The sequence below is a fragment of the Lepidochelys kempii genome, chromosome 1, assembly GCF_965140265.1.
Source record: "Lepidochelys kempii isolate rLepKem1 chromosome 1, rLepKem1.hap2, whole genome shotgun sequence".
In the NCBI taxonomy this organism is placed as follows: Eukaryota; Metazoa; Chordata; order Testudines; family Cheloniidae; genus Lepidochelys; species Lepidochelys kempii.
The window spans coordinates 9,949,053-10,093,231 of NC_133256.1; the positions used below are offsets into that span (position 1 = coordinate 9,949,053).

General features: G+C 46.0%; 1 protein-coding gene across 9 annotated transcripts; it reads left to right on the forward strand.

The window, feature by feature from the left end:
- The first annotated feature begins 31,941 nt into the window (after positions 1-31,941).
- On the forward strand, positions 31,942-86,861 carry POLD3 (DNA polymerase delta 3, accessory subunit). Of its 9 annotated transcripts, none has more exons than XR_012157568.1 (13): positions 31,943-32,130; positions 34,764-34,819; positions 36,460-36,562; positions 39,307-39,346; positions 40,944-41,076; positions 44,085-44,349; positions 49,606-49,678; positions 51,869-52,031; positions 53,395-53,504; positions 62,548-62,642; positions 62,879-62,957; positions 79,113-85,860; positions 86,517-86,861. XR_012157568.1 is itself a non-coding variant. In XM_073334118.1 (13 exons), the coding sequence occupies exons 1-12, from the start codon at positions 32,071-32,073 to the stop codon at positions 76,252-76,254; spliced, it is 1,191 nt and encodes a 396-aa protein (XP_073190219.1). In that variant the 5' UTR covers positions 31,944-32,070; the 3' UTR covers positions 76,255-76,297; positions 79,113-79,168. The 9 variants fall into 9 exon arrangements, 8 of the variants coding, with proteins under 8 accessions (XP_073190237.1, XP_073190203.1, XP_073190219.1 ...); XM_073334118.1 differs by lacking the exon at positions 86,517-86,861 and adding an exon at positions 76,241-76,297 and having other exon boundaries at positions 31,944-32,130; positions 79,113-79,168; XM_073334108.1 differs by lacking the exons at positions 79,113-85,860; positions 86,517-86,861 and adding exons at positions 76,241-76,297; positions 78,917-79,099 and having other exon boundaries at positions 31,944-32,130.
- Positions 86,862-144,179: the final 57,318 nt, after the last annotated feature.

Consider the following 144,179-nt stretch of genomic DNA (forward strand, 5'->3'; position numbering starts at 1 on the left):
AGGAGAAGTTTTTGCCCTGAGGAGCTTGCAATCAAATTCAAGACAGGGATCCACAGAGTATGTAACAAAGTAGGAAGGTATAACAAATAGGAAGGAGCAGGAGAGGGAGGACAAGGGGCAAAGCAATGAAAACAAACATTAATATAGGCCAGCTTTGTAAAGCAGGTATCCTCATTTTACACAGCTACTAAATGAGGCACAAAGGCTGAAATCCTGGCTCCATTGAGGTCAATGGCAGAACTCTCACTGACTTAAATGGGGCCAGGATTTCACCAAAAGAGGCTGAGAGACTTATTTCGAAATCACAACGAGTTATCGGCTGAGCCACAAATCAGATCCAGCAGCGATGTTCTCAGCTGCACAGATTTATACCAGCTGAGGATGTGGCCCCAGGGGTCTTCATCCCCAGTCCCATGCTCTAACCAGTAGGCTACACTCTCTGTTTTACAGCATAGCTTTTATCTCTGTTTTGTGAATTATAATCCAGACCTAAATTGAGCCTCTTAAAAAGAATCCAAGTCTCCTTTTAAGAACATCACACCTGAGAAGTGTTGTGACTTATTGACTCCCTGCACTCAAAGTGTCCCTTTGTGCCACATTCCAAGCCTGGCAGAGATTCCAGTTGCTTCATCCATCTTTTTATTAGTGTTTTTATTGATTGTATTGCAGAAGCCCCACACCTGGACTGGGCCCCATTGTGCTAGGTGCTGTACAAACACAAGAAAAGGATCCCTGCCTGAACGAGTTACAGTCAAAGTTTATTTCCCCAACCAAAGCATCTTCATCTTTCTTTCCTAGCATGTTGGTAGCATGAAAGGTTTTGTATTAATAACCTTGGACTGTGTGATTCCTTTAACACACCTTACAACGGTGACTGTGTCCAGCTTCTCCCATGATTTCATACACTGTGGTGCATTTCCTGTCTCCAAACTCAGGAACTGGTCACAGTGTGATGGCCTGTGAAGTCTCAGCATAATGGCACTTCAGAATGGTTAAGGACCCCATCTCCATTCATGGAGAGACTGAAGATGCTGACCACTAGTTCCAAACACTGCATGGAAAATTCATATTTTTCTCTATAGATTTAGGCCCAGCTCCACAAAGGTTAAATACCTCTGTGGATTAGTGCTTAGCAAATATTTAACTACCTACGGCAATTAGAAATAACCATCTGGACTGAAAGCATAGAACACCTTAAGGATCCTGGTGAGTTGTGATTAGAGCCAAAACCATTCTTGCTCCCCCTGTACAGTATATTCATTGACCCAAAAATACATTCCTGAGGCTGAGGGAAGCAAAGAAACACAAGGAAATCCACATTTAAGGCTGACCTCCAGTCCACACGCACAGCAGGGTGTATTAAGGAAGTAGTTAAGGAAATTCCCTGCTGTGGCTGGGGATTGGAAGTCAGCCTGTGGAGTGAATTTCCTTATTTTTCTCTGCTGCCGTCATCACCACCACAGCAGACTTTTGATTCAATTAGGGCCAAATCCAGCAAGCTGCTGAGCTGCCTTAAATCACTTTAATGTCAATGGGGTCTGAGGACAGTCAGCATCTGACAGGCACAGGCTTTTTGTGAATTTCATTCCGTGCAGGCGTAAGGTTCACTGCCTTGGAGACTGAAGCATCCGATGAAGTGAGCTGTAGCTCACGAAAGCTCATGCTCAAATAAATTGGTTAGTCTCTAAGGTGCCACAAGTCCTCCTTTTCTTTTTGCGAATACAGACTAACACGGCTGTTACTCTGAAACCTGTCATTATGCAAGGCGCTGCATTTAGCCGTATGGAGTGGAAATCTATCAACTGCATGAAAAAACTTGTACAGATACAGACAGACAGGCATCCGATGAAGTGAGCTGTAGCTCACGAAAGCTCATGCTCAAATAAATTGGTTAGTCTCTAAGGTGCCACAAGTACTCCTTTTCTTTTTGCGAATACAGACTAACACGGCTGCTATTCTGAAACCTGAAGTAATCTCTTTATTCACCAAACAGACGGATGAACTTCAAAGAGTAAGCCCCCCTCCCCCTCCAGCCCTGTTAATGTGCCTCAACAATGACCAAGAGTCACCTGCTGTGGGGTCAGAGGAGACTTCACTCTCCATATCCAAAAGCCGTCCAGGGTACTGATTAATGCTAACTGTGGTGGTGTTTTTGTGATAGGTGCACCTGTCTGCATGGAACTAGGGTGAGACGCACCAAACTAATTTCCCGTGTGCCACACTACAGACCAGAGTGAGGTTCAGATCCAGCACCTGGAGGTGAAAGGCTCTGTATCCCATTACCAATTCCCTGAGCTTTCCCTTCCCACACACATTTGCACTATATGACATGTAGCGTAGCTTTTAAAAATGACTTTTCCCAATGTAATTAACTAGGTCTATTCCGGTCTTTGGGCTGGGGGTTTGTTATTTTTACTCAATGTTTTTATATAGCACCATAACTGGGGATAGTGCTTTATAAAGAGACTAAATATCTCCCCCATATTTCTCTGCACTTACAATCTAAGATCCTGATGCTTCCAAAGCAATGCCCATTGGAAAACATAATCCCAACTATACTTACAAAATGATAGGGTCTAAATGAGCTGTTACCACTCAAGAAAGAGATCTTGGAGTCATTGTGGAGAGTTCTCTGAAAACATCCACTCAGTGTGCAGCGAACAGAATGTTAGGAACCATTAGAAAAGGGATAGATAATAAGTCAGAAAATATCATAATGCTACCATATAAATCTATGGTATGCCCATACCTTGAATACTGCATGCAGTTTTGGTTGCCACTTCTCAAAAAAGATATATTAGAATTGGAAAAGGTACAGAGAAGGGCAACAAAAATGATTAAGGGTATGACAGTTTCCACATGAGGAGAGATTTAAAAGACCGGGACTGTCCAGCTTGGAAAAGAGACAACTCGGGGGATATGATAGAGGTCTATAAAATCATGAATGTTGTGAAGAAAGTGAATAGGGAAGTGTTATTTACCCCTTCACATAACACATAAACTAGGGGCCACCACTAACACGGCTGCTACTCTGAAACCAGTGAAATTAAGAGGCAGCAGGTTTAAAACAGACAAAAGGGAGTACTTCTTGACACAACGCACAGCGCAGCTGTGGAACTTGTTGCCAGGGGATGTTGTGAAGCCCAAAAGCATAGCTGGGTTCAAAAAAGAATTAGATAAGTTCCTGGAGGATAGGTCCATCAATGGCTGTTAATCAAGATGGTCAGGGATGCAACCTCATGCTCTGGGTGTCCCTAAACTTCTGACTGCCAGAGGCTGGAACTGGATGACAGGGAGTGGATCACTCAGTAAATTGCCCTGTTTTGTTCACTCCCTCTAAAGCATCTGGCACCGTCCATTGTCAGAAGACAGGATGCTGGGCTAGATGGACCATAGGTTTGACCCAGTATGGCCATTCTTATGTCCCCCCCCCACCCCGCCATTGACTGTAATGCAGTCCAGTTGCAAGATCAGGTCTTAAAAGTGCAAGTATCTTCTCTGCACTGTGGAGGCTGTTAGTCTAGAGCTGGTGGTCTCCCTCCAAAGACAGACCCCTGTGTAGGTATTTCAGTTGTTCCCTTTCACTCAGTGCTCATTAAGTGGAATTCAGATAAGGAGCGGTTCAAACTAGGCAGGTGTTCACTTACCTCTGCTTTAGATGCAGAATGACTACAGAGTATCAGCTGTAGCAGGCAGATATCATTGTGAGCTGGATCCAAAGCCCATTGGAGTCACAGATGCATCAAGTTTAAGGCCACAGGGGACCATTGTCAATGGGAGTCTCAATGGACTATAGATCTAGCCTTACTTTACCCTCTAGTACCGATAACCTTTCTCTGTCACAGCAGGTAACTTGTATCTTGGCCACCTGACTTGAATATCTCAGTAGAATCAGACTTCTCTGAGCCAAGCTGCAAACTATTCTCAAATTATAAATCTCCAATGTACTTTTCCCATGACCGCAGACTCAAGAGAGACAAGCACAGAAGGATTTGAGACAAGTTATTCAGCTAAGTGCTTACGTAACTCTAACATCCTGAATTAAGACTTGCCCATAACTAGGGAGGGTTCCTTACAGACTCCTCTTTTTGGGCAACTGCCCCAAAGTTTTGGTGACTTTTTTCTGTGCCTTTCAGATCCCAGAGGAGTTGGCAGTTTGACTGGTAAATGGAGCCAATTTGATCTGAAGTTTGGACTCTGTACAGTTAGGAATAGAAGGGTGGAAAGAGCACATGTGCCATACTAATAATACTTAGGATTTTCATCAGCAGATCTCAAAGTGCTTTACAATGGAGGTCAGTGTCATTATCCCCATTTTCAGATGGGGAAACTGAGGCAAGAGGAGGGAAGTGCCTTGTCCAAAGTCACCCAGCAGCCCATGGGTAGAGCCAGGAATAGAACTCCACTCTCTTGTCTAGTGCTCCATCCAGCAGGCCACACTACTCTCCTGATCACAGTGCAGAGGCTCACGTCTTACATTTTTATTAGGGTGTCAGTAGGATTATTGACATGAGTAAGGCTTGCTAGGGCTGGGTGCTACTGTCACGATCATGTAAATGTGCATGTAAGTGACTTTACTTACATGAGTAGTGCCATGATAATCAGTGAGATGAGTTCCATGAGTAAAGTTACGCACATGTGCATTTATAGGACCCATATAGCTATTATGTACATATCTATTTTCTATCCATTATTATTTGTACTTATTATTTTATTTATCATTTGTATTACAGTAGGTCCAAAGAGCCCCAGCCATGGATCGGGACTCCGTTGCACTAAGTGCTGTATAAACCCACAACAAAAAGACAGTCCCTGCCCCAAGGAGCTGAAAATTTAAGTATAAGACAAACCAACAGATGGATACAGACAGGTGGGAGAGAACAAGGAAACGATGCAACAATATTGATCAGTATGATAGGCAGTGGTATCTAATCCATATTACTCATCGAATTATGTGTCTGAAGTGTCTGTCACTGCGTTGTGTAAGCCCTCGATCCTATATTGAGATCCATGTGAGAGGACTCTTGTGCCTCCCTGGAGTCAGTCCCATTGACAAGTGTATCCCTATGCAGGACTGGAGCCCAAGCCGTGGCATGCACCAAGCTGGTTACTGCATGCACGGAGGGTGAAATGTCCCCAGCCCTATCCTTGAAGTAGGTTGACATGGTGCATAAGCTTTGTGCTGGCCCGCTGCATGAGGGTGAATGTCACCCACTGTGCAGTTCATGTGCCTAGCTGCCTGTTTGTAGACAGGAAGCTGTCTGCTTGAATGTGCAAATCTGAAAATGTAAAGTCCATGTCATTGATCCCAGCGCTCCTCTTGCATGAGAACTTCCACTTGCACATTACTGTTATGGGCATGGACTGGACCAGTCACCCAAACATGACTGACGTACAGACTGTTTACCATGGGGCAGCAAAGTAAGCAATGGGGTCCTGTTGGAGGCACTGTTGTAAATTTCTTAGTTTCAGGATGATCACACAGTCCGGCGATCCTCACTCCATGGACTGTATCACTTCTAATCGTCCTGTCAAAGCACAAGCCAGGATAGATTAGAGCTGTGCAAATTTTGGACCTAGTCCTGCAGTGTGCTGAGAACCGCTGGGCTGTGAGTCAGGGAACCAGGGCTTTAGTTTTGGGCCTGCCACTGAATCCTTGTGTGGCTTTAGCAAGTCATTTAACTTTTTGTGCTGCAGTTTCCCCATCTGTGAAGCGGGGATAATTCTGCCTGCCTTCTTTTGTGAAGTGCTTTGAGATCCTTAGATGAAAAGTGCCTTAGAAATGCTAATTGTGGGGCACTTGGTACCTTGTAAGATCAGGTCCTTGTCCTAAATCCACTTCAAGAATTCCCACCCACCCCTTTTTAACCTCACTAGAGACTTTATTCTTCTTTCATTCACACTGGTACAAATCAGAGGTAACTTCACTGGAGTCACTGGAGCTATCCCAATGTAAAAGTGGTGTAATTGGGCCCTGTTCCTGCGTCTACTCCTTTCCTGATCGTTTTGTAAAAGAAGTGTTCAGCAAAATGACTTTAAACAAGTTCGTTCCTGCCTTGAAAATCATTTGCAAAACCAAGAAAAACACTGCACAATGCATTAGGTGTAGAAGCAGCTTTGCACCTACCAGGTCAGGAAATCATCCACGAGGCCCAGAACAGGCCATTTAAAGGAGGAAAAAACAATGAAAAAAGAGGCCATAAAAAAACGATGAGCAACACGTTAAGATCCGAGGATTCCTTCCGTAAACCAAGCTCCTGCATCAAGCCAAGAGCAACATTTCTTGATGCAAGAATAACTCCAATATGGTATATAAAAAAAAAAAGAGCAAGAGCAAGAGAAAGGCAGTGGTAGGAAGAGGATGTATACAATTTTATTACCAGCAAAACAAGCATGATGCACAGCTAAGTAATGCAATTGCTGTGACCACCAAAAAGAAGAAACATTCTCCAGCATACCATGGGGTCATGTGCGTCATGTGAGTTTATTTTTAAATCCGGCCAAACTTCTGTAATTTCCTTCCCTGCCTCACTAGGTAAAAAAAATGACGCATTCATGCTAGAGCTCCGCATCCTCTTTGAATTCTCATGGAGTGACATTCACCCCTGTGCAGAGTGCATCACATCTGAATATGGCCTGGTTGCCGGTCAGGTTTCCTTTATGAGTCCTCTCCTGACATTTTTAATCTTTTTAAGCTTTGCTTGTTTTAGAGTTATGCAAAATAATCAGTGAAGTGTGGGGGCAACTCACCAAGGACAATGACTATCTGCTCCTTTTCGAAAGAGCGGGGGGGGGGGGGAACTAACAGCATCTAGACAGGTTTCAGAGGGGAAGCCATGTCAGTCTGTATCAGCAAAAACAACAAGGAGTCCTTGTAGCACCTTAAAGACTAACAAATTTATTTGGGCATAAGCTTTCGTGGGCTAGAACCCACTTCATCAGATGCATGGAGTGGAAAATACAGGAGCAGGTATAAATATACAGCACATGAAAAGATGGGACTTGCCTTACCAAGTGGGAGGTCAGTCTAATGAGACAATTAAATTAACAGTAGTACACCAAGGGAGGAAAAATTTCTTTTGTAGTGGTAATGAGAGTGGCCCATTTCAAACAGTTGACAAGAAGGTGTGAGTAATGGTAGGGGTAAATTAGGTTTTGTAATGACCCAACCACCCCAAAACAGACTCCAACGTGAAACTGCAGAACTGGAATTAATTTGCAAACTGGACACCATCAAATTAGGCCTGAATAAAGATCTTCTTCCAAAGGAGCATCGAGTCTGGGGTTGAGTGCCTTACGTCACGGATTCACAGGGTTTCGTCTAGGTCCCAGCCTGCTTGGGAGTGACTCCTTAGTGTGCCAGACCCCAAGAGTCCACAGTTCCACCGGGACAGGGCCGCAGGCTCCATGACTCCGAACCTGGGCCTTTTGGTGCCAGGTATCCCTGTCTCTCTGGGTCCCTGCAACGAATCCAACCTGAGTCAGACTCGGGCTGGAGGCTCTCAGTAACCATTTGCAGTGAGACTATGCAGTCTTTTCAAGACAAGGTAACAATTTATTAGTCACCTGGCCTGCAGAATCTGCAAGGCCTTCAGTTAGCACAGAAAGTAAAGGTTAATACAGGTTCAGACTGGCGAGAGCCATGGCTGTCTCTGCCCCATTTAGACAGACAAGGTGGGGGAGGTAATATCTTTTATTGACCAACTTCCATTCATGAGAGAGACAAGCTCTCGAGCTCCACAGAGCTCTTCTTCAGGTCTGGGAAAGGTCCTCAGAGTGTCACAGATTGTTTAGCATAAGTAGCTACCTTGTATTCTAAGGGACCATTCCAGGAGAAGTGGCCCGTTAACACCCCTGCAGTCATAGGACAAAAAAGGGGGGTTAGTGGGTTACAAATTGTTGTAATAAGCCATAAATCCAGTGTCCTTATTAAGACCATGATTTTAAGTGTCTAGCAGAGTTATGAATTTAAACTCCCAGGCTTGCCTTGGTGTTGTGCAGGTTTTCTTTGAGGATGAGGACTGAGAGGGTCAGCTATGGAGTGATCGTTTTGTGAAAAGTCTTCTATCCTTTTTGTCTGCCAGTCCCAGGGAGAGCCCTGTGTCTCTGAGCTCTGAACACAGCCACCTGACACCTCTTGTCTGTTCTCCTCCCACAGCCAGGCTGCGCCCATATCTTCAGCTGCCTCTGCAGCTAGGTGTTAATCTTCGTCCTTGGGGTTCCCAGTGTCTCTGTAGAGCAGTGGTCCCCAAACTGTGGGGCATGCCCCCCTACGGGGGTGCAGAGGAAGGTCTGGAGGAGCGTAGTCGTGCTCGGGTAGGGAGGGAGCGCCACCTAGCTCCACTCTGACCCCAGTTCCGCTCCGGCCACACTCCCGGCCGCTGCTCCCAGTCTCCAGCACCCACTCTCGGCAGCCAAGTCCCCCTCTTGGCCCCCGGCCCCTGTTCTTGGTTCCCGGCCATGGCTCCATTCCCAGTCCGTGGTCAGGCCACAACTCCGCTTCCAGTGGGGTGTGTGTGTAGACACATTGCGTTATTGGTAAGGGGGGGTCACGGGAGGAAAAGTTTGAGCACCACTGCTGTAGTGTCTTCCATTCCAATGGGCTGCTTCCATTCCAGCCCAGATACTCCTCCAGTATGTCTGCATTACAATTAGACACCCGCGGCTGGCACATGCCAGCTGACTCAGGCTTGTGGGGCTTGGGCGAAGGGGCCATTTAACTGCAGCGTAGACAGTTTGGGCTTGGGCTGCAGCCTGAACTTTGGGACGCCCCCACCTCCCCGGGTCCTAGAGCCCGGGCTCCAGCCTGAGCCTGAATCTCTCCACCATGGTTAAACAGCCCCTGCTAACCAGGACACAGTGATAGGTGCAGAGTCATGCAGATAGCTCGTAAAACCATTACCGAAAAAGAAAAGGAGGACTTGTGGCACCTTAGAGACTAACCAATTTATTTGAGCATAAGCTTTTGTGAGCTACAGCTCACTTCATCGGATGCATACGGTGGAAAGTGTAGAAGATCTTTTATACACACAAAGCATGAAAAAATACCTCCCCCCACCCCACTCTCCTGCTGGCAATAGCTTATCTAAAGTGACCACTCTCCTTACAATGTGTATGATAATCAAGGTGGTCCATTTCCAGCACAAATCCAGGGTTTAACAAGAACGTCTGAGGGGGGATCCACATTGGTGGATGTGCAGGTGAACGAGCCTCTGATAATGTGGCTAGCCGTCACCTTCAGCCCCCAACTAAAACCCCTCCAATGCATTATTAAGGATCTACAGCCTATCCTGAAGGATGACCCAACACTCTCACAAATCCTGGGAGACAGGCCAGTCCTTGCCTACAGACAGCCCCCCAACCTGAAGCAAATACTCACCAGCAACCACATACCACACAACAGAACCACTAACCCAGGAACCTATCCTTGCAACAAAGCCCGTTGCCAACTGTGCCCACATATCTATTCAGGGGACACCATCATAGGGCCTAATCACATCAGCCACACTATCAGAGGCTCGTTCACCTGCACACCCACCAATGTGACATATGCCATCATGTGCCAGCAATGCCCCTCTGCCATGTACATTGGTCAAACTGGACAGTATCTACTTAAAAGAATAAATGGACACAAATCAGATGTCAAGAATTATAACATTCATAAACCAGTCGGAGAACACTTCAATCTCTCTGGTCACGCGATTACAGACATGAAAGTTGCAATTCTTCAACAGAAAAACTTCAAATCCAGACTCCAGCGAGAAACTGTTGAATTGGAATTCATTTGCAAATTGGATACAATTAACTTAGGCTTGAATAGAGACTGGGAGAGGCTAAGTCATTATGCAAGGTAACCTGTTTCCCCTTGTTTTTTCCTAACCCCCACCCCTCCCCCAGACGTTCTTGTTAAACTCTGGATTTGTGCTGGAAATGGCCCACCTTGGTTATCATACACATTGTAAGGAGAGTTTTCAGAGTAGCAGCCGTGTTAGTCTGTATTTGCAAAAAGAAAAGGAGGACTTGTGGCACCTTAGAGACTAACCAATTTATTAGAGCATAAGCTTTCGTGAGCTAATGCATCCGATGAAGTGAGCTGTAGCTCAGGAAAGCTTATGCTCAAATAAATTGGTTAGTCTCTAAGGTGCCACAAGTACTCCTTTTCTTTTTGCAAATACAGACTAACACGGCTGGTACTCTGAAACCTGTCATTACAGAAAATTCCTTCATTCGTCTCACCTCAGGCCCCTTTGAAATCCCAGCCCTACACAGGACTAGCTAAAGATGATGTTTATATAACACCTTTCTTCCTGGAAGATCTCAGAGGAGAGGCAACCGGCCTACTACTGAAATGCAGCCACTTCTGCGGAGCAACAAAGTGGTCATTTAACAGCCTGCGAGTTTGAAGTGAAGCAGGACAACAATGATCTCCCCTGCTATTACAATAAGTGGCCGCAGCCTTTTAGCAACCACAGGTATAACTGGCAGGCAGGCAGCACAGTATTATATACTGCCACCTGCTGACCGTGAGAGGTATTACATTAGAGCCTGATATTTTGGTGGGGAGATGGCCAGAACGGACTGCCATGTCTTCCGCAGCGTTACTGGTTCTTGTTGCCATTGGCCCTGTGTGATTGGGTTCTTTCCCCCACAGAGCTATGAATCTGCTGTTTCCCAGGTTGGATCTCAGTAGGAGCTAAATTCTGGCGGCTTGTGATGCCTGTCCACACAAGGGTGTAAGCGAAAGAGCCCCTGCTTGGGCTACCCAGACCTAGGGTCTAGGTGCGCCAGAGAGAGTACATATCATTTGCCCACTATTCCCTTCCCCAGCCAGAGCAAGGAGTAGCTGGAGCCTTGCTTCTGTCCCCCTGCACACACAATGGAGTTGATGGGGAGGAAGTTGGAATTTGCTGCTGATACAGTATAGGCCAGCGGCAAACTGCTATCCCCCCAGAACAAGGAGGAAACAGGGAGGGAATTGTGCTTCTCCAAGGCATGACTCCTTCCCTGCAATGCTCCTGGGATAGCATAGCTATAGCTGCCCTGATTCTGCTTTCCCAAGGATTTCCTTCCCTTTATCAATAGTTATTTTTATGAGCTTTTCATTAATTCAAAGTTGTTCAAACTTCTTTTCTTTATTTTTCTTGTTGGAGCTAGATTTTAGAATGGAGTTCAGGATCTTTGACTTATTGTTGATTCCACCTTCTACTAGCCTTGCTCCTGGTGTGTGGTCCCACTAATTCCAACAGGACTCCTTGTGGAGTAAGGTTCTGCTCCCGTTTGGTACTTTGCCTCTTCCAGCTCTTGTTTAAAAGCTTGTCTCCCCAGGGAAATTAACCAGAATAACAATTGTGGAACGAGCCATTTTTACCTTTTTATAAGCTATTCATTAATTATAATAATGCAGTTATAATTATATTATAATTGCAAGTAGAATCATAAAAATGTAGGAGTGGAAGTGACCTCGATAGGTCATCTAATTCAGTCCCCTGTGCTGAGGCAGGACTAAATATTATCTGGACCCTCCCTAACAGGTGTTTGTCTAACCCGCTGTTCAAAATCTCCAATGATGGAGATTCCACAAGCTCCCTAGGCAATTTATTCCAGAGCGTAACCACTCTGACCATTAGGAATTTTTTCGTAATGTCCAAGCTAAATCTCCCTTGCTGCAATTTCAGCCCATTGCTTCTTGTCCTGTCCTCAGAGGTTAATGAGAACAATTTTTCACCCGCTTTATAACAACCTTTTACATACTTGAAAACTGTTATCATGTCCTATCCCCTCAGTCTTCTCGTCTCCAGACTAAAACCCAATTTTTTCAATCTTCTGTCATGGGTCATGTTTTTTAGACCTTTAATCATTTTTGTTGCTCTTCTCTGGACTTTCTCCAATTTGTCCCCATCTTTCCTGACACGTGGTGCCCAGAACTGGACACTACTCCTCCAGCTGAGGCCTTATCAGTGCTGTGTAGAGTAGAAGAATTACTTCTCATGTCTTGCTTACAACACTCTTGCTAATACATCTCAGAATATAACCCCCAGATCCTTTTCTGCAGCAGTCCTTCCTAGGCAGTCATTTCCCATTTGTATTTGTGCAAATATTATTCCTTCCTAAGTGGATTTGCATTTGTCCATATTGAATTTCATCCTATTTCCTTCAGACCTTTTCTCCAGTTTGTCAAGTTCATTTGGAATTCTAACACTGTCCTTTAATGCACTTGAAACCCCTCCCAGTGTGGCATCATCCACAGACTTTATAAGTGTATCTCTATGTCATTATACAAATCATTTATGAAGACATTGAATAGAATTATTGAAGTAATATAAATGTTATTTATACTTATTTATAATTAACATATACTTAATCCTCCCTCAGTGTGGAGGGGTGGACTAGATGACCTCTTGAGGTCCCTTCCAGCCCTAGCTATTTTGGAAGCACACTGATTAATCTGGAATAGAGTGATTTTTATACTGGCATAGTGGCTCTATGTGGGGAGTTATTGCAAAATAGCTCATTCCACAATAGTTATTCTGTTCAGTTTCCCCATGAAGACAAGCCCTAAGGCCATGTTCAAAATGTAGCAGACGTCTGTTCTGATTCGGTCTGTTGCAAACCGGGAGGCATATCAATTTCTGTGGTGTAAGTAAAAGTGACTGATGGTAACGCCTCCAGCTTGTTTGTTGCTCATTCTGTGCATTTGGGAGGAAGGAGGCTAAGGACCTGATTCATAGAATCATAGAATCATAGAATATCAGGGTTGGAAGGGACCCCAGAAGGTCATCTAGTCCAACCCCCTGCTCAAAGCAGGACCAATTCCCAGTTAAATCATCCCAGCCAGGGCTTTGTCAAGCCTGACCTTAAAAACCTCTAAGGAAGGAGATTCTACCACCTCCCTAGGTAACGCATTCCAGTGTTTCACCACCCTCTTAGTGAAAAAGTTTTTCCTAATATCCAATCTAAACCTCCCCCACTGCAACTTGAGACCATTACTCCTCGTTCTGTCATCTGCTACCATTGAGAACAGTCTAGAGCCATCCTCTTTGGAACCCCCTTTCAGGTAGTTGAAAGCAGCTATCAAATCCCCCCTCATTCTTCTCTTCTGCAGGCTAAACAATCCCAGCTCCCTCAGCCTCTCCTCATAACTCATGTGTTCCAGTCCCCTAATCATTTTTGTTGCCCTTCGCTGGACTCTCTCCAATTTATCCACATCCTTCTTGAAGTGTGGGGCCCAAAACTGGACACAGTACTCCAGATGAGGCCTCACCAATGTCGAATAGAGGGGAACGATCACGTCCCTCGATCTGCTCGCTATGCCCCTACTTATACATCCCAAAATGCCATTGGCCTTCTTGGCAACAAGGGCACACTGCTGACTCATATCCAGCTTCTCGTCCACTGTCACCCCTAGGTCCTTTTCTGCAGAACTGCTGCCTAGCCATTCGGTCCCTAGTCTGTAGCTGTGCATTGGGTTCTTCCGTCCTAAGTGCAGGACCCTGCACTTATCCTTATTGAACCTCATCAGATTCCTTTTGGCCCAATCTTCCAATTGGTCTAGGTCCTTCTGTAGCCTATCCCTCCCCTCCAGCGTATCTACCACTCCTCCCAGTTTAGTATCATCCGCAAATTTGCTGAGAGTGCAATCCACACCATCCTCCAGATCATTTATGAAGATATTGAATAAAACCGGCCCCAGGACCGACCCCTGGGGCACTCCACTTGATACCGGCTGCCAACTAGACATGGAGCCATTGATCACTACCCGTTGAGCCCGACAATTTAGCCAGCTTTCTACCCACCTTATGGTGCATTCATCCAGCCCATACTTCCTTAACTTGCTGACAAGAATACTATGGGAGACCGTGTCAAAAGCTTTGCTAAAGTCAAGAAACAATACATCCACTGCTTTCCCTTCATCCACAGAACCAGTAATCTCATCATAGAAGGTGATTAGATTAGTCAGGCATGACCTTTCCTTGGTGAATCCATGCTGACTGTTCCTGATCACTTTCCTCTTGTGTAAGTGCTTCAGGATTGATTCCTTGAGGACCTGCTCCATGATTTTTCCGGGGACTGAGGTGAGGCTGACTGGCCTGTAGTTCCCAGGATCCTCCTTCTTCCCTTTTTTAAAGATGGCACTACATTAGCCTTTTTCCAGTCATCCGGGACTTCCCCGGTTCGCCACGAGTTTTCAAAGATAATGGCCAGTGGCTCTGCAATCACAGCCGCCAATTCCTTCAGCACTCTCGGATGCAACTCGTCCGGCCCCATGGACTTGTGCACGTCCAGCTTTTCTAAATAGTCCCTAACCGCCTCTATCTCCACAGAGGGCTGGCCATCTCTTCCGCATTTCTTATTTCTTATTCTTATTTCACTTACACGAAACCAGTGTTAAACCAGTATGAAACCAATACTGGAAGGTCTCCATTTACCTCCATGGAATTTCTCCTGATTTACACTGGCATAGGTGGGAGGAGAATCAGGCCCGGTGTCTCTATTTGTACATCAATCCTGTGAGTTTCATTTGGTAATTGAAATCCATGCCTGTTAGTCAGGTGGAACATATTTCCCCCAGAACACTGGTTCTCTTCAGCAGCCTCTAATAGATGTCTCATGATAAGGTCCAGGAAGAGGCGATTCTTCAGTACCAATAATTAGATCAGCTCTGGGCAGATTTAATTAGCTGGGCTTTGAAACTGGGGTGTCTCCTCCCATGCCCTTCCTTCATTCTGCCCAGACACTGCTAAATGTCTTAGGAAATCTCACAATGGAATATTAATCAGAACGTTAATAGAACCCAGCTAAATAGACTCCTCCCCAGGGTGCTCTTTTCCAGCTGCTGTATATAACAAGGCTCCACTTTGCTAATCTTCAGGGAAGTATCCATGACATGGCTGTCACCATGATGAGTCCTCGGGTTTTGCTTCTGCTGATGGCTCTGAGCATCTGTAAGTACCGTGTTATCATGACTTTATAGGTGACGATTGGAAGAAAATTGTCTAGTGATTAGAGCAAAGGCTGGGGCTTCCTCAGTCTCTCCCGTGGAAGCTGTTCCACTCTGCATAAACATTTAAATCCTCATTGGGCACGAGAGTGAGACGGACTCGGTAGTCCAGTGGTGAGGGCACCCACTTGGGACACACAGTCCGCATGCTTCAATTGCTCTTTCAATAGTTATCCAGAGGGGCACAGCTTCAATGGGCAAGACTGAGAGTGCTCAGCATCAGAATATGCCATAGCTCAGTGGTTATAGCATACTCTGGGAGGTGGGAAACCCCTGTTCAAATCTCTTTTCCCCTTGCAGCAGAGCTGGGACTGAACCTTGGTGTCCCACATCCCAGATGAGTGCGCTGATCCCGAGGCTAAAAATTACAAGCTGAGCTGCAGCACCTCTGCCTCTGGCTGCTTTTCTGTGGAGCGAGGTAGATGCCTAACTCACTCCTGCAAGAGGCAGTGTAGGTGCCTAAGCCCCCTGGCTGCAGGAGATGGGTTCCCATTCCCGTATTGCAAAGTGTGTGTCTCTGCTTGTGAGCCACAAATGGGAACCCATCCCCTGGAGTCAGGCAGTTTAGACGTCTATAGCCTGGTTTAGGTGATCCCCCACTGAGCATGCTGGCTTTTGTGGATTACACTGTAAGGTGCCTATCACTCCCCATTCGTTGTATAGCAGCCTAGGTGCCTAACTCAGGCTTTGTGGATCACAGCGTGTTCCTGTGATTTTTCTAAGGGCCTAAAAGTTATGGGCTGTGGTGCTGAGCATTGCACTGCCTAAGGCCTTTTCTACATGAACATTTAGTTGGCAGGAAGCTGGGGTCTGAGTCTACCTTGCACTAGCCTGCTGCCAACTAACGGCCCAGGTGGACTCTGCTGATGCACAGTAACAGTTTGTTAATGTGCTTTGATCTAGTCCTCTTGGAAACAGGACAGTTAACCTGCCTCAGCAAGGTCCATGTCGACAGTTCAGCCTGATCTACACTAGGAAATTAGGTTAGTTATAACTACGTTGCTCAGGGGTGTGAAAAAACAACCTAACCCCCTGTGTAGAAAGCACTAGGTTGATGGGAGAATTTTCCTGTTAATCTAGGTACTGCCTCTTGGGGAGATGGATTACCTACACCCATCGGAGAACCTCTCCCGTTGGCGTAGGTAGCATCCTCACTGATGCGCTGCAGCATTTTAAGTGTAGACAAGCCCTTTGTCCATGGCAGGCTAATGCAGCATCGACTCATGCCCCAGCTTGCTGCAAGCTAAATGTTCATGTAGACAAGCCCTAAGTCCCTTTGTGGAGCCAGATCTTCATGCCTCAGTTAACTCATCCATAAAATAGGGATAATACTCATGTGTTTCTCAGGGCTTTTGTGTCAAGTGGTTAGCTAACATTTGTAAAGTGTTCTCCCATTCTTAAAGTATCACAGCAAAACCTGCACAAGAGACCACCCTCCTGGGCAACTGAAGAGAACGCCCCCCCCTTCCCAAATGTATACTCTGAATTTGCCAGGAAACAACTCTGTTATACCACCAATTGTTGTCAGTCCCTTGAGTGGTCTCTTAAGACTGGTTTTACTGTATCCATGTGAGCTCATCGCTTTTTCTCCTCACTGGATGTGGCTTACCTCTGAGAAAGATTTTTAACAATTTGAGTTCTCATTCAGAGAAAATATTGGGGATTATTGTGGGAGCCTGTGATATGCTTGCTCCTAGGGCGCCTCCTCCTGGCTGCTCTGGGGATTAGCTCCATCCAGGAACAACGCCTCCTTCTGTCACCCACTCATTCGCCCTGCTGCCTCTCTCTGCAACTCAGGGTGCTCTCTCTTCATGGCTTGGCCCTCTGGCCAGGTCACTATAGTCCTCCCCTTCCAGGGTAGCAAAATCCTATCAGACAAAGTCCCGGGCAGCCTCCTGCTCCACTCTCCACTTCCCCAGTGGCTGGCAGGGAACCCGGGCCCACTCTCTACTTTGCGTTCCAGTCCAGGGATCCTAGGCCTGCTTTCTCCCAGACCCTGTTGCTCTTTCCCCAGATGCCTTCCTACATCTTCTGGCTCCCCCCTCTCTGGGTTTTCCAGCCCAAACTCCCTGACTACTTAACTCCATAGCCCCAAACATACCTCCCTGCTCCTAGGGAATGACTACAGACTTCCCCCCTGCAACCCCTTTGTGCTGCTGACTTCCTGTCTTTATACCAGCCCCACCCATTCTTTCTCTGCTGGGCTCAGTCTTCAATCAACCTTTCAAACCCTGGCTCTCCCCCAGGTGCAGCCTATCAGGTTAATTAACCTAATTTAACTTGCTCTGCACTGTGTGGGATGAACACCCCATCACAGAGCCGTATAGGAAACATGATTTTTTCCATCATCAATCACATCAGGTATAGATAGGCATCTCATTTCAAATGATTGTGGGACGGTACTATCACTATGTGGGGATGTGTAATCTAGTAGTTAGCACAGAGGCCTAGGACCTAGGACTCCTGGGTTCTGTTCCTGGTTCTGCTATTGACTTTCTTCTATGAGCTTTGGCAAGTCATTTAACCTCACTTTGCCGCAATTTCCCTATATGAAAAGTGGGGACAAAAGCACTGACTTCACAGGGATGTTGTCATACTTAAATAGTACAGGATTAAAAAAAGAATTAGATCAGTTCCTGGAGGATAGGTCCATCAATGGCTTTTAGCCAAGATGGTCAGGGACGCGAGCCCATGCTCTGGGTGTCCCTAGCCTCCGATTGCCAGAAGCTGGATGAGTGGATGATGGGATGGATCACTTGCTTATTGCCTATTCTGTTCATTCCCTCTGAAGCATCTGATCCTGTATGGCCATTCGTATGTTTATGGTCTTAACTGATATTTGTGAAGTTGCCTTATATAGTGGAAATAACCCAAAAGTGTGCATTCCCCATAGAGCGCTTTGGAGACCAGAGCTGCCAAATCCTTAGTCCCGTGCTAAATTTACAGTGGGACAGATGAAGAAATGTGACAAATCCTCCCCCCTCACACACTCTCGTCAATGTTAACTTCTGCTCTTGCTTCATCCTGCAAGGTGATGGATTCTGCGCTATAAGACTCTGGCCTCATGCATGGGACATTTTTATGCAAGAGTAGAATGTAGGCATGGTGATAGGATGGTGGAGTGGTATTTTTTGCACGCAACCCCACAATGTGATCACCTCAGCCCATCTCTAATAGATTCTGTATTGTCTCTTTGAGGACCAGACCTGCCATTGAAGTCAATGCTCAAACTCCCCTCAATTTCAGTGGAGCAGAAGCAGGTCAATGAAGCTATGCTGATTTACACCGGTGTATAAAAGATTCCCCCCCACAGGCCCAATGTTGCACTATTTACTCCCACGAAAAGCCCCACTGAAATTAATGAACCCATTGCAACAGGATCTCACCAGGCCCAGTGGGACTAACCTATGAATAAGGGTTGCCACCTCAGACCCTAAAATAGCAAGTAGATTTATGAGGGGATGGTTTGTATTTTTGTGTCAGTTGCAAGGAAATGGTTAAATGCCTGTTTTTTATTTTTCCAGGTCTGGGTGTCAGCACTGGAAACTGGGGCTGTGCCAATTACCAGGGTTACTGCCGGGCTGCCTGCTTTCCCCAGGAGAATTCTCTGGGCCCCAAGGACTGTGCTGAAGGGTTTGTGTACGTCCCCATTGATACAGCTCTCACCTCTGTACCCTTCTTGTTCCGGACTTCCACAGAAATGGAGAGCCTAAAATGTTGAGGGTAGGCCAGGGTCCCCACAAACACTGGCAATGCACTGAGTCCTGAGGCTATATCTGATTATGATCAAATGCAGCAGATTGCCACTAACCTCAATTTTAACATTATTGGTAACTGGACCCCTGAAGCTCCGCCCCCCTGCTCCACCTCTTCCCCCAAGGCTCTGCTTCTGTGCCACATCTTCTCTGGAGGCCCCACCCCCTCCACCTCTTCTCAGAGGCCACGCCCCTTCTCCACCTATTCCCCTAAGGCCCCCCCATTGCTTGCTCCTCTGCTGCCCTCCCCCTATCACTCCACCTCCCTCTTCCCGAAAGTGGGGCTCCCTCTGCTCCAGGGCTGGGACGGGAGCTGCTGCAGCCTGACAAGGAGCCTGCCTGAGGTAGGAGGTGGCCCCGGCTGAGCAGGGACTGGCGTGGGTTAGGGTTAATGACCAGGCACCTCCCTCCACCCACAGTAACCAGACTTTTGGTGTCAGTACATCTGACGGGACACTGCCAGGTCCCCTTTTCGACCAGACTTTCCGGGGAAAAACCGGGCATCTGGGAACCCTCAGTGGCACCTGGACACAGAAGCCAAAACCCGGAGGGGCGGCAACGTATGTTATGGGCTGTGATAGTTTTAGGGTCAGCCACTTATGGGAAACATGATGAGACACAGTAATCCAATGCATTACATACTCCTCTGTGAGAAAAGCTTATCCGGAGGCTATGTCTACACTCCGACAGCACAACTGTGGCGACATAGACACATAGTGGTGTAGACACTTCCCACAGGGTTGGAATGGGTTTTTCTGTCACTGCAGGAACGCCACTTACCCGAGAGACGGTAGCTAGGTCAGTGGAAGCATTCTTCCACTGACCTACCTGCGTCTACATGAGGGGTTAGGTCATCATAATTATGAATTTTTTACATCCCTGAGTGCCATAACTATGTACAGCTTTTATGTTTGAGTATCTGAGATCCACAGGTGTTGAAGTCCCACTTAGGATGCCATTTTGTAACAAGCCCTGCTGATGACTATACCATTTGTGTGGGAGCCAGTGTGGCCCGGAGACTAGCACTCAGGGCCAGGCATCAAGAGACCTTGGCTCTAGTCCTGACTTTGCTACTGACCTGCTGTATGACCTTGAGTAACTCACTTAAACTACTGATGCCTTATTTTCCCCATCTCTACACGGCTATACCAGAGGTCTCACTGGTGCTACCAGTAACTCGCTTTCACCATGTGTCTTGATTTTAGTCAGGCCGTTGGCACAATCCCCCAGGACATTCTCATGCGCACACTAGGGAAATGTCATTTGGATGGAATTATTATATGGTGGGTGCCCAACTGGTTGAAAGACCATATTCAAAAAGGAATTATCAATGGTTTGCTGTCAAACTGGGAGGCCGTATCTAGTGGGGTCCCACAGGATTCAGTCCTGGGTCCAATATTATTCAATATTTTCATTAATGATTTGTATAATGGAGTGGAGAGTATGTTTATAAAATATGCAGAAGACACCAAGAAGGGAGGAGTTGCAAGCGCTTTGGACGACAGGATTAGAATCCAAAATGACCTTGACAAACTGGAGAATTGGTCTGAAATCAACAGATGAAATTCAGTAAAGATAAGTGTGAAGTACTTCACTTAGGAAGGAAAAAGCAAACACACAACTACAAAATAGAGAATAACTGGCTAGGTGGTAGTCCTGAAAAGGATCTGGGGGTTATAATGGATCCCACAGTTATTGTGGATCACAAATTGAATATGAGTCAGCAATGTGATGCAGCTGAGAAAAAGGCTAATATCCTTCTGGAGTGTATTAACAGGAGTGCCATATGCAAGACAAAGGAGGTAACTGTCCTGCTCTACTGAGCACTGGTGAGGCTTTAGTATAAGTACTGTGTCCAGTTCTGTGTCCAGTCCAGTTTAGGAAAGACATGGACAAATTGGAGAGAGTCTGGAGGAAAGCAACAAAAATAATCAAAAGTTCAGAAAACCTGACCTGTGAGGAAAAGTTTTTTAAAAAGGGCACATTTAGAGTTCAGAAAAGAAGACTTGGGGGGGGACGACCTTCAAATATGTTAAAGGCTGTTATCAAGAGGACTTGGATCAATTGTTCTCCATATCCACTGAAGGTAGGACAAGAAGTAATGGGCTTAATCTGCAAAAGGGAGATTTAGGTTAGATATTAGGAAACCCTTGCTAACTATGGACCAGGCATTCCAGGGAAGTTGTGGAATCCCTGCCAATGGAGATTTTTTGGGAACAAGTTAGATAAACACTTCTCAGGGATGGCCTAGGTTTACTTGACCCTGCCTCAGCACAGGGCGCTGGACTAGATGAGCTCTCCATGTCCCTTCCAGCTCTACATGTCTATGATTCTATGATCAACCTTTCATTTTACTATATCTTCTAAAAGATTTAAAAGAAGGAAATTAGTAGCAAATCATTTCCTTTTCTTTTGGTTGCAAATTGTAATTTTTATTGATTTTTTTTTTTTTTAATCAGCTGCTGTGTGTCAAGTGCTTTTGGATAAGAGTGGCTTAGCCCGAGAAGTCGATGGTACATGAGATGAAGCCCCACGGGGACTTTGCTGGCATTGGGAAGAACACAAGATGCTAATGTCAATGCACAATAATTATCAGCAAGAACTGGAACCTGCACAAAACCTTCACTGTTTCATTACAATGAATAGGGTGTGGCTAATTTTGGTCTTGATCCTTCCCATTGAAATCAATGGGAAAATCCCTATTGACTTCAATGGGAGAAGGATGGGGCTGTTTCTCTGCCTTCTGTAATTACATTTATCCAGTGCAGCAGCATAAGTACCAGATTTGGCTTTATGATTTTGGGAACCTTCAGTCAGATTATAACCTGCAGGGGGCACACCCATCTCTGCTCTCTCTTCTCATTTCCTACCCGCAATCTATCCGTCCTCCCTTTTCTCTGCCAAATGGACACATAGGATATAGAGTACCGATCAATGTGCTCAAAGATGAAACAGACTCAAAGTCCCCAAGTTCGTTGTGGGTCTGGCACACTGGGATGGCCCGCAAGTTTCACATATTCCTAAAACCAACCCAGATGTTCTGTGACAGGCCATGTTTCTTTCGTTTAGGGATCGAGCCACTACAATGCTTGACTGATATTTCAGTGATCGCTACAGACCCTGCAACAGAGAGGCTCGTTTCTGAAAAATGAGGTTCATGGTTGTGCTTTAGATTTCTAACAAATCTCGTCAGGGTGGGCTGAGGGCTCATATACGGTGGTGATGGGTGCCCCTGTAAGAACACAGATAGCTAGATTAGATAGAGAAAGGTTTCTGCAAGGGATTAACTAAAAAATCAGCAAATATCTGATTTCAGGACATAATGCAAGAAAATGTTATTCTGCCTTTGACGATGCACCACATACAACTTGTTATTATGTGAGTTCAATACCATAGACCCACAATGACTGGCAGACTATATGGGATACAATCTTTCACCAGTTCAAATCCAACCCCGGGTCAATATAACCATATAAGGACTCTCCAGTACCTGATGTGAAATGCATTGGTGGGTCTCAGTACAGCTCTTATTGGAAAGGTATCTGGATCACAAATGCCTCCCAAACTGGCACAAACTTATTCCCTTCTCTGCAATATCAGCAAAAAGACCAAGGTTTGGACAATTAGTGAGACAAGGTGGGTGAGGTAATATATTTTATTGAACCAAATTCTGAAAGCTTGTCTCTCTCTCACCAACAAATAAACAATGTTACCTCACTCACCTTATCTCCCTAATATCCTGGGACCAGCACGGCCAAAAGTGCACAGCATACAAGGTTTCAGTAGACATGAAGACTGAAGTCACCCCTGGAAGTGGTCTTTCTGAACTCCCTTCTGACTCTTAGAAGTGTCTTCTCCAGCTCAGGGATGAGGCATATTTGAAAAGGAAACTCACACGGATGCTGCCGGGATAGCAGCAGATACCACACTGATAGGCACTGTATAAAAACCTGAATAGAACAGATTAGTTCCGTAGACTAACAGAAGTGTTCAGGGTCCAGGAACTCATTTCTCCTACCACTGCGTACAAGTAACTCCCAGTGAAATCAAGTCGTTATTTGTATCCAGTTGCAAAAGAATTGGGCTCCAACATTGTCAGTTTGTGGGCCCTTCACCAGTACTACATTTTCTTAGAGAAGAGCAGTCTATTCGCTCATCATGTCCATCTCTCTGGCTGATGCAGGATTGCTCTCCACAGTACCGTATATACTTGAGCACACAATCAATGAATGACCCAACTTGTAGGTGACACCTTTTCATTGGACTTACTGGAAGGCAAAAAAAAGTCAAGTGTGTGATTCTTGACAACTGCTGATTTATTATTTCTAGTTAAGACCATAGCTGGATATTGTTGGCTACAATAATGGGATGGGGAGAGGGAGTTATTTTTTGACAGTGTAATCAATTGTATTTGTTACAGAGCAGTAAAAACCTTGCTTGAGAATGTCTCTGCAGTGTTTCTGGTGGGTGCAGGTTAAAAATATCTGAAATAACATATCTCTTCTCTTCTCAGATTAATTGAATTGCATTGTATTGTTCAGGACAAATAAAGGTTGTTTAACTGGAAACTGGCACCATATATCACTGAAGTGTTCGTGTAAGAGCAAAAAGAAAAGGAGTACTTGTGGCACCTTAGAGACTAACCAATTTATTTGAGCATAAGTTTTCGTGAGCTACAGCTCACTTCATCGGATGCATACTGTGGAAAGTGTAGAAGATCTTTTTATATACACACAAAGCATGAAAAAATACCTCCTCCCACCCCACTCTCCTGCTGGTAATAGCTTATCTAAAGTGATCACTCTCCTTACAATGTGTATGATAATCAAGTTGGGCCATTTCCAGCACAAATCCAGGTTTTCTCACCCCCCCCCCCCCTCTCCACACACATACAAACCCACACTCCTGCTGGTAATAGCTTATCTAAAGTGACCACTCTCCTTACAATGTGTATGATAATCAAGGTGGTCCATTTCCAGCACAAATCCAGGGTTTAACAAGAATGTCTGGGGTAGGAAAAAACAAGGGGAAATAGGTTACCTTGCATAATGATTTAGCCACTCCCAGTCTCTATTCAAGCCTAAGTTAATTGTATCCAATTTGCAAATGAATTCCAATTCAACAGTTTCTCTCTGGAGTCTGGATTTGAAGTTTTTTTGTTGTAATATCGCAACTTTCATGTCTGTAATCGCGTGACCAGAGAGATTGAAGTGTTCTCCGACTGGTTTATGAATATTATAATTCTTGACATCTGATTTGTGTCCATTTATTCTTTTACATAGAGACTGTCCAGTTTGACCAATGTACATGGCAGAGGGGCATTGCTGGCACATGATGGCATATATCGCATTGGTGGATGTGCAGGTGAACGAGCCTCTGATAGTGTGGCTGATGTTATTAGGCCTGTGATTGTGTCCCCTGAATAGATATGTGGGCACAGTTGGCAACGGGCTTTGTTGCAAGGATAGGTTCCTGGGTTAGTGGTTCTGTTGTGTGGTATGTGGTTGCTGGTGAGTATTTGCTTCAGGTTGGGGGGGCTGTCTGTAGGTAAGGACTGGCCTGTCTCCCAAGATTTGTGAGAGTGTTGGGTCATCCTTCAGGATAGGTTGTAGATCCTTAATAATGCGTTGGAGGGGTTTTAGTTGGGGGCTGAAGGTGACGGCTAGTGGCATTCTGTTATTTTCTTTGTTAGGCCTGTCCTGTAGTAGGTGACTTCTGGGAACTCTTCTGGCTCTATCAATCTGTTTCTTCACTTCCGCAGGTGGGTATTGTAGTTGTAAGAATGCTTGATAGAGATCTTGTAGGTGTTTGTCTCTGTCTGAGGAGTTGGAGCAAATGTGGTTGTATCGCAGAGCTCGGCTGTAGACGATGGATCGTGTGGTGTGGTCAGGGTGAAAGCTGGAGGCATATAGGTAGGAATAGCGGTAAGAGCAGTTCACCACTTAATTGCAGTGTTGGCTGGAGACATAACTCCTCTAGTTCATATCCAATTTAGGGTTAATCGTGTTAAAAATTGTTCTTTTCAAAACTGTACTTGTTTTGGATGTACTGGGGACATGATGATGTATCTTATGCTGAATGAACTGATCTACGAAACTGATGTGTCAGAATCAGACCTGTGTAACTGGATGATGGGTCTTTCTGCTTTAGCTCAAGTAGCAAAGATGTGGGCTTCTGGAGCAGGAAGATCTGCGTTCTCTCTCAGCTGTTGCTGTGTAGTTCCTAGGTGCAGGATCCCAACAACCGTGAAGTCCTAGATGGCCACAGTTTTGCTACAAATCCTTTCCTGCCACGCCAACCCATCATCCTTCTTGAATCTCTTCACTAGCTTCCTATTTCCTTCCGCATTACATTCAAATACCTTGTTTTCACTTTCAAGGATAGTCTTTGCTCTTGTCTAAATCGTTGGTTTCATCTCATCCTCCGTTCCCTCCAGCTAAGGCCAGTGACACACAACAAAGAAGAGCTTGTTCCATTCAGTACCTATACACACTAGCCAGTTCATTACAGTACCGGTAAAATGCCCCCAATCCTATTGTGATGACAGGAATGTTCTGAATGCATATTCACTTCCAAATCTTTGCTTTCTACTCTGCAACTTTACATCTGCTTATGAAAATTATGGATTACAATGGACCATCTGTCACTACTGATGAGAGTTAGAAGAGGCCAGAGCAGTTTAGTTCTAGGACTAAATAGATGGTGCTGTGAACAGTAGCCCACTACATTAAGCACACCAAAAATCAGAAAACACCAACAATAAACACTTCAGAATTGATATCATGTTGTAACTATTCATATGGCACCCTCAAGCATGTAAGGTGCTTTATAGACATGTTATCCCCTCTTCTTTCTTAATCTTATTGAGATTGCAGGAGCAGCTAAAGTCTCCAATCAGGGATCAGGGCCCTATGGTCCAATGCTCTGTAAAATGAGTAAAATAAAGACAGTTTCAGATTTGGGGCTCATAGGCCATTTTAGTCCATTGTAGTCAATAGGAGTTTTGCCCTTGATTTCAACAAGAACAGGGGTAGGATCCAGAGAACTTACGTTCTAGGATTATGACAAGCCACAACAGGGTGTTAGGCAAACAGGGGTGGGATGGAGGACAAGTAACAGTGCAGATGGGCATGTGAGTATACATTAATAGACTGAGTGCTCAAAGCAGTCACTGGTAGCCACCAGCCTAACCTTGTTTAATCCTATCTGATCTCTCTTCTATTACTAACCTTTTCCTGTTATCTAATGTTTCTGATCTTTCTTTGTTTTTTTTCTTTATTTTATTTTATTCAGACAGAATTGGTGTTCTGTGTTTCCCTGGTCATATTTTTTTTTTGTCGTTTTCAAATTTGCCTGTTTTGTACTTTTGCACCTCCATAACTTGCCATGCATAATGTCAACAAACCCAAATTGACAAAAGCATTGTTTTGAATGCGTTTAAACTTCCTAGAGTTTCTATGTTGCATGTATATCAGTCATTTTATAAACTTTAATATTTTGTTGTCTTCCAAGGGAAGAATTGTAGTTGTTAATTACTGTAGATGGTATGCTTCTTAGGGAAGAAACCAGGTTTCTTTGGAAATAGAGTTGAACACTCTAAGGTTAGTAAAAAAAACAACGCCCCAAAAGTCCATAGGCCTCAACTTTGAAGGAGCTTAAGTATGAAGTGACTGATGGCTAACAGAAGTATAAAATCTCCCATTAAAAACATCCACCATTCCAGAGGTTTGGAGGGCAGCAAATGTATCTATATTTAAAAAATGCTCTAGGACTGGTCTGGAAAATTATAAACCAGTAAACTTTACATCTGTTCCTGGTAAACTGGCTGAAATGATAAACAGCATAACCAAAAACCTGGAAGATCAGATGATGTGGTCTAACCAGCAAGGTTTCTGCAAAACAAAATTGTCGGTGTCTTATGTCTTAGAATTCTTTGACTGTGTCACTCACCTAAGGAATAAGGAACCGGTTGATATATTTAGATTTCCATAGGAGTTTTGACAAAGTCCTGCACAAGTGGGCTACTCATAGAGCTAAGTAGTCATGGCATGAAAGGAAAGTATTGGCTTGGATCCAAATCGGCAATGAGAGAGAAAGTAAAGGGTAGGATTAAATGGTCAATTTTCCTTAAGGAATAAGGTTAACAGCAGGCATCTCAAGGTTCTGTACTAAGTCCCATGTTGCTTAATAGATTTGTGAATGATCTGGAAAGGGGGTAAGGTGAGCAGTGAGGTAGCAAAATTTGCAGATGACACACTCAGTTATTTGCAAAAAGAAAAGGAGGGCTTGTGGCACCTTAGAGACTAACTAATTTATTTGAGCATAAGCTTTCGTGAGCTACAGCTCACTTCATCGGATGCATTTATTAGTCTCTAAGGTGCCACAAGTCCTCCTTTTCTTTCAGCGAATACAGATTAACACGGCTGCTACTCTGAAACAGTTAGTTATCTCAGTCAGGACCACATTGGTCAGCAAGGAACCTAAGAGAGACCTAAACAAGCTTGGTGACTAGGAAACACAAGGGCAAATTAAATCAGTGTAATCTACATTAGAGAGAAAAAAATTAAACTACTAATATATTTTACGGGGTTCTAAATTAACTGAATCAGATCATGAAACAGATCTGGGTCTCACTGTGGGCAGCTCAATGGGAACCTTGGCTCCGTGTGTGGGTGCGGTCAACAAAGCAAACAATGTTCTGATGCATATTGTGAATAATACAGAGAATATTCTAATGTCTTTATTTAAGTCAATGGTGCAGCTTCATTTGGATACTGTGTGCCGTACTGGTGACCCCTTCTCAAAAAGGACACTGCAGAGTTAGAAGGGGTTCAGAGGAAGGCGGTGAGAGTGATCCAAGGCCTGGAAACACTCTCCTACGAAGAGAAGTTGGAAACATTAGAATTGGTATGTTAGAAAGGAGACGAATAAAAGGGTCATGATACAAATATATACAATAATAAATGGTTTAGAGAAGGGAGATGGGGAATTTCTGTTCTGTCTCATAGTACCTGTCTGTGACATTCAAAGACATTAAAATGTGGGAAATTCAAAACTGCCAAAGGGAAAAACTTTTTCACACATCTAATTAGGTTGTGGAACCCATTGCCACAGGAAGGTTAACAATATTTAAAAGGGAATTGGACATTTATATAGATATCCAGTTATCATAACTAACAATAACAAAATGTTGGGAAGGGCAATTAAACCTCATGCCTCCTGGTGGGTGGAATGGGGTTGGGCAGGGAGGAGAGGGGCTGGGATCATGAGGGTTAGGTGGGTGGATTTGGGGGAGGTTAGGGGGCTCGGGACTGGGATCACTAGGGATACTGCCATGGTGGTTTACAGGCCTTGCAAGAGGCTGGGTTGGGGGGGCTGAAGGCAGCGGGGGGTGCTCAGAGCTGGGATAACTGTAGGTAGGCAGGGGGATGTTTGGGGCTAGGATCACTGGGGGTATTGCTATGGTGGCTTGGGGCCCTGCAAGATGCCATGGCTGGGAGTCTTTAGGGGGGCAAGGCTCAGGAAGGGGGTGCTGGGATAATTGGGGTTAGGAAGGTGCGGGGACTGGGATCGTTGGGGGTGGGTGTGCTGGGGGCTCTGAGCAGGGCGACTCGGGGTGGGGGCCTCAGAGCTGGGGTCACTGGGGGGTTTGGGGTGGGGGTCACTGGGGGACTTGGACCAGGGGGCTCAGGACAGGGGTCACTGGGGGGCTTGGGATGGGCGTCACTCAGGGGCTCAGACCAGGAGGCTCAGGACTGTGGTCACTGGGGGCTCGGGGCAGGGGTCACTGGGGGGCTCAAACTGAGAGGCTCAGGGCGAGGGTCATTGGGGAGCTCGGGGGGGGGGCAGCGGGAGCTCAGAGCTGGGGTCATTGGGGGGCTCGGGGTGGAAGGCTCAGGTTGGGGGGCTCAGAGCTGGGGTCACCGGGGGCTTGGGGCGGGGGTCAGCGGGGGCTCAGGGCAGGGGGCTCAGAGCTGGGGTCATTGGGGGGCTCAGGGCGGGGCTGAGAGCTGGGGTCACTGGGAGGCTTGGGGTGGGAGGCTCAGAGCTGGGGTCAGCAAGGGGCTCGGGGTGGGAGGCTAGAGGCGGGGGTCACTGGGGGCTCAGGGCGGGGGGCTCAGAACTGGGGTCACTGGGATGCTCGGGGTGGGGGTCAGAGTGGGGGGCTCAGGTCACTGGGGGCTCGGGGTGGGGGTCAGCGGGGGGCTCTGGGAGGGAGGCTCGGGGCGGGGTTCAGCAGGGGGCTCGAGGCGGGGGGCTCAGAGCGGGGGTTGTCGGGGGGCTCAGAGGTGGGGTCACTGGGGGCTCGGGGCGGGGGTCAGAGCGGGGGGCTCGGGGCGTGGGTCACTGGGGGGCTCGGGCCGGGGGTCACTGGGGGCTCTGGGCGGGAGGCTCAGGCCTGCGGTCACTGCGGGGCTCGGGTCAGAGCGGGGGGCTCGGGGCTGGGGTCACTGGAGGCTCGGGGTGGGGGTCAGCGGGGGGCTCGGGGCGGGGGTCAGAGCGGGGGGCTCGGGGCGTGGGTCACTGGGGGGCTCGGGGCAGGGGTCAGAGCGGGGGACTCGGGGCGGGGGTCACTGGGGGCTCTGGGCGGGGGTCAGAGCGGGGGGCTCGGGGCGCAGGTCACTGGGGGCTCTGGGCAGGAGGCTCAGGCCTGCGGTCACTGCGGGGCTCGGGGCGGGGGTCAGAGCGGGGGGCTCGGGGCGTGGGTCACTGGGGGGCTCGGGTCAGAGCGGGGGACTCGGGGCGGGGGTCACTGGGGGCTCTGGGCGGGGGTCAGAGCGGGGGGCTCGGGGCGCAGGTCACTGGGGGCTCTGGGCGGGAGGCTCAGGCCTGCGGTCACTGCGGGGCTCGGGGCGGGGGTCAGAGCGGGGGGCTCGGGGCGTGGGTCACTGGGGGGCTCGGGGCAGGGGTCAGAACGGGGGACTCGGGGCGGGGGTCACTGGGGGCTCTGGGCGGGGGTCAGAGCGGGGGGCTCGGGGCGCAGGTCACTGGGGGCTCTGGGCGGGAGGCTCAGGCCTGCGGTCACTGCGGGGCTCGGGGCGGGGGTCAGAGCGGGGGGCTCGGGGCGCAGGTCACTGGGGGCTCTGGGCGGGGGTCAGAGCGGGGGGCTCGGGGCGCAGGTCACTGGGGGCTCTGGGCGGGAGGCTCAGGCCTGCGGTCACTGCGGGGCTCGGGGCGGGGGTCAGAGCGGGGGACTCGGGGCGGGGGTCACTGGGGGCTCTGGGCGGGGGTCAGAGCGGGGGGCTCGGGGCGCAGGTCACTGGGGGCTCTGGGCGGGAGGCTCAGGCCTGCGGTCACTGCGGGGCTCGGGGCGGGGGTCAGAGCGGGGGGCTCGGGGCGTGGGTCACTGGGGGGCTCGGGGCGGGGGTCAGAGCGGGGGACTCGGGGCGGGGGTCACTGGGGGCTCTGGGCGGGGGTCAGAGCGGGGGGCTCGGGGCGCAGGTCACTGGGGGCTCTGGGCGGGAGGCTCAGGCCTGCGGTCACTGCGGGGCTCGGGGCTGGGGTCACTGGGGGCTCGGGGCGGGGGTCAGAGCGGGGGGCTCGGGGTGGGGGTCAGCGGGGGGCTCGGGGCGTGGGTCACTGGGGGGCTCGGGGCGGGGGTCAGAGCGGGGGACTCGGGGCGGGGGTCACTGGGGGCTCTGGGCGGGGGTCAGAGCGGGAGGCTCGGGGCGGGGGTCACTGGGGGGCTCGAGGCGGGGGGCTCAGAGCGGGGGTTGTCGGGGGGCTCGGGTCACTGGGGGCTCGGGGCGGGGGTCAGAGCGGGGGGCTCGGGTCACTGGGGGCTCGGGGCGGGGGTCAGAGCGGGGGACTCGGGGCGGGGGTCACTGGGGGCTCTGGGCGGGGGTCAGAGCGGGGGGCTCGGGGCGCAGGTCACTGGGGGCTCTGGGCGGGAGGCTCAGGCCTGCGGTCACTGCGGGGCTCGGGGCGGGGGTCAGAGCGGGGGGCTCGGGGCGTGGGTCACTGGGGGGCTCGGGGCGGGGGTCAGAGCGGGGGACTCGGGGCGGGGGTCACTGGGGGCTCTGGGCGGGGGTCAGAGCGGGGGGCTCGGGGCGCAGGTCACTGGGGGCTCTGGGCGGGAGGCTCAGGCCTGCGGTCACTGCGGGGCTCGGGGCTGGGGTCACTGGGGGCTCGGGTCAGAGCGGGGGGCTCGGGGTGGGGGTCAGCGGGGGGCTCGGGGCGTGGGTCACTGGGGGGCTCGGGGCGGGGGTCACTGGGGGGCTCGGGGCGGGGGTCAGAGCGGGGGACTCGGGGCGGGGGTCACTGGGGGCTCTGGGCGGGGGTCAGAGCGGGAGGCTCGGGGCGGGGGTCACTGGGGGGCTCGAGGCGGGGGGCTCAGAGCGGGGGTTGTCGGGGGGCTCGGGTCACTGGGGGCTCGGGGCGGGGGTCAGAGCGGGGGGCTCGGGTCACTGGGGGCTCGGGGCGGGGGTCAGAGCGGGGGACTCGGGGCGGGGGTCACTGGGGGCTCTGGGCGGGGGTCAGAGCGGGGGGCTCGGGGCGCAGGTCACTGGGGGCTCTGGGCGGGAGGCTCAGGCCTGCGGTCACTGCGGGGCTCGGGGTGGGGGTCAGAGCGGGGGGCTCGGGGCGTGGGTCACTGGGGGCTCGGGGTGGGGGTCAGCGGGGGGCTCGGGGCGTGGGTCACTGGGGGGCTCGGGGCGGGGGTCAGAGCGGGGGACTCGGGGCGGGGGTCACTGGGGGCTCTGGGCGGGGGTCAGAGCGGGGGGCTCGGGGCGGGGGTCACTGGGGGGCTCGAGGCGGGGGGCTCAGAGCGGGGGTTGTCGGGGGGCTCGGGTCACTGGGGGCTCTGGGCGGGAGGCTCAGGCCTGCGGTCACTGCGGGGCTCTGGGCGGGGGTCAGAGCGGGGGGCTCGGGGCGCAGGTCACTGGGGGCTCTGGGCGGGAGGCTCAGGCCTGCGGTCACTGCGGGGCTCGGGGCGGGGGTCAGAGCGGGGGGCTCGGGTCACTGGGGGCTCTGGGCGGGAGGCTCAGGCCTGCGGTCACTGCGGGGCTCGGGGCGGGGATCAGCGGGGGGCTCGGGGCGTGAGGCTCGGGAGGGGGGGGGGGGTCACTGGTTCCCGGCCCCGCGCACGAGCAGACAGCGGAGCGGAAAGGGCCGCGCGGCCGCCGTAAAAAACGGGCGGGCCGGAAGGCAGGGGGCGGGTCCAGCGCGTGTGACGTCAGCCTCACGACACTAGCACGGCGAATTCTGTCCCTGCGCGGCCGCCGTAGCACGCCCCGGAGGTTGCTATGGCGGCGGCGGGGCCTTGCTTTGCCTGGCGCTGATCCGCGCGGGAAGCGGCGCGGCTGGCGCCTCGGCACCATGGAGGACGAGCTCTACCTGGAGAACATCGACGAGTTCGTCACCGACCAGAACCGCATCGTGAGAGACGGGGCGGGGCTGGGGCTGGGATTCAGGAAGCTGGGGTAGGAGGAGGAACTGGGAGGCGTTGAGGGGATGAGCATGGTGCGGGAGGGGAGTTGGGGGATGGGGACACGGGGATGGGGACACGGGCGGGGGAATGGGAAGGGTGAGACGGGGTGGGGATGGGCAGGGGGGGTGCGGGAGGGGAGTTGGGGGATGGGGACACGGGCGGGGGATGGGGGCGGGGGAAGGGGAAGGGTGAGACGGGGTGGGGATGGGCAGGGGGGGTGGGGGAGGGGAGTTGGGGGATGGGGACACGGGCGGGGGGTGGCGGGGGATGGGGGCGGGGGAAGGGTGAGACGGGGTGGGGATGGGCAGGGGGTGGTGGGGGAGGGGAGTTGGGGGATGGGGACACGGGCGGGGGATGGGGCGGGGGAAGGGGAAGGGTGAGACGGGGTGGGGATGGGCAGGGGGGTTGGGGGAGGGGAGTTGGGGGATGGGGACACGGGGATGGGGACACGGGCGGGGGGTGGCGGGGGATGGGGGCGGGGGAAGGGTGAGACGGGGTGGGGATGGGCAGGGGGTGGTGGGGGAGGGGAGTTGGGGGATGGGGACACGGGATGGGGGTGGGGGAAGGGGAAGGGTGAGACGGGGTGGGGATGGGCAGGGGGGTTGGGGGAGGGGAGTTGGGGGATGGGGACACGGGCGGGGGGTGGCGGGGGATGGGGGCGGGGGAAGGGTGAGATGGGGTGGGGATGGGCAGGGGGTGGTGGGGGAGGGGAGTTGAGGGGTGGGGGAGGCACTGGAGGGGGGCGGGGAGGAGGTGGCAGTGCAGCGGGCGGGATTCCATGACTCCTAGAAGCAGCAGCGCTGGGCTCGAGAGCCCCGTTAGGACAAGCTCATAGCACCCAGGCTCTCCCCCACGCCACCTCCCCGTGTTAGACCAGCTCTGTGGCAAGCTCCATCTCTGTCATATTTAGGAAGGAACAGCACAACTGCAACCTAGCGGTATGGGAATGTAGGTGGGGCAGGACTCTGACTGACCCTGCGTCCCTTTTGAACATGGGGAACATTTTACCTGCTGAACAGCATTTCCTGCAGCGCTTGCATGACCCCCGCATAATGCAGAAACCTTGGACAGGGCAGGGCATTCCTTGGCGCTACAACCTTGGTGTCATCTTAGATAAAAATATACTGCCGCTTGTGCAGCACTTAACTTTCAAGGCACACAACTCGGTCAAATCAATACCAGTTTTATTGGAATAATTAAAAGAGGGCACTTCTTCGGGAGAGCTACCGTCATGCAGTTTTCTAGTCAACTATTTTGACTGTAGAGAACTGTTGTAACATTAATTTTGTTATAAAGTATTTTTTCCAATTTTTCTTGTCCTCCCCAGTAGATGAACTGTTTTTGCTAAAATCATGTTCCTAAAATCACCATAGGTCAGAGACAAATGAGGAAAAACTTCAATCCAAAAGGTGAAAGTTACAAGTGACTGAAATCAGATTTAGAATGGAAACAGTTATACAACCTTAACTCGTACTCCAACTAGTCCTACAGCTGATGAGTATGGCTATTATAATTTCCTTGTATTACAAAAATACTTAAGCCCTATTATGGTTGGCACTGTACAGAAACGCAGTAAGGACTTGTCTACACACAGATTTTGTACCAATTTAACTATATTGTTTTAGAAATAGATGTAGTTAAACTGGTGCATCCCCATAGTGTGGACACAGTTATACTGTTATGAAGGTGCTTATATAATTTACAGCTTATTTCAGTAAACTTAAGCATCTAAACTGATACTTAAATTAAACCTGTATAAAAACAGATGTACACCAGCCCCCAATGTCAGGCCCTGCCCTGAGTACATTAGTCTTAATAGACAGGAGGGAGGGAAAACAGACACAAGCAGATGATTTATCCGGGGTCACATAACAGTTCAGTGGTAGAGCCAGTGAGCAGAAGCCATGAAGTTGCCATGCTATGCCGCAGCACCTGTAACATAACTGGAGTTTGTCCTGTGCATGAGACCCAAAGAGAGCCATGGCAATCTTTGCCATAGATTCCAAGGCCAGAAGGGACCACTGTGATCATCCAGTCTGACCTGTATAACCCAGGCCCTGGAATACCCCATCCCTACCCCCCCATAATTGCTGTTTGAACTAGAGCTTATGTTTTGTTTTGTTTTTTTTTTTAAGTCCCAGTCTTGATTTAATGTGCCAGTTATGGTGAATCCATCACACCCTTGGAGTGTCCTTGATAGCAGTGTTGCGTGAACAGCAGCCACTTTTCACAGTTATATATTGGGGTTTGTTTTATTTTCTTCTCTCCTTTGGAAACGTCAACTCAGCAATGTCCATGTGTTGCTTTCTGAACGTCATTGGCTATATCACTGCCATTCTTAGAGGTTTCAAAACAACATTCACAAATATGCACCATTTAGGTAGAGGTAGCTTCTTAAATATTTTTTAAGCACTACTAGTGTGCTCAGCATGGTACAACACACTTAGGCAAATTGCTTCCTCTCTCCATTTCTTAGTCTCCTCAAAGGCTGGTGGGATTTAGTGCGTCACTGAATGGGGTTTTGTGTGCGTCATGAATTCAGATTGAAAGCCACTGACCTGTGCAATTTTTTTTGTTACAGGTTACATACAAATGGCTGAGCTTCACCCTGGGGGTTCATGTCAACCAGGCTAAGCAGTGAGTATCTGTGTATACCACAAGCCTTTTATTCAGTGGCAATGCCTAATTAGTTGGTGGTTTTGATTAAAAAATTAAATCCAATCTTTTCCAGAAAGATGTAAAGTCCTGTGTTTTCTTTCAGATACTTATTTAGGATTGTATTTAACATGCCTTATTCATGCCTCACTTAAGCAAGTATTGCTTTAGAAAGAGATCTTAAGTAGGCCCTTTTTATAGCTTTATATAATAGGTGTGAATGTTATGTAGGAAATGATAATCTTAGAATTGTATTAGTGTAGGAATGTGTATAGGTCCTCTCTTGCTGAAAGGTCTCAAAGCGTTTTACAAGCTATGGCCCAGTCCTGCAATTGGATCTGTGCAGATGTAAGAGGCTGCCTCTGCATATCTAATCTCAGGATTGTGGTCCCCTGTATTATGCAGCATTAAGGTGGAAATATAAAATACAGTCAGGAAATACAAAAAGTCACTGACAGCAACTATAACTGACCCATTCTACAAATAAATATTTGCAATCACTATCCGGGGGGTTAAATGCACACTTCACTGTATACTTACACGTAACAGCCTAGATATAACCAAAGCTAAATATTTGCAATATGGACAAGTTAACTTTACTATCAGAACCTTTTGGCATTTCCAGACTTCACTGTAAATTTTCAGCCTTAACATTGTAGTAACATAGCTCTTTGTACTTCATTTTCTAGGAGTGTGAAAATAACTTACATTCCTTGAAGTACATAATTGTCCATTAAAGTCATTGGTGTGGTACTTACAGGAGCCATATGATTCCTCTAGGAAGTTTGTTGGGAAGTGGTCTGTACATCGACTTCTCAGGGTAGGCTATAAGTGGCCAGTGAGAGTCCTAGGTTCCTGCTTCCCACCATGGAGGGGGAGGGCCAAGGAATGGCCCAGAGACCCATTCCTAATCTTGGATGAATACGGTCTTGAGGATGGACAGAGGACCCCATTTGAGTATTTAGATGTTCTGGGGGCTGGGCTGTGTTCTACGGTGAATGAAAAAAGTACTCCTTGGGATGAGATAGGAAGATTAAGGTGAAGAGGAGCTAGTTAGATAAAACATAAATGGGAGATGTTTCGATTCCATCTTATATGGATTCCATCACTTTGGTATCCATAAGTATCCCAATAAATACAAATACACACAGAGCAATTCACTGTATGTATGTATATATATATAATATAAAAATCAGACAGACGCACACACACACAAATTTGTCTAAACCCGGTTTTGTGACGTGAGGTGAGGGCATACAAAACAGGAACTGGTAGTTCAGTATGTGTATTATGTGAACAGAGCCTTTAATATCCTAATGATAGGCAAGGTATAAATGCCTAGATAGAACTATGGAGTGTTGTAGCTGTGTCAGTCCCAGGATATTAGGGAGACAGTGCGGGTGAGGTAATGTCTTTTATTGGACCAACTTCTGTTGGTGAGAGAGACAAGTTTTTGAGCTACACAGAGCTCTTCAGAAGAAGTAAACATGTTTAGTGAGTTCAGAACATTTTACTGTTATCAATCCCATGAATATCACATAAATCAGTGGGAATTGGTAGATGATAGGGTGAAGAGTTCTTTTCCTTCCAGGTGGTTAACATTCGTTTCTCTTGTTGTACAGGATGCTGTATGACTATGTAGAAAGGAAGCGAAAGGAGAATTCAGGAGCTCAACTGCATGTCACCTATTTAGTGGCAGGAAATCTCATTCAAAATGGACACATTGTGAGTACTCAACTCCCTCAATTGTGTGTGCCTTGTTTCTCTGTGTCCTGCCTTGTTCTGTAATCTTTGGCGCAACAACTCTATTACTGCTTTTACTGTTGTTTATTTCTGGTGGTGCCCACAATGTGCTAGATTTATATGACCATAAAAGAAGGTGCAGTCTCTGTCCAATGAGCTTGCAATCTGACAGACAAAACGACAGACTGGGGAAGGAATTATATTGACCATGTTTTGATAATACCTTGATAACAAAACAGGGTTTTATTCTGTTGATATTACACTGTCAATTAAAATGCACAAAACCAGTGTTTTCTTTTTCCTTTTTTTAAACTGGTTATATAAAATTACCTTAAATGTGCTGGATACATAAGGTGGAAAAAAATAAGCTTAACGAGACATGTTTTGCATTTAAAACTCACTAATATTTATTAAACAAAGGAATTATTAACTGTAGTTAGTGAATTGCAGAGTTGTCTGGTCACGCTGGGCCAGATTTGCAAAAGTAAGCACCTAAAGATGCAGACAGTGACTCCCACGAGGCACCTAAGTAGGTTAAGTGCCTATCTCCCATTGAAACTAATGGGGGTTAGGAGCCTAAATTGCTTAGTTGCTTTTGAAAATCCCACTTTAGATGCCTAAATACATTTGAAAATCTGATCCCATGTCCTTCATGTTTTTAAAATTAGTAGATCTCGTCCTCACCCCACAGGTTTATCCATAGATTAGAAGAGGGAAAAAAAGCTTTGCTGCTTTTTGAACTTCTAACCAGTTCCTCAACTTTGAACGAGCTCGACCAAATGAAGAAAATATTAGTTCTGTGCCTGCTCGCTAAACTGAAACCCAAAGTAATTCGGGCCAAAGCTTTTCTGTGCAGCAAAAATTGAAACTACTTGCATTTGAAAAAAAAGTAATACCAGGATTTGTTCTATTGTAAAGACTAAATACTACAGATATTTACTAATGCTGTACGTAACCTTTTGACATAGTTATAAAGCTTAAGATGACCTTGGAAGTTAAAGATAGGTTTTCCCCGTGTCTGTATATAACGAATAAAACAGAATACGTTAATTCATAAATTTGGGGAGGGCTCATTGATGCAGCATTTTTTTTATTCATTTACGTGATTTGAATAGATTACAGTAAATGTACATCTTACCATAGATTGTAGGCTGTCATAATGTCAAATTTAGTTTTAAACAAGTTTATTTTTTAAAATTAAAATGTATTTAATTTAAATATAGAACATCCATTTATAATTTAAAAAAATATTTTTATCCATTCTGGGAAATATTATAACATGCAATTAGAGTGACACGCAAAGAAGATAATACTTAGGAGCAGCATTTTGTAAGTGCTGCACGGGGGGGAAAATAACAAGTTTTGAGAGAAGCCCAGAGAGGAGCTGTAGGAATTTAAAGAGAAGGCCTGGTCTTGGAAGAAATGATAGGTTTTGGAATAGATGAGGCTTTATCTGACACAAGGTTATTTAATGTGGAGGAGACTAATGAGCTTGTGTCATGGCATTTTACATTAAACATTGTTTCTTAATTTGAGAGTTCCTGATGATCTTGCAATACTGACTCCTCTCAGGAGGGGCTGCTGCAGGGCTGTAGATTTAACACTGCAAGAATTACTTGAGTGGAGAGATGGAAATTGAATACCTCATAGATCTCTCTTCATAGTATCCTATTTTATTCACTACATGCTCCTTTTACTGTTATCACACTGCTCACTACCTTTTCCAACCCTCAAGGGATGGCTCAGACTGCTGCTTTTCTATCCTTGGCTCTTAGACTGTTCCCAGATTTCTCTTTCCTCCCACTTCGACTGTCTGTTTGTGGGTATTGAATGAACACACAATTGGTTAATGTTGTCCGACCCATGAATTCTGATATTCTTTGCATGGATTGCAATCATCTTTACATGGTAATCCAGCTGTACACAATAATAATACTTGGCTCTTACACAGAGTTTTTCATCAGTGGATCTCAAATCAGGAATTACATGCACATTGTGGAATACGTTTCCCTGGATCTGTGTCTCTGGCTGTTGGATGAATGCTCAATTTCTCATTGTATAAGACCTTGTCTGCGCTAACCATGTTAACTGTAATGTGTCCATCATCTTAAATGTTTACAACTAACATGGGTCAATGCATCAGATTTGTTCCTGGCACAGCCATATGTCTGCTACCTTAGCTTGTGCACACGTACCGTGCTGCACAATTGTTCTTTAATGCATTTGGGCAGCTGTTCCGTTACTGCTTCATCTGCTGCCGCCAGAGATGGAGGATTGGGTGTTTCTCCAATGTTGTAGTGATTTGGGGGATATTGCCCCAGGAAAGTAGGCCTACAAGGCCCCAAAAGACTATTATGACAGAGCCACGATCAAGTTTTGTGCTACTATAAAGCCGCATTGAATATCCATTGACCATGTATTTTGTTTTCTTTAAATTTCAAGACCTTGGTTCCTCATTGTGATAAATTATCATTTCTTTACAAAAAGAAAAGGAGTGCTTGTGGCACCTTAGAGACTAACCAATTTATTTGAGCATAAGCTTTCGTGAGCTACAGCTCACTTCATCGGATGCATACTGTGGGTGCATCCGATGAAGTGAGCTGTAGCTCACGAAAGCTTATGCTCAAATAAATTGGTTAGTCTCTAAGGTGCCACAAGTACTCCTTTTCTTTTTGTGAATACAGACTAACACGGCTGTTACTCTGAAACCTGTCATTTCTTTACAGTGCCACAAGGTTGCAGTAGTGAGAGAGGATAAACTGGAAGGTAGGTGATTTCGGGAATTATGATTTTTATAACTTTTTTTTTCTCTGAAGGAATAATGTCAACAAAAACATTGCCCATCTGTACACGCTGTCTTCGGGTATTTTAATCAAATTATTGGATTCAGGTGTATTCGCTTTTTCCCAGAACCTTTAGAATCTGAGCCCATATCAGCACAACTTCTCAAACTTGTAGCTTAGTAACTGATTTTTAGGTAGCACTTCTTTTATGGAGCAAGGGATCACTTCACCTGTCACTGAGGCAGCTGCCACTAGGCTGGAATGTAGCAGTACTGGAACTGTGCACAGCAACACCTCACAACATGTTAGGATGGCAAGGGAAGAATACTGAATCTGACTGTGAAACTATAAGGGGAGCTTAGGCCGAATCAGAACACTGGGGCCAACAGCCCTACTTTCTGGGAAGTGCAGTGGGGATCTTCATTAGCCACAAGTGTCTTAATGTCCCATAACCCCATGCAGGGAAGTTTGATTCAGTGCTGAATGGGAAGTGCTACTTACTAAACTGCTAACATCGCTTTCTGAAGCAGCTATAGTAATTTGCTGACAGTTTTTCATCCAACTGTCTGAACCTAACCCTGCCTGTGAGATCTGATGAATCTCAGCCTAAATGCTTAGGACTACAGGCCATTATTAATTTCCATCTGATGACTTTGGCATCAGATAATATACCACTATTTTCATTGTTCAGTTGAGTCTGCAAATGCCTCAGTACTAACATTCCAGCTTCACTAGTCAGGCTTTTGTCATTTCACTGTTGAAAACCAAAACTTAACAAGTCTAACATGGGATTTTTCATAACTATGCCATTCTTGTAATCTGAACGCCTTCTAGTAGTACATTGCCACTTGTTTTGTTCTCTCATCCTCTCTCCAGGGAGAGAGTTGTGTGTATGGTGGAGCGTGTTGTTTTGATAGGGTTTTTTCTGTAGTTGTTGTCTTTATGTGCATGTTGCTATGCATTTATATTAGACTTCAAAGCCAGATGGGACCATCGTGATCATGCAGTCTGACCTCCTGCACATCCCAGGCCACAGAATCTCGCACATATGCTCCTAAAATAGACCCATGTTAAAGAAGGCAGATCAAAAATATGCGTTGAACTTGGAGTGGAAGGTGTTGAGGTTTATGATGGTCCATAATTCTAATGAGAGTTCATTTCACAGCCCGGGAATAGCCTCCATGACAGCTCTGTCTCCCACTCAGATAAACTTTACCCTTAAGATAGAAAGTTCCATTGTGCAAGAGGAGAGTTGTCAACCACAGCCTTCAGCCCAGCGCTTTAGGCAGTCTCTTAGATATCCTGGATCCAGGCCACGGAGCACCTGGAAGATTAGGATGGAGACTTTGGAATTTACTTAGTATTCCGTGAGAAGCCACTGTAGAGTGGAGAACAGGTTTGATGTGCTTGTGGAAGCCTGAATTCTGAGTCAGTGGGTAGGTTAAAAATGGGTGGTACTAAGATCCAAGAATGCTTTCTCAAAGTTAGAACCGGGTATCAAACACACCGCTCTTCAGCTTTTCTGTCATCTTCGATTGAGGCTGGCTGTGCTAATGAAGGGCTTTCCTGTTGATTTTCAGCAATGAAGTCTAAGCTAGCCATGATTGCTAGTGTGCATGTCTACAGCATTCAGAAAGCCATGCTGAAGGACAGCGGGCCCCTCTACAATACAGACTATGATATCGTCAAGACAAACCTGCAGAACTGCAGCAAGTGAGTTAAGCAGTGCTATCATATGAACATTCTTCTTGGACCCCCTTTTCCTTTTAAAATTGTTTGAATGTGGGGCTGATGAGTTGCATTTATATAGCACTCTTCATCAGTAGAACTCAGTGTTTTACAAAAACGAGTCTGCGTTGTTACTCTGTCTGTCAGAAAGGCAAATTGAAACTGATGTCCAGAAACGTGCAGTGACGTGCCTATTAGGTTGCCTATTAAGTCAAGGGCAAAGTCTCAGATAGAACCCAGGTCTCTTGACTCCCACTCCTGTGCTCTGTCGTCTGGAGCATGCTGCCTCCTGAAAAGGTGCCCTGGAAAATGATGTCCTTTTGTACAGAACAGATAGTCTGGGCAAAGGCAGTGCAAGCCTTCCCCATACCTGATTGGGAAAGGGATCACCCCTGAATTTAAGGGGAATTCTGTCTCCATGGCTGGTTAATCCTTTTTCCTTTCTGAGATTGATAGCAGGGGGCCAAGTAATGCCAGTTGTGAAGGTGATTTCTGTCAGGTCGGCAAGGGACTGGATTGAGGCCACCAAAGTAACTTTAAATAGGCCTCCAGACAGCTATTAGATAATGACTCCACATTTGAGCCTCTTGTGGAATTACTATCTCCGTTGTATTTATGCACCTCTGTTTTACAAACACCTGTTGTATACTTTTTTCTTTGTACACCTGGGCAAATTAGAGTGAATTTAGTTTCCATAGTGATAGCTGATCGTGCCATGAAATCCACTAGGGACTTTCCTATGGCCAATCTATTTCATGTGGAAGGCACTCCGCTACCAAAGTGATGGGCAGCAGTACAAATCCTAAAATAGATAGGCATTTGCAAAGCAGCTACCTACAAGAGAATGTTTACTATCCCAGCCAATGTTCTGTAGCTCAGGGGGGCGCAGGCAGAGTTGTTTTTCCTGAGTAGATGATAGCAAGCACCATAGTAAATGATAGAAAATTATGGTCCAATTAAAATGTACAAAGTTTGGCCATAGTTGCCATACTTTGATATTAATGTATCCTCGGGCAGTGCTACTCAAAGTGGTGGTCCGGTCCGCGAGCCATCGGCTGCTGGTCTGTGCGCACATTGGGGGGAAAAAAATCGCCGGTCCCCCACATCAGATAGCTTGAGAAGCACTGTCCTAGGGCACCCTCTGCAGTGAAATCTGTATCTTGGTGTAAATCCATGTTTCTGACTTAAAAATTGCTAAGGTTTAGGCCATATAGAACTTTAAAATAACTCTCTCTAAAACTTGTTTTTAAATCCATGTGGTGTCTTGGTGCTGAATTTTCTAGCTGAATTTAAAACACGTAGCCTGTAATTCAGAGATGACTTACACTGCAGGCAATACTTGTTGTTATGAGCTGAACTGGTTGGGCATAGCAGAGGAATAAGATATTCTTCTCCATTTTATCATTGTAGCTTGTTAATTTGTGAGCTAATTAGAATAAATTTAGACTGATGTGTTTCCTCTTTCTGAAAATTGTATTAATGTAGTAGTCAGCTATTAGGTTTTAACGCACACACAAAAAGCAAAAAAATCTTACAGCTGGTTTTCAACATGAAAACAGTCCTGTGGACTTTGGGCCTGATCCAAAGGCCATTGAAGTCAGTGGGTAATGGGTTTTAATTTGGGGTAATCGCACTGCTCCTCATTAAGGTGTAGTGCAGATGCAAAACCTTAACAGTGACCTCTGCAGTGTTAAGGCAGATTAACTTCCCAAATATATGGAATTTGTGATGGTCAGATATGCTGACCCATTGATATAATTGATGTAAGTGAATGAGAGTTGACTGTTAAAGTTTTGCATTTTGCTGTGAAATTGATGAAGTTGGGGTATGTATTACTTATGGGTGTCTGGAGATGGCATCTAAAGTGAAAGCTTTATGGGGTGTTGGAGTGTGTTATTGTTAGTTTTGAAGGCAAATGAAGGTGGAAAGGAATGCACACATCTTTTCCCTTCTTATTTCAATGCTTGTAAGGTTTTGGGTGGACTGGGTATGTCCTCTCGCAACCTTAAACTAGGTTAGTGACTATGTTGTTTGTTAGTGTATGTTAGTTTCTACTTAATGTGAAATTAATTATGAGCTGTGCTTATACAGTGCTAAGTCACAGTAGTGGAATGGTATGAGATTGTTTGTTTGTTTTTTATTTCTTATGTAAATAAAAATACTCCATGATGAGTTAATTGGATAAATCAGAAAGTGCAGTTCTTATCAGCTCCCATAGTGCTTTGGTGTTTCAAAACAAAATCAGGCTGGGAGTTGATCTGGTGGTTCACAAAGGGGATAAGGATTCAGGACCTGTCAGTGAATTGCTTTGTAACCTTGAGCAAATATTTACCTTCTGCGCCTCAGTGTCCCCTGTCAACCAAATTTCAGATCATATAAGGATGTGTTCCTTATATCCAAAATGTGCATAGAAATAACTTTTGTGTACTGAGTCTCCAAATGCTTTGGATGTCCTCTGAGCCACTTGGATAGTATGGCTCAATCTATAATACTTAGCTATTTCACAGGGTGGTTCGTGAAGCTTGGCTACTACTGTGAGGGGTGCATTAGAAATTCTGAAAATAAGATCATTCGTGTTGTAGACTGTCAGATGAAATATATTTACAAAATATTATTACATTTATATGGAAAGCTTTAGCAAGTGATTCACTGGTAATACAAATGTAACCAATTTAGGAATAAAATTGCTGCTTTCCCTCCCCTTTTCCCACTGTGTAATGACAAGTGTTTTTCCTCAATGAAATTTGATCAGCTTGTTTTGTATTTTAATGCTTCAACCCCTGCTGACATGTTCAAATGATCATTTCAGTGTGATCTCTCCCACTCTTAACTCTCTGCTAGCTTTTCTTTGTAGTCCATGCCTGAATTAAATTGCTCCTTTTCCCCATAACAGTATAATATAAAACCAGGAAAGTAAGACACTACTAGAGAGGAAAGTGAGGTGGAAAATAAGACGTTAAAGTGCTAATTAAATTTTTCACTTCATCACCCAGGTTTAGTGCCATTCAGTGTGCCGCTGCAGTCCCCAGGACGTCAGCTGAAGTTCCTCAAGTTCAGACGTCTGCACAGGCTGATTCCCAGACACCAAATGACACACATGCTGTCAATGTGCCTACAGTCAATGGTCATGTCTCATCAACTGCTAAACAGCCCTCCCCTCAGCCCAAAGGGATCATGGGAATGTTTGCTACAAAATCAGCTTCCAAATCCCAAGACACAAATAAAGAAACTAAACCAGAGTCCAAAGAGACAACAATTGTAAGTTACCTCAACATCCTTTGGCAATTTGTTTGGATAATAGCCTTACTGACTTCTCTTTTACTCTTCAATCTAAATAAAATTTTTTCAGTGGCAACCCCCTCCCATTGCTTCGAATTCTAGCCTCATTGTCGCCCAAGAATACTGTGCTTGTGTTAACACACAATAAACCACTATCTTGGGAAGGTGACTTTGTTCAGATTTTTTTTTTTTTACGAAGGCCAGGTCTACACTACAAACTGATATTGGTATAGCTACGTCTCTCAGGGGTGTGAAAAATCCACATCTCTGAGTGACGTAGTTGTACCTATTTAACCTCCGGTGTAGACAGCGCTATGTTGACGGGAAAGCTTCTCTTGTCGACATAGCTACCACTTCTCGGGGAGATGGATTAACTGTGCCGACAGGAGAAGCTCTCTTGTTGCCTTAGGTAGTGTCTTGACTAAAGTGTTACAGTGGTGCAGCTGCAATTACTGTATGTAAAGACAAGCCCAAAATTCCTCAAAATAGAGCCTCCCTTGTGCCAGTTTTTTATCAACTCCAGTGTTGCTAACACAAGAGAGGAAGTACAATCCAAAGCTAAAGTATGAGGCAGTTTGGTCAGTTACTTACATCCAGTTCATTAAGGTCTCCTTCCCAATGACTCTATCATAGTCAATCCTTTTAACTCACATCCCCACAAATTGTATTAGCCCTAGGATCTGATTAATACTCCTAACTACCCAGCATAAACTCCTACATTTATAACAAACTGTATACACTGAGTGCACTTTAAGAGGCTTACATACTTGATCTCATTTTATGTCTGTGTACACTTAGAACTCAAAAGGCAGTATGAAACTTAACTGTGGTAGATGTGTACACCGTTTTACAATCTTGGTTAACAACTGTAATTTGTTTAGTTTCAAAGATACTTTACAACAAAGCTGATTGGAACCTTTTACAAAACAAGGACACACACTGTAACTGTGACACTCAACACTCTTTAACGCTCATGCCCAACCATGAATACTTCCTTACTAATTTGTATCCAATTTCAGTAATCAGTCAACTAAGAAGAACTGTATTACTTATCAGACTTTTCCTCAGCTGTCAGCTTTCAGCTCACTGTTCACTGTTGACACTGCAAATGCAGGTGGAGGAAAGAACAGACAAGTCTTCCCAGTGCTCTAACAGGCAACCTGAATTGCTGCAAAATAGAAAATGACATGGAAAGGTTCCTATACAAGATAGTATTTGATGTCACCCCCAGGACCCCAGTCTTCTACCTTCCTGATGTCTTTGGCTTTCAGAAAGTGATGTGATGCAGGAGACAGGTCGTTTTATCCCATTTCTACTGGGTGGTCCTGCTTGACTCCTGGTTTTGGAGGTGCTGGTGTGGACCAATGAGATGCTGACCATACTTCTGCCAAAGATTCAAAATGTCCAATCAAAAATGAGAGTTGTTCTCTCTCACCATCTGATCAGGAAGTGAGACATCACCTTTGAGTTTTCACAAGTGGGGCTGGAATTTTGCAGGGTTTTAGAACATAAGAACGGCCATACTGGGTCAGACCAAAGGTCCAGCTAGCCTAATATCCGATCTTCCCACAGTGGCCAATACCAGGTGCTCCAGAGGGAATGAACAGAACAGGTAATCATCAAGTGATCCATCCCCTGTCGCTCATTCCCAGCTTCTGGCAAACAGGGGCTAGGGACAGCATCCCTGCCCATTCTGGTTAACAGCCGTTGATGGACCTATTCTCCATAAACTTATCTAGTTCTTTTTTGAACCCTGTTATAGTCTTGGCCTTCACAACATCCTCTGGCAAAGAGTTCCACAGGTTGACTGTGCCTTGTGTGAAGAAATACTTCCTTTTGTTTGTTTTAAACCTGCTGCCTATTAATTTCATTTGGTGACCCCTAGTTCTCATGTGATGAGAAGGTGTAAATAACACTTTCTTTTTTACTTTCTACACACCAGTCATGATTTTATAGCTCTCTGTCTTATTCCCCTTTATTCGTCTCTTTTCCAAGCTGAAAAGTCCCAATTTTATTAATCCCTCCTCATACGGAAGCCATTCCACTCCCCTGATCATTTTTGTTGCCCTTTTCTGACCCTTTTTCAATTCCAGTATATCTTTTTTGAGATGGGGTGACCACATCTGCACTCAGTATTCAAGATGTGGGCATATTTTGGATTTATATAGGGGCAGTATATTTTCTGTTGTCTTATCTATTCCTTTCTTAATGGTTCCCAATGTTCTGTTCACTTTTTTGATTGCCGCTACACACTGAGTGGATGTTTTCAGAGAACTATCCGCGATTACTCCCAAGATCTTTCTTGAGTGGTAACAGCTAAATTTAGAACCCAGCATTTTATATGTATAGTTAGGATTATGTTTTCCAATGTGCATTACTTTGCATTTATCAACATTGAATTTCATCTGCCATTTTGTTGCCCAGTCACCCAGTTTTGTGAGATCTTTTTGCAGCTATTCTCAGTCTGCTTGGGACTTAGCTAACTTGAGTAGTTTTGTATCATCTGCAAAGTTGCCACGTCACTGTTTATCCCTTTTTCCAGATCATTTTTTAATATGTTGAACAGGACTGGTCCCAGTACAGACTCCTGGGGGACACCACTGTTTACATCTCTCCATTCTGAAAACCGACCATTTATTCCTACCCTTTGTTTCCTATCTTTTAACCAGTTACTAATCCATGAGAGGACCTTCGTTCTTATCCCATGACAGTTTACTTTGCTTAAGAGCTTTTGGTGAGGAACCTTGTCAAAAGCTTTTTGAAAATATAAGTACACTATATCCACTGGATCCCCCTTGTCTACGTGCTTGTTGACCCCTGCAAAGAGTTCTAGAGGATTGGTGAGGCATGATTTCCCTTTACAAAAACCATGTTGACTCTTCCTCCAACATTATGTTCATCTATGTGTCTGAGAATTCTGTTCTTTACTGTAGTTTCAACCAGTTTGTCTGATACTGAAGTCAGGCTTATTGGCCTGTAATTTCTGGGATCACCTCTGGAGCCCTTTTTAAAAATTGGCGTCACATTAGCTATCCTCCAGTCATTTGGTACACAATAACTCTTTGTGCAAAACATCTTGTCATAGCAGCTTGCGTAAGACAAGTTGGTCATAGCTGTTGGTACAATCACCTTGGGACATACATTAAACACTGCATGGTTTGTTCTGGTCAGCAACTTACCTCCATAACTTACCTCACTTTCCATGGGCCCCTCTGTGGTGCCTCCCTTGGCCAGCTTTGCTGTTATGCTTGCTCAGGTTGCACTGTCTCCATCAATGCTTTGCTAGCTGCTGAAATGTCCAGTTCTAAGTTCCTATTGCTAATACAAAGTCCCTCGGCATTCTTTAAACTTGTTTTAACAGTCCATTATACAATTCAAAGTCACTTAAAGAACAGTTGCTCCCTAGCAGGCTGGTACAGCTGTATAAATCTTCCACTTCTTATTTTAACAGTGGTGGGACCTTTGTAAATATGGCTCAGCTGAGTCTGTGCTTCATTGATCCATACAGTTCTGATTATTCTACTTTGCGATCAAATGTCTTCATAACATACTACTTCCGTCTTTTTTTATTTACTGCCTCTTTCAACACAGAAGTATTTCACTAACTTGATAGCATAAGCATGTTTGATTGCAAATATTAGCCTTGCTTCTTCACTTTTCACTAAACTACAAGAAATCAATATGAATGCAACCCCCTTTCTCTAACAGATTTTCCCCTGAGTTAAACCGTGTCATTAAAGTTTTCTACATTTTGACCAAAGTTGTATCATTTATAGTTGACTTCCGTTTTACACAGATAACTTCATTTAATTGCAGTTGTTGATGCAGGCTGGTTCTCTGTTTTTCATTTGACTTCCATCTGGCAACACAATGTAGTATCTTAATATTTAGTATCCATTTTTAGTTCATTCATTCACAGACGGAAAAAGGGAAGTCTCTTCGGCTGCACCAATAGTACACTCTGGTGAAAGGCTGAAGAAACTCAGTCTATGTGGAAAGTTTGACGAAACCTTGCTGTTAGACTTTGAGGTTTTTTTATTCTCTCAGCCCTCTGTCCTATCTTTTCTGAAAAGTCTTGATGTCAGGGCAATACTTAAATAGTGATGACTAAGGCCCCCAAATTTTAAGTTATTATGCCCAGTAGAACGATGCCAATTTATGCCAGCTGAAGTTCCTGCCCTTTGTAGTGCCTAGCAGTTAGTGGAATGTGAACCTAAAGAGTATCCATGAGCTCTCCCTAGATGATAACTTATGTTAGGGTCATTAAAGTTTGGACTCTGAGAGAGGCATTTGCAGCTGGCTTTTCACGTGCCCAAAATACTCTTATCCCCTGTTTCTTCTGAGAAAGGTAGGATACTCATAGTATTGAGACATTTAAAAAAATAAATAAAAAAAAGAGGAATAGCAGGAAGATTAGACCTTAATTTAGAGTAGTGTTGATAGATTTTTAAAACACTATGACAGATAAATGGATATTTTTTTTAAAAAATGGTTATCGTAGCTTCACAATGTCTATGTTTTCATAATTTAACATACATTGGTTCAAAGTGAATTTAGGGATGGTGAAATACGCTAGCTTGATGATCTTGGAGACGGAGTTGGGCATTGAAAGTCAATGAGACTCGGGCATCTAATGCCCATTGGCACTTTTAAAACTCTTACCCTGCAGATTGGGTATGTTTACAGAACAGGTATAGCATGAGTAGTGGAAGTGCAAGCTCCTTTACACTGTTCTGCCAGTGTGTCAGTGAAATGGGGTAGCCTAGTCTCCACGCCCCTTTCAGTCTTTGGGTGGTCTTTTGTCAATCAATGCAAATTGAGGTAGTGGTGTTTTACGATATGAACATTTGTTCACTGGGAATTGGTCTGAACCCCAACAACTTATTTAGTAAATGATGCTGAACAGCCATCAGATGGGAATGACTTTGCGATCTGGGTTGACCTTGAACCAGTGACCTAAGAGTGAAAAGTTCCATGCTCCTTTAACAGTTCCCTGAAACATTAAGTCTCTGCAATGGAGAAATTCAGTCTTTGTTTTCCCATAAACATGCTGTTGAAAAGAAAAAAATTAGTATGTTGTTTTAGTGAGTTTTATGTATCTAGAGACTGCAGTACTATGTATTTTGAAGGCTGCATGTGCCAGGTTTGGTGGAGGTCTTGTGAAAATTCTAGTAAACACAAGAATTAAAATAGTGTATGAAAAACTCTTACAGTTTCTCTTACCTTTACTTCCAGGCAACTACAGTAAGCAGCAAAACTTCACCCAAAGGGAATGCAATGAGCAACTTCTTTGGAAAAGCTGCCATGAGTAAGCATGATATTATATGCATCTGTCTCCGGAAATCATTGTGGTAATGGGTGGGCTAATTGTAGTAAGGAACTACTTTGGAACATTAGGAAATCATTGTTTACGTAAAGTATTGAAGCAGTTAAAATATGGATGATAACAAGTGTGTATTCTTTGCTATATAGGAGAGTTGTAAGTGGAATATTCCTATACTAAAAACTTACTAGGTGGAGATCAATTGGGCTGACACTTGTCATACAGATTTTTAACACAGGAGGAATTTTTATTGCATAAAATTTTTGATTTAAAATGAGCATATTTGGGCAGGAGAACTGACTCCTTGAAAATAGTTCCTGAAAACTGCTATACACAGTGTGTGTTAGTGGTAGTGATTTGAGGAAAAAAAGCAAAGGAGGAAGAGGTAGCTGGTCTTGGAATTCAGATCATTTGTGGGATAATAAAGAGCGGACAATTGGAATGGATGAATGAGGGAGATTTTTCTAAGTGAAATTGTGAAGATTCTGAAAGGAAAGGGTTTGGGGAACAAACGTGTCAGACTTTCTTCAAATGTAGCAAGGAAAGTAGGAGGAGCCAAGGAGGTGTTTCTGGAACAAAGCTGGGGGTGATATTGGTAGTGTTGCTATGAAACACATCTCCTGGATTTTGCACAGTGCAGGATCTGGCACGGAGCATTTAATAAATGATATTAGAGTAGTGTCTGATCATAGCGATAGAGATCCGCTTAAGGTTCCATTGTAAGTCTTTGTTTTGTTAAGTATGACAGTGTAAGGTGAGGAGATTGTCATCATAAACTTTAAAATTATATGAACAGTTATTACCATGAATCCAATTAAATACTTAATATCTACAAAGAGCCCAAGATCAGAAGAACACGTTCTAAAAAGTGGAGAAGCTGACATAAAATGGAAAGGTAACTAATTTGGAATAAATGACTTTCTTCCTCTACTTTGTTGCCATGTGTGGTGTGCTATTACTACCCTGGTACTGAGCTCCTGCGAATACACCCCTTCAATGACCTTTGTCTGGTGACTGAAAGGATGGAGCAGCATTGCCAAGAACAAGGGGGCTGAGAGAAACTTGGCTCTTGGGAACTAATATCTGTCTTCCCTAGCCTCAGAAACTTTATCTCAAGTCTCTGGCAGTGACAAACAATGATTGGGTCCTCTGACTTTTGCTGCTCAACATGCGGATAGACATTTTGTGTCATAGGTGAGATGCATTACCTAGCTAGGATCACTGAAATTTTGCTAGATGAAGCAGCTGGCACATTTTTGATGGACCTTCATCCAACTGACGGCTTGATTCAGCATGAGCCAAAGGATGGGTGCCAGAAAGATGCTGATGGCAATTTTATTAGACTGTCAGCAGTCTCTGATCCCATTAATCGTGAGGTTTTGTTGACTCAGTTGTTGAATATTTACTCTTACTCCTTGAAGTATCTAAGATGTGGGTTTTAGCTTGTCATCTCTCCTATTCAGTATACATTTAAGGCTGCTGAGTGAAATCAAGGCATTGTGGTTAGACTGCTGGTGTATAAGACCACTGCCTATCATTCTGACCAATATTGTCTCACTTGTTCTTTGTATTCCCCTGTCTGTCTGTGTCCACCTGTTGTCTCTTGTCTTGTACTTAGATTGTAATCTCTTTGGGGCAGGGACCATCTCTTTAGTCTGTGATTGTACAGTGCCTAGCACAGCTGGGTCCTAAGTTATAACTATGGCTCCTCGGTGCTGTGGTAATACAAGTAATAATCGTGGGCTACAGTGTCATGACCATAGAGGCTAAACACAGCTCTATCTGCACTTCATCAGTCCTGGATTTTGCTGTTTCTCTGCTTCTCGTACCTGTCTAATATTTGGACTTGGGTAGGAGTGAAGTGGCTGAGCTGAACCCAGAAGATGGAAATTATGTTGTGTTGAGGGATTCATCTAGAGCAGTAGAGGGGATCATGCCTGCCCTTTCATGTGGAAGTGTAGTGGTTCCCTTTTTCTGGTATGGCTTGCAGTTGTAAGGTCATATAGGATCCCTTGATGCTTCTGGATTTGGTCTGTAGTGACTTCTTCCATCTGTGGCTGACTGAGACTACAACCTTTCCTTTTGCGTGCAGACTCTGTTTATTAATTCCTTTGTCATTTCCAGTCCATGTCGAATAACCAGTGTGCGCTCTTACTTTGTTTGTATTATTCACAGATAAGCTTAAAGTCAACTCTGAGTGTGAACAGCCAAAGGAAGAAAAAACAGTAGCCAAGCCCTCAGTTTCAGTAGTGGAACCAAAATCACCCCCCAGTGCAGCAGTGGAGAAACCTGGGAAGAAAATGGAGCCCATGAAAATTCAGCAGAAGGACAAAAGAAGGTACAGCAGTGGTTTTCAGACTCTGATCTATAGGACCGCTTGCTGATGGTCTGCAGAGAGCTGCCTGGTCACATGGTGCTGGCTCAAATCCTTGTTTCCAGCAACATAAATTGCATTAAAGACAGCTAAAAATATATTAAAAAATTTTCCTGCTATTTCTTTTCCATGTAAGCAATAGCTGTAGCTACAATAGGGACATTATGCAATTGCAAATGGTAGGGCGGTAGTCCAGGTAATCACCAGTGGGCGGGGGAGGTGTTCTACGAGACAATCTCTTTATGAAGTTGCGGCCCAAACTGAACAAACTTGGTAACCTTTGAGAGCAATATGGGGAGCTGGCAAGAGCACCTGTATTGCAGGGTGGATTTATATTCCCAAGTTTGTGTACAGACAGCTTTCATCATGTGAAGTTCTGCTTGATGGTTGAAGTAACTGATGTACTGCTGCATTTTAAGACACTGAATTACCTTGGGTGATGTTCCAAGTAAAATTAAGTGCAGTCCTGTGTTTTTAATCCAACCCAAGCTGACAGACCAAAAATCATCACAGCCTCATGGCTGTTTGGTGGCCTGGGTATAATTAATTGGTGGTCTCATTCCATTTCCTGCTGCATAGGTATACACATCACCCAGCTCACTGTCACAGCTGCTGCTAATTGGCTTCCTTGTAGATCGTCTCATTTGAGAAGCCAAGGGCCTGGAAACTGCACGTTGGCAGTGCAGTGTAGGGAAGGCTACTTGGGTTTACCTGTTCTATGAATATGCAGAGGCCTTCAGCCTCCAGGGCTTTTAGTCTGGCATGTCGTGCCAGCTCTAAAAGAAGAAAGAAGCTGTTCTACTTTTCCAGTAGCAAAATGCGATTACATTAAAAAAGTCTTTAAAAAATGGCTCCAGAAATCTGAGACACTACCTCATAGTCAGTGGCAAGGAGTCTATCAAAATAACTTCTGAGTGGGTCTGTTAGGACACTAGTTCTTAGAAGGCTGAGCTGTGGTGACGAGGTCAGTAATGCACTCCTGCCAGGCTACCTTGGTCAAGCGAGATGAGGTTCTAGACAAACCTCTCTGCATGCTGCACTGGAGGGGTGCTAGAGAAACTTTTGCCATATGAAGAGCTGGGACTGGGTGAGAAGGATGGTCCTTAAAAAAAAAAAAAAAAAAAAAAAAAAAAGAGTCCATACATGTGTGTGCGTGTGTGTCCACTTACGTACTTAGTTGTGCATTTTGGAGATGTCTGCAAGGTACTTGCTTTCCTTGTGATCTGAAGATTGTAATGATGAAGATTGTAGTTGCCTAAATCTGTGTCTTTTTTTTTATAAGCACACCAGAGGGGTGAAGCATGTTCAATTTGTTCCTTTGTGCCAGTAGAGCGAAGAGGGTGGATATGTCAGATAATGAGGGGAAAGAGGATGAAAATCTGAAGAAAAAGAGGAGGCGAATCAAGCGACCTCAGTCTGACAGCAGTGAAGATGAAGGTAAAAAGATGTGATTACAAGAAACTAACCAAGGAAACCTGGGGCAGGGGTTCTTGTTTTGACCATATTACTAAGTGATACCACCACCCAAAGCTATTAAAGTCAACAGTTGAGGGAATAATTTGGAAGACCCAAGAAGTATTTGTGGGCCCAGTATCCATGCAAGTGGCTGCAGTCTGAGTTTTTTTCAATATTTTTGCCACAAGCCACCTCAGTGTACATTCTGGAGGCCCCAAGTAATTTGGTCTTACCGTAGCTGAGCTCAGACCTGGCTCTGTCCTCGGCGAGTATGTTACCAGTTGCACTATCTTGTGCAAAGTGGTTTCTTTGATATCCTGTGAAAGGTATAGCGCCGCCTCAGTGTCATAACCAGTTCATTTAGTAAATTGTAAGTAGGGTGCCTCAGGAGTTAGTTTTTAGGATCTTGAGTGTTCATAATGTTTATAGAAATGGTTTGGATGACAATACTAAAAGTGAGACTTTCAAGAATACAGATAATAGAGAAACAGGATGCAAAACAATACAGCCTGACCCAGCAACATGCTGAGTGTTTTTGATGCTCATTGACTTTTTGATAGAAGCTGAATGCACAGAACTTTGCAAGATAGAGGCCTGTAACAAGGAACAGCACAGCCAGATTCCAAAGGATTTGGGTATTGGAGGTCACAGATGCCGTTCAATGTAGATAATTGGGAACCAAACTGGGGAATGCGTGTTAAATGAAACAATCGTTCAACAAGCTGATCAGGAAAAGAATTCGGAGGTTGTTGAAAAATGAATGAAACCATCATTCAGTGCACAACAAGAAAAGGTACAACAGATGCTAGGTTGTATTGGAAAAGGATTGGAATACAGAATGAGAATTTGCTTTATGAGAAATACTGTGCAGTATTCGAGAAACATTCCTAAAATGAATAGAGGTTGTCATAGAAGTTAAACATGGGAAAGACCTCTTAGATTATTTTGTCAATCTCCCTGCTAATGCAGAATTGCTTTCTTTGTTCACGTTTTGTCCAATCTAGTTTTAGATGTCCCACATGATTTGGACTTCTACCACTTCCCTTGTGAAGCTGTTCCTCAGGCTGATTAAATCTCTCAGGGACTTTTCCCTGATGTTCCATCTTAATTTTCCCTTTCTTAATTTAGTCACATTATTCCTAAATACAACTCCTTGTACACTGTTTTAAAAAACACAAAAAAACCCTGCTCACCCTCCTTGGTATTTACATCTTCATGTTATCTGGCCTTTCCCTTTAGTTCCCAAGCTCTTATGAGGGAAGAATAAAATCAGCCTGTCTAGCCACCTGATCACTTTCATTGCTCTTCTGTGATTTTCTTCCAATTTGTCAATATCATTCTGGTAAGAAAGTGACCCGAAGTGAATGCATTATTTCAGTTTTCCAGCAGAGCCAAAGAAAGAGACTATTCCCAATGTTCCATTGGCCTCTTTTTTTGCTGCTGTATTGCATTGCAAGTGCATCGTATTTGCTGTTCACCAACACTTCTGTCTCTCTTCTGCATTAGAATATCTGCTCTGGATTATTATATTTTGGGTAGTTAAGTCTTCTGGGTACACTATCTTGTCACTTTCCTCAAAATTTGATCCAGGGGTATATGTGTTCTCTTCTTCCTGTCTGGGTGTGTCTAGCACAGGGCAGGCAAACTTTTTGGCTCGAGGGTCACATCAGGGAATAGAAATTGTATGGCGGGCCATGAGTGCTCACAAAATTGGGAGGAGAGTGAGGGCTCTGGTTGGGGGTGCGGGCTCTGGGGTGGGGCTGGGAATGAGGAGTTTGGGGTGTAGGAGGGTGCTCTGGGCTGGGACTGAGGGGTTTGGAGGGTGGGAGGGGGATCAGGGCAGGGGTGGGGAAGGGGTGCAGGTTCCCACTGGAGGTGTGGGCTCTGGGGTGGGGCTGAGGATGAGAGGTTTGGGGTGCTGGGGGGTGCTCCGGGCTGGGATCGAAGGGTTTGGAGAGCAGGAGGGAGATCAGGGCTGGGGCAAGGAGTTGGGGTGTGGGGAGAGGCTCAGGGGTGCAGGCTCCGAGCGGTGCTTACCTCAAACGGCTCCCGGAAGCAGGGGCATGTCCCTTCTCCAGCTCCAACGCGGAGGCGTGGCAGCTCTGCACGCTACCCCATCCGCAGGCGCTGCCCCTGCAGCTCCCATTGAAGTGCTGGAGGGGGCCATTGGAGCACAGAGGAGCCGGAGTGGGGCCATGCCGCAGCTTCCGGGAGCCGCGTGGTGCAGCCCCTGACCCAGCACCCCTGCTGGAGCAGGGCCGAGCCACGTGGTGCAGTTCCCGACCCAGCGCCCTGGCCAGAGCTTGCGGGCCATAGATTACCCACCCCTGCTCTAGTAAATTACCTCAATTGTCCTTCCTTTGTTTTCAGTTTTCTGTTCATTGTCTCTTTACTCTAAGAATGTCACCATCAGACTCTTAATTAAATTAGAAATATAGGAACTGCCACACAGGATCACACCAGTGGTTCATCTGGCCCAGTATCCTGTCTCTGAATATGTAGCTCATAGGTGTTGTAAATAGTTTTGGCATAGTGCTACCTCTCTTCCCCTTTTGCCCCAGTTCACTTAAATTGATTGTAGCCAACCCGAGTCAGTTTTGAATCCAGAAGACTGGTACCTCTATTGCTTAGGCAAAGACCATCTCAATCAAATCTGATTTAAAAACAAGGAGGGGCTGGAATTCATTGGAGTACTCAGACAAGAGCAGTGTGTCATCAGCAGAAATGCATAACATTCAGTGTGTGTGTGTAATATAAGAACAAGAATATAATCGATTCCAGTGCTTCGTGAATCCAAGCGCCCGCCTTGTTCGTATCCTGTTTGTTTTAGAAGATTTTCACTTGAGCGATGTAGTTATCAATTTGTCAAATTAGGTGTTGTCTAGGCTAGAAAGTGTTTGCTGCTTTGATTTTATCGGTATAGTTAGTGTCAAAACCCTTGCAAGGGTGGATGCAGTTATACCTGTATAGCTTACTGCAGTTCAGGAAGTGCATTACACTGTATTGGTGTAAGGCACCTTTATACTGGTATAACTATCAGGAAACAGATCACATCCCTAACCAAATTTAGGCATCAAGGTAAGAGATTGAAGTCCAGGACCTCCATGGGAGCATTCTCTGCAATGCTTCCAGTTCCATGCGCAGGGCCAGTTAGACAAGCAAACCTGCAGGTCTGAATGCGTGGATGAGACAATGGTATAGGGAGGAGGGGTTTAGATTTATTAGGAACTGGGGAAACTTTTTGGGAAATGGGGAGCCTATACAGGAACCATGAGCTCTACCTAAACCAAAATGGAATCAGTTTGCTGGCACTAAACGCTAATAAGGTCATACAGCAGTTTTGAAATTAATAGCTGGGGGAAAGCCGACAGGTGTGGAGGAGCACATACATGGTTCAGACAGAGACATCCCTTAGGGGAGGATCTATTAATAGAGATTCTCTGTGTCCTAGTAAGGAGTAGAGGATGGAAGATGATAAAATACAGGTAGGATCTGATGAGAAACAGTCAAATGAAAAAGAATCCTATTCAATGACATCATGTAATGGCAGACAGCTAAAAAGTGACCATTTTTTAAAGTGCTTATATACAAATGCTAGAAGTCTAAATAATAAGATGGGTGAACTAGAGTTCCTTGTATATGACGATATCAATATAATAGGCTGTGACAAGTTGGATCACAGAAACCCCCTTGGGGACTGCCACCTGTTAAGACTACCTCTGAGCCCGTTTTCCCCCTGGGACTTCAGAACCTTGCCTTGTTTGAGCCAGACACGCTTGCCTGCTGCAAACATAGACTCAAGTCTGAACCGTGTCCCCTAAAAGCTTCAGGCTTAACTGAAAACAGCTTAAGTGTTCCTATCTCCAACACTCAGATGCCCAGCTCTCAATGGGGTCCAAACCCCAAATAAATCCGTTTTACCTGCATAAAGCTTATACAGGGTAAACTCATAAATTGTTCACCCTCTATAACACTGATAGAGAGATATGTACAGCTGTTTTTCCCCTCTCCCTCTCCCCCCCGGTATTAATACATACTCTGGGTTAATTAATAAGTAAAAAGTGATTTTATTAAATACAAGTGGATTCAAGTGGTTCCAAGTAATAACAAACAGAACAAAGTGAATTATCAAGCAAAATAAAATAAAACATGCAAGTCTAAGCCTAATACAGTAAGAAAACTGAATACAGAGAAAATCTCACCCTCAGAGATGTTTCAATAAGCTTCTATCACAGACTGGATGCCTTCCTAGTCTGAGCACAATCCTGTCCCCTGGTACAGCCCTTGTTCCAGCTTAGGTGGTAGCTAGGGGATTTCTCATGACTGCCGCCCCCTTTGTTCTGTTCCACCCCCTTATATAGTTTTGGCACAACGCAGGAATCTTTTTGTCTCTCTGCGTCCCCACCCCTCCTTCTAAATGGAAAAGCACCAGGTTTAAGATGGATTTCAGTACCAGGTGACATGGTCACATGTCCTGTGAGATCCCAAGCCTTCATTCCTCCCAGCCTGACTCACAGGAAGGCCTGCCTGCAAATAGCACCATCCACAGTCAATTGTCCTGGTTGATGGGAGCCATCAAGATTTCAAACCATCATTAATGGCCCACACTTTGCATAACTACAATAGACCCTTAGAGTTATATTTCATATTTCTAGTTTCAGGCACAAGAATGATACGTACATACAAATAGGATGACCACACTCAGTAGATTATAAGATTTTTAATGATACCTTACAAGAGACCTTTTGCATGAAGCATATTCCAGTTACATTACATTCACACTCATTAGCATATTTTCATAAAATCATGTAGAGTGCAACGTCACATAGGCATCACAGAAACTTGGTGGAATGAGGATTATCAATGGGACACAGTAATACCAGAATACAAAATATATCGAAAGGACAGAACAGGTTGTGCTGGTGGGGCAGTGGCACTATATGTGAAAGAAAGCATAGAATCAAGACACCATAATAGAGGCTCAACTTAAATATATACCCCAAATTAAAAAACATACTAAGAGAACCAAAAAAGTGCCACCATGGCTAAACAACAAAGTAAAAGAAGCAGTGAGAGGCAACAAGGCATCCTTTTAAAAAGTGGAAGTTAAATCCTAGTGAGGAAAATAGAAAGCAGCATAAATTCTGGCAAGTGAAGTGTAAAAATATAATTTGGAAGGCCAAAAAAGAATTTGAAGAACAGTCAAAGACTCAAAAAGTAATAGCAAAACAATTTTAAAGTACATCAGAAGCAGGAAGCCTGCTAAACAACCAGTGGGGCCATTGAACAATTGAGATGCTAAAGGAGTACTCAAGGATGATAAGGCCATTGCGGAGAAACTAAATGAATTCTTTGCTTCGGTCTTCACAGCTGAGGATGTGAGGGAGATTCCCAAACCTGAGCCATTCTTTTTAGGTGACAGATCTGAGGAACTGTCCCAGATTGAGGTGTCATTAGAAGAGGCTTTGGAACAAATTGATCAATTAAACAGGTAATAAAATACTAGGACCAGATGATATTCACACATGAGTTCTGAAGCAACTCAAATGTGAAATTGCAGAACTACCAACTGTGGCTTGTAACCCATCATTTAAATTCGCTTCTGTACCAGATGACTGGAGGATAGCTAATGAGAAGCCAATTTTTAAAAAGGGCTCCAGAGGTGATCCTGGCAATTAGAGGCTAGTAAGCCTGAGTTCAGTACTGGGCACACTGGTTGAAACTATAGTAAAGAACAGAATCGTTAGGCATATACTGAACGTAATTTGTCGGGGAAGAGTCAACATGGTTTTTGTAAAGGGAAATCATGCCTCACCAATCTACTAGAATTCTTTGAGAGGGTCAACAAGCATGTGGACAAGGGGGATCCAGTGGATATAGTGTACTTACATTTTCAGAGAGCCTGTGACAATGTTCCTCACCACAGGTTCTTAAGCAAAGTAAGCTGTTATGGGATAAGAGGGAAGTTCCTCTCATGGATTGGTAACTGGTTAAAAGATAGGAAACAAACGGTAGGAATAAATGGTCAGTTTTCAGAATGGAGAGAGGTAAATAGTGGTGTCCCCCAGGGGTCTGTACTGGGACCAGTCCTATTCAACATATTCATAAATGATCTGGAAAAAGGGGTAAAGAGTGACATGGCAAAATTTGCAGATGATACAAAACTACTCAAGATAAATCCAAAGCAGACTGGGAAGAGCTACAAAGGGATCTCTCAAAACTGGGTGACTGGGCAAGAAAATGGCAGATGAAACTCACTGTTGATAAATGCGAAGTAATGCACATTGGAAAACATAATCCCAACTATACATATAAAACGCTGGGGTCTAAATCAGCTGAAAACATTCACTCAATGTGTAGCAGCAATCAAAAAAGCTAACAATGTTGGGAATCCTTAAGAAAGGGATAGATAAGATGACAGAAAATATCATACTGCCACTATATAAATCCATGGTGGGCCCACATCTTGAATACTGTGTGCAGATGTGGTCGCCCTATCTCAAAAAAGATATATTGGAATTGGAAAAGGTTCAGAAAAGGACAACAAAAATAATTAGGGGTATGGAATGGCTTCCGTATGAGGAGATATTAATAAGACTGGGACTTTTAGGCTTGGAAAAGGGATGACTAAGGGGGGATATGATTGAAGTCTATAAAATCATGACTGGTGTGAAGAAAGTAAATAAGGAAGTGTTATTTACTCCTTCTCATCACATAAGAACTAGGGTCACCAAATGAAATTAATAGGCAGCAGGTTTAAAATAAACAAAAGGAAGTATTTCTTCACACAACGCACAGTTAACCTGTAGAACTCTTTGCCAGAGGATGAAGGCCAAGACTATAATAGGGTTCAAAAAAGAGCTAGATAATTTCCTGGAGGTTAGGTCCATCAATGGCTATTAGCCAGGAGGGACAGGGGTGGTGTCCCTAGCCTCTGTTTGCCAGAAGCTGGGAATGGGCGACAGGGGATGGATCGCTTGATGATTACCTGTTCTGTTCATTCCCTATGGGGCACCCTACATTGGGCATTGTGGGAAGACAGGATACTGAGCTAGATGGACCTTTGGTCTGACCCAATATGGTTGTTCTTATGCTAGCAGGTTTAGTCCTCTGGCTAGCCTTCAGTGAATGTTTCAAGCCTTGCAAAGGAGTTTTCCAGACCGTAGTTACTTTCAGAATAATTGCAAATGAGGAGAATTTGAAACTGTCTGCAACTTTTCACCTGGGAAAGGCTAGTAGCGAGCTTTGTCTATCTCAGCAGGTAGCACCTGCAGAAAAGATCAGTGATTAGGTGTCACGGGTGAAGAGGCTTGGTGCTCTGGAACCGCTCTGAATGAAGTTCAGACAGAACCCTCCTGTAGGGTGGCACCCCGCAGGGCACACACTCACAAGGGCGAGCCTGCTTGGCTTCATTGCCTCCTGGGTCTGACCTCAGAGTGTTCAGCATGCATTTCATGCCATGAGTTCCCCACAGTGACTCCACCTGAATAGGACACCTGGGAAAGCCTTACGTGCCCCCTTAAGCGGCCATGCACCCCCAGCTTCCCAGTCAGCAGTGACTCTCAGCCAGTGCTGTAAAACAGAAGGGTTTATTAGTCATCTGGAATACAGCATAAGCAGCTCTTGTTAGTAGAGAAAGTGGGAAGGTTCAGCAAAGTCCATCGGGGGGGCGGGGCAGGAGGGAGAGGCAGGGCTCTGGATCCCCCTGAGTCCCAAACCAGAAGACTGCCCAACTTCCAGCAGCCTTCCCTCAGTCATGCCGTTACCCATCCTCCGTCTCTTTCCTGGGCATCTCTCTTTGGTCTCCAACTCCTTCGGCTGGCTCCTTGCAGAAGATGGACCCTGGTCATCAGTTGCCAGGATACAGTGTGTCTGGGTGTTGACTGGGCCCAGGGAACTATGTGGCAGTCAGACCTGTCCTCGAGGGGTCTCTGCCACAATCACCCACCCTTGTCCCATCACCTAGATACTTGTGCAACACAGAGGGGGAAACTGGGGCACTCATACTGTTCATGGAAAACATTAAGAGAGTTCCCACTTCATCACATTAGGTTCTAGTGTTTGCATGACACCTGCCACATATCGACTGTTTGCAGCAAGGTGAAATACCGAGTCATGTGATCCTGCTCACTGTTTGTGTTTCTGTGTCTCGGATTGAGTCCTGGTTTGAAGAACGTAATTTATTATTTAGTATTGGCAGCCAACTGTTTCACTTGAGCCCTGCTTAGCCTATGAAGGTCAGCTGGCCACACGCCTGGCACAGTCAGAACTCTTAACGCTGACCTAATCGGTTGGGATAGTTACAGATCCAGAATTCATGTTACACCTACAGTATGCACGCTGCTCTACAGCCAGCCGAGGCAGGGAGGAGGTGGAGCCCAGCAGGAACTGTGTCCCCCCTGCCAACACTTTCATTGTTCTTATTAAGCAATAGGTTGGAGGAGGAAGTTTTCCCCCCACTACTGCCTCTCCCCAGGTTTGAAGCCTCACATGGTAGCAACTTTCACTTGGGCTGAAGAGGACTCTTCTTATAGCCATGTAAGCTAGTCAGAACTGTGCCTCTGGAGTGATGCAAGGCACTTCTCCCCATTGCCCTGCGCTGAACTCACAACCCCCTCACATCTCTCTCCCTCTGCCGCACCCACATCTCTTACACGACTGCAAACCTTGTTGGCTTCTGTCTGGCAAAGGTATGGGAAGCGCCAATGCTGCAGCAGCTGCTCTCCACGGGCTCCAGAAGGTAGCACAGCATCAGGTTTTGTTCCATTTGCAATTTGAAGCCATTGAGAACTGGGAGTCTGCAGCACCTCTGACGATGTAGCCAGTCACTTGGGGCTTAAACCTGGACTTAGATGCCTGACTTTAGGCATGCAACTTGGAACATTTTGCCCTGACTTTAATAAGACAACAGCTTTACAGGCAAGGGCTAAATGTGCTTAACAAATGCCATGGGAAATGCTGCAAGCCAATATGGGGGCACTGTCCCAAATGCCATCACTATGTCCAGCTCTTTTTCTCTTGGCAGATGTCTCAGTATCTCCCACACCTCAAGAAGCTACCCCCCCCTTGCCTTCTCCAGAGCCTGCACTGAAGATTGAACTAGAACCAGAAACGACTGAGGTAATGGCACATTATGGTGACAACTTGCATTTATATGTGTTTTTGTCTTGATAAAATGAAGAAATCCAGGGTGTTTGCAGAAGCAGGGCTGTAGGGTGTGCTGGGGCGGGGCGAATAGTTGGTCAGACCTGACTTTGATAATGAGACGGACAACGTTTGGCTCTTGGTGATCATGCCCATAGAAGCTCTCTACACACACCCTGCCTTAACTCTTGGTCCCTTGTGATACCCTTCAGGCTTCGACAGGAGGGAAGAAGCGGAAACGGAAGCGCGTGCTGAAATCCAAAACATTTGTGGATGATGAAGGCTGCATGGGTAAGAATAGCTAGCGTTCTCCCGCACCCACACGTAGGGGCTCACTTTATTGAAGTCACTGGGGTTTTTTGCAAGTTTTACAGACTAAACCTATCCAGGGAAGGGCCCCACAGTATCACTTTATTCTTCTTTTCTTGAGCTCTGAGGATTCCAACTCCACTTTCCCGTATGTAACTGTCCCTCTGTCAGAGGAGGGTGGAGTGGAGTTGTCATTGACTGTCTCACGCTCAATCGAGAACTTTTTGAATATTTTCTTTTCTTCCCTCTTTCCTACCTTTATAACCAGCAGTAGCACTTTCCCTCCTTTTCAAAAATGCATACCTCTTTATTAAAAAAAAGAAAAAAAATCCTTGGATTCATTGGTGACACAAAGCAGATAGAATGGTCCAGAACAGCTGGGTTATACCAATGAATCTGGCCCTCAATATAATGCGGAATACCCCAAATAAACTGGGTAAGAGCAACAAGCAGCATGTTGGGGATTTGGGATTTAAAACTCTGAAAAGCAAGTCCTTTGTTCCTAGAAGTCCTGTGTTCTCTTGCCCTTGGGAGAGGCAGGTCTGAGCACAGATCTGGGAGCCAGGAATGTTTAAATTTTAACCCAGCTCTGATTCGTATGGTGATTTTGAACAAGGCACCTATTTCCCTACCTTGCAAGAGTGTTATAAGATTTAGGTAATGTTTATAAAGTTCTTTAAATTTGAAAAACTGGTGGAAGCATTATTTATACTAAGCACAATGTATGCCTGATCCTACAAGATACTGAGTGTCCTCAACTCCTCTTGATTTGAATGGAATCCAGGGAGCTTAGCTTATTCCAGGAGAGGGATCAGGTCCTGTGTTTTATATCTCCTTTAAAAAAGCTAAAGCTACCAGGAAAGTAACTGGCTTCAATAGTAGCTAAAGGCTCTAGTACTAGGTTTTTGTCAGAGGGAAACGGATTTGTTGAGAATTGCTTGTTGACATGATGGGGTGTTTTGGAAGGAAAATGAAAACCTTGCTCCACAGCTAGTGGTTTTAATAAGGTCTGCATCCAGACCTTGCCATAATGAACATTAAAGCTTTTATTTCCAGCAAAGAATTCTGCATTCCTTTTTCTATTCAGCCTTTTCCAAATGTGCCAGTACTGGGAAGCTTGCCTTTTTCCCCCACTGGACCATGGGTTTAAGTGGTCTCTTGTGAAATAGGCAGACCTTTGGTTTACAAATTAATATCCACTACAGTTTTATGAAGGGGAAAATAAGGCCCCTGTGGTGCACTTGGAAAAGGCTCAGAGTAGCAAGGACAGAGTCAGATGGGGCTATGATGCTGAAGAATTGGGTAAGAAGGAAATACTACTGTATGTACCAAAAATTTGCACCAGTCTGTGGTCCAGAACTTGCTGCGTCCCTATTTCATCCCGTCTCTCCCCCTGCCCCATGTGGGCCTGATAATCCTACGGTCTTGCAAAGCTCCTGGGCTGATATCAAATATTTGTATCATTTGAATTATGGGATTTTTCACCTTTTTAAAATGCGTTAAAGCTGCCAAGATCAGAGCCAAGATATTGGATCTTCCAATCTCATTGTTCGGAATATCATCCTGCTATATACCCTCCCTTGAGTGTCTCCATGGTTTTAGTGCCACTTTCCCAAGAACTATACAACTAGAAACTGGTGATTGTAAAGCAAATCAAAAAACTAAGCACCTGCAGCACCTAGTTGAAGTCAGCGGGAATTGTGGGTGCTCACCATCTCCTAGGATCAGGTCCTTAATCTAAAGGCTCGTCTAATCACAAATGTTGTATAGTTTTTTAACCATGCTGACATAGCTGAAGTTCTATAACCTCCTCCCATCACCATTACCACCCCAGTGTGGATGCAGTTATACTGGTATAAAGGTACTTCTGCTCATATAGCTCAGGGCTTGTCTGCATGGGGAATGTTTTAACAGGTGCACAGCTGTAGTTCTATAGTTCTGATCACTCATGGGGACACTCTTACTCCAGTATAAGAGTGGCTTTATTTTAGGTTTAGCTTAAACACCTTTCCAAGTGACACAAGCTAAACTGAAAAAAGGCACTTTTATGCTGGAATAAGAATGTCTACATGGTGGGCTATTTTGGTATAACTATAGTGGTTTAAACTCACACCTTAAATTATACAAAAAAAAACTTTCCTGTGTATATGAGACCTGCATCCCTGAAAGGAAGGAGAGTCGCGCATACTGGTTTAAGGTACCTGGATACCGTTATAACTGTGTCCACACGGGGGGTTATTACTACTGTAACTTTCCGTTGTTAATTAATAATCACACCCCTAACCAAAAGAGTGTTACTGGTTCAAAAACTGTATGTGGACCAAGTCTTACTTAACTCTGCTTCTTATGAGATTGGTTGCTAATGTCACAGTGGGACACTTTTAGATTTAGTAAACTCCTCCAAGTATTGGGCCTGGTCCAGGCCTGTGAGAGTGTTTCAATCCCTGTTTACCATGGAAAAGCAGCACTTGAAATGTGCACTGGCTACTACAAAAACGCAAGACAACCTAGCAAAGAAAAACGTTCAGCTAAATGCTAGATTCTCTGTCCTACAGACAGTCTCTTACAACTTGGGCCTAATGGAAACCCTCAATAAATGATTGCACACAGATAGGATAGTTTAACCTCCGAGGATAATTCATGCTAAGAGCAAAGGTGGGGAGTGAGTTGGCCAGGAATATCGGCCTCTTAGGGCTGCTTGTTGAAAAGCTAATTGATTGTAAAGAGAAACTGGCTTATGTTTAGAGTCCCTGTTTGACTGACTAATCACACAGAGGAGCAGGGTTTAGTACCACAGGGACTGGTGCTAAATGGTTTCTCCTTACAGCCATGGATTGTGTAGAAGACCTCATTTGATTTAGCTGGTACAACTAAAAGCCAATTTTCCAGAAGTGAAGTTCAGACCCCTGCAAAAAAAGAGTAGAGTTGCTAAAGAAAAAATGGTTTACTAGAAACCTACCAGAACGCTGCATTGGAAGCTGGTGGATCAGTGTTTGCTTGTGGATGTTGATGGTTGCCATCAGTGGAGTTGGGTCCAGATCCATTTTAGTAAGCATTGTTTTATAGACCTAAAGACTCCATCATTAAACGCTATGACAGCACTGAAAGGGGGGAATCCCACTAAGTAATACTCATTCAATGATTGGTTGGTTACTAAATGAACCCTTTCCAGTACTGCTTTGAAATGCCAGCTATTTACTCTCTCTCTAGAAAAAATCAACCATCTAGGTTTAATTTGTGTCTCTCCCTAGCTTGTAAAAACTTTCAGAGAGGTGTTATGTAAAAAAAACGAGCTCATCATCTGAATTTCAGAAGCACCAAGCTCTCTCTCTCTAGGTATACATATAACCATCATCACAACAGCATCCAAATCAAGTCAGTGGACCTTCAGGTGCTCAGTATGATGGGTTCCCCCTGGGGTGCCACCTGGAACTGGGGTACCACTGAGCCCCCCGACTCACCAGCATGGGCTCCCTCTTACACTGTACTGCTCTGACAAGCTGCAAAGCCCTCCAGGCTTCAGCCTGCACTCTCACCACATACATACAGGTAGGGCCACACCCAGTTGCAGTTACATGTAAGTGCTTTGACCAGGCCCTGCATACAAAGGCGACAGCTAGGGCAACAACCAGCTCCTCAGGCACATACCCCCTCTGGAGTATAAACCCAAAACTATACCGTATTGTGCACAGGGAAGTGTACAGCGTAAGCTCATAAAATTTACCCCCTCCCTCAGTGTGGAGAGGAATATGCAACAGCCTTCTGCCCCTAAGTTATGATTCCCACACACTGTTTTAGATAAAGCAAAAATAAGTTTAACTACAAAAGATAATTTTAAGTGATTATAAGTGATAGCAAACACCTCAAAGCAGATTGCCTAGCAAATAAACAAAAAACGCAAACTAAGCTTAAGATACTAAATAGATTGGATATGAATAGCAGATTCTCACCCTAAGAGATGATACAAACAGGCTGCAGATTCTTAAGGGGCAAGCTGCACTTGCTTTGCAGCTTGGAATCCACAGGTGTTCCATTCACAGGAGCACAGGCTAAAAATCCCTTTTGTCTGGGTCCAGCCCTTTCCCCAGTTCAATCTTTTTTCCTCAGGTGTTTCCAGGAGTCTTCTTGGTGGGTAGCGAAGAACACCAGATGATGTCACTCCCTGCCTTATATAACTTTTACATATGGCGGGAGCCCTTTGTTTCGTAGCTTAGCTCCCAGACCGGTCTGTGGAAAAACACTAACATCGCAAGATGGAGTCCAAAGACATGTATCAGAGTAACAGTCGTGTTAGTCTGTATTCACAAAAAGAAAAGGAGTACTTGTGGCACCTTAGAGACTAACCAATTTATTTGAGCATGAGCTTTCGTGAGCTACAGCTCACTTCATCGGATGCATACCGTGGAAACTGCAGCAGACTTTATATATACACAGAGAATATGAAACAATACCTCCTCCCACCCCACTGTCCTGCTGGTAATAGCTTATCTAAAGTGATCATATGGCCCACCTGATGATCACTTTAGATAAGCTATTACCAGCAGGACAGTGGGGTGGGAGGAGGTATTGTTTCATATTCTCTGTGTATATATAAAGTCTGCTGCAGTTTCCACGGTATGCATCCGATGAAGTGAGCTGTAGCTCACGAAAGCTCATGCTCAAATAAATTGGTTAGTCTCTAAGGTGCCACAAGTACTCCTTTTCTTTTTGCAAAGACATGTAGTCACATCACATGTCTTTGTCGAGTCATAGCAGCCATTACTCGGAGGCTGTCTGTAGCGTCCTCAGGAAGGCTTCCCAGGGGGAGATAAGCTTCTTCTAAGGCCTATTGTTTTCCTAATGGTCCATTACCCTGAATAGGCCCTTCCCCATTCACTGTCTAGAATGAAACCATCTTGTCTAGTGGGCGTTACCCAGGTGTAACTACATTGGAAATACGGATATATAGTCAATATTCATAACTTCAGATACAAAAATGATGCATGCATACAAACAGGATAATCATAGTCAGCAAATCATAACCTTTTCAATGACACCTCACATGCCTTGCATAAAATACATGATGATTATGTCATAATCTTATCATAATATCACTGTGAAGAATATGGGGTGCAATGTCATGCTCAAGAGCTTGGAAAATCAGACCATCTGTGTATCATGTTTTTTGTAAGCATTGGTGGAAAAGGTTGCCCTAGCAATGCTGTTGTGGGAGTGGATGGGATTCGGATTGGGCTGTTGAACCTTTCCGTACTTGGGTAACGACTCAGATTCAGTCCTGGTCAGTAGTTACTGAAAGCAGTTACTCTCTGATGGCTGCTGCGTGTTCTGTGAAAGGTGAATTGGTGTCTGCAATCTAGTCCCTAGTGGACAGTCGTCCTTGTTGCAAAAATCTTCAGTGTACTTGGCACCCTCCCTGTTGTAGGGTCTATGCAATGAGAAGATTTGGCAACTGAACTGCTCTCTCACCCAGGGAGGCAGTCCCACCCAACTGGGCTGAAGGGCTTGGGTGGGGAGCCTGCTGTCTGGCGGACTATGCACTCAGATACCAAGGAGATGGGCACTGCATAAGGCCCTAGGTAGAAGAAAGTACATAATCCTCCACAGCTGTTAATGTGCCATCTTTCACTACGTAATCTCACTCCATTCATCTTAAAAGTGATGGAGGCAGTCTAGCCCAGTCGATAAGAGCACTGGACTGGGACTCAGGAGCCCTGGGTTTTACTCCCAGCTCTGTGATCTGCTGAGCGACCTTGGACAAGTCATTCCACCTCTGGCCTCTGTTTCCCCATCAGTAAAATGGGGACAATGATACATGCTGCCTCTAAGTGCTTTGAGATCAGTGGGTGAAGAGCACTGCATAAGAGCTAGGTATTGTTACTGTGTCAGTGGGAGCTATCCCAGCTAGCTCTTTTGTTTTTGGCCTCTGCCTTGCTGACATTGTCGTAATTGACATCACGAATCTGGTTGAGTGCCCTCTGCTGGACACTCACCAGACTGCTGTGAGGGGATCCAAATGCTGAATTCCACGTGCCCTTAATTTGCTGGGGCTGGGTAGAGTGTAGCTTGGCTTTAGGCCTCTAGGCACGTGCTCCAGGAGCAAATCTTGTGCCTGACTCCCTTTTTGGCAGTGTGGACTCCAGGACCAAGGCGATTGGACTTTGAAGCCGGAGTCATCTCCCCCAAGCCTCCTCAGCAGCTCTTGCATGTTCCCCAGAATGCCACCAAAGGTGTGAGACTTCTAGTTTACCTCATAGAATATCAGAGTTGGAAGGGACCTCAGGAGGTCATCTAGTCCAACCCCCTGCTCAAAGCAGGACCGATCCCCGACTAAATCATCCCAGCCAGGGCTTTGTCAAGCCTGACCTTAAAAACTTCTAGGGAAGGAGATTCCACCACCTCCCTAGGTAACGCATTCCAGTGTTTCACCACCCTCATAGTGAAAAAGTTTTTCCTAATATCCAACCTAAATCTCCCCCACTGCAACTTGAGACCATTACTCCTTGTCCTGTCATCTGCTACCACTGAGAACAGTCTAGAGCCATCCTCTTTGGAACCCCCTTTCAGGTAGTTGAAAGCAGCTGTCAAATCCCCCCTCATTCTTCTCTTCTGAAGACTAAACATCCCCAGTTCCCTCAGCCTCTCCTCATAAGTCATGTGTTCCAGTCCCCTAATCATTTTTGTTGCCCTCCGCTGGACTCATACACAGGACCTGTACAAAATAACAAATGCGCCTATATGCATTTTGCTGTGTCCGGCTCCTCCCCACTCCGGAGAGGTCTTTGGGCTTGGGCAGAATCCTCTGGGGTGTCCAGGATCCTTACTCTGCATCTTGTGACTTCTGTTCTGAATCACAGAGTCTTTCCAGCCCCACTGGCTTTCTCCGACCTTGGCTGGTCCCTGGTGAAAGTTGACTCTTCAAAAACCTACCTGCCTCCTCCGTTCTCCCTCCCAGACTCTCCTGTCCTTCTTCTGTTTCCTCCTGAGTCTGTCTTTTTTTTTAACCCCTGTTTGTCACCTATCTCTGCCCTGTTTGGGTATTTCTCTCTGTAGACAAGTAGGAGAAGCTACTTCCACCTTTCCATGCCCTACTGTTTGGTCCAGAGCATGTGTTAATTTTAACTCCTCTTCATTGTCCCTGGTTTGGTAGGGGGGTACATATTGCCATCTGTATCAGCAACTGGTACATTCCGCATCCACATAGAGGCATTCCCTGATGCAGCAATTTTATAACAACTTTGTAGCATCAACAAGAATTCATACACTGAACCGAGGCAGAGTCTCCAAATTGTCCCACTTGCATACCTGAAAACTGCAGAGCCAGGATGCTATTAATTTTAACTGTCCTTGTGTTGTGTGCCTCTCATACATCCTCATCGATTCCCTGAATGTACTGCTTGGTTGGTTGCAACTGTTCTGAGCAAAGGCTTAACCACTCCTGCCACGTTCTCTTTCCAGTGACTGAAAAGGTTTATGAGAGCGAATCCTGTTCAGATAGTGAAGAGGAATTCATCAAGTCCAAGCTGCCAGCTGCACACAGTCAGTCCACGGCAGCTGTGAAGAAAGAACCCAAGGAGGATCGGAAGGGCCTGAAGAAAGGGGCAGCCACAGCCAGCAAAGCCAACAAACAAGTCTCCATCATGGGCTTCTTCCAGAAGAAATGAACTGAATCTCTCCCCACGATCCCTGGGCGGTTTGGAAATGTCACTCCTTTCAGTAGCTTTCGGCTTTGGAGGAGAACAACAGACGGGTTACCCTGGTGGGAAATATCTAGTTTACTGTGGAAGTAAGCTGTCTGCACCAGGTTTTGCATCAGAAAACTTAATTGTATCCATATCTTGTAATTCTCTTTCTATGCTAAGCCATATAGAAAGCAGTAGCTGAGAGCAAGCTCTAGAGGAACACTTAGAGATCCGTTAACTTGTTTACATGATGACATTTAAAATTTTTAAGCATAGCCTTTGACCTATCTGGTACTAAGGCCTGTTCCAGGAGTAGATGGACAAAATAAGAAGCTAATCCTTTTAGTGGAATCATTTGATTTTTTTTTTTGTCTTGTTTGTTTAAACGTTCAGGTTGGTTAAAAACTATAATGTAACAGGCACACACACAAATAGTGAACATCTGCTGCAGTTATAACTGGATGAAATGAATTTGATTTCTCCCCCAAGGCTGGTAAATAGTTTTCTCTCTGCCTTTATAATCTTTGTCCAACAAAGTACCACATATAAAATTCTCTCAACCATTTCTTCCTTAAGTATGTCCTCTGTAAAGTGCTTGGATGCCTAATTATAGACCATGGCACTGCTTGTGCTCCATCACTCTTTGCAAAAACATCATTAATGGCTTCCTACGCAGTTGGATACAGTGAACCTGGGACAAGGCCGAAGCCCAACCAGCCGCTGGGAAAGGAACTGTGTGCTCAGCTCTACGAGTGGGTGGGTTTTGACTCAAAGGTGGGCATGTGGGTGGGTTGTCCTGATGAAAGTGGCAGTGTACTTGCCTGCATCGTAGCCAGGGACAGAAAGAAGTATGCAGCTCCTCTTTTGTTGGCTTTTATTTATTTAAAGTCTAATGGGAATGTGCCATGTACAAATGTTTGTTTGTTTTTTTTTAAAGTCTAGTGTCTAAGGAAATGTGCCATAGCAAAATACTGGTTCCAAGGAACCAACAGCCTGTGAAGATGTGCAACACACTGGGGCCCAAATTGTCAAAAATGACTAGAGATTTCGGTTGTCTGAGCTCTCATTTACAGCTAAAATTTAGATGGACCTCTCTATGTTGCTCAGGGGTGTGAAAAATTCATACCCCGGGGCACCGTGGTTAAGATGACCTAATCCCCAGTGTAAACGCAGCTGTGTTGATGGGAGAATTCTTTAGTCGACCTAACTAGCACTGCTCAGGGTGGTGGATTCTGCACATGGACAGAAAACCCCCTTCTGTTGAGCTAGGCAACATCGACACTATGGTGCTACAGGTGAGTAAGGTTTGGCATGTTTCGGACATGTTTTAATGGAAGTAGAGGGCCACCATTGGAAAAGGATGGAAATCTTTACAATGAACTTTTGTATCTTTCCCAGAAAAATACCACTTCAATGTTTCTATTTTTCTTGGCATAGCTGGAAGTATATTCTAAGAGTAATGTTAAATAATAAAACCCTTTAAACACTTACCTTCTTTTGTTTGTGTTACTGATTGTTCTTGGAGAGTTGTGCTACTTTCTGATTTCCCATATAGCTTGTATAAATCTGAATAAAGCAGGTTCATGGCATTCAATTGCATGGCAAAACTTCCAGATATAAAAGCAATACAAGACTTTACAGAACAAAGGATACATATATTAAAAATACAGCTGGAACTATTAACCAGTCTGGTAACAATTTGGGAGTCCAGATGGGGTTTTGAGACAATGCTTTAAAATTCCAGTTATATCTATTTAATATGGTGCTGTGCTAGGAGACAAAGGTGCTGGTTTCTCCTGTCATTTATTAAGATTAAAAGGGCACATTCTGGCATAACTGTTATCATGATAGGTTCTGGCCCTTTGCTCTATCCATTGTTCTCAGATTCCTTGGTGGTCCAGAGGTTAAGGTGCTAGCCTAGGACATGGGGGAACCAGGGGTCAGTGGGCAAGTTCCCCATCTGTAAAAACTGGAATAGCACTTCTTACCTCCCAGGGGTGTAGAGGATAAATACATGAAAGGATTGTGAGGGGCTCAAATACTGAGATAATGGGAGCCATATAAATAAATATAAATGGGTAGTAAGCCATATAAATGGGTAGTAAGGTTTTCTTTGTTCTCCCGTGTTCAGATGGTTTGCCCTGGATGTAGCCCGCATGAACATTCTGTGTCTCTAGGTATAATAATACACAGCACTTGTGGGGCAGTGCTGCCCGCGGGAGCCAGCTGAGGTCACTCAGTTAGGGTGAACTGCAAACAGAACAGGGCAGACAAATCCAAGAAGCTGGTGGATATTCCAATACTTAGATTTACCAAGCCAGCCCACAACAACTTCTATAGCACCTCCCTGGTTACTCAGCAGTCCAAACAATGCAGTTCCCTTAGTACCCAACCTCAGGCCTCCTTCCAGACACACACAGGATGATAAATTCTGAAAATCTTATTACATGATAGAAAAGGTTCTCCTGACCCCAAAGGACCAAGCCCCAGACCCAGGTCAAATGATAACTTAGATCTAACCCAAAATACACGCTTATAGTCAATTCTTATTAACTAAACTACAATTTATTAAAAAAAGAGAGCGTGTTGGTTAAAAGATCAATATACAGACAGACTTGAGTTCAATTCCTGAGGTTCAGATACGTAGCAGAGCTGAGCTTGTAATTGCCAAACGTCCGTTTAGAAATAGTCCATAAGTTATGGTCCAATGTCCATATTCAGGGTGACTCCAGTCAGTGACTGGGGACCTAAATCCTTATGGCTTAAGGTTTCCTCCTCTTGAAGCCCAAAGCAAATCTGAGATGAAGAAGGATCATGTCCCAAGGTTTTTATACATTTCCAGCAGCCTTTCGGCCTGAGAAAACAATAGGCTTAACTTTCCTTCTCCTAAACATCATGGCTATTAGTACAGGGTAATTTATCCATTAAACGGTTCAGATACAGGTTGTCACCACCTTCAAAGAGACCTATTGACAATAATACTATTTCACTGAAGCGTCTTCCTAAATGTTAATCTCCTTTTTTGATCTTTGAATCAAAGCTATAGCAATAGACAAGACTTGTTTGCTTACATCACAAGACCTGAGCAAACATCTACCCTTCTATCTCTAACAATACAGGCTTGCATTTCAAAGCTCTATTCATTGACATATCTTTCTAACTAGTCTCTAAAGTTCAGCCATAGGTTCTGGCCCTGTCACCTTTCAATGAGATATTGTGAAGTTATGAGTGTAATACAACTTGCATGATGCCTCTCTTCTGGGGATCTCTGAAAGCACTTTACAGATGTTGGTGTCACTGTCCTCATTTTAGAGATGAGGAAGTTGAGGCTCAGACGGAGTAAGTTACATGTTCTGACGTTGGGGAGTAAAAATCAAGAAGCTAAGTCTGCCAGGCTCCTGTTCTGACCCCTGGATCTTGTTGCCTCAAGGCGGAGGGTAGTTTAAAAACAATGCACACATGCTAAGTGATGGCTTGAAAAACTGCAGATTGTTTGAAAGGTGAAAATATACATCCTTTGCTTTGTAAGAGGTCTGGAAAGATAACTTGTAAACATGCCTCTGACAACTTCCCGCATCATTAAGCAGAGCAGATTCTGTTTGGAATGAATGTCAGCATTTTCACTCTATGCTGCCTTGGACTGGTTAAAAAGGTCCTTTGACTATAATTGCCATTGGAAAAAGAAAGCAATTTTGGGAGGGGCTGGGAAGCATTCTTATCAACTTGCACTGCTCTGTTCAAATAAATGTCTGCAGTGAAATCCATCAATGCTTGGCATGGAAGTCAGTCATTTCTAAGCCATCCCTCTCCACGCTGGGAGTGGTGTTAGCTCCCCTAAAAGAGCATGTGGAATTGTTTTGTTCTCTCTGTATCTTCATTCCTGGAATGCAATGCCAGCAGAACAATAGATATTGAACAGGAGAGTGCAGAGAACAGCAGGCCCATATAAGGAAATAAAATCACTCCACAAGGTCATGAGTGGATAACATGCATTTGCCAGCAATGTACTGTGCGTCAGTACTCCGTTTTCGTAGACTCCTCTTTTTCCTCCACTGTTAGGAGATCCTACAAAGTGTAATAGCAGTTTTAGTTGGAGCTCTTCTTAGTGTTCGTGTGCAATAGATTATGGGAGGTATGGCTTGGCCTTCAGGATGTCAGCTCACTGGATTCAGTTTTGTCCCATTGTCCAATCTGGGTCACATAAGAGCTTTAAATTCCACTGCTCTGCAGGTCCACTGTCCCTGTTCCTTCATTTGATAGCCAAGTCTCTCTAGTAGCCCTGTCCATGGGGGAGCAATTAGTATGTGCCACCTTGATTCTGCCAAAACCAGTAACTGTATCCCAAATATAACAAGTCCAGTTGTATCAAGGAAATGAATGTTCCCTCCCCATTCCGAAGTTCACTTGCATATCCAATTTAAGTTCTATGGTCCACTGATTTCCTGGTGATGGCACATCAGGCCCCTCAATGCTTAGCGCTATTACAGTGAGGAGCACTATAGATAGCAAAGGAGTGTTCCCTCAGAGAGATTTTGCTATGTACCTCTTGCCCTATTGCTTTTCCCTCCAGAGTCCTCAGGATGTTTTACCTAACGCATCTTCTCACCCTTCAGATAGACCGAACAGAATGGGTGCTTCTCCAGACTATTAGGCTGCTTTGTTCCAGCTACTGGTGAATTTCCTAGACCCACCCTTCCCTTAGTGCTGAAGACTATCCAGGATCAGCAAAGATTATGACTACTGTGGAATGGGCATTTGTTCCTAGCCTTCACATCTTTCATTACTAGCAAACCAGTGTATGGACTGGAACCTCAACTGATGTCCATCAGTGTAGTGCCATGGAAGTCAATGGCCCCATAACACTAACTACCATAGAATTTTGTCTCGACCCCATTTTGACACCTTTCTTGGCTGTTCTTGCTTTTATCCTTTTCTTGGAAATTTTTGTAAAGCTCAGACCAAGAAATTTGACAAACCAGCGTTTGCCCCCGGCGTGCTCAACAACACATGCTCTTGAATCGCTCTGTGTTTAGAATGAAGTAGGCTTGCAATGTTTTTTTTTTTTTTATGCCATTGACGTTTCAAATTGGATCTTTCAGTAAGTATTAATACTGTACTTATAAGGCGGAAAACCTCCACCGATATCCATAATAATAATTATAGACATGTAAAGCTGGAGAGAGAACTTCTGACCATATGGAACAAGGGTGGAATTCGGTAGAAAGAATTTAACCTCTACTTTCTTTGTTCTGTGTGGCTTCCAGAGCCGATTCGCAGCTCAGCTTAATTCTTGCTGGATGCATGGTTACAGCTTTCCTCCTTACATCTAACAGAACAATACCTATTGAAATGCATAAACTCGTCCTATAATTGCAGGATCATTGTGAAGGAGTCAATAGATGGTCTGGTGCATAAGGACCCACATCCTAAGGAAACGGCTCATGCATTTGCCGTCAGTGGTCCCTTGGAGCATCAAATATCTATGAAAAATGCAAAGAACTCAACTGGAGCGTCCAAATTATTTTTGCCTAGAGCACGATTATGTGCGCATGGTGCATTAAAGACCTGACATGCTTCTGCTCTCAGGGGCTGAGGATTGAAGTTCGTCTCACAACTATAACAAGAGGTGAAGACAGACAAAAGGTAGCTTATCTAAGACAAACTTAAGTTACAATTGCTTGTATGAATAACTTTGCTGTATGTATTTTACTGGTGCCTTTTTGTTGTTTCTGGAGAGGATTAAGAGGATCTGCTGTGCTAATCCAGTTTTGTTGCTGCACAAGGAGCTTTGGCCTTATTGAACTGAGGGGAAGGGAAGTCATTCTAATGGAATCCTCACCCCATTTGCTACCTGAGATGGCTGGTGTAATGGAATTGGCCGCCAACAGATCATCACTGGACAGATTCTGTGCCTGCTCACATGGGCATGAGTTATGGGGTGTTTCTGAGCAGAGTTTTTAATAGATTGAGAGTGAAGTCTGACCTGTGATGCTGGTCTTCAAGTTATGCCCCTTGTGCCGGGATCCATTTATATCTTGTAAGCTAAGCAGGGTCACTATGTGGACAGGAGATATTCTGGGAACTCCTAGGTTCTATGGGGAGTTGTGATGGTTATGCAGTAAGTGAAATTCCTTCCCTCTGAGCCATTGTTGAACCGATGCCCAACAGGGTATTGGAGGCAGGCGGGTCCACACTGCTAGAGATGCTGTCTTTCGAAGGAGACATAAAATCAAGTTCCTGACCAGTTATGGTCATTTAAACTCAAAATTCTTTCTACAGATCATTGTAATCTAGGCCTTTAATAATATAACGCTACTATGGAACTGCAGTCTGTACCTGTTACACGTTAACATGGATCTGGTCAGTTCTGGAGAGCAGCAGTTATTTACTATTGGATATTTACATGGAACCTTAAGCGTGTGTGCGTGCTGCTTTATGCAAATAAACCAGCCCCTGCCCCAGTGATCAATGGCTCCATGTTAGTGATCAATGGCTCCATGTCTAGTTGGCAGCCGGTATCAAGTGGAGTGCCCCAAGGGTCGGTCCTGGGGCCGGTTTTATTCAATATCTTCATAAATGATCTGGAGGATGGTGTGGATTGCACTCTCAGCAAATTTGCGGATGATACTAAACTGGGAGGAGTGGTAGATACGCTGGAGGGGAGGGATAGGATACAGAAGGACCTAGACCAATTGGAAGATTGGGCCAAAAGGAATCTGATGAGGTTCAATAAGGATAAGTGCAGGGTCCTGCACTTAGGACGGAAGAATCCAATGCACAGCTACAGACTAGGGACCGAATGGCTAGGCAGCAGTTCTGCAGAAAAGGACCTAGGGGTGACAGTGGACGAGAAGCTGGATATGAGTCAGCAGTGTGCCCTTGTTGCCAAGAAGGCCAATGGCATTTTGGGATGTATAAGTAGGGGCATAGCGAGCAGATCGAGGGACGTGATCGTTCCCCTCTATTCGACATTGGTGAGGCCTCATCTGGAGTACTGTGTCCAGTTTTGGGCCCCACACTTCAAGAAGGATGTGGATAAATTGGAGAGAGTCCAGCGAAGGGCAACAAAAATGATTAGGGGACTGGAACACATGAGTTATGAGGAGAGGCTGAGGGAGCTGGGATTGTTTAGCCTGCAGAAGAGAAGAATGAGGGGGGATTTGATAGCTGCTTTCAACTACCTGAAAGGGGGTTCCAAAGAGGATGGCTCTAGACTGTTCTCAATGGTAGCAGATGACAGAACGAGGAGTAATGGTCTCAAGTTGCAGTGGGGGAGGTTTAGATTGGATATTAGGAAAAACTTTTTCACTAAGAGGGTGGTGAAACACTGGAATGCATTACCTAGGGAGGTGGTAGAATCTCCTTCCTTAGAGGTTTTTAAGGTCAGGCTTGACAAAGCCCTGGCTGGGATGATTTAACTGGGAATTGGTCCTGCTTTGAGCAGGGGGTTGGACTAGATGACCTTCTGGGGTCCCTTCCAACCCTGATATTCTATGATTCTATGATTCTATGATCTTTGCAGCAGATTGGGGTCCCCTCTTGGTGAACCAGGGAATGTGTATGTAAAAACATCCTAAGGAATGAAACTATCACTGACTGTATCTGTCTATCACTGTAAGGACCTATCTGCATCATCAACAAGCAGCAAAGCTTGTTTTTGGACATGGAGTCTGGACACTGAAGGATGGTAGAAAGGGGCAGTGTTTCAGGGACCTGGCAGAAGCTGTTGACTCACCTTCCATTGAAGGTATCAGACCTCTGACTGCCAAGATGGGTGTGTGGTCATGGATCCATTTGGACCCACTGCTGTTCCTGGACAATCATATATCAGTGGCCAGAAATGGCTTTTTCTTTGTTAGGCTAATTAGGAGACTTCACTGTGGTCCTTCATGGTGGTCCACGCAACTTCATCTCCAGGCTTGTCTACTGCAACACGTTCTGCTACCGTGGTGTCCGCAAACAGAAAATCTGGTCTCGCTAGTCTGTTAGAATTCTTTGAATGTTGCTAAAGTAGTGGGTAAAGGAGAACTCATTGATGATTTATTTAGCACAAGGTCCCTTGCAAGAGTCTGCTAAAGAAACTAAATAGTCCACACATCCAACCTTGAGTTTATGAAAGGTTCAAGCATGTCAGTATAAGATATGGCCTCCTCCCACCTCCCTTTCCCAGGAACCGATACCTGCCTTAAAACACAAATAAGCAACTTGAAAGACAATCTTCTTTGCCATACACTTTCACTGTTTCTTTGCTTTTACCCCTAGATACGTATCTGTTGGACAATCAAAGGAGCTACTTCATTCCTATGGACCCCAAATTGAATTAAACATATATTCTATATTAATACATTTATTAAAGTACTAATTAAATGCTAAATGTTAATTTAGACCATTGAGACCATGGGCGGAGACATTATGTAACCTCTTTGACCATTGGCTACTGTGCTTTCATGTCTTGCAGCTAAACCTATCCGGGGGTGTGGGACTGCCAACCCCGTCACTTTCCCCACCCATAGAAAATCCATATATTCGACTGTAATCAATTGACAGTGTCCCTGAGCCGAATAAGCGAGGTGACACTCCGTCAGCGCCGTACGTAATAAACTCCTATGCTTGACCTCTACACGGTGTGGATTTATGTCCTTCAGTTTGGGGGCTCATCCGGGACACAGGCTTGTGAGCTAATTGAGGATCTGAGACTAAAATCCAAAAAGGAGGTGAGTATGTTTACTTTACCACCTCATTAGGGCAGGGATAGAAGTCTCTCATCCCCTTTCAGACGCATCTTGTTTCCACTTTTTAAATTTAAGTGTGAAGGAACCTAGACACGTGAAGTCCAAGCAGAGGGGTTAAATAAGGGTACCAATTGGGAGGGAAGACTAGTGCAAGAGGGTCATGTACTGTTTAAATTAAGGGGGTGTTACGGAGGACTTGGGTAAACCACCAGCAAGCGATTGGCCATGAGTTAAGCCCAGGACTGGCTGGGTACGCAAGCGGTAGGCAGTGCAAACTGATGGTCCCATTTCCTCATTGCACGTAACATTGCAAGTCCTAGGGGAGTGCCTTTCCCCCCAGCCATGTGACGTACATGCTTTCGAATTGCACAAAGTCTCCAACCAATAAGGCCGGCAGCTGTGTGTAACGTAAGACCGCACGGTAGTTAAAAAGAGGGGGGAGACGTCCTCATAAAAGGCTGTGGAAATTGAGACCATAGCATAAAAAGTGGGAAAGGTAAATCCCCATCAAGGCTGTGGAAATTCAGACCATGGCATAAAAAGGGGGAAAGGTAAATCCCCATCAAGGCTGTAGAGATTGAGACTACGACATTTAGAGGGGAAAACGTAAGTTCCCAAAAACAAGGTCAGCAGCCGGGGCAAGTAAAAGCCCATGGCATCAAAAGGAGAGGCAATCATCAGCCCACAAGAGTATTTGGAATATAAACATGTCAAAACTCGACAGACAGCGCTAAAAAAACAAACTACTCTGCAGCCGGACCAGAGGCGAATCTGGTTACTTGGTGAAATAATCAGAAAAGTGACAAAACAGACAAGACAGTAATAGTGTTATTACATATACTCAACCTAAAAGAAAGAGAAATTGCAACTTTAAAGTCTGAGAATCAGGCTCTAAAGGATAAGAGCTTGTGCTTTAAACCATGTAATTGTCAGGAAATTGGAAAAGATCCCAGAACAAAAGAACTACATTGACCATGCCTGGAACACGTGCCCAGAGCAGGAGGGGGAGAGTCCGCTCCCGGCATTTGTCAGCCAACTGCACCACTGGTTAACTATCTGGGGGAAAACTCAGCAGCACAAGGCAAAGGGGAGGAATCGGAACCCCCTCCATACATTTCTTTGTGTGAAAGGCCAAATTTGGGCACCCCCAGAGACAATAAAGGGGCGTCACAAGGATTAATTGCCCCAGGGGAGCAAGTACAGCGTATGGCTCCAATCAAAACGCAGTTAAGGAGGTTCAGAAATGTTAATGCGGAGGGTGAACCAGTAAGGGGACTCAGGTCAGAAACAACTGAAATCTACCGTCCCTTTGCCCCCCAGGAAAAACAGGCGTTACTGTCTGATTTACCCAAACTCAAACGAGATAACAAGAACGCTGAGTTCTGGGACAAGCTGGATGGCCTGGCTGAAATACACGGCCTCCATAGGAAGGATGTTCACACCCTGGTCAAGTGTAAATGCCCCAGGGATGTGTGGGACAGCCTAGAAGATAAATGGAAGATGGGGCACTGGGCTGAAGATCATAACGCCAACCCTGCGGGCGGGGATCAAGCTGGAGAACCCGCAGGAACGCCAAACCAAGAGGCAGGCAGTGTAACTGAATTCAGAACTGCACTATCTGCTGCTCTAGGAGCCCAGACCTCTAACTGGGGGGCTCTGCAATCAGTGGTTCAGCAGAAGGGGGAGTCTGCCACGTCTTATGCTGAAAAGAAATGGAATGCATTTCGAGCTTATTCAGGTCTGGAGAATATAGCATCCCCAGACCATGATGTATTCCTCCAAATCCGAAAGGAAGGGCTGTCTGCAGACCACCAAGCAGTCCTGGCATTAGGCATCTCAGTGGGAGAGACATACTCAGCAGTAATGAAATGGGCCACAGAAGTAGAAAACAGGAAAAAGAGGAAGGTAGCAGCAACCACCCCATCTGAGGAAATTACAGCAGTTCATAGAATCAAAACCACTACCTGCTTCACGTGCAATAAGCCCGGACATCTGGCACGTAACTGTAAAAATAGAAATAAAACCAAAACATGCAGCAATTGTAAAAGGAGCGGCCACATAAAGGAAGACTGCTTCCACCCCAAGGGGTGGGGTGGGGTAAGGAGGCCAGTGGCCAAACAAACAGAATAAAACTGATACAACTAGTACCCAAGAACAAGAAAAAGATAAACAAATCCAGGAGTTGCTCAAACTCCTGGCTAGCAAATAGGTATTAGCGGCCTCTGTGGCTGGAACCAAAGGTGTCCCCAGGATGTTTCTTAATGCACGAGTGGGGGGCCGACCGTGCAACATGTTAATAGACACAGGAGCCTCAGTATCAATAACCAGCCAAGAGCTCCCCCTCACCTGTCGAACCATATGGATTGAAAGGGGGGGGGGGAGATTAAAAGCAACCCTAAGCCAGCCAGTAGAAATAGAATTTGAAGATATGGTCACAGTCAGTCAAATCTGAGTTTGCCCCAAGCAGGGAGACACAATTTGCAGCATAGATCTCCTTAAGGAGCTCGGGGGAGTAATCAACCCCAGAGCTAGCTGTATTGAATGGGCCAGAAGGTCCAAACAGGAGAGATTATCTCAAAATATAGCCATGATTGCCAGTAGTAAAGCAATAATACCGGGGGGGGGGGAGGGTCCAGTAGAAAACTAAATGGGTTAGTCTCTAAGGTGCCACAAGTCCTCCTTTTCTTTTTGCGAATACAGACTAACACGGCTGCTGCTCTGAAACCTGCCATATATTTCGGAGTACTCAGAGATGGTGGAACCAATTCAAAGCCTCACTAGAGGAGGAAAGCCTGCAAATGAGTTAGTAATATGGGGCACAGAACAACAAAAGGCATGTATAAAAATAAAACAGGCTTTAGCCTCTGCCCCCAGCCTGGGTTTACCCGATATGGGAAAGCCGTTCCACCTTTACTGCAGCCATAGTGAAACTCAATACTCAGCTGTATGGACACAACTTCAGGGAGATAAGCAGCGTCCAGTAGCATACCTATCTACCTTAAGACCCCCTGTATCCCAGGGACTACCGGAGTGGGAGTGCGTGGGGAGTAGCTCTAGATTGCACTATGTGGTCAGTAAACGCTTGTAAATCATACACTCTCACGGGGAAATTAGTGTTACATATACCCCATACACTTATTGATCTCCTTAATACCGGGCGGCTAAGATCTGTAACAGATGCCTGCAGGAGTCAGTGGGAATCAACATTGTGCTCGCAAAACCCCAACTTCTATATAGTAAGGGACAAAGGAATAAATGTAGCTGAATGTCTGACCATAGAGGGAGAGGTACACGCATGTCTTATAGATAGGGAAGAGGAAGTGTTGGGGAGAGTTAAAGAAGAGCCATTAAAGAATTCAGATATAATTTTGTATGTAGGTGGATCAAGAAAGTATGCAAATGGACTGCCACACACTGGATGGGCAGTGGTACTCAGTGATGGGACAATGATAGCGTCAGGTCAGATGGAAGGATCAAAATCAGCATAAGAAGCGGAGCTAACAGCCCTCACTGAAGCTTTGAGAGTGGGGGAAGGCAAGAAGCTCACTGTATACACAGACAGCAGATATGCATTCAGAATAGTACATGACTACATGAACGTGTGGTCACGCAGGGGTTTTATAACAACAATTGGCAAGCCAATTAATAATATGGAGGCAGTTCAAAGACTAACGGAAGCTGCCAAACTACCATCAGAACTGGCAGTAGTAAAGATAAAAGCACATACTAAAATCTCAAGCGAGGAACAAAACGGAAATTACTAGGCACATAAATGGGCCAAAGAAATTGCACAAGCAAGTCCTATTAAGATTTGTGTAGCTGTAGTGCCCGAAGAGGAAGTAAATTTAAAAAAACTATATGCAACCATAAGCCCAGAAGAAAAATGTAAATTGGAAGAACAAGGCTGTGTATATAAGAATCACCTCTGGTATGGGCCAGGGAGGAGGAGCTGGTAGCCCCGGAGTGCATAGGGGCTCTGCTGCTCCATGCCATCCAGTCTCCAGCTCATCTGGGGTGGAGACAAATGAAAGCCACCCTGAAACACAGGTGGTGGCCCTCTATGGAAAAAGATGCTTTACTATTTTAAATCAGCATCTGTCAATACTAACCATGTTTCCACAAGTGTCTCCACAGGTAAACAAGAGAAGGTGGAGGACCAAGGACTGAAGGGTGACCAGGACAACCAGAGCGACCGTGGGGAGGCTCCTGCTGTGGCTGTCCCTGTGGTGCATGAGGAAGGACGCAAGTAGTGTGCCATGTGCAGGGTGACACCTTTAGACGATGCTGTGGCCCTCTTCGAGGGACAGTGTCTGTACTTAATGCAACCAGTGTCCGGATTACCTTTAAAGGGAGACAGCTGCATACTACTAGTGAAGGGGACTACAAGGTCCTGGGTTACCCCTCATTTGAACACAATTACAAGGCATATTGCCATGATGGCTTGGGAGGAAACACACAGGAAACACTTTGATTATCATACACATTGTAAGGAGAGTGATCACTTTAGATAAGCTATTACCAACAGGAGAGTCGGTTTGTGGGGGGGGGGAGAAAACCTGGATTTGTGCTGGAAATGGCCCAACTTGATTATCATACACATTGTAAGGAGAGTGATCACTTTAGATAAGCTATTACCAGCTGGAGAGTGGGGTGGGGGGACAGAAAACCTTTTGTAGTGGTAAACACCCATTTTTTCATGGTCTGTATGTATAAGAACATCTTCTGTATTTTCCACAGTATGCATCCGATGAAGTGAGCTGTAGCTCACGAAAGCTTATGCTCAAATAAATTGGTTAGTCTCTAAGGTGCCACAAGTACTCCTTTTCCTTTTGCAAATACAGACTAACACGGCTGTTACTCTGAAACCACACAGACCTCGATACTGGAATTTGTGTAGGATTTTGTGAGAAAGAAACCAAACACTCATGGAAGACCATGTGCCAATTATACTGACATGGTACCTGTGGAGGCTGGGCCTGTTAATTCAGGATGGGGCTTACCACTTAAAGCTCAGACAGAGGTATCCCCAAAGGCATGGCATAAATTTGTTAAAAAATGGCCCAAATTAGAATGCCCACGACTGGTAACAATTAATCAAGTTATCAGAGACAGAGTGGAACCACCTGACTGTGTGTCATGCCCTGAACAAATCCCTGTTCCAGAATCAGGATTGGTAATGATTGGTAATGATAATGGACCAGCACTACCGTTCCTCACCTCGGTGGTGTTCTACTCTTACAGGGTTGAGGTGCGTGTTCCATTAGAGGAAGTGAACAGGCAGTGTGCAAAGATCAGGCCTCGAATTAGTAGAAATATTACTAGCCTAACAAACCAAATTGGTGAGCGCTTAACCAGATAGAAGAGGGGATTACTAGATACCCTTGCAGGATGGTTTGGTGCAGGTAATTCTGTTGGCAACACCTATACCATAGCACGCCAAGCTGAGAGAAGGGACCGACTTGAATCAAGGCTTGCAGACGCTGTAATCTCTAATGCTTGGGGAGGATTGGATACTAATAGGGCCAGCCAATTGATCCTAGACAGCTTGAAGGATCTGTCAACCTCTGTATCCACCTCATTAAATATAACAAAATACCTGGGTCAAGAAGTCACCAGCCTGCTAATAAATGGTACTAAAATAAAGGCACTGGAGGAGAGTTGTTGGAGAGCAGGACAAACTTTGGCCATCACCACACAGGGAATTGTAACTGATCTCCTTGATGGCCGGGTCCACCCAGCCCTTATGGAAGTAGTGGAATCCTATCTCCCCAGTACCCCTCCATGGGCATGGGGAAACAGAGAATCAATAAGAGTCCAAAGACCAGTTTGGACAGGTCACAGTATATTCTTTAACCTTTTGGTACCTCTGGGCATCCCTCATTTACAGCGAGCCAGGATGGTGACCTCCCTGCAAGTATGGAGGAGGGGTCATGCTATTAAGATAGAAGCCGTTGCATACTCTGAGGTCGCTGGGAGAGCACTGGATCCTAGTGAATGTTGCACCCACTCTGATAAGGAAATTCTGTGTACATGCCCATATAATATTCTAACGAATCTGTCTAGGTTCGAAGTGGCCATCACTGAGAAACTGGCGCACACGGAGCTGGTCCAGATGAACGGTACCTACTGGTGTGTGACTGCCCAGAACCACTCCATCGAGCTAAATGGAAAGCCCTGCCCCTCGAGGCATCCATCCGTGTGCATGATGGTTCCCCAAAGGGCAACCCTGACTGTTGACGGGACGCGGCTCCACCGTACTCCGCCAATGATGGGTAACCTAACATGGGATCCGGAATGGCACTCCGGAAGTAAATATCTAGAGGAGATTCTAAAGGCCCTGCAGGCGAAGATCGAGGCATTGGTGGCCAAGGCCCAGAGGCATATTGGGGAAGGCCGTCTGAGGTACACCCTGATAGGGAAAACCGTGGACCAGGCTGATGTGAAGTATCGAAGGCGCAGAACCAGGCAGTGGAGGTAAAAGCGATGATCATGGACAATGCCATCTCAGGTGATAAGGTCCCCTGGGGATGGATCTGGGTGCTATTTTGTCAAGTTATGTGGGGAGTGTCTATACTGACATTCCTGATGGTATTGGTGTTTTACTGGCAACTACGAAATAGACTGGGTACATTAAAATTGGTATATTTGACCTGGCGGGTTAGGGAACCCTAGGGTCATGAGGAGGGACTTGAAGGGTTAAAATCCATTGCTGATGTAATAACCTGGTATATGGATTTGTGTACAGGCCCAAAGTCCAGAGTTTGGTCAAGAGGTAGAGGCCTAGCAATAGCTAAGAGAAAGCAGAATAACCAAAGATAACCTTACTTTTGCTAAGATGTGCCTGGTCAGCAAAACACCAGATGTTGGGGGCAATAATTGTGTCTTATTCAAAGTTGCAAATAGAACAAAGAAGCCCTGTTTCTGTTGTGTTAGTTTCTTCTGTAAGGAGATGTTCTTCCCATACATACAACCTTGAGTTTATGAAAGGTTCACGCATGTCAGTATAAGATATGGCCTCCTCCCACCTCCCTTTCCCAGGAACCGATGCCTGCCTTAAAACACAAATAAGCAACTTGAAAGACAATCTTCTTTGCCATATACTTTCACTGTTTCTTTGCTTTTATCCCTAGATATGTATCTGTTGGACAATCAAAGGAGCTACTTCATTCCTATGGACCCCAAATTGAATCCAACATATATTCTATACTAGTATATTTATTAAAGTACTAATTAAATGCTAAATGTTAATTTAGACCATTGAGACCATGGGCGGAGACATTATGTAACCCCATTGGCTACTGTGCTATCATGCCTTGCAGCTAAACCTATCCGGGGGTGTGGGACTGCCTACCCCGTCACTTTCCCCACCGATAGAAAATCCATATATTCCATTGTAATCAATTGATTGACAGTGTCCCTGAGCCGAATAAGCGAGGTGATACTCCGTCAGTGCTGTACGTAATAAACTCCTATGCTTGACCTCTACACGGTGTGGATTTATGTGCTTCAGTGGGCATGCCGTAAAGTATTGTTGTCATGGATCAAAAACTGGCTAGGAACAGAAAACAAGAAATAGGACTAAATGGTCCATTTTCATCATGGCAAAAGGTTAACAGTGGGTGCCTCAAGGTCCCATACTAAATCCACTGGTGTTTAACATTTTTATTTATGATCTGGAAGGGGCGGGGTGAGTAGTGTGGTAGAAAAACTAGCAGATGATACAAGTTGGGAGCAGAGAGGATTGTGAAGACCTTCAGAGAGACCTAAACAAACCAGGTGAATGGGCAACATGATGGTAAATAAAATTCGCTGTTGATAAATATAAAGTAAAGCATGTTGGAGGGAGAAATTAGATTACTCATACACCTTGCAGGGTTCTAAATTAACTGTATCATTGTGGGAAGGGAATCTGGGCACTGCTGTGGACAGCTCAATGAAGACCTTGGCTCAATGTCAAAAAAGCAAACCAGATGCTGGAATGTCTCTGGAATAGGATGGTGAATGATACAAAGAAAATTATAATGCCTTTCATTAAATCAGTGTTGTGGCCTCATCTGGATACTTTGTGCAGTCCTGTCACGCCATCTCAAAAGGATATTGTAGAGCTAGAGAAGTTCAGAGAAGTGGAAACAAGGAATGAACATAGGTCTGGAAAAACTCTCTCATGAAGAGAGTGAAAACACTGGGATTGTAACTGATAAAAGGAAATGCTTTTTCATACAACATATAATTAGACTGGGGAATTCATTGCCACAGGATGTAATTGGAGCCAAGAATATAGCAAATCTAAAAAGGGATTGGACATTTATCTGGTAACATGCATATCCAGAATTATTATCATAGTTAATGCTTTCCAAAAAAATGGGAAGGGATCTTAACCCTCATGCTTCAGAGTTTCAACAAATCTCTGGCTATTGAAGACAAGGATTAAATCTAAACTGGGTGACAGGTTATCCCACATCCACCAGCCGTGAGGTCCTTGCCTCTTGCTCTGAAACAGCTGGTTCTAGTGACTGTTGGAGCTAGATGGACCTTGTGTATTGCGGAATTGCTGTTCCCATGCACCTGGGACTGACTGTGAGGGACCCATGGTACCATTAGCTGTTCTACCCTACAGCACCCATTTATTGGGTCATACAGCCCAAGGGCAACACAGCACTGTTTTCTACACTGGTTCCCTATCCAGTACCAACCTCCCCCCCACCCCCCCAAGGCTGTGGTGCTAACATTTGATGAACTAGGGCCTGGAGACTACTACTCTCTCAGGAATGGGGGATGCAGTGGCTGACAGAGCCTGAGGTGAGACTGCCATGAGCCATAACTAAGCATGCTGGGTGGCAAGCTCTCTACTATGGAACTCCCTGCTGCTGGGCGTCAGGATGAGCCCGATCTGGCTAGTTTTAGGGTGCAATGCAAGATTCATCTGTGTGCCATGACAACTACTAATATAAACTGAATTGTCGTCAGTGCCTTCTTTTGAAGGAAACCAGGAGCAACCCTCCTTAGCAAGTGGCAAAACCTATGGAGAGCATGAGCATTTTGTTTACTGGTGAATTGTGTGCATGGGGCATCTAGACACACTATTTCTGTGGTATTCGATATGGCTACAGGTAAGTGAAGAAGCAGCACAGGGTGGGTCACGTTGCTGAAGGATCAAGAAAGGGCTCAAGCTTTCCCCCTTTTGGTAACCTCTGCAGGGAGCCTGGCCACGCAGGCGTGGCCGTGCTATCCGGCAAAGCGTCTCTGATGACTGGGTCTGAAGGCAGATCAGCAGGTTTGAAGCCTTTCTCACACAGATTAGTAGAATTCCAGTACTTCTGAAATTTGAGAAGCACATCTCATGCCAAGGGGGAAAGTGAGTGTAACCTGAGCAGGTTTCAATCTTCCATTGCCAGGCCCCGATCTGAAAAGAACTAGATTCGCTTTTGATGAGTTACAAGTATTTCTCCTTAGCGGCTGATTAATATCCTCGTGGTAGTTTGAAGTATTTTAAGAAAGGTTGCGGGCAATTCTTCCTTTGGTTGTGTCACCCGGGTGGAATGCGTCTAAGATACCAAATTACAGTAACACTTTTATTTGTGTTGCTTGATGCCATCACTTGTCATTTTCAAATCATGTTGTACCATAAGCAAAGCAAGGCTTGCAAACAACAAATGGCCTTTTATGGAAGCTTATAAATCCAGATACTTTAAGGAGACAAAGATCAGAAGTATAACCACCCTTACTCCAGGGGAATGTTGAGGTTGAATGAGGAGATAAAGTGGTTAGCTAAGATTTTATGAATAATGTTGTTGGTGTTTTTACATGTTGGGAATCCTGGAAGGACAGGTTGTTGGAGATTATGCTTTACAGGATTAGCCTTCTAAAAACAAGAATTGAAGCATTATAGCAGTGTGGCTTAGTGGATAAGGCGTTGGACTAGGAATCTAGAGAACTGGGTTCTGTCCCAGTCCCTGTCACTGACTACATCTGTGATCCTGGGGAGTCACTTGCCCTCGCTGTGCCTCTGTTTCCTCATCTTTAAAATGGGGGCAATGATACTGACCTCTGTTGTGAAGTGCTTTGAGATCTTGAGCTCCTTGTTAGCTGCTGTGTGTGAGGAGCCACTGGGTAGTTTTCTTTCTTGTGGGGGTTTTTGCAAACATATTTTCCTCCTCTTATTAACCCTCTTCTTCTCCATGGCTCACAGGAAGGGAATTCACCATGTCAAAACTCAATGTTCTCCCTACCTCTGGGTTTCCCAGAGTGAACTGTTTACTATGGGCCAGATCCTCAATACACGTGTCTCTTTTACACACACACACACACACACACACACACACACACTCTTTTCAAGGCCTTTGTGTCATTTCTGTTTTCCCCTTCATTGGTTGTAATAGTGCCTTGGAGCTGCAGAAATAACATTTGATCTTTTTGCCCATCCTGTCCTCTCTCACTGGGCAGCTGCTGCTTGTTTTGCAGAGCTGGAAATGGATGTGAAATTGGCTGAGCTGCTGCGTATTTTAACAACAACTTCCACTTAGATCGCCCTGATGCCAGAACAACATTCATCTTTGTCCACTAAAATTGGCCAGCACAGCTTCTGTTGTTAGACTTCTCGCTGCTGCCAGGCCGGCAGGGGGAGCACAGAACATTTGAAACAAAGGTGTTTTAATTTTTACAATTTCTGGATGAGGGTAAAGAATTTTAGTAGCAGCAGAAATGGTCAAAGCCCAGCCAAAAGGCCTGATCCAAAGCCCATTGAAACCATCAGGAATCCTTCTATTGACCTGAACAGGTGTTAGATCAGGTCCAAAGAAAGTTCACTCAAGATGTGCACATGTGGCAACGGGTGGCAAAAAGGGGCAGACTTTAAGGTACAAATTGATCCAAAGCATCTTTCTTTTATTTATTTCAAGCATCCATCCATTGCACTGGGCATGTTTGCAAAAATTAAAACACACAGTACAATCATTGGAAGGGATATAAACTCTCATGCTTCAGGACATGAGCCAACCTCTAACTATGGGGGTCAGGAAGAAACTTTCCTGGTAGGCAGCTTACTCCGTAATTGCTGTTGGGTTACATGTACTTTCTCTGAAGTGGCTAGTCCTGGCTACTCTTGGATACAGGATACCTGATGAGATAGACCGTTGGTCTGACCAGTAACAGCAAGCTCCTCTTCTAAGAGCCTTTACATCTCCTTTCCTTTATCCTTGTGAAAAAAAAATCTAATGTAATGCACTAGTAGGGGGAAGAGAAACTGGGCATTCATGGGTGGGGAATTCAAAAGGCTAAGTGGCTTAATTTTGATTTGACATACTCCTGATTTGCACTGGGGTAACTCATTTGAAAACAATGGATTTACTCCAGTGGATGCTGGTGAAAGTGAGATCAGAAGGAGACCCAAGGTTTCTAATTCAGTTTTTGTGCACATTGCATATTCATAGCAGTTTCTGTGGAGGATCTCTCAATGTATATGGATGTGAAGTACACCTGAGTTAATCTTGTGTAGGAGATTCTATGTTCTTGAATGTCCTGCCTAGCTGTGCAGTGGGATTGAGAAATTAACATTAGATTTTGCATGTGAGGATACATTTTACTTTGCACAGAGTCTTACAAGCCGGGTGCTGTTTAGTTTACTGCGCTATACAGGTCAGACTACATCATCTGATGATCCTGTCTGGCTTTAAACTCTATGGGTGCATCTACACAGCACAAAGAGACCCCTGGCAGCGTGACCTAGCGAGCAGGGAAGGATTGAACATCTACAGCTGCTATTTTTAGCCTCTCGGCGAGAGCCCAGCGCTGGGAAACTCAAGGCCACAGGGTTTTGTTTTTTGGGGTGTGTTTTGGTTTTGTTTTGTTTTTGCTGTGTTGTACAATGATCAGTAAAATTAGAAAGCGAAATTATAAGCAGGTATCAGTAGCTCCTATGGGGACAATCAAGATTAATTGCCAAATATTCAGTGAGAGAAACAAATATTCTGCCACAAATCCAAGATCGTTATTTACTTTGAGGAACATTTTAAAAAAATTATGAAACAAGAAGTCAGTATTTGCGTCATGTCCTTTTTTATTGTCAGAGTCGGTCAAACAGCCAGACTAGAATTCCATCTAAGTACATAAATCACCAGCAGGTATTTTTCTTTAAAACTAACGTGCTAAAGGGGACAGAATGTTGTGCAGGTCAGTATTATTACCCCCATTTTACAGGTGGGGAAACTGAGGCCCACAGTGATTAAGTGACTTGTCTAAACCGGTACAGGAAGTTAGTGACAAAGCCACACCTCTGTTGCCATAAACGTCACTTACCAAAACTAAGAGGGCAGTAGCTATGCATTACGCTATGGACTCCTTGCACCAGCCTGGGGTATGGGGAGAAGGAAGGCAGCCTACGTGTCATTACATATAGCATTAGAGGAAGATGCAAGAACTCCCTTTGTGGACAATTATGGAATAACATGCCAGTGGGGAAGCTTCTTCCTAACACCCAGCAGTTAGTTATTGGCTTCTGATATATGAAGCTTCATAGTTCTTTTATCCTTTCTATTATTCCTGTGATGTTTTCATTCATATGAATGCCAGATCTTGGTTTTTTTATCCTATTAGGCTCTTGCCCTCTGTGTTATCACATGGCAGTGAGTTCTCCAGGTTAGCTTGTCTCCTCTCCATACAAAAAAGTCCCAGTCTGTTTCAATCACTCCTTTTTAAGGAAGTCTCTCTATGCCTCTGAATGTTTTTATCAACCATATCTGGCTCCCCACTCACCCTCACCCCTTACCATATGGAGTGACAAGTACTGAACACAACTTTCCAGATGAGGTTCTACCAGTAATTTCCAGAATGACAGTTTAGTACTTTTAGAATTTTCCATCTTGTTCTTTGGAGAGCCTAACACTTGCTTTTCTGATTACCATGGCGCACTGAGCAGAAGGTGAGCTGCTCGCAGGTTGCCCCAGCCCCTTTTCCTAGGCCAGACAAACAGAGACACCATTCCTGTCCCGAAGAGTTTAGGCCTCAATCCATGAAAGTACATAAATGCCCAAACCCCAAACACAGGTTCCTAAAACTGAGGTTTAGGGACATAAGTGTAACCCTTCTGCCAGGCCAAGTTGATAGCAGCAAGGGCCGGGTTCAGTACACAGGGGTTCCCTCTCATCAAAGCAAATGCAAAACTGGCTCAAGCCCCCACCCAGTGACCTGGGAAAATCTTACACACACCCCTGGGCGCCTCAAAGAGGCATTACTTCCCCTCTCGCAAGCACAGAGTCTCGGTGTAGCAGAGAATCTTTAATAATATGAGGTAAACGACATCAGCATTAAATTGGGGAAACACCACAACTAGTGTTCATTAACCAAACCATGAGCAAAGACCCACCCCAGCAAATTGGGCCACATCCTTTCCCTCGGGTTCTTGAGTCCCACAACCCAAACGTCTCTGCCACATCCTTTCCCTCGGGTTCTTGAGTCCCACAACCCAAACGTCTCTTGAGTCCAGCAATCCACAAATCACCCAAAGTTCAAAAAGTCCAGCCCCAGAGTTCAAAAGTTTCATCTGCAGAGTGTTGCTCCCCAGCCTGGGGGGGGGGGGAAAGAGGTAAGGGGCACCTTACATGTCCTGAAGCTGACTGCCCCACAAGGCTCCACTCTGCACAGCTCGCCTCGCCGTCTCACGAACACTCCGCCAGCCTATCCACAAACAGCACCACTGCACTCTAGATCTTCCGGCTCCCCACTACTTGACACAGTGCTCAGTGATTCCAGCTCTCAGTGATTTCAGCTCATAGTAGTGGGAGCCTTAGTGCTGGTGCACCACAAGGCCAAAGTGAATTCAGCACAGTACCTGTAGCAAGACTCTTAATAGACCCAAAATTAGCTCTGACATTCCACAGTGGAGAGAGACAGAGGTGCAACTGGTGTTTCAGGCCCTCACAAAGGGACCCACATCACCAGGTACAAATACCTGTCTCAAACCTCTTTCAATTCACAGAGTTTTGGAACCCATGTCCCTTGCTAGCGAGTGCTACTTAGTTGATGGTGAGTCCCTCCATCATAACAAAAGGCCAAGTACAGTTCCAAGCACAGTTCCCATAATCAGGGTAATAACAATTTATTCTTCCTGCCCCAATAACAGAGACACTGGGGATCCTACAACATCCAAAGTGACCATTTGGGCAGGTGGGTGGGGCGGGTGTGCCTATGCAAATGAGATCAGCCCCTGAAGTTCTTTTCCACAACTTGCCACACCTCACCACCAGATGTCAGGGTGGAGCTCATCCTGACTCTGCTTACATAAGTACCAGTTGTAGGCTCCGCTCCGATTCACAAAATTCCCACCGACCGCTGTGGGCACCTAAACTCGCTCTGCACCTAAGGACTTGTGTAAAAACTTCTCTGGGTGCCTGTTTCTCTGCCTCTGGGCATGCGCCCTGCTGCCTCCTTCTAGGTGTCTGGACGCCTGTCTCCCACCTAAACCCCAGAGCAAGTCACGAACCGGGGGAAGATAGGTGGATGAAGGCCTGTCTCATGTGTGGGGCCTGATCAGGAAGGCGTGCTCAGAGGCTGCCTACTGCACTGAGTCCCCTTCCAAATCTGGCAGGAGGAGAAGGGAGGCTATTGTGAATAAATTCTTCACTAGTCACTGGGCCAGAGAGCGTGAAAGTGATGCTGTAGCCTGGTGCTTAAGTTACACCCAAGTGGGAGGTGGGAGACCCAGGGCCTGGCTCCCTACTCCAATCCCTCTTTATCCACAGTGGAACTGCTTCAGCCACATCAGAATTTCCCATAGTTCAGTGATTAGAGCTCACTTTCTCCTGAGAGATGCTTGTTCAAATCCTTGCTCCCCTCAGGCAGAGGGAGGAATTGAACCGGGCCCTCCAACATTGCAAGTGAGAGCACTGGGCTAAGAGCTATGAGGGGGGTGGTTCCTCTCCCAGCTGTAGGTTGAGTGAACCAGGTGCCTAATGCATTCCCCCAAGAAAATATGTCGATGCCTAGTTCCGTGAGAAGGGCAGAGCTTAGGACACACCTCTGTCCTCAGCGTCTCCCACCATATGGCTTAGATGGCTCCCTGCCTAGTGTGCAGGCTTTTGTGGATCATATTCTAAGGCACCTGTGTCTCCCCATTCACTGGGTGCCTCCCTCAGGCTCTATGGATTGCAAGGTTGCTCCTGCAGTTTTCTAGGTGCTGCAACACCTAAATCCCTCTGTGGATCTGGGCCTTACAGTCTAAATAGACACAACAGACAAAGCGTAGGTAGGAATTGACTTGCCAAAGATCATATGGAGGCAGAACTGGATCTAGAACCCATGTCTCAGTGTAGTGCCCTATCCACTGGACAATGCTGCCTCTAGCCTTCATTTTTAATTCATTCATTGTCTCCCATCTGGAAGCATTTCTCTGCCATACTCTGTACTGTTGAATTGCAGCTCACTGGCATTACAAATACCTCGAACTCGGCCCCGTTTTCTTACTCCTATACACACGTTACCCATTTAGATCGATATTCCAGCGGGGGGAATCATGCCACCAGATTCCAGTTATGCCCAGTGGATCATAATCACCATCATTTGATAACGCTTCTTCTTCTGGCTTGTTTCTCTTGCCCCTGAAATTCGGGCACAGATACTTTCCGTACATCTCCCTCGGTATCTAGTGTGGGAGGCTCCGTTTATCTCACAAAACTGCCGCCAGGGAGGGGCACCTTTCAGTCAATACCAGCAGGTCTGGATTTGAAGCAGGGAGTTACTGTATAAGGTGTGCAACAGTTGTGTGCGGACTGAAAGCTGTTCGGTGGGGGGGGTGCAGCCTGGGACAGCGCGCACCGGGGTCAGGGCACTGGGCTGAGACCTTGGAGACCTATCTTTTTCAAAAGGTAAACAAGATGACCCAGGCAATTACCGGTCTGGCAGCCTGACACTGATCCCAGTAAGAAATGTAGCAGCTGATACGGGACTCAGTTAATAAAAAGTTAAAGGAGGGGAATGTAATGACTGCAAATCAACGTGGGTTTATGAAGAATAGATCCTTTCAAACTAACTTGGTATCTTTTTTTTTTTATGGGATTACAAGTGTGGTTGATAAAGATAATAGTGCTGACGTGACATATGTAGATTTCTGTAAGATGTTTGACTTGGTACCAAGTGACATTTTGATTAAAAAACTAGCATGATGTGAAATTAACCTGGCTCACATTCAATGGGCTTAAAAATAGACGAATAGATCTCAAAATGTATTTGCAAACGGAGAATCGTCAGCGAGCAGGTGTGTTTCCAGGGCGGTCTTGCCTTCTGCTATTCAAAATTTTTATCAATAAGCTGGAAGAAAACATAAAATCACCACTGATAAAGGCTGCAGATGACACACAACTTGGGGAGTGTAAATAATGAAGAGGAAAGTCACTGATTCAGAGAGGTCTGGATCGCTTGGTAAACCAGGCACAGTGGCTGCAGGGAGGTGGGGGGCCTCTGTGCTCCAGTGGGGGGAGGGGCATAAGGGGCGGGACCTTGGGCAGAAGGGGCAGGGCTGGGGGCTATCCTCCCTAGCTAGTGGTTCACGAACCACCCATGGAGAAGAGCCACAAGAGCAATTAAAGGATTAGAAAACATGCTTACAGTGATAGACGCAAAGAGCTATTTAGCATAACAAAGAGAAGGTTAAGGGGTGACTTGATCACAGTCTATAAGTATCTATGTGGGGAACGAATTTTTAATAATGGGCTCTTCAATCTAGCAGAAAACAGTATAACATGATCCAATGGCTGGAAGCTGAACCTAGTCAAATTCAGATTGGGAATAAGGTGTAAATTTTTGACAGTGAGAGTAATTAACCATTGGAACAACTTACCAAGGGTCGTGGTGGATTCTCCATCAGTGGCCATTTTTAAAACAAGATTGGATGTTTTTCTAAAAGCTCCGCTCTAGGAATTATTTTGGGGCAGCTCTATGGCCTGTGTGATACAGCAGGTCAGACTAGATGATCACAATGGTCCCTTCTGGCCATCTAGGATTCTATTTCTGGGTTGGTCACTGACCTGCTGCAGACCTTGGGCAAGTCACTTCACCTCTCTGTGCCTCCATCTCCCCTCTCTGCCTTCTCAATTTCACTTGCAAGCTTCTGTCTCTCTTCTCTGTTTCCACTGTAAGCTCTTCAGGGGGAACGGATGGTCTCACTGTGTGTTTGGAGGGTGCTTGGCACAACAGGGCCTTTATCTCCTTTGTGGGGTCCAGGCCCTACTAGGAGCAGTACCAACAATAAACAAAGCAGTGTGTAAATCTGACACTCTCAATGATTTTCAGTGCTGATAATGAATGTCACCAGCTTTCATCTGGTTCCAAGTCCATGTACAACCACTTCCTCTTCAAGACAGAAGATGATATTCCCTAGAGGATGCGCAGTCACAAAAAAGAAAACTACCGTGTCTGGAAAACCTGCGTTACCGTGAGAGACGTAAGCAACTCAATCTATTTAGCTGAGCCCAGAAAAGGTTAAGAGGTGACGTAATCGCAGTCTGTACCTACACGAGGAGAGGATTTCTGAGGTATGCAGCTCTTTAATCTAGCAGGCAAAGGCAGAATGCAGTGCAGTGGCTGGACTCTGTAGTTAGACACATTCAGACTAGAAATAGTAAAGTGAATACTTTTAACAGGGTAATTTACCATAGGTGCTGATTTCCCATCTTTCCTGTGGGTGCTCGACACCCCTGCTGCCCCCGTCCCCGTCCCCACTCCACCCCTTCCATGAGGCCACACCTCTTCCCACCCCTTCCCTGCCCCCATTCCAACCCCTTTCCCAAAGCCCCAACTCTGCCCCCTCCCTGCCAATATTCCAACTCCTTCCCCAAATACCCACCTCTTCCCTGCCTCCGCCCCTCAGTGCGCCACGTTCCCACTCCTTACGCCCCACCCCGGAGCAAACAAATGCTGCCAAACAGCTGTTTGGCGGAGGCTGGGCAGGAAACACTGGGAGATAGGCGGAAGAGCGGAGATGCGGTGCCCTTGGGGGAGGAGAAGGAGGTGGAGTGGGGGATGGGGGGAGCTTGGCTGCTGGTGGGTGCAGAGCACTCACTAATTTTTCCCCGTGGGTGCTCCAGCACCAGAGCACCCACGGAGTCGGCGCCTATGTAATTTACCATTGGAACTACATACCTAGCGATGTGCTGGAATCTCCATGAGGTTAGACTAGATGATCATGATGGTCCCATCTGGCCTTGGAATCTACAAAAACTCCCACTGAAGAGCTAAGGGTAGTTGTATGGCTAAAGGCCTGGATTCAAGATCTACCTTATAGCCACAGTACAGCTGTAAAATGAAGGTGGAAGGTAATGATGCTGTGTGCTGAGAAAGCTCTCTTGATGTGTTTTCACTGCTTCTCTGAGTTTCCAAATGCTTTTTGGTAGCTGACAAGGGGTGTGTTCAGGGGCTGGGTGTCTCCTCTCACCCGTCTGGTCTCTGTTATTTTTCCCATAGAAAGGAGCATTGTGCAGTTCAAAGCAGGTTAGCTCAGTGCATTAATCACTGGTTTGTCACAGCCAGAACCCCAGCTTGATTCTAGTGCTGAGCATAGTGACAGAAATTTTATACAAATCAGACGGCAGCAAAGGGTCCCCAGTGGAATGAATTTCATGATCTCATGTCGGCTCAAATTCTGGTGGGCTGCAGTCCACAGCACACATCACACTCCCAGCTCAAAGCTGGCACATCTGGTGATGCTTCTGTGAAAGACTCTTTTGGGGAAGAGGGGAAACAGCAAACCTCCATTCCCTCCAGTAGAGGACAGGCTCTTCAGCTGAAGGGTCAGGTAGCTCACAGTTGCATTGTGGCTGGAAAGCATATTGGGACAGATTATATTATAAACACAGGGAATGTTTTTGTTCTTCACTTCCCCAGAGATGTCTTCATCACAGAGTTCACGTACATTTCAGCTTCAGCCCTGAGATTAAAGCGTTTGATTGGTTTAGTGAATGTAATACATATATCATCCTGCTATGAAGCTTCCATCTCTGTCTTATCATAGTATCTAAGCGCTGCACAATCATTCATGTATCTAGTAGTACTAACCTGGAGAAGTCCTGTTCTTCATTTTGCTGGTGGAGAACAGAGACGCGCAGGCCCAGATCCATAAAGGCTTGATTTCAGTGGCAGGCAGGAGCCTAAATACGTTTGTGGATCTGGGCCCAATGGGCTAACTGACTTGCCCAAGGTCATGCAGGAAGCCTGTAGCAGCACTGGGTAGTGAATCCAGGTCTTGAAAGTCAAGGGTTACCACCCTAACCGCTGCACCACCCTTCCTCTTAGCACACTGCTCATTCTAATGAGTTCAGCTTCCAGACACCCTGTAAGGTACTTAAATATCATTGCCCCTGTTTACAACCAGGGAAATGGAGGCACAGAGAGGGAAGGCCCAGATCCTCGGTATTTAGGTTCCTAATATCTATCAAATGACATACCACTGAGGACCCAGGCCCATGTGAATTTTCCAAGGTGCCTCAACAGGCCAGGGTGGGGGGAACTGAATCTGAAGACTTTAACTAAAGTCATACACAGAGTTTAAGGTTAGAAGGAACCATCAGATCATCTAGCCTGACCTCCTCCTGTCTATCCCAGGCCACTGCATTTTACCCAGTTACCCTGGCATTGAGCTGAATCACGTGTGTTGAACTAAAGCATCTCTTCCAGAAAGATGTCCTGATGTGAAGACATCAAGAGACGGAGGATCCACCCCTTCCCTTTGTAGTTGGTTCCAATGGTTCATCCCCCACACTGTTAAAAAAAAAAAGTGCCTTATTTCTAACTTGAATTTGTCTGGCTTCAGCATCCAGCCACTGGGTCTCCTTATACCTTCCTCCATTAGATTAAAGAGCCCCTTAGTACCCAGTACTAAGAAAACCCCTCATCAGGGAAGAGGCTCCCCCATGTCGGAAAGAAAGAGAAGGATTGGCAAGTAAGGAGAAACAAAACAAGGAGAGAAGGAAGGAAAGAGGCCCACCTTCCAGGGAGGAAATGCTGGTGAAGTATGGCCCTGAGGACAAGCCTCATTCACAAGCTGGATGCTACATCTAAAGCTTTCTCCAGGCAGAGGACAACCAGCTAGAACCAATTCTAGTTACTCCTATCCCACCTCAGCTCTTTCAGCTCTTCCAGTTCCTTCACACCGGGGCAGGCTCACCTCAGGCACCTGAGTGATTTCCATGGTCTGGGAGGGGTTTGTCCTAGAATTCTGTCCCTTCCTACCTCTCTCCTTTCCTAGATTCCAATGGCAGAAGGGACCATTCTGATCGTCTAGTCTGACCTCCTGTATAACACAGACCAGAGAACTACCCTCAGAATAATTCAATCCACCATGACCCTTGGTACATTGTTCCAATGGTTAAGTACCCTCACTTGACTTCTTATTTTCAGTCTGAATTTGTCTAGCTTCAACTTGCAGCCATTGGATCGGGTTAGACCTGTCTCTGCTAGATTGAAGAGCCCATTAGTAAATATTTGTTCCTCACGTTGGTTCTTATAGACTGTAATCAAGTCATCCTTTAATCTTCTCTTTGTTAGACTAAATACATTAAGCTCCTTGCGTATATCACTTTAAGGCTTGCTTTCTAATCCTTTAATCTTTCTCGTGGCTCTTCTCTGAACCCTCCCCAATTTATCAACGTCCATCTTGAACTGTGAACATGAGGTCTGGACACAAGATTCCAGTAGCGGATGCACCAGAAGCCAATACAGAGGTAAAATAACCTCTGCTCCTACTCGAGATTTGCCGGTTTATGCATCCAAGGATCCTTCACCCCTCTCCTCCAGCGCCCCCAGAAAAGAGGTCTAAACCAGGTACTTTGTAGTCCAGGGATACTAGGGAGGGTTGAAGCCTGTGTGGAGCAGCTGTCATTCCTCCATTTGGGAAGGCAGGGACAGGGAGCACCCTGTGGCTGGCTGCAGCATACAGCAGGCCCTGAGTGCTGTGTTATGTATTGCTTAAATCAGAAGAGTTTAGTTGCTCAATACAAGCTCTCAGTGCCTTGCTAAGAAGAAGGCCACAATACTGACCTTCCAGATGGAGCCTGTACTCAATACTAGCAGCCACAGATCAGGCTATGGCCCCCTGTGACCCGAGGTGAGTGGGGTAGCCTTCACTGAAAATGCTACGGTCAGGGAAGGCTGCAAAAAAGAGAACAAAGTTTCCCAAACACTGGTGGTTAACACTGAAGTAAACTCACCAACCGGTCACAAACTGTGCTTCTGATCCCTCCGACTGGTTATCAAGAAGAAAAAAAAAAAGAAAAAAAAGCATGCAGCCCCCTTTATTGCATTCCAACTCTCTGGCTCCCAGTCAGAGGTCCAGTACAGTGAGAGTTATTTAAAAATTCTGCTCACATATGCAAAATGTTCTTCTGAACCAGTCCCTCTGGAACACATCCCCAGCTTGGATGGGTCATTCAGTCCTTTGTTCAGAGCTTCAGTTTGTAGCAAAGTTCTTCCAGAGGGAAGAAGCAGTAATGAAAACAAAATGGAGATGATGCAGCTGCCCTTTATATTCTTTTGCCATGTGGTTTGTACTTCCTGTGTCCCAAACACAAGCGTCACAGCACATGGCATGGAAAAGCCTTAGAGTTCTATCGGTAGACATGCCCCAACATGTCTTGCTGACTTCTAAGATGTAGTTCCTTGTCTTTCAATGGGTTCACTGTACAGCTGATGACCCTTGATGGGCCATCGAACAGGCTAGGCCGTGCTGATGCCAATCTGTCTGGGGGTGTCACCCAGAAACACAGCACAAGTTTGGAAATACAGATATACCTTACATATCTATAACTCATAATACAAAGGTGATACAAACATATAAACAAGATTATCGTATTTGGCAAATCATAACATTTTCACAGATACCTCACAGGGCATATCTGGTAAGATTCCTTGTAATTTTATAACTGGTATCAACAATATCATAAAGTGTCTCACACATTCCATACAGCATCACGCCGTCCCCCCCTCCCACCACCATCACAGTATTATCTCAGAACCTCACACCCATTCAAGATTTGAATCTCCTCACATTCCCCCGGGGTAGATCAGTATTTTTATCCCTACCTTACACACGGGGAGCCAAGCCACAAGAAGGTGATGGGCCTGTTTTGCTGGGATCCTGCACACCCACCACTCTCTGACTACCTTTGCAGTCATTAAGTGCTCAGCATTTCTGAGAATGAGGTCCTATGTAGGATGACCATATTTCCCAAAGGGAAAACAGGACACCCCCTCCCACCCTGCGTGGGTTGGCCTGAGCCGCTCTTCCGAGCCCCCTCCCCACGCGGGGCTGGCATCACCGCTTCCCTCCTCCCACATTCCTCCTCACCGCACCCCACTGTTTTGACAGAAGTGGGGATTTGTCCCATTTGCTCTTGCCAATTGATCAAGTCAGCAAGAGCAAACAGGACAAATGCCCACTTTTGCCAAAAAAGTCAGGACAGCCGGGACAGGGCTTAAAAAGGCGACTGTCCTAACCAAAACAGGACGTATGGTCATCCTAGTCCTATGGGACTTGCCCCCCATCACATAGGGAATACAATTCAGACCCAGCCCAGTCCATTAATAAGGCCAACGAGTTTCTTAGAATCATAGACTGGAAGGGACCTCAATAAGTCACCTTGTCCAGTCCCCTGCACTCAAGGTCGACAGGTGACAGGGGATGGATCACTGGTGATTACCTGTTCTGTTCATTCCCTCTTGGGCATAAGCCATTGGCCACTGTCAGAAGACAGAACACTGGGCTACATAGACCTTTGGTCTGACCCATTATAGCCGCTCTTATGTTCTTATGACTAAGTAATAACTAGACCTTTTTCTATTGTCAGTGGTGGTTATTGTTGGGACAGAGATCTCTAGTTCATTTTGGGAAAATGCAAAACTGGGCCATCGGGGGTGGAGGAGGAGAAAGGGGGATGCACCAAAATATAGATTCCCCCCAGCACACAAGGCAAACAGGCCGAAAGTCTGACTCCCCCTGGGAGGTGCTTTGTGACTCTGCTGTGCATTGAGGATAATAAAAAAAATATCCCCCGGGGAGGCAAAAGCTAAGGGTGAAGGCTAAAAAGCTTTTAGCTGCATGTGGGGCTTATTAACAAGCACCTGCCACCCCAGCCCATCCAGCAGCTCATCTTCTAGGACATGACTGCAGATGAAGGAGCTATTGCTCGTGGTATTCGGGAGAGACACTTAGCCCCCCAGGGTTTCATCTGGGAATGTACGTGTGGGATGGGAGGATGAGCTTGGGAAAGAGACGGTATCACGGAAGCGCCATTGTTGAAATCTGCCAAGAAGGACCATATTTTTGGAGTTTAATGTAGCCACCCCACCAGTACCAACATCGTATAGCGTTTGAAAGCGTATTTTATGTATGTTTAGATGAGATATGATGTGGAGCAATGAAATAGTGCCATTAGCCTGTAGGTGAAGTGAAACAGTGGGTCCCAAAATGAGAAAGTGTCATTTTTTTGCACAGTCCCAGAAACACTGCAAGATGAAATGACTACAGTTTTTACTGTTTAATTTCAGCACCTTAATGTGTGGAGTCCTGCAAATCCACAGATATCTGCTTTATATCTGCCGAGACCCACATCTGACCATTTTTGCAGATCACGGATGGATGCGGATCCAAATATTGTATCCATACAGGGCTCTATTAATGTGGTGTTTATTGGTCAAAGCTACCAAGGGGGCCATTTAGGGATGTGGGGCAAAAATTGGGGATTGGTCCTGCTTTGAGCAGGGGGTTGGACTACATGATCTCCTGAGGTCTCTTCCAACCCTGATATTCTATGATTCTATGATTCTAGATGACAATGTATTACAAGATTTGTATTGGTTTTGCATGGGCAAGTATTTCTTTTCCCCAGAAATGATGAAGCTGTTTACCGTATGGCAAAAATGGTAAATATCAACCTTTCGCAATATACTAACATGAAATGTTTTCACATCGCATTTTCTTAATTATCACAGTATCTCACAAATTATAATAATAATTTTCTATATTTTCAATTGAAATTTGCTCACCAGATCAGCCTCACACTGAAGGACGTGCACCAGGAGCAGTAGATGGTGTGCCCACAGTTTGTACAGCATAGCGGGTAATGCGTCTCCATTTGTAAGCTTTCTGTATACACAGTGTAGCATGTAGATTGCCCGGTAGAAGGTTTTAATTTGTAACTGCCTATACATGCAGTACTAGCCTTTGAAATAGTCTAGACACTAGTTTTTTCATTCCCCTTTGACCCTAAATCACATCCAAAAATGTTTTATCGACATATCTGCTGGACTGCATGTGACATCAGATGTACACAAGTTTCTACTGAAAATAGCAGATGCTGATGAAGAACAAATGGAGAGATTTGTGAGAGGTGCTGTACTCAAGAGGAAGCAGACACAAGGATGCTTCTTCATACCATATATGTCAGTATGGCACTTGAGTCTCTTGGTGTCAAAGAAACCCATAGTAACTAGTGTTGTATTTCTGGAGCCAGCGGAGAAGGGGATAAACACACAGAGGCAGAGAGAGCTGATGGATACACAGCTGTCTCCTATGGTAACTTTTTTGTTCTGGCTGCAAAACTGGAACTAACAGGAAAGTGAGGCTTTGCATCAGAGAGTGCAGAGTCCCCTGAACATTTAAAGAGACAGGACATCACCCTACTTTAAAAAGCTTTCCAAACACATATACATTATCGGTTACATGGCTAACATGAAACACTGTGTAACCTAACTAACATTTGCAGGTGGTCTACTGCAGACTCTTAAATTGCAAGGGATTATTCTTCCCTGGGATAGCAATTCACTAACCAAAACAAAGTATAAGCTCAGGCACACAATTGGTTTTCTCACTCTCTTGGGATAGCGTGGTGATGATGGTGAGGCAGTGTCCTGAACAGCAGGAACAGTTGGAGGTAAGGAATTAACTGGATCTGGCATGGAATCAGCTGGATCTGGTACCAAAGCTTTTCCCACCAAGTCATCAAAATTAGGAATCGTAGAAGAAGGAGGTTTGATAGGAGGAACAGAAAGTCCTACTGAAGCATCCCCGGATTCTGGTACTAGTTGAGGCTGAACTGGTCCATATGTCATTTCCATAAAATACCATCTGAAAGTTTTACCATGAATGAAACAGGTCCCGGGCATTTAACAAGTTCTCCAGGGACCCCTTTCTTTCCAGAACTGTAGTTGCGAGGCCACATGAAGTCTCCAACTTGAAAAGAATAATGACAAATCTCACATAGTCGATCAACTTGCATACCTTGGGATTTGGCTACACGTGAGGCAATATCAGGACATAGCAGGTCCCAACAGGTCTGCAACGATCACTTCGAGAAATCATTGCGGGTAACTCCTGGGTAATAGCATGTGGTGTGTTCCTGTAGAGAAGCAAGAAATTGTCCAGTTTCTGCATGTCTTGGAATAGACTTGTTAGCTTTTAAGCTATGCTTACGTGTTTGTACAAAGCATTCCACCCGTCCATTTGTAGCAGGATGGTGAGGAGCTGAGTGTACGTGCTGAACTCCATTTGAAGATTAGGAACCTCTGAAATTCTTCAGAACAGAATTGAGGTCCATTGTCACTCACCAACGTAACAGTAAACCAAACTGGCTAAACAAGGTATAAAGATGTCCAATGGTCTTGGTAGCTGTAGTAGAAGTGAATCCGAAAACTTCTGGCCATTTTCAATGGGCTTCAACTACAACCAAAAATATATAACCTTCCAAAGGCCCAGCTAATATGTGTCCAAGGAGTCTGAGACCATGACCAAGGGTGAAGAACTTATACTGGAGAAAAGTTACCCCAAAAGCGATTCTCCAGGTGAAAGTCTTCAAAACTGTGGAGGTTTCTTCCAGGAGAACTTGTTGCAAAGTGATAGGCAGATGCAGAAATCAGTGAAACTGCAGCTCCAGTATCAAACTCCATTCTTGTAGGAACTCTTTTCATCAATGGTGTGACCCAGATGCCATCTCTGACTCCGGCTTCCAATAACACATGTTGTGCTAGGTTTTGTCTTTTTCCACATTATGAATTCTCAACTTAGATTCTTTCTTAGATTCAGTATTTATAGGTGTCTGCTTGGATGTACAGTTACTCTGCACTTTCTGCAGGAGTACTGTGGAAAAGGATCTGGGGGTCATAGTGGATCACAAACTAAATATTAGTCAACAGTGTAACACTGTTGCAAAAAAAGCAAACATCATTCTGGGATGTATAAGCCAGGAGTGTTGTCAGCAAGACACGAGAAGTAATTCTTCTACTCTACTTCACGCTGATTAGGCCTCAACTGGAGTATTGTGTCCAGTTCTGGGTGCCACATTTCAGGAAAGATGTGGACAAATTGGAGAAAGTCCAGAGAAGAGCAACAAAAATTATTAAAGGTCTAGAAAACATGACCTATGAGGGAAGATTGAAAACATGGGGTTTGTTTAATCTGGAGAGGAGAAGATTGAGAGGGGACATAACAGTTTTCAAGTACATAAAAGGTTGTTACATGGAGGAGAAAAATTGTTTTTCTTAACCTCTGAGGATAGGGCAAGAAGCAATGGGCTTAAATTGCAGCAAGGGCAGTTTAGGTTGGACATTAGGAAAAATTTCCTATCTGTCAGAGTGGTTAAGCACTGGAATCAATTGGCTAGGGAGGTGGTGGACGCTCCATCATTGTGAATTTTTAAGAGCAGGTTGGACAAACCCCTCTCAGGGATGGTCTAGAGAGGTGGGTGAAATTCTGTGGCCTGCGTTGTGTAGGAGGTCAGACTAGATGATCATAATGGTCCCTTCTGACCTAAATATCTATGAATCTAGATAATACTTAGTCCTGCCTTGAGTGCAGGGGACTGGACTAGATGACCTCTCGAGGTCCCTTCCAGTTCTATGATTCTATGATTCTGTGTTGCTGGTGGTTGAATTGTGTGGTAGGTCACGGAGATGTGTCTTTTCTTCTGGCACTTTCTGCAAACAACCTGATGTGCCCAGCAGTCCTCCTTAGCATGTGTCATTTGTTCACGATGGCCACACGGAAATTCCTTACATTCCCATAGTCTTCTGTCTTGCCGATGCAGGAGGAGAACTTCTCGGTTTACACTAAATTCCAAAGAATCCTTCTCTGTGCTCTCCATTGCAACTGCTACTGCAACGGCCTTCTTGAATGTAAGCGCTGATACAGTCAGTAACTTTTTCCGGACCTGGTCATTGCATAACACAGAGACTCACTGGCCATACAGGGCACCACTTAACGTTTGCCTGAACTGACAATGCTCTGACACCTTCCTTGAAGCAGCAACAAACTGTGCTACTCAATCTCCACTTCCTTGATGTCCCCGGTGAAACTGACATCGGTCTGCTATCACCGATGGGGTAGGAGGAAAACGGTCCTGCATTGCTGCAGAGCTTGTGGCATGCCTGGCAGCTCCAGGCACAGTTGGTGACAACAGGTCACACAAACAATCCGTACGCCTTCCGACCTGTCACTGTCCGCAAGGTTGAAACTCGTCGTCCATCTGGAATGCAGCTGCAGGTAACAAATTGCTCAAAATGTTTGCAGTACCCCACCCATGATTTGCAGTTTTTATCGAACTCGCCAGCGTTGCCCACAAAAGGTGCCATTTCTCTGCTGTCCTGTGGGACTTCAGGCTTCCTGGACATCTTTTCCTCAGGGAAGTCCTTTTTTTCCCTTTCTTTTGAACTGTGGAATATCTGCACTCGACCACCCTCTGCTGGCTGTGTGCTTACACACTCCTTTGGCTGTACTTGGGCTCCCTCTACTGGCTACAGAGCCTCAGTGTAGTAGGCTAAGTTCTGTTTCTCGGCCACCTTGCACGAGTCCAGTCAAGATGGCTGCTTGTTCCCCCTCACTGCTTCTTTATTTGAACAGTCCTGGCAGTAATTGCAAGTACTCTTATCCTGTGTTCTGCCTTTATTTGCCTACTTCCCCCTCTCTAGCTGGCTGACTCTTCTTGTTCAGGCATTGGGAGCACTGGACACTCATGGGATATAAATTCCATCTGGCCAAATGTGGTATTTCTGGAGCCAGCAGAGAAAGAGACAGACAGACAGATACAGAGGGAGCTGACGGATACACACTAGTCTGCTGTGGTAGCTTTATTGTTCTGGCTGCAAAACAGAAACTAACACAAAAGTGATGCTTTTAATTGGGGTGGGGAGAGTACTGAGCCCCCATGACATTTAAAGGGACAGGACATCAGACTAGGTGACCTGATACAGATGTTTTGGTCCTTGCTGTACAGGCCCCATTACCAGCACAAGTGACAAGCTTCGCTTCATATCTGTGCACGCAATTTGTGATGCATTCCCTCCTGACTTCTGCAACTTACTTCCTGCTGTGCCCACGTTAGCAGGATGTGACTCTCTGTCATCTCTATTTGGTCTTGGGGCGGGGTGGGGAGGAAATCTGTGTTTAATCTTGTCAAAACAAAAGTAACTTACCGCTTCCGAGATCTTGCCAAATTGGGAGAGAGTGACGGACCAACGGCCATTTCTGCAGCAAGGAAGTTGGTAGCAGTGCTGCATGGCCAGAGTGGGAAAGAAAAGGAGACCCACAGAGACCTGAATTACTTGTGCCTCAGTCTAGCCCTCACAAAGGACAAGTCACTGAACAAATTCCCACCATGGGAGGACAGTTTTGAAGGATGTGTCAGAATAGCATCTTGGCAAACAAGGATTTGGATGTCTTCGCACATAAGTAAACCAGATATTGGATCACCATTGCAACGTGGATGGACACATGAGGATGATGAACTACTTCCAGGTCCCAGTGGCAGCTGAACTCCTACAAGGCCTTTTTTGTGCCTGTACCAGTAGGGGTCGCTGCACAGTCAACTGTGTAGTCAGAACAATCTTCCCTGCGCAGAACTGCCTACACGCCAAGGTAATGAACACAGTGATAACCCACACACTCTTCACAGAGATCATATGTTTCATGGTGTCTGGAGTGGCTCACAACTGTGCGTGCCAATCTCAGGTCAGACTGTCAGAAAAACTGGTGGTGTGTTCTATAATTAGATTTCACCAGGCCAGTAACAAATGTGCACTTTTGGATCACTATGCCAGTCTCACCATGGAGTCACGGACAGTCCCCTTAGACCCTCCAGCCTGTCTCGCCACCCAGATAAACTGAACTTAGTGATAAAAGGGTATTAAAACCAAAAACGGTGCCACTTCAGGTTACTCCCAACCCCAAAGGGTCAGTCACTTACCCCAGGTCAATGGATACTCTGGATCTCACACCAAAGACAACACTGACAGCCAATTTCTCTAGTAAACTAGCTAAAGGTTTATTAGCTAAGAAAAAGAAATGAGAGTTATTGATTTATGCAGGAAATAGCCCAGCTTGATTGTCATGCTATCAACTACATTAACAGGTGAGTCTAAGTCCAAAATGATAGCAGAGATGTCGTAATCTGCTAGTTTTCCATAAGTCTCTCGGGGTTACCCAGAATAACATGGGGGATCTCTGGCTTGCATCTGGAAAGCTTCCCTGTGACTGCCCAAATAGTTCAGAGATACAGGATCGTTCCCTGGATCCACTCTTAGAGCTCCTTTCCACTGAGAGCAATCTGGCAAGTGTTGTCATTCACAGCATGGGCTTTTCCTTTGTTGATTGACTGCAGACTGCGTCTGTGAATTTCCATTGTCGAACACAATGACGCATGCTTTGAAGTTAGCAACCTTCTTCATTTAGATTTCCAAGGTTCCAGTCCTGTTTGATGGGTAAATGTAATTACAGAGATATACTAGATGCCAATTGTAATGTAATGGCACCCAATAATCCTTCATTAGTTTTCATGAAGTTTACACATCAAGTACATTCTTATCTTAACACACCTTTGATCTAGGGTTATTTAATTACTGGGTATACATAATGTAAATGTAATTACAGGGGTATATGCAATGCAAATGTAATGTAGTAACAGACAACCAGTTACAGATCAGTGAATACAATAACATTAGCATCTGTTTTGATCTCTATTAGCATAGGAGTGAATTAGTCTGTATTAAGAAAAGGAGTACTTGTGGCACCTTAGAGACTAACCAATTTATTTGAGCTTGAGCTTTCGTGAGCTACAGCTCACTTCATCAGATGCATACCGTGGAAACTGCAGCAGACTTTATATACACACAGAGATCATGAAACAATACCTCCTCCCACCCCACTGTCCTGCTGGTAATAGCTTATCTAAAGTGATCATCAAGTTGGGCCATTTCCAGCACAAATCCAGGTTTTCTCACCCTCCACCCCCCCACACACACAAACTCACTCTCCTGCTGGTAATAGCCCATCCAAAGTGACAACTCTCTACACAATGTGTATGATAATCAAGGTGGGACATTTCCTGCACAAATCCAGGTTCTCTCACCCCCTCACCCCCCTCCAAAAACACACACACACAAACTCACTCTCCTGCTGGTAATAGCTCATCCAAAGTGACCACTCTCCCTACAATGTGCATGATAATCAAGTTGGGCCATTTCCAGCACAAATCCAGGTTTTCTCACCCCCCCACCCCCATACACACACAAACTCACTCTCCTGCTGGTAATAGCTCATCCAAAGTGACCACTCTCCCTACAATGTGCATGGTAATCAAGGCTTTCTCACCCCCCCCTTTCCCGGGGACACACACACACAAACTCACATACTAATACTTAACACTTCTTTGATATTTATACACAATTGAATTGACCTATTGGGCCATGAGCTGGCCCATCAGCGTCATGAACAAGATAATGATGTTGACTAGGAATGTCACCAGCACTGTTACATTTCAGTGGTACTCGTACAAATTTATTATTAGGTTTAGTTTTACTCTCCAGATTGTTGTCCCAGAGAAATCTAATTTTATATCTTGAAATAACACGTGTCATTAAACTAATAGAAACAGAGTGGTGCCAGGTCCCATGAGTCTTGAATCATAGACTATCAGGGTTGGAAGGGACCTCAGGAGGTCATCTAGTCCAACCCCTGCTCAAAGCAGGACCAACCCCAACTAAATCATCCCAGCCAGGGCTTTGTCAAGCCTGACCTTAAAAACTTCTAAGGAAGGACATTCTACCACCTCCCTAGGTAACGCATTCCAGTGTTTCACCACCCTCCTAGTGAAAAAGTTTTTCCTAATATCCAACCTAAACCTCCCCCACTGCAACTTGAGACCATTACTCCTTGTTCTGTCATCAGCTACCACTGAGAATAGTCTAGATCCATCCTCTTTGGAACCCCCTTTCAGGTAGTTGAAAGCAGCTATCAAATCCCCCCTCATTCTTCTCTTCCGCAGACTAAACAATCCCAGTTCCCTCAGCCTCTCCTCATAAGTCATGTGTTCCAGTCCCCTAATCATTTTTGTTGCCCTCTGCTGGACATTATCCAATTTTTCCACATCCTTCTTGTAGTGTGGGGCCCAAAACTGGACACAGTACTCCAGATGAGGCCTCACCAATGTCGAATAGAGGGGAACGATCACGTCCCTCGATCTGCTGGCAATGCCCCTACGTATATATCCCAAAATGCCATTGGCCTTCTTGGCAACAAGGGCACACTGTTGACTCATATCCAGCTTCTCGTCCACTGTAACCCCTAGGTCCTTTTCTGCCGAACTGCTGCCGAGCCATTCGGTCCCTAGTCTGTAGCGGTGCATGGGATTCTTCCGTCCTAAGTGCAGGACCCTGCACTTATCCTTATTGAACCTCATCAGATTTCTTTTGGCCCAATCCTCTAATTTGTTTAGGTCCCTCTGTATCCTATCCCTACCCTGCAGCATATCTATCTCTCCTCCCAGTTTCGTGTCATCTGCAAACTTGCTGAGGGTGCAATCCACACCATCCTCCAGATCATTTATGAAGATATTGAACAAAACCGGCCCCAGGACCAACCCTTGGGGCACTCCACTTGATACCAGCTGCCAACTAGACATGGAGCCATTGATCACTACCCATTGAGCCCGACAAACTAGCTAACTTTCTATCCACCTTATAGTCCATTTATCCAGCCCATACTTCTTTAACTTGCTGGCAAGAATACTGTGGGAGACCATGTCAAAAGCTTTGCTAAAGTCAAGGAACAACATGTCCACTGCTTTCCCCTCATCCACAGAGCCAGTTATCTCGTCATAGAAGGCAATTAGATTAGTCAGGCATGACTTGCCCTTGGTGAATCCATGATGACTGTTCCTGATCACTTTCCTCTCCTCTAAGTGCTTCAGAATTGATTCCTTGAGGACCTGCTCCATGATTTTTCCAGAGACTGAGGTGAGGCTGACTGGCCTGTAGTTCCCAGGATCCTCCTTCTTCCCTTTTTTAAAGATGGGCACTACATACCTCCCAAAGAACCCTCCAGACCCCTTATCGTCCCACCACCCCGTTCTCCAGCAACCCACCTCGCCCCAGTGACCCGTGAGCTGGACGATGTTTTAAATGTAACGAGCTGGGGCATGTAAAGGCCAACTGCCCCAAGAACCCCAACAGATTACAGTTCATTGCACCGGAATCACACCAGAGGTCCACAGGCCCAGATACCTGCCAGATACCCTTGGAGCGGAGGGAAACTGTGAGTGTGGGCGGGAAGAAGGTCACCGCGTGGAGGGACACCAGAGCACAAGTGTCAGCTATCCATGCTTCCTTAGTGGACCCCAATTTAATCAACCCAGAGATCCAAGTGACGATTCAACCCTTCAAGTCCAACTCTTTCAATTTGCCTACAGCCAAGTTGCCTGTCCAGTACAAGGGCTGGTCAGGAATGTGGACTTTTGCAGTCTATGATGATTATCCCATCCCCATGCTGTTGGGGGAAGACTTGGCCAATCATGTGAAGCAGGCCAAGAGGGTGGGAACGGTCACCCACAGCCAGGCTAAACAAGCCGTGAGGCCTAGCTCTGTTCCGGAAACTTCTATCAGGACCCAGTCAGAGGTGATGGACCCGGACCCCAGGCCAATGTCTGCAACAGCAGTAGTGGATCCAGTCCCAGAGACTCAGACGGAACCAGTCCCAGAACCGGAACCAGCCAAACAACCAACACCAGACCCTGTGCCAGCACTGAATCCAGTACTTGCAACCTCAACACCAGAGGGCCCCACTGAACCTGAACTGGCAGCAGCCGATAACCCTACACAAGAGGCTCAGCCGGAGCCTGAATCCCAACATAGTGCACCAGCGGAGAGCGGTTCACAGTCAACAGAAACAGCTCCATCCCCTATATCGCTTCCAGAGGGACCAAGCCTAGGTCCACAATCCCATGAGGAACTGATGTCTCCAGCATCAAGGGAACAGTTCCAGACTGAACAGGAAGCAGATGAAAGCCTCCAGAGAGCTTGGACGGCGGCACGGAGCAACCCACCGCCTCTCAGCTCTTCTAATCGATCCAGGTTTGTTGTAGAAAGAGGACTTTTATACAAGGAAACTCTTTCTGGTGGACACCAGGAAGACTGGCATCCTCAGAGACAGTTGGTAGTTCCAACTAAATACCGGGCCAAGCTCTTGAGCTTAGCCCATGATCACCCTAGTGGCCATGCTGGGGTGAACAGTACCAAAGACCGTTTGGGGGGGTCATTCCACTGGGAGGGAATGGGCAAGGATGTTTCTACCTATGTCCAGTCTTGTGAGGTGTGCCAAAGAGTGGGAAAACCCCAAGACCAGGTCAAAGCCCCTCTCCAGCCACTCCCCATCATTGAAGTTCCATTTCAGCGAGTAGCTGTGGATATTCCGGGTCCTTTTCCGAAAAAGACACCCAGAGGAAAGCAGTACATACTGACTTTCATGGATTTTGCTACCCGATGGCCGGAAGCAGTAGCTCTAAGCAACACCAGGGCTAAAAGTGTGTGCCAGGCACTAGCAGACATTTTTGCCAGGGTAGGTTGGCCCTCCGACATCCTCACAGATGCAGGGACTAATTTCCTGGCAGGAACTATGAAAAACCTTTGGGAAGCTCATGGGGTAAATCACTTGGTTGCCACTCCTTACCATCATCAAACAAATGGCATGGTGGAGAAGTTTAATGGAACTTTGGGGGCCATGATACGTAAATTCGTAAATGAGCACTCCAATGATTGGGACCTAGTGTTGCAGCAGTTGCTCTTTGCCTACAGAGCTGTACCACATCCCAGTTTAGGGTTTTCCCCATTTGAACTTGTATATGGCCGTGAGGTTAAGGGGCCATTGCAGTTGGTGAAGCAGCAATGGGAGGGATTTACACCTTCTCCAGGAACTAATATTCTGGACTTTGTAACCAACCTACAAAACACCCTCCGAACCTCTTTAGCCCTTGCTAAAGAAAACTTACAGGATGCTCAAAAAGAGCAAAAAGCCTGGTATGATAAACATGCCAGAGAGCGTTCCTTCAAAGTGGGGGACCAGGTCATGGTCTTAAAGGCGCTCCAGGCCCATAAAATGGAAGCATCGTGGGAAGGGCCATTCATGGTCCAGGAGCGCCTGGGAGCTGTTAATTATCTCATAGCATTCCCCACCTCCAACCGAAAGCCTAAGGTGTACCATATTAATTCTCTAAAGCCCTTTTATTCCAGAGAATTAAAGGTTTGTCAGTTTACAGCCCAGGGAGGAGACGACGCTGAGTGACCTGAAGCTGTTTACTACGAAGGGAAATGTGCTGGTGGTGTGGAAGAGGTGAACCTCTCCATGACCCTTGGGCGTATGCAGCGACAGCAGATCCAGGAGCTGTGCACTAGCTACGCGCCAACGTTCTCAGCCACCCCAGGACTGACTGAACGGGCATACCACTCCATTGACACAGGTAATGCTCACCCAATTAGGGTCCAACCTTACCGGGTGTCTCCTCAAGCTAAAACTGCTATAGAACGGGAGATCCAGGATATGTTACAGATGGGTGTAATCCGCCCCTCTGAAAGTGCATGGGCATCTCCAGTGGTTCTAGTTCCCAAACCAGATGGGGAAATACGTTTTTGCGTGGACTACCGTAAGCTAAATGCTGTAACTCGCCCAGACAACTATCCAATGCCACGCACAGATGAACTATTAGAGAAACTGGGATGGGCCCAGTTCATCTCTACCTTGGACTTAACCAAGGGGTACTGGCAGGTACCGCTAGATGAATCTGCCAAGGAAAGGTCAGCCTTCATCACACATCTCGGGCTGTATGAATTTAATGTACTCCCTTTCGGGCTGCGAAATGCACCCGCCACTTTCCAAAGACTTGTAGATGGTCTCCTAGCGGGATTAGGAGAATATGCAGTCGCCTACCTTGACGACGTGGCCATATTTTCGGATTCCTGGGCAGACCACCTGGAACATCTACAAAAAGTCCTTGAGCGCATAAGGGAGGCAGGACTAACTGTTAAGGCTAAGAAGTGTCAAATAGGCCTAAACAGAGTGACCTACCTTGGACACCAGGTGGGTCAAGGAACTATCAGCCCCCTACAGGCCAAAGTGGATGCTATCCAAAAGTGGCCTGTCCCAAAGTCAAAGAAACAGGTTCAATCCTTCTTAGGCTTGGCTGGTTATTACAGACGATTTGTACCGCACTACAGCCAAATCGCTGCCCCACTGACAGACCTAACCAAAAAGAAACAGCCAAATGCTGTTCAGTGGACCGGAAAGTGTCAGAAGGCCTTTAACAAGCTTAAAGCGACACTCATGTCTGACCCTGTACTAAGGGCCCCAGACTTTGACAAACCGTTCCTAGTAACCACAGATGCGTCCGAGCGTGGTGTGGGAGCAGTTTTAATGCAGAAAGGACCTGATCAAGAATTCCACCCTGTAGTGTTTCTCAGCAAAAAACTGTCTGAGAGGGAAAGCAACTGGTCAGTCACTGAAAAAGAATGTTACGCCATTGTCTATGCTCTGGAAAAGCTACGCCCATATGTTTGGGGACGGCGTTTCCACCTGCAAACCGACCATGCTGCACTGAAGTGGCTTCACACCGTCAAGGAAACTAACAAAAAACTTCTTCGGTGGAGTTTAGCTCTCCAAGATTTTGATTTCGACATCCAACACATCTCAGGAGCTTCTAACAAAGTGGCTGATGCACTCTCCCATGAAAGTTTCCCAGAATCAACTGGTTAAAATCGTCCTTGAGATGTGGAAAATATTGTTAGTCTTTATGTACTTGGTAGTATATTTAGAGATGCATGTGTCTTATTAACTCTGTTTTTCCTAGAGCTCCAGGAAGAAATCCCAGCCAGTGTTTCACCCTAGCTGAGATTTGGGGGGCGTGTCATAAATATAAAGGGAAGGGTAAACCCCTTTGAAATCCCTCCTGGCCAGGGGAAAGCTCCTCTCACCTGTAAAGGGTTAAGAAGCTAAAGGTAACCTCGCTGGCACCTGACCAAAATGACCAATGAGGAGACAAGATACTTTCAAAAGCTGGGAGGAGGGAGAGAAACAAAGGGTCTGTGTCTGTCTATATGCTGGTCTTTACCGGGGATAGACCAGGAATGGAGCCTTAGAACTTTTAATAAGTAATCTAGCTAGGTATGTGTTAGATTATGATTTCTTTAAATGGCTGAGAAAAGAATTGTGCTGAATAGAATAACTATTTCTGTCTGTGTATCTTTTTTGTAACTTAAGGTTTTGCCTAGAGGGGTTCTCTATGTTTTTGAATCTAATTACCCTGTAAGATATCTACCATCCTGATTTTACAGGGGGGATTTCTTTATTTCTATTTCCTTCTATTTTTATTAAAAGTCGTCTTGTAAGAAAACTGAATGCTTTTTCATTGTTCTCAGATCCAAGGGTTTGGGTCTGTGGTCACCTATGCAAATTGGTGAGGCTTTTTATCCAACATTTCCCAGGAAAGGGGGGGTGCAAGTGTTGGGAGGATTGTTCATTGTTCTTAAGATCCAAGGGTCTGGGTCTGTAGTCACCTAGGCAAATTGGTGAGGCTTTTTACCAAACCTTGTCCAGGAAGTGGGGTGCAAAGTTTTGGGAAGTATTTTGGGGGGAAGGACGCGTCCAAACAGCTCTTCCCCAGTAACCAGTATTAGTTTGGTGGTGGTAGCGGCCAGTCCAAGGACAACGGGTGGAATATTTTGTACCTTGGGGAAGTTTTGACCTAAGCTGGTAAAGATAAGCTTAGGAGGTTTTTCATGCAGGTCCCCACATCTGTACCCTAGAGTTCAGAGTGGGGGAGGAACCTTGACAGCTGGTCACCTCCTCCCCATGCTGTGCTGCCAAGTGCAGTAGTCTGGGAGCTGTGCTTGTTCGTGAAGACAGAGGCAAAAAAAGCATTGAATACATTAGCTTTTTCCACATCCTCTGTCACTAGGTTGTCTCCATCATTCAGTAAGGGGCCCACACTTCCCTTGACTTTCTTCTTGTTGCTAACATACCTGAAGAAACCCTTCTTGTTACTCTTAACATCTCTTGCTAGCTGCAACTCCAGTGTGATTTGGCCTTCCTGATTTCACTCCTGCATCCCCGAGCAATATTTTTATACTCTTCACTGGTCATTTGTCCAATCTTCCACTTCTTGTAAGCTTCTTTTTTGTGTTCAAGATCAGCAAGGATTTCACTGTTAAGCCAAGCTGTTCGCCTGCCATATTTACTATTCTTTCTACACATTGGGATGGTTTGTCCCTGTAACCTCAATAAGGATTCTTTAAAATACAGCCAGCTCTCCTGGACTCCTTTCCCCCTCATGTTATTCTCCCAGGGGATCCTGCCCATCAGTTCCCTGAGGGAGTCAAAGTCTGCTTTTCTGAAGTCCAGGGTCCGTATTCTGCTGCTCTCCTTTCTTCCCTGTGTCAGGATCCTGAACTCAACCATCTCATGGTCACTGCCTCCCAGGTTTCCATCCACTTTCCCTACTAATTCTTCCCGGTTTGTGAGCAGCAGGTCAAGAAGAGCTCTGCCCCTAGTTGGTTCCTCCAGCACTTGCACCAGGAAATTGTCCCTTACCCTTTCCAAAAACGTCTTGGATTGTCTGTGCACCGCTGTATTGCTCTCCCAGCAGATATCAGGGTGATTGAAGTCTCCCATGAGAACCAGGGCCCGCGATCTAGTAACTTCCGTGAGTTGCCGGAAGAAAGCCTCATCCACTTCATCCCCCTGGCCCGGTGGTCTATAGAAGACTCCCACCACGACATCACCCTTGTTGCTCACACTTCTAAACTTAATCCAGAGACACTCAGGTTTTTCTGCAGTTTCATACTTGAGCTCTGAGCAGTCATACTGCTCCCTTACATACAGTGAAACTCCCCCACCTTTTCTGCCCTGCCTGTCCTTCCTGAACAGTTTATATCCATCCATGACAGTACTCCAGTCATGTGAGTTATCCCACCAAGTCTCTGTTATTCCAATCACATCATAATTCCTTGACTGTGCCAGGACTTCCAGTTCTCCCTGCTTGTTTCCCAGGCTTCTTGCATTTATGTATAGGCACTTGAGATAACTCGCTGATCATCCCTCTTTCTCAGTATGAGGCAGGAGCCCTGCCCTCTTGCGCGCTCCTGCTTCCTCCCGGTATCCCGCTTCCCCACTTACCTGAGGGCTTTGGTCTCCTTCCCCCGGTGAACCTAGTTTAAAGCCCTCCTCACTAGGTTAGCCAGCCTGCTCGCGAAGATGCTCTTCTCTCTCTTCGTTAGGTGGAGCCCGTCTCTGCCCAGCACTCCTCCTTCTTGGAACACCATCCCATGGTCGAAGAATCCAAAGCCTTCTCTCCGACACCACCTGCGTAGCCATTCGTTGACTTCCACAATTCGATGATCCCTACCCCGGCCTTTTCCTTCCATGGGGAGGATGGACGAGAACACCACTTGTGCCTCAAACTCCCTTATCCTTCTTCCCAGAGCCACGTAGTCCGCAGTGATCCGCTCAAGGTCATTCTTGGCAGTATCATTGGTGCCCACATGGAGAACCTGGGTCTGTAGGGTTCTGGGAAGGCAGCACACTCCAATCCTCCAGCAGCCCACAAACAGCACCTGGGATTGGGGTCCATGAAGTCCAATTAGGGCACAAGCCCCACCCCCATACTCTCATTGGGAGATTTCCAGGGCTCCTGATTGGGCCACAGCCCCTATTTGAGCCAGAGGAGGAAACAGGAAGTTTTCTGAACAGTTGAGCTGCATCCCACTGTGGATAGTTTGCTAGGTGTTTACCTGTTCCTGCCTTCTGATCCTGAGCTCCTGCTAACTGCCGCCTGGCTTCTGTCCTCTGGTTCTGTTGGCTGGTCTTGACCTCCTTGTATTCTGACTTGGCCTGGTAACTGGCTCTTGATCCTTGTCCTATGGTTTGTCTTTTGATTCTGATCTCCTGGCCTTCCAACCTGACCCAATTCCTGGTTATTGGCTCCTGGTCCTGGATCCTCAGCCTGTGCTGATGCTAACCCCTAGGCAAGACTGCTCATGGCCTGGGCCGGAAGTGTGTGTCTGTGTGTTCCCTTCATCTAACATTTCCCCTCTAGTTCAATAATAATTTGGTCTAGAGAAAGAGAGATGCTGATGTCATCTCACCCAGCAGGGCAGAAAAAGCTCTGATGTTTCTAATTGGGAAGTCATTAAATGTCATTAGATTTAATGATGTTAAAGCATTCCCTACAACAATGGACATTAATTATGTCTCTCTGTGAGGAGCCAGTCAGACAGGGGCACCAGGCTTCCAGCTGGGTGGCGTGTCCAATTGTACTTATGTACTGAAGGTTTGTTAATGTAGCTAAAGTGATCAGACCAATTGGGTTCAGATAAATAAGGTTCTTTATATAAAAAACACAGAGGTTCCCCTGACGAACACGGGAGATGTGATTCAATTAGCAGTCAGGCAAACTAAGCCAGCAGTACCATAGCCTTCAACTAGAGCCCTGAAATGTACAGTGGTCAGCTCTCCCTAGCTATGTAGCAGTAAGTTAAGCTAATATGTGGATGGGGAACCTCTAAGGAAGATTTAGGTGTTGTGGAAAGCGGTGACTCAGCAGGTGGGGTTCCTGATGGTGCTGAGATACTGTGGCAAGGGCTCCATATAAATATTGAGCAGGAAAGATTGTAAATCAGTGTCCTAGTAAGGCAGGCAGTGATTGCTGTGTTGCTTGAGGAAGCTTTCTCTCGGGGCAGGTTTGGGTTCTTGCATCTCCCTTAGAAGCAGCTGGTCCTGGCCATTGTTGGAGATGGGACGCTGGGCTAGATGGACCTTGGGTCTGATCCAGCATGGTCATTCCTACGGTTCTGGTGCTTGGCTGGCTGCTTTCCCTTTGGTTCCCAGTTTGCTGTTATTCCCTGCCAGGCCATTCAGTGTGCTCTAACCTGCAGTGGTGTTGGGCTGCTCCGTGCTTCCTCGCAGCCTGTGATGCAGGCCCTGCAGTGTAGCTCAGAGCACGGTGGCTGGGCAGGCTCCATCCCAGAGGAAACAGGTCTGACATCAAAGGAAGGAAGAAAATATTACAGTGATGGGGGCAGTGGGGAAAGGAGACCCAATCTGTCTAGCACTGCAGGTAAAGTTAGCAGACAACCTCCTGGTGGCATAGAACTGCCTTGGACTTTATACTGTTATCATTCATTATCTGTATTACAGTAGGGTTTCAGGGTGCCAGCTGAGATCAGAGCCCAATGGTGCCAAACACTGTATAAACACAGCATACATCCACAATACCTCTCCTAGAGTTATCAGTAACTCAGAACCACAGGATCTCGAATGCTTTGGATCTCTGTGCTATTAACAAAGCCCAGGAGGGGGTACTGGTGAGGGTCTGTTACAACCCACGGACACAAACCAGAGAACAGGATGAATGACTCATTACATTCCTGTCTGTAATGCGTGGAAAGAAAAACTGCGTTATGGGGAACTCTCGTTTGCGGGAGACATGCTGGAGGTCTCCAGCAATAAAACATCATTGGAGTGTCTAAAAATTATAGATGACAATTTTCTAACACAATGTGTTGCACCCAAAGTCTTGCATTCATCATAGAATCATAGAATCATAGAATATCAGGGTTGGAAGGGACCTCAGGAGGTCATCTAGTCCAACCCCCTGCTCAAAAGCAGAACCCATACCCAATTAAATCATCCCAGCCAGGGCTTTGTCAAGCCTGACCTTAAAAACTTCTAAGGAAGGAGATTCCACCACCTCCCTAGGCAACGCATTCCAGTGTTTCACCATCCTCCTAGTGAAAAAGTTTTTCCTAATATCCAACCTAAACCTCCCGCACTGCAACTTGAGACCATTACTCCTTGTCCTGTCCTCTTCTACCACTGAGAATAGTCTAGAACCATCCTCTCTGGAACTACCTCTCAGGTAGTTGAAAGCAGCTATCATATCCCCCCTCATGCTTCTCTTCTACAGACTAAACAATCCCAGTTCCCTCAGCCTCTCCTCATAAGTCATGTGTTCCAGACCCCTAATCATTTTTGTTGCCCTTCGCTGGACTCTCTCCAATTTATTCACATCCTTCTTGTAGTGTGGGGCCCAAAACTGGACACAGTACTCCAGATGAGGCCTCACCAATGTCAAATAGAGGGGAACGATCACGTCCCTCGATCTGCTCGCTATGCCCCTACTTATACATCCCAAAATGCCATTGGCCTTCTTGGCAACAAGAGCACACTGCTGACTCATATCCAGCTTCTCGTCCACTGTCACCCCTAGGTCCTTTTCCGCAGAACTGCTGCCTAGCCATTCGGTCCCTAGTCTGTAGCTGTGCATTGCGTTCTTCCGTCCTAAGTGCAGGACCCTGCACTTATCCTTATTGAACCTCATCAGATTTCTTTTGGCCCAATCCTCCAATTTGTCTAGGTCCCTCTGTATCCTATCCCTGCCCTCCAGCGTATCTACCACTCCTCCCAGTTTAGTATCATCCGCAAATTTGCTGAGAGTGCAATCCACACCATCCTCCAGATCATTTATGAAGATATTGAACAAAACCGGCCCCAGGACCGACCCCTGGGGCACTCCACTTGACACCGGCTGCCAACTAGACATGGAGCCATTGATCACTACCCGTTGAGCCCGACAATCTAGCCAACTTTCTACCCACCTTATAGTGCATTCATCCAGCCCATACTTCCTTAAAGTGCTGACAAGAATACTGTGGGAGACCGTGTCAAAAGCTTTGCTAAAGTCAAGATACAATACATCCACTGCTTTCCCTTCATCCACAGAACCAGTAATCTCATCATAGAAGGCGATTAGATTAGTCAGGCATGACCTTCCCTTGGTGAATCCATGCTGACTGTTCCTGATCACTTTCCTCTCCTCTAAGTGCTTCAGAATTGATTCCTTGAGGACCTGCTCCATGATTTTTCCGGGGACTGAAGTGAGGTTTACTGGCCTGTAGTTCCCAGGATCCTCCTTCTTCCCTTTTTTAAAGATTGGCACTACATTAGCCTTTTTCCAGTCATCCGGGACTTCCCCTGTTCGCCACGAGTTTTCAAAAATAATGGCCAATGGCTCTGCAATCACAGCTGCCAGTTCCTTTAGCACTCTCGGATGCAACTCATCCGGCCCCATGGACTTGTGCACGTCCAGTTTTTCTAAATAGTCCCTAACCACCTCTTTCTCCACAGAGGGCTGGCCATCTGTTCCCCATGTTGTGATGCCCAGCACAGCAGTCTGGGAGCTGACCTTGTTCGTGAAGACAGAGGCAAAAAAAGCATTGAGTACATAAAGAGTAGTGGACCTCTTTATGATGGATAAAAGGTTGCCTCGGGATCAATGATCATGACCCAATTGCATTCACTGTGGGCAAACAGAGAACAGTCCCAACCAATAATACATATATTTGATGCTTAGAAATGGCTGACTTCCAAAAGCTGAGGAAAACTATGAACAAAATTGACTGGGAGTGAAAATGTAGACAGAAAAATGTCAATGAAAATTGGGAGGTCTTTAAGAAGAGTTTACAAGATGGGCAAAAAGCCATGATTCCTCAATCAAGAAACAAGACACCTTTGGCTCAAAACCCATCCTGATTCAGTGACAAAGTGAAAGCAGAAATTAGAAATAAAAATACTACATAAAAAGGGGAACTAGCAATCAACATAAATTAGAAGTTATGAAGTGCAGAAAATTGATAAGGGAAGCTAAAGACATCAGACAAAACTCTGTTGATTGCAGGGCTACGAACAATAAGGAGTTTTAAAAATGTATTAGGAACAAATGAAATCCTAGCAATGGTATAGACCCATTACTCATGGAGATGGCCAAATTGTTAACAGTGATGCAGAAAAGGCAGAAGTATTCTGTAAATATTTCTGTTCTGTATTTGGAAAGAACACAGATGATGTACTCGTATCATATGAGAGTGACAAAATATATTCCAGTTCTTTAGCAGCTGAGAAGATTTTTGTCTAACATCCTTCAAGGGAATAAACATTTTTAAATCACAAGCCAGATAACTTGTACCCAAGAGTCCTAAAAAAAAGTATTGATGAGGAGACCTCTGGCCTGATGATGTTAAATTGTAATAAATCTTGGAATTCTGGGGAAATTCCAGAAGACTGGAAGAGTGCTAATGTGCCAATATTCAGAAAAGACAAGTGGGATGACCCTGGTAATTATAGCTCAGTTAGCCTGACATCAACTTTGGGCAAAATAATGGAAAAGCTGATACAGGATTCCACAGAAATAAATAAAGGATAGGAATACAATTAATGACAGTCAACATGGTTTTATAGAAAATGGGTCTTGTCACACAAATCTGATTTCATTCTTCGAGATTCCAAGTTTAGTTGAAAAAAGGTAACTGCATAGGTGAATACATCCGATGAAGTGAGCTGTAGCTCACGAAAGCTTATGCTACAAATAAACTTGTTAGTCTCTAAGGTGCCACAAGTCCTCCTTTTCTTTTTGCATAGGTGTAACGTACGTAAGCTTTTGTAAGGTGTTTGACACACTATTCTAATTAACAATTAGTACTATACAATATCAATAGAGCACACACGAAATGGATCAAGAACTGGCTATGTGACAGATCTCAAGAAGCAGTTGTCAATGGGGAATCATCACTGAACAGGGGTGTTTCTGGGAGGGTTGTGCAGGGATTGATGCTAGACCGGATGCTGTTCAACTCTTTCATCAACAATCGAAAAGTAAATGTAAACCCACTGGTAATAAAATCTGCAGATGACACAAAGATGGGTGGAGTGGTGAATAACGTTGAGGCCAGAGCAGTCAGGATCGCTTGGTAAGCTGGGCCCCTTCAAACAACATGCGTTTTCATACAGCCAAAGTTACACTTGGAGGAACAAGGGGAATGCCGGCTCTCCCTACAGAATGGGGTCTGTATAATGGAAGCCTGTGACTTTGACTAGGATATAGGGATCCTAGTGGATGAGCAACGTGAGTAGCGAGTAGGTGCAGGGAGGTGCTGCACCTCGGTAAACCGCATTGGTGAGACCGATGCGGGAATGCGACACATTGTTGTGGGTCCACGTTTTCAAAAGGAAGTTGAGACACTGGAGAGGGGGCAGAAAAGAGCCACAAAAATGATTGGAACATTGGGGGGAAATGCCTTGCAGGGAGAAACTCCAAGAGATCCAGCTGTTCAGCTTATCCAGAAGAAAAGGTAGAGGTGACTTGATTAGTGGATAAGCACCTTCATGGGGAGAAAATACCTGGGAGCAAGGGCTCTTTAATTGAGCACAGAAAAGGAGAACATACGAATGGCCAGATTGGGTCAGATCAAAGGTCCATTTAGCCCAGTATCCTGTCTTCTGACAGTGGCCAAGAACAAGAATCAATGTCTGAAAGTTGAAGCCAGACAAATTCAAACTGGAAATAAGGCGCGCATTTTTTAATCCTGAGGGGGATCAAGCATTGGAACAAACTAGCAAAGAAACAGATGGATTCTCCACTCTGGATGGTTTCAGATCAGGACTGGCTGCCTTTCTGCAGGAGATGCTTTAGTCAAACACAAGTTATTTGGCTTAATTCTGGGGTAACTGAATGAAATTCAATGGCCTGTAATATATAGGAAGTCAGGCAAGATGCTCTAATGGTCCCTTCTGGCCTCATACTCCATGAATCAGAGACAATCCCCACCTTCAGGAGCTTACACTCGATGGAGACAAAGTAGAGAGAGGTGAACTCACTTGCCCAAGGAGGATCACACAGTAGGTCATTGGTGGAGCTGGGAATAGAACCTATGGTGCGAGGACATTCACACAAAGAGCCTTAAGCAGCAGGTAGTTAACTCCATGACTGGGAGGTTCCTACATTTATAAAGCTCCCCCTGCAACACCTCCTGGTTTTCTCTTGTTCTTTACAATAAAAGATTAAATCTGAAATTATAAGCCAATGTATAAACACACAACCATTCAAAATAAACTCTGTACATCACTATGTCCCCTTAGCAATTTCATTTAAAGAGCCTCTTTGAGAGGCTCTGATCAGCCCTCCAGGCCGTGTTCTCATGTCTGTTAGGTTTGTGGGTGGAGTTCCCTGTGGAAGGGGCTGACTTCCTGGCAGAGTACCCGCCGGTCTCAGATCCTCTCTTGGTGGCGTTCAGAAGCACTGAACCCAGTTCCTCCAGAGAAGTCCTTGTGGATGTAAGCAGTGTCAGGATGAGCTCCACCCTGACATCTGGTGGTGAGGTGTGGCAAGTTGTGGAAAAGAACTTCAGGGGCTGATCTCATTTGCATAGGCACACCCACCACGCCTAGAATGAGACCATAGCTGCCCAAATGGTCACTTTGGCTGCTGTGGGATCCCCAGTGTCTCTGTTATTGGGGCAGGAAGAATAAATTGTTATTACCCTGATTATGGGAACTGTGCTTGGAACTGTACGTGGCCTTTTGTTATGATGGAGGGATTCACCATCAACTAAGTAGCACTCGCTAGGCAAGGGTCATGGGTTCCAAAACTGTGTGAAGGGAGAGAGGCTGGGGACAAATATTAATACTTGGTGGCATGGGCCCCTTGGTGAGGGCCTTACATGCTGATTGCACTTCCTCCTTTCTCCACTGTGGAATATCAGAGCTAATTTTGATTTCATTAGAAGTCTAGTTATAGGCTGCTGAGCTCACTTTGGGCTGACAGTGCACCAGCACTGGGGCTCCCCTACTATAAGCTGAATTCACCTAAGAGCTGAAATCACTGAGTGTTGTGTTAAGTAGTGGGGGAGCCTGAAGATATATTGTGGAGCAGTTTGCGGGACGGCTGGTGAAGCAGTTTGACGCGGAGCAGTGTGTGGATGGCAGGAGCTGCTTGTGGGCCGTGGAGCTGAGTGAAGGAGTTCGTGGGGCGGCTGGCGGAGCGGAGCGCAGCTGAGCGAAGGAGTTCGTGGGGCGGCTGGCGGAGCGGAGCACAGCTGAGCGAAGGAGTTCGTGGGGCGGCTGGCGGAGCGGAGCGCAGCTGAACGAAGGAGTTCGTGGGGCGGCTGGTGGAGCGGAGCGCAGCTGAGCGAAGGAGTTCGTGGGGCGGCTGGCGGAGCGGAGCACAGCTGAGCGAAGGAGTTCGTGGGGCGGCTGGCGGAGCGGAGCGCAGCTGAGCGAAGGAGTTCGTGGGGCGGCTGGTGGAGCGGAGCGCAGCTGAGCGAAGGAGTTCGTGGGGCGGCTGGTGGAGCGGAGCGCAGCTGAGCGAAGGAGTTCATGGGGCGGCTGGCGGAGCGGAGTGCAGCTGAGCGAAGGAGTTCGTGGGGCGGCTGGTGGAGCGGAGCGTAGCTGAGCGAAGGAGTTTGTGGGGCGGCTGGCGGAGTGGAGCGCCGCTATGGAGCTATGGGGCGGTCAGCTTCAGATCACGTAAGGTGCCTCTTACCCCCGTCCCATTTCCACCCAGGTTGGGAGGTAAAGCTCCGCAGATAAACTTTCGAACTCTGGGGCTGCCCTGACCAGGGACAGAGACTTTTGGGGCATTGGACTTTTGGGACTTTGGGTGATTTGGGGTTGCTGGACTCAAGAACCAAAGGGAAAAGGGCATGCCCCAATTTGCTTGGGGTGGTTTTTTTGCTCATGGGTTGTGTTATGAATCCTGTTGGTGGTGTTTCCCCAACATAACGCCACATTGTTTCTCTCTGTTATTAAAAGGCTTTTGCTACACTCAGACTAGGTGCTTGCGAGAGGGGAAGTATTGCCTCTTGGAGGCGCCCAGCGGGGGTGGTATATATTTGTCCCAGGTCACTGGGTGGGGGCTCGAGCCGGTTTACATTGTGTTATTGGAATGGATCCCCTAGATATTGAACCCGGCCCTTGTTGCTGCCAACTCTGACGGGCAGAAGGGTTACATGGAGTATCCACTAGATAAGAGCTGGATGTTTCTGGTGAGTTCAGAACCGTTCCAACTGTCTGGGAGTTTTTGAGCAAACTTTGTTCCCTGGTCTCAGTTCAGGTGGTGCCTTTGCTCCGTGTCGATGTCACAGATCCGAGTGAGTGCTCCTTCCTGGCCACCCACTGGGACTATTGTGACGGGAATCCAAGCTTCTGTTCGGGGTCCCAAGGATGTTCCAAGTACCTGGTGCCTGAACAGACTCAAGCCACCGCCGCAGTCTCAGGGTACCTTGGCACACACTCAGGGCATAGACCTTCTACCTGGCACCCCCCTTTCAAGTGTTGGAACCAGCCGTCTAGCCCCCCTGGGCGCAGTGCTGACCTTTCATCTCCCTGGAACTTAAATACCCGCCTCGCACAGAACTCCACCCACCAGGTGGGACGCTTCCGGTTACGGTTTACCTCTCGCAGGGGGCATGCAGCGGTTGTAAAGCAGTCAGCACACACAGTTTGCATCATGCAACAGCTTTTTATATTTAATCGTGTAAACACAGGAGAGCTCAGATCATGCAAACCAGTGACGCACCCTAACCGCCATGTTCCGCACTAACTCACCCGTCCCTCGGGTGTTCCATGGGGCAGGCAGGGTCCTCTGCCCCCCTTGCCTATCCTGCCCTTGCAGCAGCTCCCTCATGCTAAGCTTGGGGGTTAGACTAGCTCAGGGTTTCTCAGTCAATGGGACGGGACCCAAAATAGGGTCACCAGAGTGTTTCAAAGGGTTGCATGGCAGCTCCTGCCTCCCGAGGCTGGCTGGATTCGCCTCCCTGCTCCAGGCATTGCAACCTCTGGAGTCCCAGTGCCACTCAGCCCAGCTGTCCTGATGACGGGAGTCCGGGTAGGCCAAATGTGGGTGAGTGGCCCTGCAACCCCATGCACCAGGTCGCAACTCCACTCGCACAGATTTGGTCCAGTCGGGAGGGCGGGGCCAAACCTGAGTGGTGCTGCAACCCCAGAGGTTGCAACACCCGGAGCGGAGAGCCACGCCCAGCCAGCCCCACAGCACAGACGCTGCAGGAGCCACCACTGTGGGGCGAGTGCCGGGCAGGACCCAACCCTCCAGGGGGCAGGATCCAACTGAAACCACCACAGGGCCTCCACCCCCCGGCTATTTACTGGGTCCTGACAAATGGGTCCTGAAAGCAAAAAGGTTGAGAACCATGGGCTAGATGACCCTGCTCTCTCCACCACCCTGTTGCTCTGGGGTACTGTGGACCGCTAGTACAATGGTCAAAATCAAAGCCCCATGCAAACGCTAGAAATCTTTCAGAGGGAAATTGAGGCCCTTTCATATACAGCATTCTGTCTGCCTTGGAATGAGCGTCAAAAGCCTCCTTCACTTTGGTGTATCCTCATCAGAGAGGTGTAGGGCAAATAGGATAGCAGCACCAACCATGGAAATTAGCATGGCATTTAACTGGCGCCTTTTCTGTTAAACCAGAAGCTATCTGCGATCACTCAAATCTTTGGATCCAGCAAGGCCAGCTGCCTGCGTTGCCAAAATCAAACTTCTCTAGCAGAGCCAGCTTGCTCTGACCTCCATTGCTGTGCTGAGATAGGACTATGCCTCCTTCCTGTTGCAACTTCCACAGGTGTCCTCCCTGATTTGCCACTTTCCTCCTCTGGCAGGCTAGGGTCTCTTTTCTTTCCTCTTCCTTTAGCAAGAGCGATTCACTCACTGCAGACACCAGGTAGCATGAGGACACAAACACAAAGAGCCATGCCTTAAACAGCAACTAGAGACCTCCCGGAGTGGGAGGTTCCCCTGTTTATTAATCATCCCGCTGCAACACACCCTGGTCCTTTCTGGTAACTACAACTCTGCAGAAACCAGGTGTCTTCTGGATGCCTAACATGGTTCCTAGGGGCCACTGAAACAACGTATGCGAAACGTCAGGATAAAAGACCATGCTTTCGGTTAAGGGGTTCTGGTTTCCATGAAAGGTGCAGCAAGGAAAGGAGAAGGACAAGGGAGACGCAGACAGAGCCTTACTACAGTACAGCTGAGGGTAGCCCGGGACCCCTGCTGTCCCATCCCCAAACACGGCCCTGGAAGGCACTCTGGAGAGCACTGTGGCCGGTGGAATAAGCAGGCTAGAAAGCGCAGCAGCCCCTCTTTGTACAGTCAGCCTCATTCCTTTGCGCTGGTTAATTACATTTTCCATCAGGAAATACAAGCTGGGACCGGCAGACGATGTGCTCCCATATTGATGTGTTCCCTTGAGTCCCTGGGCTGCTGCCAGAATCTACCACCCACGGGTAAGAAATGGCTTCTCCCCAACTTGGCCCGTCACATTGAGGAGAAGGAGTCTGTCAGGCTGCAGCAGGAGCCTTTCGGTTCAGCATCTCGCAGGCTGACAGAGTCTAACCAAACAGCTTCTGTCTAGGACTTAATTGCAGCTCCATGCTTGGCAGGGGGATCGCTGTTCTATCTACATCTCTATCTGTCTGGAGGGCCCAGCTGCAATGTGTTTATGCCCAAGACCAGGCTTCAGATCCCCGAGTGGGTGGAGGCTGGGAGTGCTGTGGGGCATCATATTCATCCAGCACTGCCAGCCCTACATGTTCAAATGTCATGAGTCAGGCCTCAAAAACTCATGAGACTTGCTTAAGAGCCTGGCGGGTTTTTTTCCCCTCTTTTTAAATCCCTCTGGGGTTTTTGTTTTGCTTTCTGGTTTCTGAGTCTTTAGGTTCCGCTCGAGTCATGTTCGCACAATTTCCGACTGCAGCCTTGAGAACTAGACACGTTCCGTGTTTCTAAAACAATGAAAGTGAAAATCCTCATGTAACCACTGGACCCCTTGAGCTGGGGCTTTAAGAACACCACTAAATATCGCAAGATTGTGGGCAACATGGTTCATCTTCAGCAAAAGCAGGGCAAGATCTTTAGACAGTGAGCTCCTTGAGGTAGTGGACGTGGCTTCCTCTGATTTGCCCAGCACTGAGCACTTTGTTGGTGCTTAATGTAGAATAATCAATAGGTTTCTTACGGTGCATACACTCTAGTTTTCTGCCTCGGCTCTCAGAACCCATTTAGGGGCAGCCAGGACACTTACTCTCAGTTCCTAGCATCAGCCAGCAGCAGGCCAGGGAAGGCCTTCTTGGTTAACAGCCCTTGCTAGTGGAGGACATGCCAAGAGGTGACATGTAGGATGCCACGCTGCCCAGAACAGAACTTTATCACATATGCTGAGGCTCTAGTGTTTGATGAGTCTGACCCTGTATTACGTTGGGGAACCCCTGGTGCCACACCAAACTACATCTCTCCTGAAACCTAACCCTCATTCCTCCAGTTCCACTCATCATCTGACATGTCTGCACAAGACCCTGCCTCATCATGGGCCCTTCCTTTTTGCTCGTTGTGTTGTATTAAGGACCCGTTCCTGCATTTGTACTGGTGGGGTGGGGGCTGTCCATTATGCTTCCCCAGCTGCTCAATAACCCTTTGGTGTATCAGGCAGCGTACTAGAGCTAGCAGGCACATGGGTTTTTATTATACCACATGTAGCTGTTCTGTGAGCATTGCCTTCCGAATGGGTTACATAAATAAGAGCTCAGTGTGCTACTGATGCGGACAATAATATCTACGCCTGTGCTAACCTACTGAATGAAGGAACTATTAATAAATGAAAACTGATTCCACTCTGTCTAATCCGTGAGCTGAAACTGTCAGCACAGTGGGTCAGGGTGAAGGTGCCTTCTCTACCACAGAAAATATGGGGAAATTTTTAGTCACAGATGTTTATTACTCCAGCAGAAACACAAAGCTACAAAGAATCCAGTCCCACAAAGGTGCTTAATGACATTTTGATTAAAAAACCAGAATGATATAAAATTAACCTGGCACACATAAAATGGATTCAAAACTGGCCAACTGATAGATCTCAAAATGTAGCTGTAAATGAGGAATCATCAAGCAGGTGGGTTTCCAGTGGGGTCCCACAGGGATTGGTCTTGGCCCTACATGATATAACATTTTTATCAATGACATGAAAGAAAACATAAAATCATTACTTATAAAGTTTGCAGATGAACCAAAAATTGGTGGAGTGCTGAATAATGAAGGGGACTGGTCACTGATACAGAGCAATCTGAATTTCTTGATAAACCGGGTGCAAGCAAACAATATGTATTTTTAATATGGCTAAATGTAAACCTATATGTCTAGGAACAAAGAATGCAGGCTACACTTACAGGATAGGGACTCTATCCTGGGCAGCAGTGACTCTGAAAAAGATTTGGGAGTCATGATGGATAATCAGCTGAACATGAGCTCCCAATGTGTCACTGTGGCCGGAAGAGCTAATATGATCCTGGGATGCATAAACGGGAATATCGAGTAGGAGCAGAGAAATTATTTTACCTCTGTATTTGACACTGGTGCGACCCCTATTGGAATACTGTCTAGTGCTGTTGCCCACAATTCAAGAACAATGTTGATAAATTGAAAAGAGTTCAGAGAAGAGGTACCAGAATGATTAAAGGATTAGTAAACAGGTCTTTATTGATAGACTTAAGGATCTCAATCTATTTAGTTTCCCAAAAGAGAAGATTAAGGGGTGACTTGATTACAGTCTATAAATATCTACATGGGGAACAAATATTTAATAATGGGCTCTTCAATCTAGCAGAGAGAGGCGTAACACGATCCAATGTCTGGAAGTTGAGGTTAGACAAGTTCAGACTGGAAATAAGGTGGATTTTCCATCACTGACAACTTTTAAATCAAGATTGAATGTCTTTCTAAAAGATCTGCTCTAGCAATAGTTTTGAGAAAGTTCTCTGGCCTGTTTTATACAGGAGGTCAGATTAGATTGTCACAATGGTCCCTTGCAGCCTTGGAATCTATGAATCAAAATATTATTGGCTCCCCTAAAAAAGCCAGAAAGTCTTTTTTCCAAATAGAAAAGCCCCTATGTATTGGTCTTCAGCAGGTTCCACCATCCCCGGGCATATCACCACACTATCTCTGCTGCTTTCTCTAGTACTACCCAGCAGGTAGAAAAATTTGTATTGTATAGGGCCCTTGGCTCCTCCCATTCCCAGCATTCCTTGCTAAAAGGAACTCACTAGGCAGACTTTCCTTTCGCCATGTTTCAATGGGAGTAGCCTGCTTTATGTCATGCTCCGAGTCTATTGCTGAACCGATGATAAACTTCAGGATCTATTTCCTGTTTTTTCCTGAAAGGTAACACTAAGGAAAAAGGAGTCCTGACCTCCTTCTCCCAGGGGTCCAACCACAGGGCTTTAATAATATGATTAGGGAGAATAAGTCCAGCTTCTTAAAGAGCATGGACTCCTCTTCTGATAGGCCCTTCCTTTTCCTCATGACAGCTCACTCTCTCACAAGCTGGGTACTGGATGGTAGCTGTGGCTGGCATGTCTGGATCCCTGCGCAATCTGCACAAGGTCCTGCTTGGTTTGAAAAGTCACCGCAAGTCCAAATCCATCTTGAAAATGTGCAGATTGAACAATGTGAGCAGAAACACCTAGCATGTAGCCTGCAAAATCTACCAACGCAGGTTTCACCCTCTTATTTGCTGGTGTAAGTCCTTCACCCTCAAGGTTTGAACTCCTTACCTTCAGCCCCAAAACATAGACCTCGTTCACTTGAACTGAAGGAGTCACTCTATTAGCTGGAAGCAGTAGTCGGCTGTTATCTACATGGAATAGCTGCTAGAAGCAACACACACTTTACAAGTGCATGACACTGGCTGGTTGGTATTTCAAGGAGTGGGGGAGAGGCTGAAGAAATCTCCCTTTATAAGCAACGGGATCAATAGGTTTGTAATTAAAAGGCATTTGAGCTGCAAAATTCAGGCCTGGATCTAGATTTCAAACTCTCCAGGGCTGCAGGAGCCATTTGGATCCAAAGTTCAGTTCAGCCCGTGAGAGAGCCCAAGCCCAAACTTTGTATCCTGATCCCAGTTCGGAAAACCATCTGCAGCCCACTTTCAGATGTGTTTGGATTGGCTGTGTTGGAATCCATGTGGATAACCAAAAGCATCAAAAATGTCCTGAAAGCTCCTCTTACCCATTAGCAGAATGAAGCCTTGACACGCTGCCACGGCTCCAGGACCAGCTTGACAACATTTCTATGGTCCATTTGTACTGGTCGGAAGAGGTTGAAATGGGAGCCCGTTCCCCACACGCCTTGGAAAATCTCAAAGAATCAAGGCTCTGTAGCTGGGCAATGATTCAGTAGTGTGGCCAAATCCAGGCCTGGCACTATTGTGAAGAGTTATTTTTAGCAGAATGTTATTTAGCATTTCATGTTAATATACCTGGCACGTCTTTGCTTTCTGACTCTCATCGAGGGCTGTGGCTCCTTCCCCTGTGAATCAGTAGAGTCCTTTCTACTCTAAATCTCCATCCTAAATATTGCCAGTAGTGTGCTTCACAGTGTTGCTCTCCACCCACAAAGAGAAACCCTCAGCTTTCAGTAGGAATGGAGTTGAATTTTGATTCAATAATGAGAAAGGACAAACACAAAGTCTCCGTGAGTGAGAACTCCGAGTGTGTGTGTCGGGACGGCGTGAGGGGGCTCTTTAAGGTGCAAGTGACGAGGATTGGTGGTGGGTATATAACCCACTGGCGGGCAGGTGTTATGAGTCTCCCTCATGCTTCAGGGTGTCAGATCTTCACCTGCATGGTCAGGAAGGAATTTTCCCATGTGTGCGGCACACTGTGTCCACAAACTGGACAGGCAGACTTCTTGGGCGTGTAAAGAGACAGAAAATAAGGTCCTAACAGCTACATGACGGTGGCTAAATGCAGGCCCCATTCACATCGAGTCAGCAGGATTAAAACTGTGTAAAAGGGTCCATCTAAGATGGTTAAAAGATAAGACTAGATAAGGTCTAAGGACCCTGATTATGAAGGACTTTGAGTTTTTGAGTGTGTAGCTGATCCAGATCTGCACCGGTTGAATTTCATGTGATGCTGTAGCTGACAGTGACTGTATTAATACTATGTGGAAGCATTGTTACTAGGGGTGTGGGGGGGAGGGGGGAGGGGAGAAAGGCAAGCTCTCTTTTCAAAGGAAAGCTGTTGATGACCGGAAATGTTAATACTACTGGTTTGCAGATTGCACTCAGTGGAGGACATGCACCCAAAAGCAAGGACTTGTGTACACATGGAGTTGCACCTGGTTAACTCCTTGAGTTCCTGTTTAACTTGACCCAGTGGAACAAGGAGCTACATGCCGGAATAAATGTGTCCACACATGGCGTTAATCAGGAACAACTTCATGTGCAGACAAGCCTGAAACCATCCTGTGTTTATATAGCATGTTCCATCTCAATGGCTTCCAGGCTTCTCCATGCACTATGTGATTATTCAGACCTCTCCCCTGACATTCAGCCTGCAGTGGGATAGGACTTAGCGTCTGTGGCCAGCACACAGCAGTTGTATGGAACAGCTGAGGACAGGAAGTGACAAAGGATGCCCTGTCTAGTTTAAATTGCAAGGGGATTTTAGGTAGGTAGGTAGACAGAATGATCTTATATTGTTTCCCTTACACTGTAAGCTGTTTGGAGCAGGGGCTGTTGAGGTCTGTGCTTTGGGCAGGGCTCAGCACCATGACGGGTTAAACAAATAATTTCTGTTAATAAGAAGTTAATTCTTGATCTGGAACCTGGCCAGCGCAGTGGGTTCTGCCACTCCTGCTCTTCTGAAAAACACCATGAGATCTCTGGGGTCAATAAAGTGCAGAGAGTTACAGCCCTGCTCCTAAAGACAGCACCTCTGGTGCCCTTAGCACCACTCTGGGGCATTGCCGCAGCGGGGAGAATGGCACAATGTCCTAGCGAGTGAGTGGTTTTTCAGTGCGTGGCAGGGACGATTGTGCAGGCGTGGTTTGTTTCAGCGATGCTCCTGGGCAGGGGTTGGGACAGCCCAATAAGAAAAAACATAACGAAAGCGCCAAGATTTCCCCATTAGATAAAGCCTAGACTGTACTAAAGAGCAAAATGACACTGATATGAGACTGCTCTGTCCATTTAGAGGCCTTCTGCTTCCCAGAGATCAAGGGTAGAGGCCCAGGCAGAGACATATGCATCCGGGAGGTGAATGCCTGGCTGTGAAGACAGTGTCACCAGGAGGACTTTATTCCTTGACCATGGGATGCTGTTCCAGGAAGGAAGTCTGCTAAACAGAAGTGGGGTCCACCTATCGAGGAAAGGGAAGAACATATCTGGATACAGACTGGCTAAGCTAGTGAGGAGAGATTTAAACTAGGTTCAACAGGGGCAGGTGACAAAAGCCCACAGGTAAGTCAAAAACATCGAGACCTGGGAGAAGGGTCGGAATCTGCGGGGAGCACGGGCCATTACAGTAGGGCAAAGGGAGAGACAGAGAGAACATAGGTGGGAAATCAAATCAGTATCTTAGATATCTGTATACTAATGCGAGAAGTATGGGGAACAAGCAGGAAGAACTTGAAATGCTAGTTAATAAACAGAACTATGACATAGTTGGCATTACATGGTGGGATATTGCTCATGACTGGAATATTGGTATAGAAGGGTACAGCTTGCTCAGGAAGGATAGACAGGGAAAAATATGGAGGAGGTGTTGCTTTATATAAAAAATGTATACACTTGGACTGAGCAGGTGTAGATGGAAACAGGAGACAGACTTATAGAAAGTCTCTGGGTAAGGATAAAAGGAGTAAAAAACAAGGGTGATGTCATGGTAGGGGTCTCCTACAGACCACGTAACCAGGAAGAAGAGGTGATGATGTTTTTTTGAAAAACTAACAGAATCATCGAAAGCACAGGACTTGGTGGTGATGGGCGACTTCAATTACCCAGACGTGTTGGGAAAATAAGACAGCAGGGCACAGATTATCCAATAAGTTCTTGGAATGCATTGGAGACAATATTTTTTTTCAGACGGTGGAGAAAGCTACTGGGGAGAGGCTGTTCAAATTTGATTTTGACAAATAGGAAGGAACTGGTTGAGACTTTGAAAGTGGAAGGCAGCTTGGGTGAAAGTGATCATTAAATGGTAGAGTTCATGATTCTAAGGAATGGTAGGAGGGAAAATAGCACAATCAAGATAATGGATTCCAAGAAGGCAGACTTTAGAAAACCCAGGTAGTTGGTAGATAAGATCCCATGGGAAGAAAGTTTAAGGGGAAAAACAACTGAAGACAGTTGGCAGTTTTTCAAAGAGACATTATTAAGGTCACAAGAGCAAACTATCCCACTGTGTAGGAAAGATAGGAAGTCTGGCAAGAGACCACTCTGGCTTAACCAGGAGATCTTCAATGATCTAAAACTCAAAAAAGAGGAAGTGGAAACTAGGTCAAATTATAAAGGATGAATATAAACAAATAACACAAGTATGTAGGGACAAAATTAGAAAAACTCAGGCACAAAATGAGATTAAACTTAGCTAGAGACATAAAGGATGACAATAAAACAGTCTATAAATACATTAGAAGCAAGAGGAAGACCAAGGACAGGGTAGACCCATTACTCAATGGCCGGGGGGCGGGGGCGCGAAAATAATAACAGAAAATGTGGAAATGGCAGAGGTGCTTATTGACTTTTTTGTTTCAGTTTTCACCAGAAAGGTTAGTAGCAATTGGATTTCTAACTTAGTGAATGCCAGTGAAAATGAGGTAGGATCAGAAGAGGCTAAAATAGAGAAAGAACAAGTTAAAATTATTTGGACAACTTAGATGTCTTAAAAGTCACCAGGGCCTGCCAAAACACATCCTAGAATACTCAAGGAGCTGACTGAAGAGACATCTGAGCCATTAGTGATTATCTTCAAAAAGTCATGGAAGATGGGAGAGATTCCAGAGGACTGGAAAAGAGCAAATATAGTGCCTATCTATAAAGAGGGGAATAAGGACAACCCAGGGAATTACAGACCAGTCAGCTTAACTTCAGTACCCAGAAAGATAATGGAGCAAATAATTAAGCAATCAATTTGCAAACATCTAGAAGATAATGAGGTGATAAGTAACAGTCAGCATGTATTTGTCAAGAACAAATCGTGTCAAACCAACCTGATAGCTTTCTTTGACAGGGTAACAAGCCTTGTGGATGGAGGGAAGCGGTGGATGTGGTATATCTTGACTTTAGTAAGGCTTTTATATTGTCTCGCATGACCTCATAAACAAACTAGGGAAATACAACCTAGATGGAGCTACTCTAAGGTGGGTGCATAACTGGCTGGAAAACCATTCCCAGAGAGCAGTTATCAGTGGTCCACAGTCAAGCTGGAAGGGCATAGCGCGTGGGGTCCCACAGATATCGGTCCTGGGTCCGGTTCTGTTCAATATCTTCATAAATGATTTAGATAATGGCATAGAGAGGACACTTATAAAATTTGTGGACGATATCAAGCTAGGAGGGGCTGCAAGTGCTTTGGAGGCTAGGATTAAAATTCAAAATGATCTGGACAAACTGGAGAAAGGGTCGGAAGTAAATAGGCTGAAATTCAATAAGGAAAAATGAAAAGTATTCCACTTAGGAAGGAACAATCAATTGCAGACATACAAAATGGGAAATGACTGCCTAGGAAGGAGTACTGCGGAAAGGGATCTGGGGGTTATAGTGGATCACAAGCTTAATATGAGCCAACAATGTAACACTGTTGCAAAAAAAGCAAACATCATTCTGGGCTGCATTAGCAGGAGTGTTGTCAGGAAGACATGAGAAGTAATTCTTCCGCTCTACTCCGCACTGATTAGGCCTCAGCTGGAGTATTGTGCTCAGTTCTGGGCGCCACATTTCAGGAAAGATGTGGACAAATTGGAGAAACTCGAGAAAAGAGCTACAAATATGATTAAAGATCTAGAAAACATGACCTACAATGAAAGACAGAAAAAGTGGGGTTGTTTAGTCTGGAGAAGAGAAGACTGAGGGGGGACATGATAACAGTTTTCAAGTACATAAAAGGTTGTTACAAGGAAGAGGGAGAAAAATTGTTCGCGTTGACCTCTGAGGATCAGAGAAGAAGCAATGGGCTTAAATTGCAGCAAGAGAGGTTTAGGTTGGACGTTAGGAAAAGCTTCCTAACTGTCAGCGTGGTTAAGCACTGGAATAAATTGTGTAGGGAGGTTGTGGAATCTCCATCATTGGAGATTTTTAAGAGCAGGCTGGACAAACACCTGTCAGGGATGGTCTAGATAATACTTAGTCCTGCCATGGGTGCAGGGGACTGGATTAGATGACCTCTCGAGGTCCCTTCTAGGCCTATGATTCTAATGCCTTATAATTGATGGTTTGGAAATGCATAAGTTAGAACTAGTTGATCCACCTGAAGCTGAGAGGGGCTGGAAGGCAAAGCCACAAAACACAGGGAGTAACATTGTGAAAAGTGACCTAGGCAGTGAAGAGACTAAGTTCCATGGACTCCAGTGAATCTGCCAAAGTCCCTTTTGAAAATGGAACTTAAGCTTCTAAAACACTTAGATACTTTTGAAAATTTTACTCAAATATATTTAATCATGGGTTTCTATGAGTCAGCTCTAAACCATGCTTGGCAATCTAGCTGCCAGTCCCCAGCCTTATAAGACCAATGAGTCAAATCCAAAGCTGTGTAAGCACACACATATTCACTAAACCACCAGCATCTTATATTTATTTGTATGCCTCATGGCCCTGACTGAGGTCAAGCCCCAGTGTGCCAGGTGCTGTACATACACATAGCAGGAGACAGTCCCTTCTGCTGAGCATTTACAGCCTAAGCAGACATAGGGAGGGAAGGGCAACAGAGGCCAAATGACTTGGCCAAGGTCACACAGAAGATCAGTGGCAGAGCTGTGATTAGAACACAGATATCTGGATTCCCAGGGCAACACTCTGTCCATTAGTCTACAATACTGCCCAGGCGCATGACAATTTGGGGAATCTAGCAGTATAATTTATGAAGTCTGTGTGAGCCAATGAACTCTCTGTCTGTATCTTTACCAAGTTACAAACTCCATTTTGAATGTGCGTCCCCTTGGCTTTCTCTGCTGTCTGGTTGCCTCCATGTTACACTGAAATTCCAAGGGCTGGTGGCAAAAGAACAACAAGTGGGTTGTTGACTTAAAGTGCTTTCCTGTTGAAATGGAATTGCTCTCAACAATAGAATAGCTCCCAATCAGGAGAACCAGTTCAACAGGGCAGAGCTTGCCTTGGCAATGAAGTCACATGGTAGCACGCTGTGGTCATCTATTGAGCCTGACCAGGGAGTCACCTGACTCAGGGACTGGAAAGTAATAAAAAGGCAGAAACTTGTTATTTGCTGTTGGTCTTTGGCCATTTTCAGCAGCTCCTACTGATGAGAGCTGCAAGAGGAGCCGGATGAAGCAGGGGTGGGGACGCTGCCTGCCTGATCCCAGATGGACCCTTGGGCAGGGTGAGCTAGAGGCATTGCCGTTAAGGTGACTTGTTTTCTACATGAGATGTGCTCTCTGTTTTATCTGTTAAGTAAAAGAGCGGTGGAGTTAGAATTCTCAGCCAAATGGTAGAGTGTGAAGGGTGAGAACTGAGCCTAGGGACTAGGCAGCTGGATGGTGGGTTCCAGCTTCCAAGAGAGGATGCCAGAGAAAAAGTCTGCACCTTATGAGCTTGCCTAGGGATCCCAAAGACTGGGGCAGTGGTTGCATTCCGATTGGGCTCTGGAGGCTTAAAACACCTGGGGAGCCAGTGGCTGGGTTTTTTCACAATAGTCTTGGGAGCAGCCACAAGGCAGTGATGGACTGGGACCAGTGTCAATGTAAAGCAAGAGACAGCCCCTACCCCAAAAGTGCTGGCAACTGAAGTAGCCCAGGGAAACAAAGAGTAGGAGAAATACAGTAGCATTATCCCTATTTTACAGATGGCAAACTGAGGCCCAGATCCACAAAGATATCTAGGCTCCTAAGTTCCACTGAAGTCAGTGGCGCTGAGGATCTGGGCCAGAGAGATTAAGTGATTTGTCCAAGGCTACATGGTGAATCTGTGGTACAGCCAGGAACTGAGCTCTGATCTCTAGAGTCCTAGTCCAGTGCACCAAACACAAGAGCAGCCTTCCTCATCCTGCCTGTTTGTCCTGAGATTTGGCTTTGGCCCATTATGTGGAGTAGAAGATGCATTAGATATCAGTGGGCTTGTGTGGTTAGGCTGTGTGTGCTTGTAAAGAGAACATCTCCCGCCTGCTTCCTTTTAACAGGCTTGGCCCATTTTGAGTTTACTTTTCATTGACCCCCAGGTGGGGATGCCACCTCTGGAGTACAAAAAGATGGGCCAGCTAGGAGGAATCTGAGCTCATCAGACTGGACAGCTGGCAGTGTGTATGGAGCACCCGGACAGACTTCCCAGGACAGCTACCTCAGAAACAAGGGACAATCCTGGGAAACCCTGGGCAGGGGCAGCCCTACCCTGTGAGAGAAGCACAGCTCTCCCCATCTCCTTCCTCCAGTGCTTTCTGGGGCGCAGCAGAGAAGAGACACAACTTGGCTCTAACAGATTGAGAGTCGATTCTGTACTGAGGCTGCTGGACATAGACTCTGCCGGTCTCCCTAGCTCCCAGTCTGACTGATGCTGGACACAGCCCCTGCTCATCATACGGGGTCTCTCAACATCCTGAGATTGCCACCTGCACTACTAGGTCATGCTGGGCATGTGTGCGAAGTGCCTTCTCTCCTCCATAGGAATTGCTGAACCTGGTCAGATCCACGGTCCATCTAGTCCTGTATCCTGTCTCCGACCGTGGTACAGAAGAAGGTACGAGAAGACTTGCAGTGTTGCAAGTGCTCGATGTGTGAGCGGCTTGCTGTGATATAGACGACCCTTGTGCCCGTCTCCGGGGATGGATCCGGAAGGACCGCTAGTGCAGGGCAGTCAGGGCGCTTTCTGCTTCTGGATGAACCTCTTCAGCTTTGCACAGAAGGTTCCTTCCTGGATTTACTGGGCTGCTGGAATCACAGGTGGGCAAATCAGAGGTTGCTGGGAGAACAATCCTGGTAAAAGCCGCTCCTAATTGGTGTGTAAGACAGTGCGAGGAAACCTGGTGGCATATGGATCTTGTCCAGGATATCATGAAGCTACTGTCTCATCCCCCTCAAAAAAGGCAACTTTCTCAGTAATAGCAGCATGAAGGTCTTTTGCTTTTTAGCCGTCTGGGAATTGCTCCAGATTCTCCCCAGATTACCCTCTGTGTGCAATAGCAACGTGGATAACAACAGTAAACACAAGTTACAAAAGAATTACAGGTCTGCAACTGCTAAACCCCGGGGCGGAGCTAGCAGGGGGCTGGTGCAGGTCAGCACTGATGTACATTGACAAAAGCTACATGGGGCCTGCAGCCGGGCTAGCAGAGGTTGTTGCAGGTCAGGATGGAGGTGCATTGCCAAAACAGTGTGGGGTCCTGCCCTGGAACAGCAGGGGGTGGTCACAGGTCAGGAATCAGGTGTAATGGCAGAGGTGTGCGGAGTCCAGGACAGGAATGGCGGGGGGCTGTCACAGGTCAGCACTGACGTACGTTGGCAGAGCTCTGTGGGGCCCGGGCCAGGAAGAGGAGGAAGTTTGCAGAGCGGGATGGGGATGCGTTGGCAGAGGAGTGTGGAGCCCAGCCCGGGAGGAGCCCACAGCACTGAAGTTCAGGTTAAGATGCCTTAGCAGGGTTCGTGTGGGGCCCGAAACGGGAACAGCGGCAGATGCGGCTTGGCGAGATGAAGGCGCGTTAGCAGAGCTGCACGAGGACCGGAATTGGAGTCGTGGGGAGGTCTGACGGTCACAGCGGAGATGAAATGAGGCCCAGAACTGGAATTCCAAGAGGAGCTGCCGGTCAAGACTGAGTGACTGTCTAGACCACAGCAGCTAGGGAGCTACAGCTGTGCCACTGTAGCGTAGATGCTTCTGGCATCGATAGAAGGGGTTTTTCCATTGACGTAGTTAATTCACCTCCCCGAGAGGAGACAGCTAGGCGGACGTAAGAATTTTTCCATCGACCTTCACTGCATCTACGCAGGCGGTTAGGTCGACCTAGTTATGTCGTGCAGGGTGCAGACTTTTCACAGCCTGAGCAGCATCGCGAGGTCGATCTGATTTTGAAGTGTCGACATGGCCTCAGGTGCTTCGGCAGAGCTGTGAAGGGAGTGGGAGGCCCAGAACTGGGACAGCAGGAATGCGGCATGTCAGGGCTGAAGGGCATTGTCCGAGCTGCGCAGGGAACCTTCACAGCCCCTCTCTGCACTATACCTCGCTTATTATCACCCCTCTTGAGTCATTCATGACTGCAACAAAGAACAAGCAGAAGCTCTGGATGCGGGGCCCCTCCCTATGGCATGTGAGCGATGCAGCTGACAATTACAATAAAGCTACAATTTCCACAGCTCATTTCTGGATGACATTAGAATTTTCCCTTTCAGCGCGTCTCTCTCACATCTTTTCACTGGATTCTGATCTCCAGTACCCTGGTGTAAGTGAGGTCAATGGAGTGACTCCAGATTTACACCAGGGTAGCTGAGCTCAGAATCAAACTCACTGGCCAAGATTTGCAAAAGTCACTAGTGATTTTAGGGGGCCTCCGTTTTCCAGTGCCCCACTTGAAACACCTTAAAGGGCCTTATTTTCAGCAGGCAGATGTCACGGCTCAGGCAATCGTATTTCCCTCTAGTGGTCCAGTAAGGGCACTCACTCTTTACGGCTGGCACCCCAGACCCTGCCTTTCTTGGGTGGAGAAAATGCATCTCTCTCCCTCCTGCCTGGAGTACTTCCAGGCTGCGTAGTCTCCTGCCTACACTAACCCTAGCAAGCCAGACAGCCTCTCTGGCCAGTAGCTACACTTTGTTTTCTCTCCAGAGGCACTATGCAGTGTAACTGCTCCGTTATAAGTGACTACACAGCCCTTGCTAAGCAAGCCCATATATTCTTAAGGTGAAAGCAAGAAAGAGAAAACATATTTCAACAATAAAAGAATCTACACACTTGCTAATAAGCTTACCTGAGATCACTCCAGCTCCAGCAAGGACTCTGGGAGGTAATCAGTCCTTCAAACTCCTCCCCAGGATTATTCTATGGGTGTAAATTTCTAACAGCTGTTGCTCAGAACAAGAACAACTATGAATAAGTCAGTTTCTCCGTTACACCATTTGGGCCTCTGATCTTCTAATTCCAGCAGCAGGTAATCGGTAGGCAACGGTTCTCTCCTCAGGGTGCAGCTTCAAAGGGCTGGATCCAGAGGTGGGAGTTTGCAGTCACCTCTCCCTGGGGACTTCCTAGGAATCCCACTTAACTTTGCACCAAAAGTTTCCTGTTGTCTGGCACATTGTTGAAAATAATCCTTTGAAGCTCATGTCGCGTCCCAAGGTTTACACTGGCCACATCTCCACCTCCTGAGAAGTTACATACAGTCCCATAATAATACATACACTTTGCATTTAATACAATGGACTCTAAAGATTAAGCTCACTCCAATGAGGTTTTCAAGGCTTTTGAAGGAAACTGCCCTATCTGCCACAGCAGGTGCTCAGCACTTTCTGAAAATCAGGCTCCTTTATGGCCTTTCTACCACGAGTCTTGGTTTTCAATTTCTGCTGGCGACATCTCTAAAAGGATTGAGCCAAACCTCCCCAGATCCAGATCACTCCAAACCTCAGGAATGCTTGGAGCTGGAGCTAGGTCTGAAAGTTGCCAGTTTCATGTCATTCTAAAAATCATATAATAAAAACGTTGGCCTTACCTGTGTGAATAATGACAACCCGCATGATTCAAAAGTGAAAAGTATGTAAAAAGCTTATTTATTTTTTTACTATTTATGTTGTTTCTGTACATTCTTACATTCTCCTTCTCTTGGACCACAGAAACGAGAAACTAGTGTCTAGTTTCGCTTCCTAGTTCTTGTTCACTAACCTGATCCTGCAATGTTTGGGTTGCAGACTCTGCAGGAGAATGTTTAAATCCAAATACTCAATACCACGGTGGTGGATGTGGCATAAGAATACAAAAAAAGAATCGAGGCAAAAATGTATTACTTGACATTTTAAAAAATCATAAAAGCATTTTTATTATTATTTGATGACACCACCACCAAGAGGTCTTCATTGAGATCAGGGCGCCATTGTGCTAGGTGATGTACAAACACATACTGAACTAGGTAGAGAAGACAGGGAAAGAGAAAGAATCTTACAGATGGGGAACTGAGATGTCGTGTTAAGTGACACATGTAGGGTTACAAAGGAGCACTGGCAGAATGGTGATTTGAATCTAGCTCCCCGAAGTTACAGCCTCACCCACCAGAACACTCTTCCTCTCGGTACAGTTTTTTTAAAAAAAGCTATTTGCTTTCACCAAAGTAAATTCCCACCAAATTCTGGACATCAGCTACTGAGAGTCCCATTGCCAGGAATACCATAAAGAAAGAAATCAAGAGGGAAAAGAGAAGAAACTCTTACAGTAATGGCTCATCTTTTCACCCAAGCTCCGATGGAGACTTTGGAAGCCAGGCTAAGGCTTAAGATTTCAAAGCTTGTTTCATCCATAAGAATAGCCGTACTGGGTCAGACCGATGGCTCATTTAGCCACGTATCCTATTGGGACACCTTGCTCCACTCACCCACAACTGTGAGCCACCGTGTTCTCGCTCTGCTGCATCAGGAGTGAGCTTTGCTGCTGCTAAGCCCTGACGTACCAGCTTGTCT

Coding starts and splice junctions, on each gene's coding strand:
- POLD3 (XM_073334073.1), top strand. CDS start 32,071: ATGGAGGACGAGCTCTACCTGGAGAACATCGACGAGTTCGTCACCGAC. Junction 36,563..39,306: donor TCATTCAAAATGGACACATT/GTGAGTACTCAA, acceptor ATTTCTTTACAG/TGCCACAAGGTTGCAGTAGT. Junction 41,077..44,084: donor AACCTGCAGAACTGCAGCAA/GTGAGTTAAGCA, acceptor TTCATCACCCAG/GTTTAGTGCCATTCAGTGTG.